The sequence below is a fragment of the Peromyscus maniculatus genome, chromosome 22, assembly GCF_049852395.1.
Source record: "Peromyscus maniculatus bairdii isolate BWxNUB_F1_BW_parent chromosome 22, HU_Pman_BW_mat_3.1, whole genome shotgun sequence".
NCBI classification, from domain to species: Eukaryota; Metazoa; Chordata; class Mammalia; order Rodentia; family Cricetidae; genus Peromyscus; species Peromyscus maniculatus.
This window is the reverse complement of record NC_134873.1, coordinates 11,171,523-11,310,548: the sequence shown is the minus strand read 5'-3', so window position 1 is coordinate 11,310,548 and position 139,026 is coordinate 11,171,523. Positions and strand designations below refer to the sequence as shown.

Sequence of the window (139,026 nt, the reverse complement as noted above, 5' to 3'; positions counted from 1 at the left end):
GGTCATGGCGCTTCATCACAGCAATAGTAACCCTAACTAAGATACCCTTTGAGCCATCTCACCTGCCCAGGACTGAGGTTCTCACTCGGGGGAAGATGGGAGCTACTCATGGTTCTGAGCAGAGAGGGCTCTAAGCAAAGGTTGTAACAGGCGCCCTCTGGCTGCAGCATTATGAACAGGATGAAGGAGGAACAGGAGTTCCCAGTACCTAGCCCTGGACTGGCGAAGAGCTGGGAAAGGGAGTGAGTGGATTTTGGTCATTTTTGTTTTTATTTTTGTTTGTTTTTCGAGACAGGGTTTCTCTGTGTAGTCCTGGCTGTCCTGGAACTCACTCTGTAAACCAGGCTGGCCTCGAACTCACAGAGATCCACCTGCCTCTGCCTCCTGAGTGCTGGAACTAAAGGAGTGTGCCACCACACCAGCTCTCTTAGTTTTGGTTTTATTTCCAGTGTTGGGGATGGAACCCAGGGCCTCGCACATGCCAGACAACCACTCGACCACTGAGCCGCCTTCCAGCCCTGGAATTGTCACAAAGGTGAAATGAATGGGATTTGCTGACAGATTGGATGCAGGGATGTCAGAAGACAACTCGGAGTGACAGAAACGTTTTTGGCCTGGGGACGATGTAGGCTGAAGTTTTCTAGACGGGACCAGGAGAGGAGAAGTTAAGAAAGAGGAAGAGAGAGAAAGACCGGCGCGGGGAGAGGGTGGAAGCATTCCAGGAGAGAAGTACAGCAGCAGCAAAAACCCCGATGAGAACTGAGCGCGGCGGCACTGGGTGAGCTGAGGGGAGTGGACAAGAGTTCCAGGCCAGCATGGGCTACACAGTGAGACCTGGAGGAGGCGTGGAAGGGTTCCTGGAGGAAGTGCCATGGTGGGTGGGTTTTGACGGCTTAGTAGGAGTCTGTGTCGAAGGGCAGAGCAGGCAGGTGAAGAGAGATGCTTGAGATTTCGGTCCTTGTCCTCAGAAACCACAGAAAGAAGCTTGAGGATGATGGGCGGCTAGAGAGGGACACGGTACCCACCCATCCCTCATATGAGAAAACTTATTAGACTGTGGAGCAGAACATGGAAGAACCCTTCATCTTTATAAACTCACTTAGGAGGAAAGAAAATGTATATTTGTAATAATGACTCAGGGAAGGGAGCTGTGGGTGTAGCTCAATGGGTAGAACATCTGCCTGACAGTTCCCAGCACCCACATCAGATGACTCTCAACCATCCGTAACTCCAGCTCCAGGGGATCCCATGCCTTCCTCTTCTGGCCTCCAAAAGCACCAGTACACACATGGCACACACACACACACTGAATCACTTTTAAAATTATATATATATATTCAGCTGGGCAGTGGTGGCACACACCTTTAATCCCAGCACTAAGGATGCAGAGCCAGGCAGATCTCTGTGAGTTCGAGGCCAGCCTGGGCTACAGAGCAAGATCCAGGACAGGCACTAATATAGAGAAACCCTGTCTCGAAAAAGCAAAAAAAAATAAATAAATAAACAAATAAATAAATAAATAATATGTTCAAAGTCATCCTTGGCTACAAGAGACCTTACCTATTAATTAATCAATTAATTTAAGAAATGTCAGATAAAGGTCTATGTAAATCAGATGAAGTCACCGGGAAGACCTGGAAATCTAATGTAGAATACTGTCAGTGTATCCAGTCCAGGCCATTGGGAGAACAGCATCCTCAAGAAGACAGATTGTGGAGGCGTGGAGAAGTCAGAGGAGACAGTGGAAGCCACATTGTCCAGGTTCTTGCATGCTGTCACTGTGTACCAGGCAGAGACAGGAGGGAAATGGTTATCAGGAAAAGGTAGTTGGAGCCCCCTAAGGATCCGGGTTCCATCCCTGGGACCTACATAATGGAAGGAGAGAACTGACTCTTGGAAATCATCCTCTGACCCCCACACAAACGCAGCACACGTACCCAGTCCAGAATGAATAGAAAAAGTATAATGAAAGAGAGAGGCATGAAGGAGGCCAGAGCAGGAGCTTGCGCTTGCAGGAGCCAAGGCCTGGAGGAACGGAAGCACCTGGTCTATTGCCCCATTTGGAGCGCCAGAGGTCGCTGGCTGTGCAGACATGAACAGGGCGGGGGAGGGAGTGGGCTGTGGCTAGAGCACGCTTGCATCTCCAGAGACACAAGGCCCTGCTCTGCACAGCCAAAAGCTGCTTCAGGCAGATTTGGCAGGGTACAATGTCAAAAGTCAGCTCCCCCAAAATTAAATAATGACAGCAGCCTGTCCCCTTTCTGGAGGACCAGGCTTCTAGAAGGACTAAGAAGATTCTAGAAGTCTGAAAATTCTTTCAGGCTTTTGAGTCAGGCAGATCTGACATTTATTAAATTAATTGATTAATTAATAGATAAGGTCTCTTGTAACCCAAGTTGTAGCCAAGGATGACTTTGAATATATATATATATATATGTTTTTCAAGGCAAGGTTTCTCTGTGTAGTTTTGGTGCCTGTCCTGGATCTTGCCCTGTAGACCAGGCTGGCCTGAATCCTGGTTTTGTCAATTGCTGGGTGGCTTTTATCAAGTTGCTTCACCCCTCTGAGCTCAGGTGACCACTTTTTGCTCATCAGATACACCCTGTCCCTCTGTCATTAACTTCCTACCCTGAGGCTGTGAGGTAGGGATCTGGATAGCGCCTGACCCCACGGAGAGTCACTGAAACTCAGAATGAGGACGTAACTTATCCAGGTTGGCAGTTAAGCTCAGGTCTGTTGGGTCCCAGGGACCATGAAGCTTTCTGAGGACTGCCCTAGGACCCTTCTCAGTGACTGGCACACAGTGGTACTGGATCCTGGTGCTGCTCCCTCCCACAAGAGGGAGCTCATGCTTGACACTGACTCAATGACCAGGAACTGGAGACTTGATAGCCCAGAGACCTAGGGTAAAGCCAAACATGACTGGCAAAAAAAAAAAAAAAAAAAGTCAATGAAATGATTCCTAATGATGCTCTGCTGTATTCATAGATCGGTGCCTGCTCCAGTTGCCATCAGAGAGGCTGCCTTCAGCCGCTGATAGGAGGCCTTCACCTTCAGTCTCAGGCTGGCACAGGGGTCACCCTTCCCATCCTCAACTGCCTTGTCTGCAAAATGTGGTTGTAAAAGAGTCTCTGCTCTCCTCACTTCGCTTGGGAGACAACCGGAATGAAAAGTGTAAAAATAAACGGTGCACCGTGCTGGTTCCCCAGAATGTTACACTCAGGGACCACACAGCCCAGCAGAGCCTCTCTTTCGTGCAGGCCCAAAAGAACTGGAAGCAAAGCTAAGCCTGGTGGTGCACACTGCAATCCCAGCACTGGGGAGGAAGTCAGGTGATCAAAAGTTCAAGGTCAGCCGGGCGGTGGTGGTGGTGGTGGTGGTGGTGGTGGTGGTGGTGGTGGTGGTGGTGGTGGTGCACGCCTTTAATCCCAGCATTGGGAGGCAGAAGCAGGTGGATCTTTGTGAGTTCGAGGCCAGCCTGGTCTACAAAGTGAGTTCCAGGAAAGGCACAAAGCTACACAGAGGAACCTTGTCTCAAAAAACCAAAAAAAAAAAAAAAAAAAAAGTTCAAGGTCATCGTCTGCTACTTAGTGAGTTTAAGGCCAGCCTGTGCTTCAAGAGACCCTGTCTCAAAAAATTATTAGTTAATTAACTAATTAATTAAAATGAATGGATCAGTGGACAGAAAAGCACTTGCAGTGTAAGCCTGACAACTTGAGTTCAATCCCTGGAACCCACAGCAGAAAATGAACCAACTCCCAAAAGTTGTCTTCTAACCTCCATATAACACTAAGATGTGTACATGAGCACACACAAATATACACATCATCATCATCATCATCATCATAATAATAATAATAATAATAAATGTCTAAAGGCAAAACTAGGCCAGGCAGCACACACTATAATCCCAGCACTTGCGAAGGATGAAGCAGAAGGGTCAGTGTTTGAAGGCACAGTAGCTTCTTGGCAAGTTCAAAGCCAGTCTGGGCTACCTGAGACTTGGCTCAGGTGGGAGAGAAAAAAAAAAACAGAACTAGGTCTGGTGGCCTACAGTTTTACTTGGTTACAGAAGCCCTTGGGGGCTAAGGCAGGAGTACTGAGAGCTTAAAGCCAGCCTAGGCTACCTAGTGAGTGCCTGTGGGGCGTTTACCCACCACCCCCACAGCTTCCCAGAGTTTTCTTGAGTGCGAGCAGCAGGAAATATTAGATAGAAGGATTTATAGCGGAGAATGTTGCGGAGATAAACAGATAGAAAATAAAGGATAGCCTCGAGAGGGCCTGGAACCTGTTCCAACGGGCCCGGACTGTCTCTGGTCCAGGGTTTTTATAGAGACGCCAAGGGGTGGAGCAAAAGACCTCCTCCCCCAGCACAGCCAAGTGCAGGCCATCTCAGACACCTGCACTCAGGCCCGTGGTCCTGATCATCCTCTATTCGGACCTGCTGGGTAAAGCCACGAGGAACCCCAGAACGGGCTCCCACAAGTGCCTGTATTTAAAAAGACAAAACAAAACAAAAAAGAACCAGCAGGATGGCTCAGCGGGGAAAAATGCCTTCTGTCAAGTCAGACAATCTGAGTGTGATCACCAGAACCCTTGTCGTGGAGGGAGAATGCCAGCTCCCAAAAGTAGTCGTCCTCTGACCCCTACACTCAGGTGCACACACACACACACACACACACACACACACACACACACACACACACACACATCCCCTTTCCCCTAGGGGATGTGAGAACTTGCCCACATGGTAATGTTCATCGATGCACAGTTCAAACGAGCAAGGACAGAAAGAACTCAATGATGAATAAAGAAAACGTCATCTAGCTGTGCTGTGTGGCATTACTCTGCTGCATAAAGGAACAAAACACCAACACACCCTGTAACACAATTGAACCTTGAAAGCATGGCGATGCTGGAAGAAGCCAGTCCCAGAAGACAGTGTACGGCGCCATCTGTGTGAAATGTCAGCACAGGCAGATCCTCAGGCACAAAGAGCAGAGCAAAGGCTACCTGGGCCCGAAGGGATGGAGACAGGGAGCAACGGAGTTGGTGTTTCCGCTTGGGGTGGAGAGACTTCTTTGGCTCTGGAGAGACGTGGTGCTTGCGCAACTCTATTGGTGTGCTAAATGTCACTGGTTGGTGGGTTTATGTTTTTAAGTTGTTTGCTTTACAGTGATTAATTTTGTGTATGGTGGCACACACTTGTCATCCCAGCACTTGGGTATGTCAGAAGGATCACAAGTTCTTCAAGTTCAGCCCAGGCTCCATGAAGCTCTGTCTAAAGAAAACAAAACAAAGGCAGCAAAATGGCTCAGTGCGTAAGGGGACCTGCCGCCAAGCCTGATAGCCTGACTTTGATCCCTGAGACACACGGTGGAAGGGGAGAGCCAACTCCCGAGAGTTATCCTCTGACCCACACATACACATGCACACACATACATAAAATGTAATTTCTCTTATTGTTATTTGTTTTGTGTGTGTGTGTGACTATGCAGAGGACAAGTTTTGTGAGTTGATTCTCTCCTTCCATCATGTGGATCCAGGGTGTGGGGCTTGAATTCAGGTTGTGAGGTCTGGCATCACAGCCTTTACCCCCTCCCTGCCCCCCCCTCCCCCCCCCCCCCCCCCCCCCCCGCCCAGTGCCAGCCAAAATGTGAGGATTTTAAAATGTTTTTAAATAAAATAAACTGAGTGTGATGCATGATTATACATCAAAGCACTTGGGAGACAGAAGCAAGATCAGCCTCCGGAACACATGAAGTTAAGGTCAACCTGGATTATATGAGATCCTGTCTCAAATAATAATTAATTATTAATTAGTTAGCTAACCCTTTGTCCTGTGAATTTCTCTCAGTAAGTAACAGATAAGTGGTGGGAAATGAGTTGATAAATTTACATTCCATCAATTCCTTTGCCACAGTCAAGAGATAAGCACTACTGTACCCATTGTAAAGATGGAGAAAACAAAGTACACAAAAAGGAAATGCTCTACCTAGGCAGCTGAGAAGCCTGTATTGAAACTGGGGTCTCTTTGAACCTGACACACATTTCTCTTGGCCAAGGAATGACACAGGGATATACACCCACAGCGAAGTCACCACCCCAGGACAACGACTCAGAAAGAGAACAAGGCACAGAATTCAGGAGGTGGCCATCTTGACCTAGAACTTTTTCTTTGCCCAGAGGAGCAGAGCTGGGGAAGCCCGTAGCTAAGAGGCGGGCCCTTTGTTCAGGAAGTAAAGCTTCTATATTGTTTCCCCCGCTCCACTCCAGGTCATTGAGTGCTCTCAGCATTGGCCCTGGGCTGCATCTCAAGGAACTCATGGTCTGGAACTGATGAAGCTAGAACAAGATGGGCCCAACTTCTCAACGTTGAGAATGAGCCTTGGTCGGAGTCTCAGGGAACAAAGGAACTGGGGAAGCCAGAGAAGGAAGGAAGGCTTCCTGGAAAGAGCTATTGCCAAAGGACTTGGAAGAATATATAGGAGGCTACCAGGTCAAGTTAAAGCTTGTGAGTACACTTTGGATTTTTCTTAGCATTTATCTTCATTCAACATGTTGGAAACATTATGGGTTTTGTCATGTCATTCTCTCAAGTCAGTCAAGTTCTTTAACTGTATTCATCGCGTTACTGTCTTCTATTCCCCTTCTTCTTCCCAAATTCTACTTCCCCATCTACTTCCATGTTGTACACACACACACTCACACACAAATTGGAACACACACATACACACACACTGGAACACACACAGTAACACACAACACACATACACACTGGAACACACACACATTGGAACACACACACTGGAACACACACACACACTGGAACACACACACATACACACTGGAACACACACACATACTGGAACACACACACACACATACCACGTTTTCACTATCCATCTATTGATGGACATTTAGGTTTATTCCATTTCCTAGCTATTGTGAATACGGCTGCAATGAACATGGATGAGCAAGTGTCTCTGTGGTATGTTGACTTAGAGTCCCTTTGATTGATGCCCAGGAGCTGGGCATATATCCTATGGATATTCCACTTTTAGTTTTTTGGAAAAAAAATTTCAAATTTCCTTAATGACCGCATCAGCTTAAACCCCCACCCTGGCAGTGTCTAAAGGCTCCTCTTTCTCCACAAGCTCGCCCGCATTTGTTGTCTTTCATTTTACTTTAAAAATCTATTAATTAGCCGGGCAGTGGTGGTGCACACCTTTAGTCCTTAAGAGGAAGAAGCAGGTGGGTCTCTGAGTTTGAGACTACCCTGGTCTACAGAGCAAGTTCCAGGACAGCCAGGGCTACACAGAGAAACTCTACAGACATAACAATAAGTAATATTTTTTAAAAGGGGCCAGAAAGATGGTTCAGTGGTCAAGAGCACTTGTTGTTCTTGCAGGGAACCTGGGTTCAAGCCCCAGTGCCTAAATGGTAGCTCACAACCACCATAACTCCAATTCCAGGGGATCTGGTGCCTTCTTCTGCCTCAAGTACCAGGCACTCATGTGGTGCACACATAGATGTGGCCAAAGCTCTCATACATTTAAATAAATATATCTTTGTTTGTTTGAGACAGGATATTACTATGTAGTCCTGGCTGTCCTGGAACTCACTATGTAGATCAGGCTGGCCTTGAACTCACAGAGCTCCACCTGCCTCTGCCACCCGAGTGATGGCTAATAAAATAAATCTTTTTTTTTTTTTAATTTAAGTTCAATATCATCTTCAAACATACTTCAAGACCAGACCAGTCTATATCACATGAGACACTAGGCGGGGGGGGGGGGGGGGGGGGGGGGGGGGGGGGGGCGGGGGGGGCGGGGGGGGGCGGGGGGGGGCGATGTAGAGGCTTAGAACCGAGTCTCAGTCTAGGATGCTCAGCTCTGGGTTCCATCCCAGTCCTGCAAAAAGAAAAAAGAAAGTGAAATAAAAAATACTGTCTCAGCCAGGAAGTGGTGGCACGTGCCTTTAATCCCAGCATTCAGAAGGCTGAGGCAGACAGATTTCTATGAGTTTGAGGCCAGCCTGGTCTACAGATCAAGTTCCAGGACAGCCAGGGCTACATAGAGAAACCCTGTCTCAAAAAACAAAACAAAACGAAAAACTGTCTCAGAATCTCATGAAGACCAGGACGGCCACAGATTCAATGTGTACCTGAAGCGGGCCTTGAACTTCTGACCTTCCTGCCTCCATTTCTCCAGTGCCAAAGCACCCAACTTCTACATCCCTCTCTTGAGGGAGAGATGACTGTGGGTATGTGTTGCTGTTCACCCGGGAGCATCAGCCTCCAGGTCCGCTCACTCCACCAACCCTGGGCCCCCAGCACTCCTTCATGGTTTGAGCACATGGGCACGATGTCCCAAATCTTCAATTACAAAACTTATCCCCAGATCTGGGACGGGGTGCCCCGATGATTAAATCTTTTCTCTTCCTTCCAGAAACCCAATCCAAGCCTACTGGAGGGCGCTGGAGGCAGTGGGTCAGCAGCTCCAACAATAAACAGCTTTTTACCCTTTGGCACCCCTGGGCTGGCCTAAACCAGCTTGGATGGCTTGGCAGCTGCTTCAGATGGGCTCCAGTCCGAGCCCCAAGGCCAGCAACCCGCAGGAAGCTGGGGGCGCTCCAGATGTGGAAATAAAGGACTACTGTGAGCCTGGATTCGCCTCAGATGTGGGAGTCCAAACATCCTGCTAATGAAATGGGTTACTCCCGTTGGCTAGACTCTGCCGCAGCTGGGGCCCTCGAGACAGGTGTGTAGGACACAGGACCCTGACCACACTCCCCTGGTGCCCTGCTCCTCCATCGCACCCCACGCAGTGTTCTAAGCATTTGATCCCTATGGCCTGATTTCATCTTCATGGTGGCTATAGGAGGTCCTCCCCTGCCATTCTCAAGGTGGACAGAATGAGGTCAAGGGATGAAACCACTTACTGTAATTAAGGTAGACCAAGAATTTGTTGTTTTTTGAATTATTTTTTACTGTTTGAAAATTTCGTACATGCACACAGTGTGTCCTGGTCAATTCTCTCCATTCCATCAGCTCCAATTCCTCCCTTATCCCCTACTCAATTCCTTCACAACTTCATACACTTTTTTTTTTTAAGCCAGCGTGTTAACACTAAATGCTGACTATACCTGCCTGGACACAGGGCCATCTACTGGAGCATGGGCAGCCTCTCAGGTGCCACAACCCTAATAAAACTGACTCGCCCTCTCCCAACAGCCATCAATTGCCAATAGCTTCTCAGCTGTGGGTGGGACTTCTTGATCACCCCTCACTTCATACTGGGATTTTTTTTCTGGCCTAATCTTGTGTATCCAGGTCCACCAGCCATGAGTTCATGTGTGCCAGGTGTCCCCTGTTGTGTCCAGAAAACAGTTTCATGGCAGCCATCCAGGACCTTTGGTCCTTGCGATCTTTAGCCCTCGGAGGAGGGTGTGTGACACAGATGACCCATTTAATGCTCAGCACTCGGAAGTCTCTTATCTTCCCACACTGACTAGTTGGAGGACTCTGTATTAATACTTTTTAAAAATATTTTTTATCATATATACTTTTTATTAAGAGATTTTCTCTTCATTTTACATATCAACCACAGATTCCCTTGTCCTCCCTCCTCCCGCCCCCCAGGCTTCTCCCCCAACCCACCCTCCATTCCCACCTCCTCCAAGGCAAGGTAAAATACTTATTTATTTATTATGTATAGTGTTACACCCACATGTAAGCCTGCATGCCAGAAGAGGGTACCAGACCTCATTTACAGATGGTTGTGAAATGGAATTGAACCCAGGACCTCTGAAAGAACAGTCAAGGCTCTTAACCTCTTAGCCATCTCTCCAGCCCATGTATTAATACTTTTAAAACTTTTCTCATTTACATACTGGGTGAGGGCGTGTGCATGGGATACATATGGAGGTCAGAGGGCAACTGTGGGAATTAGTCCTTCCCTTCCACCGTGGAGGTTTCCACGATGAAACTCAGGCCTTCAGGCTTGACCCACTGAGCCATCTCACCAGCCTGTATACACATAGGATTTCTTTCTTTATTTTATTTGCATGAGTGTTTTGCCTGCATGTATGTCTGTGCACCACATGCCTGTCTGGTGCCTGCAGAGGTCAGCAGTAAACATCAGATCCCCTGAGCTGGAGTTGCAGATGCTGTAAGCCAGCACATGTGTTCTGGGAACCAAACCCAGGTCCTCTGCAAGAGCAAGTGTTCTCAATCGCTGAACTATCTCTGCCATCCTGGACATATCTTTTTAGGTTGTGTTAACTGATTGACTGACTGATGCCTATGTATGCAGGTCAGAGGACAATTTAAGGGATTGCTTCTCTCCTTCCACTGTGTGGGTCCAGGGGGTTGGGGGTAAAGTAAAATCAGGTTCTCAGGCTTGAGAACAGGTGCCTTTGCCTGCTAAGCATCTTGCTGTTCCCTCCTGCGGTGGTTTGACTAAGAACAGCCCCCACAGGATCATATATTTGAATGCTTAGTCACCAGGGAGTAGTGCTACTTAAAAGGATTAAGAGGTGTGACCTTGATGGAAGAAATGCGTCACTGGGGGGTGGGTTTTCAGGTTTTGAAAGCCCATGCCAAGCCCAATGTCTCTCAGTCTATGGATCAGGATGTAGCTCTCAACTCCTCCAGCACCATGCCTGCCGTACCTGCTGCCATGTTCTCTGCCATGATGATAATGGACTAAGCCTCTGGAACTGTATGCAAGTCCCCAGTTAAATGTTTTCTTTGAGAGTTGCCATGATCCTTGTTAAGGAAGGGAATGGCCCAGTTGCCTTTAGCCTACTGGCTATGGGTGGGTTAGGACTTCTGTTGGTCTTTTCTGTGTTGAACACACAGATTGCAAGCCCAGCGCCACTTTGAGATCTTTGGCAGCAGTTAACTCTGCAGCTCACACATGATTGAGCCTGCATGATAATGAGTATTCAGAGACAGGTAATGTCTGGGGGGCGCTCACCAACCTAAGACAGAGCGCCTGTGTGGCCTAGGCAGGTGTCTCCATGACAGGTAAGGTGACCTGCTGACGTCCCAAGCAACCTAATTCAGAAGCTCATTTTTTAGTAAAAGGGGGGACCTGTAGGACCCTGGTCCCCGTTTTGGGTAACTGTTGCCTTGCTTGCTGACCTTGACCTTGATATCCTCCCTATGCTAATTCCCTGCTGGGTTCCACCCTCCTGAATGCTTAAGGGAAGATCCTTGTCTGTGTATCCTGCATATTGGGGGTTAACAGCTTAGATGCAAGATTGTAAAACATTGGTAGCAAACTTCTGCCTTCTGGGGTTCTCCCATTGTGCTGTAAGCCTGTTTTTAAGACCTCCTCCTTCCTTCAATAAATGGCATTTGGCAAAAAATAAAATAAAATAAAAATTCTCACCCTGCCTGGGCTCAGAACTCTCTCTGCTCTCATCACTGCATAGGACAGAGAGACCAAGCTCTGAGCTTGAAGATAATAAAGGCTCTTTGCTTTAAAAAAAAAAAAAAAAGAAAGAAAAGAAAAGAAAGAAAGGAAGGAAGGAAGGAAGGAAGGAAGGAAGGAAGGAAGGAAGAAAGAAAGAAAGAAAGAAAGAAAGAAAGAAAGAAAGAAAGAAAGAAAGAAAGAAAGAAAGAAAGAAAGAAAGAAAGGAAAAGGAAAAGGAAAAGAAAACGACCTTAAAAGTAACCATGTGAAGATGGTAGAGCCCCTTAAACAGAAAATGAATAAATCTCTTACGAAAATTGAGGAAAAGATAAACAAAGAAATTGGAGGAAATGAATAAATCACTTAAAGAAAGACAAGAAAAAAGCAAACAGTTGAAGGAAAGAAATAAAACTGTTCAAGACCTGAAAATGAAAATAGAAGCATTGAAAAAAAAAAAAGAGTTGCCATGGTCATGGTGTTTCTTCACAGCAATAGAACAGTGACCAAAACACCCCCCCTCACCCCCCCAAATAAAAAGTTTTTTTTTTTTTTGCCTGGCGTTGGTGGCGCACGCCTTTAATCCCAGCACTCGGGAGGCAGAGCCAGGCAGATCTCTGTGAGTTCGAGGCCAGCCTGGGCTACCAAGTGAGCTCCAGGAAAGGCGCAAAGCTACGCAGAGAAACCCTGTCTCGAAAAACCAAAAAAAAAAAAAAAAAAAAAAAAAAAAAAAAGTTTTTTTTGTAATGTCTACTAAAAATGTGAGCTGGGTATAGTCTGAGGAGAGAGTAAATGATTAGCACACATGACAATTCCATTTCCAGCAACATAACTCAAACAAAATTAGTTGACCTGTTTAAAAACTGTTTTAACCATGCAATTTTGTATTAGGTTAAAAAATTGTTTTTTAGATTTTTTGAGATAGAGCTTCACTGTGTAGCCCTGGCTATCCTGGAACTCACTCTGTAGGCCAGGCTGGCCTCAAACTCACAGAGATCCACCTGCCTCTGCCTCCTGAGTGCTGGGATTAAAGTTGTGGACTACCACTGCAAGTTATAATGATAAATTTTATACACACCCAAAAAAAATGTTTACAAAAACAGTCAACCCATAGGCTGACTCCACTCAGTAATATATGTAAATAAAATCTAGAGCTGAATTTAAAAATATAGACATAAAGTCTGGGGGTGTGGCCAGGGAAAAGAGCCTCTACCTAGAACCCCCAGTGAGGGGCTGGGAGCTTGACTCACTGATGGAGATCTGACCTACTGTGTAGAAAGCCAAAGACTCCATACTTAGCCCAGAAAAATGCCTCGTAAAATCTCAATCCAAGAGCTCAAGAGTTGGTTCAGAGGTTAAGAGCACTGGCTGCTCTTTCAGAGGACCGGGTTCAATACCCAACACCCTCATAGTGGCTCTCAACTGTCTGTGACTCCAATTCCAAGAGATCTAACATCCTCTTATGGCCTCCACCTACATTCAATACACAAACATACATGTAAGCAAAACACCCATGCTCATAAGATATAAATAAGTAAATCTAAAAAGAAAAATTCAACCCAGGACTGAGCATGATGGCACACACTTTAATCCTATCACTCTGGAGACAGAGATAAGTGGATCTCTTCGAGTTCAAGACCAGCCTGGTCTATATAGTGAGTCTTTATCTCAACTTAAAAAAAAAAAAATTCATCAGGATAGTGGTGGCACACGCCTTTAATCTCAGCACTTAGAGAGGCAGAGGCAGGTGGATCTCTGTGAGTTCGAGGCCAGCCTGGTTTACAAAGTGAGTCCCACGACAGCCAGGGCTACATAGAGAAACCCTGTTTCGAAAAACAAAAAACAAACAAAATCAAATTCAAAATCTTGAGCTGGTGAGATGGGTCAGTAGGTGAAGGTACTTGCTGCTAAGCCTAATTGTTGGTTTTTATGCAGCGCTGTTACCGTGCGAGAAAGGCCACAAGGCTCGACAAAACCCACTATCAGAGTTTTATTAGGAGAAGGAAGGGACAGAAGAAAATGTGATCAGGTCTGTGGAAGACATGTGCAGGGAGAAGGGGTGAGGAGGAAGGGGGAGGAGTCTGTGATCTGCTTTATATGGATTCCCCTGCACATAGATTGCGTGCAAATTACGCGACCACACAGTGCATGGATTACGTAGGGCATGGATTACGTGGGTGTAAAGCCCTGGAGTGACTAAACATCTGAACAGCGCATGTGCGGTCATGTAGCTGGGGTAGTGGCCAGGGATTCCAACACTGATGGCCTGAGTTGAATCCCTGGGACAGAGCCACATGGTGAAGGAAGGAACCAACCAACTCACGCAGGTCATCCTCTGACCTCCACATTAGTTTTGAAGAACATTCATATGCTCCACCTAGAAGGCTTCTCCCCACAGCAGCTTTCATTATTATTATCAAGAGATCTGCAATGATTATCAGACTATTACCACAGTGGGATTTGACTTGATCTGCTTCTAGGAGGTGGAATTTGCAGGACTGGGGAATGAACCTAAGGCCTTGTACATGCTAAGCAAACACTCTCTCACTGAGCCACACCCCTAGCCTGAATAGCAAATTTCTTCTTCTTTTATTTGTGTGTGTGTGTGTGTGTGTGTGTGTGTGTGTGTGTGTGTGTGTGTGTGTGTGTGTGTGTGTTTGCAGGTGTGTTATGGTGTACATGCAGAGGTCAGCTCTCTCCTTCTAACTTTGGATCCTGGGTATCTAACTCAGGTTTGGCAGTAGGTGGCCCCTCACAAGCCCCACAATGAATGCTTTTAACTATGACTGTGACCCCAAGCATAGCTCTGCTTCAAGTTCCTTCTCTGACTCTGGTCCTTTTGAGGGCCCCAAGGCTCTGTCTATCTTTGCCAGTGCTCCAGGCTCTGGTCAGTGTTTGTTCCCTGAGACCCTGTCTTACTAACAGCCTGGAGGTGCTGGCCTCTCCTTATGGGCAAGCCTCATGAATTAGGAGGGCAGCTTGTGGAATGAGGTGATTCATCATGGAATCTCCAGATTTTCTGCTGCCACCCAGGCCGGCCCAGCCCTGGTACGTTGGCGAGTGGGTATTTGATGTGTGGGCATGTGTGTCCGTGTGTTTCAGAGCCCAAGCTAGCCTGACCCTGACCCTTTCTTAAGTTTTCACATACTTGACAAACAATCCCTGGTATCTAATTGGTCCCTAGGCATTCCAGAATAGGCTTCTCCTTATCTCAGGGCAACAGAGCTGATCAGAGATAAGATATGGAAGTATAGGCCTAGGGACAGCAAAATGACTCAGTGGATAAAGATGCTTGTCACCAAGCCTGACTACCTGTGTTTGACCCCCGGGATTCACACAGTGGAAGGAAAGAACTGACTCCCACAAAGTGTCCTCTAATGTACACACATACACACACACACACACACACACACACACACACACACACACACACACCACCACGGCACACAAAATAAATAGCATATAGAAAAAGATTAAAGAAAAGAGAGAGGGCAGGCCTGCAGCCCAGGCTACGTGGAGTGTGCAGAGATGAAGAAAGCAAGAAGCCAGATCTAATAGTGCATGTCAATAATCCCTGCTACTCAGAAGGCTGACTCAGGAAGATTGGCAGTTCACGGCCTGTCTAGGCTACAGAATGAGTTCACGTTCTGCCTGGTCAACTCAAAGTCCTATCTCAAAATTAGAGAAAGTGTTGGGGAGATGGTTTAGTCAGTAGAGTACCTGCCACAAAATCATAAGGCCCTTAGTTAGCATTGTTCTAAAAAGCTAGACATGATGACTCCAGCTGTAACTTCAAAACTAGGGGCAGAGACAGGTGTATCTCTGGAGCGCGTTGGCTAGCCAGTCTGGCTGAATCTACAAGTTGTAAATTCATTGAGAAACTCTGTCTCAAAAAGTAATGTGAGAGCAACTGAGGAATAATTTATGTCAACCTCTGGCCTCTACATGCAGGAGCATACATGTGCAGGCACATCCACATGTACAGGTACCCACACCCATATAAGCATACAAGATATACACACACACACACACACACACACACACACACACACACACACACACACACATATACACATACACACACAAACAGGTTTGGTTTTGTGTGGGTTTTTTTGTTTTGTTTTGTTTTGTTTTTTGTTTTTTTTTTGGGTTTTTTTGTTTGTTTGTTTGTTTGTTTTGTTTGTTTTTGTTTTTTGAGAGAAGTTCTCACTATGTAGCCCTGGCTGTCTTGGAACTCACTATGTAGACTAGGCTGGCCTTGAACTGTTTTTTTTGTTTGTTTTTGTTTTTGTTTTTGTTTTTTGAGAGAAGTTCTCACTATGTAGCCCTGGCTGTCTTGGAACTCACTATGTAGACTAGGCTGGCCTTGAACTCACAGATATCCATCTGCTTCTGCCTCCTGAGTGCTAGTATTAAAGGCTTGTGCCACCACACCTAACTAAAACTTGTTTTCAGTTAAAAGGACTGAGAACATAGCTCAATGGTAGATCATTTGCTTAGCATGTGTAAGACATTGAGTTCAATTCCCAGTACTTACTGCAAGAGAGACAGAAACAGAAAAGGAGAGAGGGATGGAGAGAGGAGGAGAGAATAAATCTAAGCATTGTGGTGCATGCCAGTAACTCTAGCACTCAAAAGGTTTATGCAGGAAGGATGGCATGAGTGTGAGACCAGTCTAGGCTATGTATCAAGTACCAGGCCAGTCAGTGCTCTAAGACCCTATCTCAAGAGACCAGGAAGGGCCAGTGTAGTGATGCATACCTTTAATCCAGCACTTGGTGGGCCGAGTCAGGTGGATCTCTGTGAGTTTGAGGCCAGTGTGGTCTAATAGTGAGTTCCAGGACAGTCAGGGCTATGTGGCAAGACCTGTCTCAAGAAACAAAACAAAAACAAGGAAAGAAGGAAAGAAGCCAGGAAGGAAGAAGGAAGAGAAGGAAGGGAGGGAAGGAGGGAGGAAATGCTGACCTTTGACCAACACACAAGCACACAGGGGTGCATGCCTATACCAGTGTGCATACAACGCACACAAATAAAAATAAATAGTTTTAAAGAAAACATAGTGAGATCCTGTCTCGATATAAAAGGGATTGGGGTTTAGTCCATGGAAAGAGCACTTAGCTAATGTGTGAAGCCCTGGGTTCCACCCACAGCACAGCAAATATTGATGTGAGTCCAAGCGAACGGCACCAGGAGACACTCCAATGTAGACTGTGGACTCTGAGCGCCTGGGGTGTCAACAGAGGCTCACCGACTGTCACCACGGTGGCACTCTTATGCAGGGTGTTGGCAACAGGAGACCCTGCATGTGTGGGGGCAGGGCTTATGGGGGGCTTACAGGAACTCTAGACTTGGTGCTCAGTTTTGCCATAAGCCTAAAACTTTTGGGGGAAACCAAGGCAGGAAGATCACTAGTTAAACTAAAGTGGGTTGAGAATCTTGTGATCCCAGACTTTAGGAGCCTGAGGCAGGATCATAAATTCAAACCAATTTGGCTACTTAGTGAGGTCATGTTTCAAAAGAGGGTGGGAGACTAGTGATGTAGATCAGGGGTAGAGCACTAGCCCAGCATGCTTGAGAACCTATTTATTAAATAAATAATAAATAAAATATTTTAAAAATCAATTTATCAGCTGGGTGGTGGTGGTGCGTGATTTTAATGGGAGAACCCAAAGCCTACATACTTTGTTTTTAAGTTACATTGGTTTCTCTATATACACATTTATTTTGTGGAGGCAGGGACACATGCTATGGCTCATGTGGAAGTCAGAGGACCGCCTTCAGGAGGCTGTTCTCTCCTTCCACCATGTGGGTTCCAGGCATTGAACTCAAGCCCTCAGGTGTGGTGACAACAAGTGCCTTTGCCTGCTGATCCATCTTGCTGGCTCTAGCCCACAGACTTCAGCAGACAGAGCCTTCCACTGGCAAATCTTTGGAAGCCTGGGCTTAAAGGAGAATATTGCTTCAAACTTCCCTGAGAAGCAGAGCCCGTTCAATTCCATGCCTTGGAGATCTGCTTCTGAGTTGTTTCTGTATGCCCGGCTTTGTCCTAGGTGGTCAGAGGTCACTGGAAAGAGAATAACTGGGCTGAAGATGCAGCTCAGTTGGTAGAGAGATTGTCTAGCAGGAGGGAATCCCTAGGTTTGATTCCCCAGCACCACATAAACTAGCTGTGGTGATGCATGCTTAGAATCCTCGTATTTGGATGCTGAAGGCAGAAGACCATAAATTCAAGGTCAGCCTAAACCACATAGGGAGTTACATAGCCTGGGCTACATGAGACGATGGAGAGAGAGAGAGAGAGAGAGAGAGAGAGAGAGAGAGAGAGAGAGAGAGAGAGAGAGAGAATAGTAACGAACATGAATAAGAATACCTGGTAGGTGAGCAGGCCCTGGGGTGACTCCCTGGGGAATTCCTGGTCTGGCTCAGTCTGGGCTTCCCCAGCCTGACCTGGGACCTGCCTCAGGGTGAGTCCCTAGTGTGGTGGGCCTCTTAGAAAGCTGTAAAGCTGGTTTGAGGGTGGGAGGCCAAGAGGAAAGCAATTCCCGCCCCACCAGATACCAGAATAAAGGGGAGCTAGATCTGGCCTGGGATGCCAGCGCTTAGGAGAGAGCAGGAGCTTAAAAAAGATCCAGGCCAACCTAGGCTATGTAAGAGGTTCAAGGACAGCCTGGATGGGGAGGCACTGAAGAGAGACAGGACCATTCAGCAGGACTCAGACATCAGCACCCAGAGAAGAGGACGGATCCCACACGACCAACCCAGGTGGGTTCCTAGAACGAAACCCGAGCCCTGCCTTTTGTTTAATGGGGGGGGGGGGGGGCGGCTGGCGCTGGCCTGGGAGGAGGCGACCTTCAAGAGCCAGGCATGGTGGCTCATATCTGTAATTCTAGCAAAAGCAAGACAATTGCTTTATGTTCAAAACCAGCCTTGGGTTCAGAGGAAGACCCTTCCTCAAGAAACAAAACACAGGAGACTGGGACGACGGCTCAGTGGTCAGAGCACTTGCTGTGCAAGCCTGAGGGGCTGAGTTAGACGCCCCTCCCACCCTGTTAAAAAGCCAGTAAACCCAGCATTTGGAAGCAGGGATAGCCAGTAGATAGCCAGTAGATCCAGGGAGTTTGCAGCCAGCCTCACACTAACAATGATCTTCTGGTTCAGGGAGTTACTCTGTCTCAAGGCAATAAGGCAGGCAGGCAGGGATAGAGGAAAATACTGATACTTTCCTCACCCCGATGTGTGCACTCATGTGCATGCACACACAAATACGCGCACACACATCCATGAACTTGTATACTCTCGGGTTTTTAAAAAGCAGGGCCAGGCTGGGTGGCGGTGGCGCATGCCTTTAATCCCAGCACTCGAGAGGCAGAGGCAGACGGATCTCTGTGAGTTCGAGGCCAGCCTGGTCTACAGAGCGAGATCCAGGACAGGGACCAAAACTACACAGAGAAACCCTATCTTGGGGGGCGGGGAAAAAAGCAGGGCCAGTGAGACGGTCCAAAGGGTAAAGGCACTCATCCCCAAGCCTAGTGACCTGAATTTCATCACTGGGACCAACAGAGCAGAGGGAGAGAATTCATTTCCACAGTCCTCGGCCCCACATGCACCATGGCACATGTGCACTTGCATGGGGAGGGCGAGGGATTAAAAGCAGAGGAGGAGAAAGAGGAAGACCCCAAGCTCTCCAGCATCCTGTGTGAGTGTTGGGTACATTGCAGGAGGTAGGGGTGGCACTAACCACAGGCTTCCTGTCTCTGCTGACTAGAATGTGGATGTGAAAGGTTCCCAGAAGGCCCACATGTTAAAGACTGAGTGCCCAGCGCGGGGTGCTAGAGGTGATGGAACCTTTAAGATAAGTGGAAGGAAGTCACTGAAGGGGACCCGACCCTTCCTTTCTCTCTGTTCTTGCATCTCAGCTTCTGTGAGGTAAGCAGCTCTCTCCACCATACATTCCTCTCTCCTCACAGGCCCAGAGCAGTCAGGCCAACCGACCAAGGATTACAGCTGCCGAAACTGTAAGCCAAAGGTTATTTCCTCCTTAAAAACTGTTTGTGTCTCTGGGTGTGATGGTTTGTGCCTTTATTCCTTGCACTCAGGAGGCAGAAACAGGCAGATCTTTATGCTTGAGGACATCCGGGTCCACATAGCAAGTTCTGGGACAGCCTGGACTACATAGTAAGACCCTGTCTCAAAAAAGAAAGAAAGAAAGAAAGAAAGAAAGAAAGAAAGAAAGAAAGAAAGAAAGGAAGGAAGGAAGGAAGGAAGGAAGGAAGGAAGGAAGGAAGGAAGGAAGGAAGGAAGGAAGGAAGAAAGAAAGAAAGAAAGAAAGAAAGAAAGAAAGAAAGAAAGAAAGAAAGAAAGAAAGAAAGAAAGAAAGAATCAAGGGAAAGAACAATAAAAGGAAAAATACTCAGATAACAGGAACAAGCCTCCACCTTGCCCAGCACAGTCTGTCTTACCTGGCAGCTGAGAGGTTCTTCTAGTGCAGACGGCAGCTGCAGAGCTGTAACTATCGAGACAGGGCACAGTGTACTAGACAGACTGACGTCAAAGCATCACTCCCAAGCATGGGCAGAATTTAAACTGGGTGTAGTAGTACATGCCTATAATCCCAACACTCAGGAGTCTCAGGTTGGAGGACCCTGAGTTTGAGGCAAGTCTAGACTACATAGCAACACCCTGTCTCAAAATGAGATGTAAATGATCCCAGTGTGACAGTACACACCTGTAATTCCAGTACTGTGGAGCAGTGGAAATGGGAGGATCCGGAGCTCAAAACCAGCCTGAGCTATGTGAGATTCTGTCTCAAAAAAGAAAAAAAAGTGAATTGGGGCTGGAGAGATGGCTCAGTAGTTAAAAGTACTTACTTTAAATGAGGATTGAGAACCCAATATGGCCAGCTTTGGCAAGCATTAATGTAAGCCTAAGAACCGTAGCCATGCGGTTGGATTCTCCAGAAGGTAATGTATGGTAACTACTTTTTCAAGTATGTTTGAGAATGTGCCACCCAGACACCTTGGATATTAAGGATAACCCTGAAGGTCACTGACCTCCATTTGTTAACAGTAGCATGCCAGCTAAGCCTTTTCATTTTCACAATCCTCTTCAAGCTGGTGTAGTACCTACTGCTGTGGGGTGTTCTGTATGTTAAATGTGTTGCTCTGATTGGTTAATAAATGAAATACTGATTGGCCAGTAGTCAGGCAGGAAGAATAGGTGGGACAAGGAGAGAGGAGAAAGCTAGGAAGTGGAAGGCTGAGGCAGAAAGACCCTGCTAGCTGCCGCCATGAGAAGATGTTAAGATACCGGTAAGCCACGAGCCACATGGCAAGTTATAGATTAATAGAAATGGGTTAATTTAAGATATAAGAACAGTTAACAAGAAGCCTGAGCCATTAGGTCAAACAGTTTAAATAATATAAGCTTCTGTGTGTTTATTTTTTAAGTGGGCTGTCGGACTGCCAGGGCTTGGCGGGACCCAGAGAGAAAACTCCAGCTACAACCTACTTTTCAGGAGTGGCTCTGTGTAACATTTATTGGCCTCCTGAAATTCATTTAGCCCCCTTTGAAGATACCTTAAAATTTATGAGCCTGAATGTAGCCATTATGAGACCATTAGTTCTGCTCCTTGTGAGCTGCCTGTTTTTTCTTTGTGGTTCTTAGTTGTTCTTTTGCAGAGCTGCCAGCTTAAGTCGTGCTGGGATCAATAAATATGGGTCTTAAGTCTTCACCCTCCCCACCCCGCACTGCGCTGATATTAAAGACAAAGACACCCAGTTTTTTGGGGGGTTTTGTTTGTTTGTTTGTTTGTTTTGTTTTTGTTTTTTGTTTGTTTGTTTTTGAGACAGGGTTTCTTTGTGTAGTCCTGGCTGTCCTGGAACTCACTCTGTAGACCAGGCTGGCCCCAGACTCACAGAGATCTGCTTCTGCTTCCTGAGTGCTGGGATGAAAGGCGTGTGCCACCACCAACCAGCATTCCCAACTTTTCAGGAGGGTTCTGGGAATTTGAATTCAGGTCCTCAGGCTTGCCTAGCAAGAGCTCTTACCCACTGGGTCTTCTCCCCAGCCCCTCCCACTTCTTCTCTTTGTCAGGACCTTCCAATGCAGCTCCAGACAGTCTCAAATTTTATCCTGCCTTAGCTCCTAAATGCTTAGATTACAGGCCTGTGCCACCACAGCTGGCTTATCCGTGAAATATGAGTACAGCCCATCTGAAAGGAGGCCAGCTATAATAAAAGAAGGAAGTGTGGCTACTAAATTAATTAATGAAAGCAATGAATTAGTGAACTTTAAGACAGGGTCACATATCCCTGAACTGGTTATGCAGCCACAAGTGACCTTGAATTTCTGATCCTCCTGCCTCCACTTCCTGAATTCAGGGAATAAAGGGATACATCTCCAAAAGAAAAAAACAGTGCTTACTTTACTTGTTGCTGGGAACCAAAATCCAGATCCCAGTACCCACATCAGGTAGCTCACAACAGCTTGTAACTCCAGCTCCAAGGGATCCAATGCTCTCTTTTGTCTTTCATAGGCATTGTTCTCTTATTCAAAAACCCACAGAGAGTCTGTTTGGGGGTGCGGGGGGGGGGGGGGGGTGGGAGGCAGCGCAGGTGGCATGGCCTTTAATCCCAGGTGGATCTCTGAGTTTGAGGCCAGCCTGGTCTACAGTTCCAGGGCTACATGGTGATACCCTGTCTGGAAAACAAAAATATAAACCTGAACAAACAAACAAAAACAAAAACCAAACAAACAAACAAACAAAAAAACCCACATACATACAAACACATGTTAACAATTAAAAACCAGTTGACTGGAGAGATGTTTTGGCAGATAAAGGCATTTTTTGTGCAAGCTTGAGTTCTATCTCTAGATCTTGAAGTAGAAGGAGAACACTGAGTCCCAAAAACTGTCCTCTATCTCCACTTGCATGCCATGGCACATGCACATACCCATACCCCCACCTCATGGCCATACACTCTACCCACACATACAATAATAATACATTCAAATTCAAACGGAAAAGCCTTTATATATATTTGGGTTGTTTTGTTTTGTTTTGTTTTGTTTTGTTTTGTTTCCAGACAGGGTTTCTCTGTGTAGCCCTGACCATGCTGGAACTCTCTCCATAGACCAGGTTGGCCTCAGACTCAGAGATCTGCCTGCCTCTGACTCCAGAGTGCTGGGATTAAAGGCATGAGCTACTACCCAGCTTAAACATAGGAGTAGGGTTCTTTTTTATGTTGTTGTTGTTGTTGTTTTGAGACATGGTTTCTCTACATAGCCCTGGCTGCCCTAGAACTCACTATTGTAGACCAGGCTGGCCTTGAACTCACTAAAGCCTTTTAAATAAAGTAAGATAAAATGTTAAAGGGGAGCAGGGGATATAGTTCAAAGGTACAGTGCTTGCTTAGCATGCATAAGGCCCTAGGTTTAATCTCCAGTACTGGAAAAAAAATTAATCATAGTTTTTAAAGGGGGCACAAAAATTTCTGGAGTTTGAACTTCCCAGTCTACAGGCTTCTCTTGACCTGGATCTGTCTTACTGACCTATCATGTGACTCTGGGCGGGGACAGGACAGGATAGGGGAGACTTTGAGACCCAAATAACATTGACCCAGAGACTCTGCTCCCACACTCACTGCTTCCCGCCCTGAACTCAGCTGGGGTGAGGTGTTCTGCTGCACTTTGATAAGTTGGGTCAGTTCTCACGAACCTCTCTCCTCCCAGCACCTCTGAGGTTCTCTGCTGGGCCTCTGCCCTGGAACTGGAGCCCCACAATGATGAAGGCCAGGGGTGTCCTCTGGATCCTGCTTGGATTGCTGCTGTGGCCAGAGCCAGGGACAGGTGAGTCCAAGGGCAGAGGCCTGGGGGAGGGGTGCTTGCCTTGTTGAACCCTAGTGGGGCAAGGATCCAGCTCTCAGCAAACTGCCTTTAGGACACTGCACATGTTCCCAGCCCCCACAGAGTCAAGGAAGGGGTGCCAGAGAGAAGACTGGGGGCCTGGGAACAAAAATTAAGGGGCGCTTCCTAGAAAAGGGACTCACAAGGAGGATGGGAGGAGAGAGAGCTGGGTTTGATTGAGAAGAAGAAAAGACAGGATATTTTAAGAAAAAACAAAATTACAGAATGAATTGCCCAAGGAAGAGCACAGATTCCAGACACTAGGGTATAGGGATTAAAGTGGCCTGGACGCTCTGGGTGTGGAAACACTTGTCTGTATCCCCAGAACATAGGGGGCTAAGGCAGGAGGATCATGAGTTTGAGGCTAGCCTGAGATATATAAAGTGTGAGAGGTCAGCCTGCACTACATAGCAAGCCCCTGTGACAAACTAAACAACCTGCCTTTCCGGATTCAAATTATACTTCCTGCACTTTCTATCTGTGTAGCCTGGAGCAGCTAACGGTTCCTCTCCATTTCAGATGCTTCATCTGTAGCAGGACGCTAACAAGACATTCCTTATAATATCCTGTGAGGATTAAATAAGTTATATATGTCACTTGGAGTGACTGCTGGCACATAGTAAATGTTTAAATAAACATTAGCAATTATTCAACAACCCCTAACTCCTCTCTGGACCTGGTAACCCAACATCTAAAATTCCGTTTCTTTGAAGAGGGAAAAAAACATCCATTCTCTTCTTCCCCATGGGCTGTTTGTCTGCCCACCAGTCTGTGTGTCTGTTTGCTTGAGACAAGGTCTCATTTTGTAGGCGGGATGGGTTAGAACTGTGTAGTTCAAGCTAGTCTTGAACTTGTGGTGGTCCTCCTGCCTCAGCATTTTTGAGTGCTGGGATTACAGGCATGAGCCATCACGCTCAGCTTCCTGGGTGTCGTGTGACTACTTCTGAAGCCATAATGAACATCTTATGCTCCATATACGGTACGTATGGTGGACCAAAGAAATTATTCCATTTAAATCTAGCTCAGTAAACCAGTGAGCTTATTGGGGTTGCTTATAGGAACATGGGTGATTCAAATGCAGCTACATCACCAAAAACCGAATGATGACTCACAAAAGCTGCATTCCTGTAGCTCCCTGCTGAACTTCCAGGCAGCTTGGCTGGTGAGATGTCTCTTCATCCTTACAGTTGCTATTGCTTATATAACAATGGGAGAGGAACCTCTTAACTTTCCTGGGTTTTAGGAGTTTCCTGAGACTTCCAAGTTGGTTTACTTCCTGAGCCTTAGTAAGAGGCCTCAGATTAGAGAAAATCGCTACATAATCCTTGAGTATCCTTCAACATGCTTTCCCTTCTAAAACTGCCCGGTTCTAATACGTCACCAAAAACTGTCTGTCTGAGCTGAAGAGATGGCTCAGTGGTTAAGACAGTGCACCATTCTTGCAAAAGACCCATGCTCTGTTCCCAGCACCCATAGTAGATTTTTCACAACCACCAGTAACTCCAGCTCCAGTATATCCAAAACCTCCAGCCTCCATATGCACCTACACACACACACACACACACACACACACACACACACACACACACACAAATAAAAAATATAAAACTTAAAATAATAGTAACTTTTTAATAATTTATCTTTATTTTATGTATGTGCATTGGTGTTTTGGATGCATGTATGTCTGTGTGAGGGTGTCATAAACCCTGGAACAGGAGTTACAGACAGGTGTGAGTTGCCATGTAGGTGCTAGGAATTGAACCAGGGGTCTCTGGAAGAGCAGTCAGTGCTCTTAACCTCTGAGCCATCTCTCCAGCCCCAAGAGTAATTTTTTTTGTTTTGTTTTGTTTTTTTTTTTGTGTGTGTGTGTTTTTGTTTTTGTTTTTTGTTTGTTTGTTTGTTGTTTGTTTGTTTTTTGGTTTTTCAAGATAGGGTTTCTCTGTGTAGCTTTGTGCCTTTCCTGGATCTCGCTTTGTAGACAAGGCTGGCCTCTAACTCACAAAGATTCGCCTGCCTCTGCCTCCCAAGTGCTGGGATTAAAGGCGTGCGCCGCCGCCGCCGCCACCACCGCCCGGCCATCCCAAGAGTAATTTTTAAATGATCTGTCTTTACCCCTACATATGTAGAAATTCTCCATGCTTTTGTTCATTGCCAACACTACACCACCAGCCATCTTACTCTCTTACCTCTCTACTGTCTGCCCCTCATTATCCTAGCACCTTGAAAATCCTTCCCATATAATAGCCCAAACAACAATCTTAGAGTGATGCCTCAGTCTATTGTTATGAAAGTACACCATGACCACAGCAACTTTTATGAAGGAAAGCATTTAATTGGGGCTGGTTTACAGTTTCAGAAGTTTAGTCCATAATTAGAATGGTAGGAAGCATGGTGGCACACAGGCAAACACTATGCTGGAGGAGCTGAGAGTTCTACATCAGGATCCACACAGGCAGCAGGAAGAAGAGAGAGAGCCACTGGATCTGGCTTGGGCTTCTGAACCCCCAAAGCCCACCCCCAGTGACACACTTCCTCCAACAGGGCCACACCTACTCCAACAAGGCCACACCTCCTAATCCCTCTCAAGTAGCACCACTCCCTAATGACCAAGGATTCAAATATATGCTCCTATGGGGAACATTCCAGTTTAAACCACCACAAATGCCAACCTGGCCAAGCCTCTTTCCTGCTCATAATCTTGCCATGGCTCCCCAGTGTTCATAGACAGTCCAACCTCCTTAACCAACAGGCAATAGTCTGGGTGCCTCAGTTTCCTCCTCTACACAACACAGTGCTGATCACAGTGGTGTCGGATGGAGAGGTAGGAACATTAGGAAAATGTGACATGAACAGGGGGAGGTTCAGGAACAAGTGGAGCTGGGTTACTGGGCTGACGCATTCTCTCCTCCTGCAGCATCCTCCTTACCCCTGGTCATGGACTCCATCATCCAGGCCCTGGCTGAGCTTGAGCAAAAGGTGCTGATGACTGAGGCCAATCGCACTGCCTCTGCGTGGATTCTCTCAGCCAATAACTCCAGCCCCCACAATTCTCTTCACCAGCACTTGCTGCGGAAGGCCCTGAGCCACAACGCTACAGAGCCACAACACTCACTGAGCCCAGAGCTTCAAGCCCTGATTTCCGAAGTGGCCCAACATAGTGTAAAGGATGGGCAGGAATACGGAGTGGTGCTGGCACCGGATGGCTCCACTGTAGCCGTGAAGCCTCTGCTGATTGGGCTAGAGGCTGGCTTGCAAGGGCACAGTGTGACCAGCTTGCCTTCAGACTGCCTGGCCACCCCTTGTGATGCTGGAGACACCTTAACAAACATTGGAGCCATCTGGTCACGACTCACGGAGGCCTTCACAAATGCCTCTTCTACAGATGCTGGAGCCACTTTACCAAATAACAAAGCCAAGACTCCCACCACTGTGGACAGACTCCTGGCAGTCATCTTGGCTGGAGACTTGGGTCTGGCATTCCTCCATGGTTCCCAGACTCGGAGTCCTCCAGGCCTGGGAACTGAGGGTTGCTGGAACCAGCTTTCTGCCCCCAGGGTCTTCACACTGTTGGATCCCAAGGCATCCAGGCTCACCATGGCTTTCCTCAATGGTGCCTTGGATGGAGCTCTCCTTGGGGACCACTTGAGTCAGGTCTCTAGGCCCCGGCCACCCCTCAGCCACCTGCTGAGAGAGTACTATGGAGCTGGGGTGGCTGGAGAGCCAAGGTTCCGAAGTAACTTCCGAAGGCAGAATGGGGCTGCTCTAACTTCAGCTGCTGCCCTGGCCCAGCAGGTATGGAAGACCCTTGTCCTGCTACAGAAGCTGGAGCCAGGACAACCTCAGTTGCAGAACATGAGCCAAGAAGCGCTGGCTCAGGTCGCCACCTTAGCTACCAAGGAGTTCACTGAGACTTTCCTGGGTAAGGAAATCCCCTGGCCCCTCAGAAAATAGATGCTCTCAGCCTGCTGCGGTCAGTGGAACCCAAGGCCCAGGAAATCCAGGGGGGACAGCAGAGTCTGTAGATAGGGACAGCTACATGGTCAAAGAAATGCAAGAGTCGGTCCTTGAAGAATAAATAGAAGTTCACTTGATTTGATTTTTTAGAAAAGGGGGTTGGGGAGTATAACTCAGTTGGTAGAGTGCATGCATACGCATACGACGCTGCCTCCAATCCCCATCACCACAGCACACTGTACACAGTGGTGAACGCTCGTAATCCCAGCTCTTAAGAGGTAGAGGCCAGAGGATCAAGAGATATCAAGGGCAGCCTGGGCTTCAGGATACCCTGAGCTCCAACACACACACACACACACACACACACACACACGGTAGCACACAATTGAAAGTCAACCCATGGGGTCAGAATTTTTTTTTTAACCTGTTTTATTGAGACAAGGTCTACATAACCCAGGCTGGTCTTGAACTTGCAAGCCCCCTTCCTTAATCTCTCAAATGCTGGGATTAACAGGGATGCACCATTATGCTCACACTTTTGGGCTTTCTCCTGAAAGTGGTAGGACACATTGTGGATCCCAATACTATCTATCTGTCTGTTTATCTACCTATGTATCTACCTGCCTATCTATCTATCTATCTATCTATCTATCTATCTATCTATCTATCTATCTATCTATCTATCTATCTACCTGTCGTGTGTGTGCCCTCAGAGCCAAATCCCTGGCCTAAAACTAGACTCTTTCCAAATCCTGGAGGCCAGATGGATGCCTACAAGTTCATTTTAATAGAGATTCAGTCTTCCAGAAGGAAATGCTTGATGATCAGAGTCTCCCTTGCCCCTTAAGGATGCCCAGCCATTCTCCCTCGCTGCCGCTGGGGAGCCGCACCTTATCGAGGCAACCCAAAGCCACTCAAGCTGCCGCTGGGATTCTTATATGTGCATCACACGTACGTGCCAGCGCCACCCTGCACCACCTTCCAGAGCTGCGCCGCCGACATGCGCTCCATGCAGCATTTCCACCAGGACGTGCGCCACTGGGATGACATCGGCTACAGGTGGACCTGGCCTAGGCCACTGTGGGAGAGTCTGGAAGGCAGGGAGTAAAACAAGTGGGCGGAGACTGGCAAGTAGAAGTAGGAGTTTGTAGTGGGCGTGGTCAAGAACCAGGAGGTGGTCAGGATCAGGAGCAAGGTCCTGGATTGAGGTGGGGCTATAAATCCGGCAAAGGATGGGGAGAGGAGAAGAGTGAAAAGGCACTTGTCCAGTCCTTAGGATGGATTCAGAAAAGGGAAGGCGTTTGTTTGTTTTTTTGAGACATAATTTCTCTGTGTGGCCCTGGCTGTCCTGGAACTCACTCTGTAGACCAGGCTGGCCTCAAACTCAGAGATCCACCTTCCTCTGCCTCCAAGTGCTGGGATTAAAGGTGTGCGCCACTACCTAGCTGCCTTTTCTCCTCCTCCTCCTCCTCCTCCTCCTCCTCCTCCTCCTCCTCCTCCTCCTCCTCCTCCTTCTCCTTCTTCTTTAATATGACAAGGTCTCATAGCTGGCCTGGAGCTAGCTATGTGGAAAAAGCTGGCTTCAAACTCTTGAAGTTCTGCCTGCTTCGAACTCTTGAAGTTCTGCCTGCTTCTTTCTCTGAATGCTATGATTAAGGCATTCCGCACCATTCTGCAAGAAAGGTTTCTGGGGTACTGAATTGACACTAAATTGGATGAAACAGATGCTGGGTACCGCACTTGGTGTCATATGGCACAGGGACAGAATATGGGGCGTGGCAAGGTTGGGGTGTTGCCTGCTAAGGGGCATAACCTCCCTTCTGCACTTTATGTCCCATCCCCTCCACAGTTTCGTGGTAGGCTCCGACGGCTATGTGTATGAGGGCCGCGGCTGGCACTGGGTAGGAGCGCATACGCGCGGCCACAACTCCCGCGGTTTCGGCGTGGCCTTCGTGGGCAACTACACTGGGTCACTGCCCAGCGACGCAGCACTGAACACGGTGCGTGATGTGCTCCCGAGCTGCGCCATTCGCGCAGGCCACTTGCAGGCAGACTACAAGCTGCTGGGACACCGCCAACTGGTGCGCACTGACTGCCCCGGGGACGCGCTCTTCACCCTGCTGAGCACCTGGCCTCACTTCACAGAGGTGAGTCTGCCTGCCCATGTGCCTGCGCTTAGCCTGTCACCCCTGCGCCTTCGAAGCACGAGCCAGGAGCCAGGAGCCAGGCCCTGCCTTCAGTCACCACCCATGGCATCGTCTGTCTGTCCTATCTATTCTGACGACACGACTTCAGCTCTGGCCCTGCCTCAGCCATCTTTTCTTTTGCCTGACTCCTAACATCTCTGCTGGCACCCCTCTGACTTATAACCTCAGTCTGATCTCCATTACTCATAACCATTAGATTACAGGCCTCCAGCTGCCCAGCTCTCTGCCCCAGCAGGCCACACCCACCGAAAGTCTCTCTGAAATTGTATAGCAGGCCACTGTTCCTTTCTGATGCTGACACTCGTGTCCAGGAGTTATGACAGTCTTCCCGGGGGTACACACCTCAAATAGGGAGCCTTCCAAAGTAACAATTCTCTACAAAGTCCAACTTGGTTGTTTCCACTGAGGTAACTTACAGGAGTGTGGAGGAGGGGTTCCTTACAGGATTGAGGATGACTTAAAAACAGCTGTATCATGGGAACAGCCACCTCAACGCGGGTGATGAGTCATGAAAGCTGCAACCCTGAAGCTCTCTCTACATGAGCTACAGGCAGCTCACTAGTGGAGAATCCCCTCTGGGCAGTTGTTGGCAGCTGCCTTGGTCAGTCCCATCCCCCACCTTGCCCCACCCCCACCCCCCACCCCCGGCAGTTGTTTAAGTTTCCATCTAACCAGCCTGGATGAGGGGCCCTCATTCTTTCCTTTAGGGACTATTTCGATTCATAGGAAATTGCTATATAACACTAAAGCAATCTTGAATTATAAGTTTACCCTTTTTTAAGAAAAGATTTATTTTATTTGCATGTGTCGGCATATATGTATGTGCATTACATGCAGGCCAATGCCCAAGGAGAGAAGTGGAAATCCGATCCCTGTAGTGGAGTTGACCAGCCTTTGTGGGCCACTTGACATGGGTGCTGGGAACAGAACCTGGGTCATCTGCAGAGGCAGTATGGGCTCCTAACTGCTGGCCATCTCTCCACCTCCCACTTTACCTTCTTATTTAATCCAGACATGGTGGCACAAGCCTTTGATCCCACATTCAGGAGGCAGAGACAGAGGCAGGTAGACCTCTGAGTTCAAGACCAGCCTGGTCTACAGAGCAGGTTCCAGGACAGCCAGGGCTACACAGAGTAAACCCTGCATCAAAAAATAAATAAATAAAGTTTTGTTTTTTGAGGCAGGGTTTCTCTGTGTAGCCCTGACTATCCTGGAACCTGCTCTGTAGACCAGGCTGGCCTCAAACTCAGAGAGATCCACATGGCTCTGCCTGTGCCACCACCGCCTGGCTAACAAAATCTTATCTAGTGCTTGACTGCTTTCCTGGTTGTTGGCAGCAGACCATGGTGTGAATACCCACTCTTAGCTCCCAAGCCCACACTCACCCCTGAAGTATCAGAGCCAGGGACTCCTGAGGTGTTTTGGACCTGAAGTTTCCCTCTCTTTGGGGCCCTGTCAGGATTGTTTGTGGCCTGGTGCTTCTCAAATAAAGCGATCATCGGAAGAGCAATTTGTCTTAGGTCCTTACTAGCGAGCTTTACCGAAGCCCAAGTCAAAACCCTTCTGCCTACACCGCCTTATCCCAGGCCACCTAGCCTAGAACTCACTCCAGCCTCCTATCCAGAAGCCTTCTGTCCACACAACACTAACCTGAACTGTGACCCTTTCCCCCAAACGCTTGCCTCCACAACCTCAGTCCAGCCCCTACCCCTGCTCTGCTCTCCTCTGTTCACCTCAACTGAAGGGTTCTTGATAGCCTCGACTCCTGAAGATTCTTATGGTTTTGGTTTTGTTTTGGTTTGTGGGTTACCTGCCAAGACTCCTGAAGATTCTCACATTGAAGCAATCTAGACATAGCCAGCACAGCCAGCCGAAAGTCTCATTCTAGACTCTGACTTAAAGCACTAACTGACCACACCGGGGCAATCCCCATTACCTGTGTCTGTTTTGTTTTGTTTGTCTGTGAAACAAAGTCTTGAGGTCTAGCCCTCGCTGGCCTCCACCTCAAGTGCTGAGACTGCAAGGTTTCCTTGTGTATCACATCCAACTGCTACTTCCTTTTTTTCTCTTCTTTTTAATGCATGTCTGTGTATGTGTGAGCGTGTGTTCTGATAGCTGTGGTATTAAAGGACCACTTCCTGTGTCATCCTCAGGAAAACCATCTACTTCCTTTGAGACAGAATCTCTCACTGGCCTGAAGCTCACCGAACAGGCTAGGCTTACTGGCTAGTTAGCCCCGAGGGTCCTCTTGTCTCCAGATGCCCAGTGCTGGGACTGGAAGCTGCCACTTTGGCCAGCACCTTTATGTGGGTTCTGGGGGGTCAAACCTGGGTCCTCACATTTGCAAGGCAAGCACTTAGCTGACTGAGCCATCCCCCGGTCGTCGGTTTGGGTTTTTTGAGACAAGCCAAGCCCAGGAGGGATGATGTCGAACTGCTGACCCTCCAGTCTCTACTTATCTTGCCACTCCTTTTCATTAAGCTATGTTCTCATCCCGCCCTTGCCTGCAGGCAGGTTTGCGATTGGTTTGGTTTGTTTAATAGGGACTTGTTATGAAACCTGGATTTGTTTTTGTTTTGTTTTGTTTTGTTTTGTTTTGTTTTTTTAGACAGGGTTTCCACCATGTACCCTCAAATCATAGAGATCCACTTGCCTCTGCCCCCTAAATGCTGGGATTAAAGGTGGTAAAGGCCTGGGCTACCATGGCTGGCCCAATGTTAACCTTGAACTTTCAAAATCATTTAGCCTCAGCCTCCCAAGTGCTGGGATTACAAGTGTTTCCCCACCACACCCAACCACAGTCAGCTTTGTGTCCACTCCTTCACTTGGGGCCCCTAGTCTGTCCCATATCCAAGATTCCATAGCAAGAAGGGCAGACCCAACCGTACATACACCCTAAGTCTCATATTCTCTTGCTTCTTCTAGGCTGAAAACCAAAAACTCCTCTGACGGAACCGTGAAGATCCAAGAGGCTCTATTCCTGATGGTTCTTTGAGCAGCCACAGACCACAGACCTCCAATAAAGGGACCTCTGAAAGGAAATCTCTATGAGCATCGCCTTACTTAGGCTTTGCTCAAAAGCCAACTCAGTAAATAAATTAAAAAAAAAATCCTTAATAATAAAAAAAAAGCCAACTCCAAACAAAATGCAGGCTAAGTGTGTGGCTGAGTGGTAGAGAACCTAGTTGACAAGAAGCCGTTTTGTTTTTGGTTTGTTTTGTGAGACAGGGTCTCACTGTGTAGCCCTGGCTGTCCTGGACCTCACTCTGTAGACCAGGCTGGCCTCAAACTCATAGAGATCCACCTGCCTCTCCCTCCCCAGTGCTGGGATTAAAGGCGTGCGCCACCACCGCCCAGCCAAGACTCTTGATCCTAACTCCAGCAGGACAAAACAAAGCTGGATGTGGTGGGGGGGGGGGGGCTCACATGTGTAATCATAGCATTTGAGAGCTTAAGGAAGGAGGATTGCTTTGAAGCTGTGGGTCCTGAGGACCACTGATTCATAACAGTGAGTACTAGAGAGTTAGAATGAAAATGGAAGCAGTTCATTTTACGGCTTTGCAAGGTCAAATGCCAATGAAAATGGCAAGCGAGCTCCCTTAGGTTCTCCTTTCTAGGCCTGAATTCCATCTCTATCTAACACTGCAGAAACCAGGCATGAAGGTGCATACCTGTAATTCCACGGCTCAGGGACAGAGGGCAGAAGAATCAGGAGTTCATGGTCATCCTCAGATATATAGGAAGTTCAAGACCAGCCTGGGATTCAGGAGACCTTATCTCAATGTGTGTGTGTGTGTGTGTGTGTGTGTGTGTGTGTGTGTGTGTGTGTGTGTGTGTAAAGCTAGGGCCATGACTCAAATGATTAAGAGTACTTACTGCTCTTTCAGAGGACTTGGGTTCAGTTCCTAGTACCCATACAGAGTTTCACAACGGTCTGAAACTATGTATGATCCCAGGGGATTCAATGCCCTCTTGACCTCCAAAGGCAACAGGCACACATGTGATACACATACATACATGCAGACAAAAAACAAACAAAAGTTCTCCTACACATAAGAATAAATATATATTTTTGAGACAGGGTTTCTCTGTGTCACTTTGCACCTTTCCTGGAACTCACTCTGTAGCCCAGGCTGGCCTCGAACTCACAGAGATCCGACCACCTCTGCCTCCAGAGTGCTAGGATTAAAGGCGTGTGCCACCACCACCTTGTACATTGTCCTGTTTTCAAAGCAAGAGTTTCAGGACAGGCACAATAAGGAGAGCATTAAACCAAGTGTGGGACGTCAGTGACTGCCAACACTATAAGCCCAAGGAGCCATCCTTATCCTTCCCACTCCATGAACCCAACTCCCCTCATACAGAGTCCACTATGTAACCCAGATGGCTTCAAGCTTGTGGCATGTAATCTTCCTGTGTGCACCTAGCCAGTCCAAGGGTTCCATGTGTGCACTGCCCTACGGATTCTTGTTATCCTGGCCCTTGTCCAAAGTCTCTTTTGCCTTGGGACCATCTTTTGTTCTCTTCTCATGCTCCAGATTGCAAAGGTTAGCTCCCTGGAGAAGCCCTACCTGACTTCTCCAGCCTGAGAAGAGTGGCGTTTTTGCTCACCTGGTCATCCTTCCTCCAGTACATCTGTCTCCTCCCAGTCTTCCGCACAAATTCATAAGGTCCCATTGGATTCAGGACCTGTCCCCCTCCCCAGACTGTGGGGAGCAGGAGGACAGAAATCACATTTATTTACTCTCTTCCCCCACCCCATCTAGCACACAGTCAGCACTCAGGAAACATTTGTCAAATGTGACCTTTAAAATGTTTTTAATTCTGTGTATCTGTGTACGGGTATGTGCACTTGCAGCACTGAGTGTAAGCACACTCAAGAGCCAGACCTGGCTTCAGGTCATGTGCAGCTGGACATAAAGATGCTTGTGAGCCACCCAGGCCATAACATTTCTTGCTTAACCTCAGAGTCATTTCTCCAGCCCTTGAATGTGAGCTTTTTGAGACTGATACCATCATCCTTTACGAATAAGGAAGCTCAGAGAGAGGAAATGACTTGTCTGAGGTCACAGTGAGAAAGAGGATGGCCAGCACTCCAACCTGGGTCAGAATGGTGCTGACTCACCCCTGCCAGAACATTTACCTCCTTCTTTTTGGTTAATTTTTTATTGTATTTTATTTGTTTTGCGTGTGCATGTGTCATGCAGAAGAATGTAGAGGACACCTTGTGACAATCAGTTATCTCCTTCTGCCATGGGGTCCCAGGGAAGTGCCTTTTATCCACTGAGCTATCTTGAAGGCCCCACCTCTTTTCGAAGTAAATATCTATCAACACATCAAAGATGCTGGACAGTACACCAGAATTCACCTCAAAGAGATTTCACAACAGAACATACCCAGGTCATCAGCACCAAAACCCCAAGCCAAAGCATGTTACATTTATGTTGTATGAATTTTACTTGCATTTAAAAATAAATCGGGGATGGGGGCTGGAGAAATTGCTCAGCAGTTAAGAGAACATACTCCTAAAGCCACGCTTAGTTCTCAGCACTCATCGGGCAGCTAACAAAGAGCTGTGACTCAGGAGAATCCAGTGCTTCTGGCCTCTACGGATACCCTCTCACACAGACATATTCTACTCCCTAAACACACACACGCACGCACGCACGCACGCACGCACGCACGCACGCACGCACTCACGCACGCACATAGGGTGGGGGTGCCTTTTAATACTGATCACAGTGATTAATCCCAGCATTCAAGACACTGAAGCAGGAAGATCAAAGGTTCAAGGCCAACCTGGGCTACATAGGAGAACTTGTGTGGAAAAAAAAAAAAGACATACAGGCTAAAAATATAGTCAGTTGATGAAGTTTCTGTCTAACACAATGAAACTCTGGCTTGAGTGGGGGAATAAACCAAACCAACAAATAAGAAGGCTGGATATCTAGTGCACACCTCTGATCCCAGCACCTGGGAGGCAGTGGCAGGAGGATCAGAAATTTAAGACCATCCTTGTCTACACACCAAGTTCAAGGCCAGCCTAGCATGATTGTCTAGGTCTCCTTTGACCCAGCAATTCTCCTGCTAGGAAAATATGCAATAGACATGTCCACCAAGACTGCAACTGATAGCCGGGCGGTGGTGGTGCACACCTTTAATCCCAGCACTTGGGAGGCAGAGCCAGGCGGATCTCTGTGAGTTCAAGGCCAGCCTGAGCTCCAGGAAAGGCGCAAAGCTACGCAGAGAAACCCTGTCTCGAAAAAAACAAACAAACAAAAAAAAAACAAAAAAACAAAAAAAAAAAGACTGCAACTGATAACTCCAAATAACTCGGGTGTTCACTGATGTCAGAACGAACACTTGGCAGTGTCCACATCTGAAGAGTATCACATAGCAAGGAAAATGAGGACGTTCTTGAACTAACGCTGTCAGGAGGATCACAGTGCTGAACTAAAGCAAAAGCTGAAGACTATACATTGAGTGAGTCCGTTCATTTAGAGTTCTAATCCTTGCTGGGAGTGGTGGCACACACTTAAAAACCTAGCACTTACGAATCTGAGGAGGAGATTTTCCATGAGTTCAAGGGCAGCCAGGGCTGTATTGCAAGACCCTGTTTCAAATAATAAAAAGGAAAGGCAAGAAAAAAGAAAGTAAAAATTTCAGAACCAAGCAAATGAAGATACTGCAAGTCGGGGGATCGGGCTGGAGAGACGGCTCAGTAGTGAAGTGTGTGCACTGCTTTTGCAGAGGACCAGAACCTGTTCAGTTCCCAGAGCCTGTGACAAGCACCTGTAACTCCTGCTCCAAGGGATCACACGCTCCCTTGGGCATCTGTACCCACTTGCATGAGCACAAGTACCACACACACACACTTGCACAATTAAAACTTATAAAAGTAAATCTCTTTATTCAGAGGGGCTAGTGACTGAGTAAAGACATAAAGGAGACTTTTGGAAGATGGCTTCCTTTGTCTATTGTGTCCTAGGCTGGCCTTGAACTTGGTGTGTAGACAAGGCTGCTCTTAAATTTCTGGTCCTCCTGCCACTGCCTCCCAGGTGGTGGGATTAGAGGTGTGTGCTAGCTATCCAGCCTTTTTATTTGTTGGTTTGGTTTATTTGGTTTCTTTCCCCACGTGAGCCCCGTTTCATTATGTCAGACAAACACTGTATAAGGGTTGGAGGTATGACTCAGTGAGCGCTACAGCTGTTGCTGAACACGCTTAGTCTTTGGTTCTACCGTAACTCTTGTGTGGGAGGTGTCCAGCCAGGTCTTCAGACTCAAGAACCAAGAGCCTAAGTCTAGCCTGGGCTACACACGCAGTGAGCTCAAGGCCCAGTCTGTGCAATAAAAAAGAAAAAGAAGAAGAAGGTTAGATGTGTGGCTCACTAGTAGAGCATAGGCCTTGCATCCTCAGGCCCTGGGTTCCACCCCCAGGGTGGAGGAGGGTGGCAAATGGCTCAGGGGGTAGTGGCACTTGCCATATAAGCCTGGGAACTTGAGTTCCATCCTGGGATCTCATTTAAGTGTAGGAGAGAACTAACTCCACATGGTTGTCCTCTGACCACCACATGAGCACTGTGGCATCCACCTACAATAACAATCAATGTTGACTCTTTTTAAAAAAAAAAAAATCCATTCCAAGCCAGGCGGTGGTGGTACATGCCTGTAATCCCAGCACTCAGGAGGCAGAGGCAGGCAGGTCTCACAAAGAGAGTTCCAGAACAGCAGAGCTGTTACACTGAGAAACGCTGTTTCAGCAAATCCATCCACCCCCTGAATTAAATAAAATAAATAAATGATCCGTTCCAATAGAATCGTGGCCCAGGTGAATCCTTCCACAGGCTGGCCAGCCGGAGATTTCCTGTATTCTTGGCAGCCAGCATTTATCTAGTGTGCTCCCATTTCACAGAAGGCAACTGAAGCCCAAAGGAAGAAGCAGCGTGCACTATCTGTCCTTCTCGCCAGAAGCCAGCACTGCCACCTCCCTTCCACGCCCCACCTCCGCATCCTGCCCCCATCATGCCCTCCCAGCCTGACTGTAAAGGGGCGGGGGGGGGGGGAGAGGGGAAGAGATAGACAGGGTCACGTGGAGCTAGGTTACGAAGAAGGAAGCTAGGCACAGTGCAGACGGCTGCTGATTCTGGGACTGGGCAGGAAATCAAGGTAAGGGAGGGTGTGCGTCTGGCACCCTCAAAAGTATTCCTTGGAGGCAAAGCTGAGAAGAGACCGGGGAAGATGAAGACAGAATGTGGGCAGACAATGCGCAGAACTGTCACCTTCTGGTCTCGCAGCAGAGACTCCGCCATGGACCCACCGTTGCCGAGTGAAGCCACCGAAACGCTGCCCGCGCCGCCCTCTGCGCTGGCGTCCTACCGTTGGCACACTGGAGGCGGAGGGGAGAAGGCTGCTGGAGGGTTCCGCTGGGGCCGCTTCACCGGCTGGAGAAGGACCATGAGCCATCAGGAGCCCATGGTGAGCAGCCAGCCAGCCCCTCGATCTCTATTTCGTCGGGTCCTCTCTGCACCCCCTAAGGAGTCAAGGCCCAGTCGCCTCCGGCTTTCCAAGACCCTGTGGGGGAGGCACAAGAACGTGGCACCGCTGGAGCCCAAGCCAAGTCCCAAGGCCCCAGGTATGTTCTCCCCCACCCGAGCTGGGACCAGGCTGGGTGGCCGGATGCCTGGGTGTTTGTCTGTCAACCTAACATCAGCCCTCTAGACACAGGAAGTTGTGGGGAGTATGAAAGCCCAGAAGGAAGTGGCTGGGGCCCCCAGCAGCCCTCATCTGTCTTTCCCCCTAAACTGGAGTGAGGGAGACTCACAGGACCTGTAGGCAGCTGGGCTTCAGCGGGAGGAAGGGGCATTGAACTGACACACCTTAGTGCTATCTGGATGTTCAATGGCTCTTGGCCCTGAGGGTTGTCTTCTGTATCCAACCGACCAAGGCACTGACTGGCTCTGAATCTCAGCTGCCTTACAGCCTCTGCCTTACTTTGTTTGCTTGAGTCTGAAATTCCCCATCTCTGCCTTGAAGAGCACACTCCTTCAAACAGATGCTTACTCGTTCCTTCTGTATGTGTGTGCCTGAATGTGGGCATATCTCATCTCCCTTATCACAGCACATGTGTTGAGGTCAGAGGACAACCTGCATGTGTTAATTTATGTTGGGGGGCAAGCCACAGTTCCAGTGAGGAAGTCAAATGACAGCTGTCAGGAGTCCGTCCTCTCCTTCCATCATGTGGGTCCTGGGGATCAAACTCAGATGGTTAGCCTTGGTGGCAAGCGTCTTTACCTTCTGAGTCATCATGCTGGCCCAAGCAGACGTGTTTCTGACCATTGAACTGGTTCTAGTCCCTAACTGAGGCACTGAGGACAGCTGTGGGCAAAGCAGAAGACACTGCCTGCCCTGCAGAGTTCACAGAGTGTGTGTGTGTGTGTGGGGGGGGGTAGTTATACACACACACACACACACACACACACACACACATACACACACACACGTCAATGTGAAGGTGACAGATGCTGCCAAAGGAGAACTAGGAGACTAGTGGAGACTGTGAAGCTTAGAGGCCAGGCATACTACGACCCCAGGGCCTAGCATATACTAGGACATCCATGAGTGAGAAAGAGTTGAGGCTGTGGATGTGGTTCAGCGGTAGAGCGCTTGTTTAACATGGGAGAAGCTGTGGGATTGTGGGTTTTATACCCATCACCAAGAAAGAAAGAAAAAGTACGCATTGCCCCTAGTGGGGAAGCAGAGTAGAAAAATAAACTGAGAAGATTCAGCCCTTATTTCCTGGAAGCTCAAGGTTAATTCAGCTCTTTCCTAGAAGTTCTTGAAACACCTTCCATTCCTTTCGGAGCTGGGAATATTAATGCGCACCTATAATCCCAGCACTAGGAAGGCAGGAGCAGGGGGAGGATTGATCTGAACTGTATAACGAGACTCTCTCCAAACAAATGAGGCTCTGGCAAGATGATTGACAGGCAAAGGCGCCTGGTGGTAAGCCTGAAGACCCACGGGGTGGAACGGAAGGAGAGAACTGGCTCCTGAAAGTTGTCCTTTGACCTCCACATGAAGCATGGCGTACATTCCACTCCCCAAATAAACAAATTTGGGCTGTCCTCTGGCCTGCCCTTGTGCGAGAGACAAGAGAGTGTGTACACGCACTAAACAAATGTCATAAAAGGCAACTCAGTATATAGTATTATTTTAGAAAAAAAATGGTTTCATATTGTAGGGATTTTTTTTCTCCCCGAGACGGGGTCTGGCTATGTAGCCCAGGCTGGCCTCTGACTCACAGAGCCTGTCTCTGCCTCCCATTTGCTGCCCAACTATTTCTTTTTTTCTTTTTCTAATTTAAGGGCTCACACAGGAAGGCAAGTGCTCTACTACTAAGCTCCCAGCCCTTCAGAGCATTCTTTGAGGCCCTCAGGGTCCACCATATAGTTGCCTGCTAATAGGATCCAGACAGAGCTTTCTACCACGCAGCCCTGCTCCTACTTAGCTCTCCATCCCCCACAGCTCACTCCTCCTCCTCCCACGATTGGGGACTGGGTGTAGCCCGTTGATGGAGGGCACGCTTAGCACAAGCCAAGCCCAGGGCTCAATCCCCAGCACCACAAACAAACCAACCCTAGTTCCTAACTGGTTGCCAAGGCCTTCTCTCCAGCCTTTCTCACCCTTCCCTTTATTTCCCTGGGCCTTCCCCTTCTGCTGGCCTCTGTTCAGATACTCCTGCTTCCATCCCTTTCAGCTTGGCTGGGTGAAATTCAAAACCTAGTGCAGAGGGGAGTCTTCCCTGGTCCACTCTGCACCAGCGCCACCTCCCCAAGAAAGAAAACTCCAATATACTTCCAGTATCTTTTATACAGCTTTCTCAGATTGAATGCTCTCCACCTCAGAGAGGTTTTTTTTATCAGTGGGCATATGCACAGCATGTGGAAGTCAGAGGATAACTAGAGAATTGGTTTTTTTTCTCCTTCCACCTTTACGTGAGTTCTAGGGATTGAATTAACATCAGGCCCCCATGGCTGGCACCTTTACCTGTTAAGCCTCCTTGCTGACCCCAGATTAGTTATTTACATAGGAAGCCAAGGCTTCTGCCCCTTCATTCTCATGTTCTCTCTCTCCCTCCCTCCTCCCCTTTTGGGATAAGGTCTCAATCAGTAGCCCAAACTGGCCTGGAACTCATCATCCTCCTAGCTCAATGTCCTACGGGGCTCAGCCTTGCCCACCCTCTTGGTTAAGGGAAGAATGGTTGTGTTAGAAGCCTGGCTTAACCACTCAAAAGCTGTGTGATTCTGGGTAGGCCACTCAACCTGTCTGGGCCTCAGTCAGTGCCCTTTAAACGGCTTTTGAAGGACTGAGTGAGAGAAGGCATGTAAAGTGGTAAACACAGTACTGGTAGAGATTTGTCAAATGACGCCCAGCCTGGCATGGTTCTGAACATGCAGAAGGGCATCAGAGGGAGAAAGGGGAGGCTCTGAAACCAGCATCCCCTCCTCTTCCCAGAGCCAGAGCCGGAGTTGGAAGTACCCCCAGATCCACCTGTTGCACAGATCCCTGAGCCTCCCACTCCTGACATGCCTGTTTGGGACATCGGGGGCTTCACCCTGCTTGAAGGAAGGCTGGTGCTGCTTGGTGAGGAGGAGGTAAGAAAGATCGAGGAGAGGAAAGGGGACTGGACAGATGCAGTGGCAAAGGGGCAAACACTAGAGACATACGCGCCACCCCCCTGTCTGTCTCCCCTTCCTGACTGCCGACTTCTGTGGGAGGACAGGGTCCTCGCCAAATCCGGATGGGAAGCGCCAGCTCGGAAAGCAGCATGCAGGCATCCATGGGGAACCTCCGGGATCCAGGTAAATTTGGGAGACTGAGGAGGCTCTAGAACTGGGGTGCTTTTCAAAGTGATTCGTAATCATGGTCCTGCCCTTAACCTCCTACCTCTAACCACCCACAGATCGCACTCCTGGAAAAACTGAGCTGGAAGCTACTGGTTCCAACCAGGTCCACAATGTTCGGGTATGGCAGCCAGTGTGACAGGGTGGGCGTGAACAAGGTCTCCCAGACCTGGGCCTCACACATGCTGTACCATCTAATTAAATCTGGAGACCTAATTAATATATATATATATATATATATATATATATATATATATATATATATATATATATATATATATATATATATATATTAGGGCCAGGTGTGGCAGTGCGTGCCTACAATCCCAGTACACAGAGACAGGATTGCTCAGGCTCCATAGTGAGTTCCCGGCAAGCCAGGGGTACATATTGAGACGGCCTGAAAAATAAACACACACATACACACAAAATGACAACTATTTTAAAATGTGTGATCTTCTTACCTCTGCCTCCGGAATAGCAGGGATTACAGTCCTGGGCCTGGAGGGCCAGGGCAAAAAAAAGGATCATGGGTAGGTCATGGCCAGCTCTGAGCCTCCTTCATCTGTTGTTTGTTGAATAGAGCTAAGGAGAAAATTCCTCTGGTTTTGTTTGGATATATGTGGGGAGGGGGGAGGGTTGTGGGGTTTTTGTTGGTTTGTTTTTCAGACAGGGTCTCTCTATGTAGCCACTATGTAGTCCAGGCTGACCTCGAATTCAGAGACCCATCTGCCTCTGCCTCCTAAGTCCTGAGATCAAAGGTGTGCACCACTATGCCAAGCCCAATCCTAGCTGTCCTAGAACTCACTCTGTAGCCCAGGCTGGCCTCAAACTCTCAGAGATCTGCCTGCCTCTTCCTCCTGAGTGCTGGGATCAAAGACGAGGTCCACCACCACCGAGCTAGGTTTTAGTTAGTTAGTTAGTTGTTGTTTTTCAAGACAGGGTTTCTCTGTGTAGTTTTGGTGCCTGTCCTAGATCTCGCTCTGTAGACCAGGCTGGCCTTGAACTCACAGAGATCCACCTGGCTCTGCCTCCTGAGTGCTGGGAGTGCTGATGGTGCTGGGCCACCACCACCGGGCTCTAGGTTTTATATTTTTAAAAGTCTCATACTAGAGTCCAGAATTTCCTGTAAATTGGTATGTAGCTCATGCTGGCCTCTAATTCTCAGCAATTCTGGCTGGAGAGATGGCTCAGAGGTTAAGAGCACTGGCTGCTCTTCCAGAGGTCCTGAGTTCAATTCCCAGCAACCACATGATAGCTCACAACCATCTGTAATGAGATCTGGTGCCCTCTTCTGGCTTGAAGGCATACATGCAAGCAGAACATTATACTTAATAAATAAATAAATCTTTAATTCTTAGCAGTTCTCCTGCATTAGCATCCTAAATTCTGGGATTATAGATGTGAGTCACCACACCCTGTTCCCTCTCTAGTTTATAAAGAGTCTCTAGAGAATTCTGGCTGTTGGGGCTGGGGAGATGACTCAGTGGCCAAGCAAACATGAGGATCAGAGTTTGGATCCTCTGCGCCCATGCAAACGCTGGGTAAGCATGGCAGCCTGCCTGTAAGTCTAGTACTTGGAAGGCAGAAACAGAATCCCCAGAACAAACTGGCAGCTATCAGATCAGTGCGTTCTGGGTTCAGTGAGAGACCCTGCCTCCTGGTGGCGAGCCTGAGGAAGAATCTTTGTTGGCTTGTTTGTTTCAAGACAGGGTTTCTCTGCGTAACAGCCCTGGCTGTCCTGGAACTTGCTTTGTAGACCAGGCTGGTGTTCTTGTTTTTGTGTTTGCTTCTTTGTTTGTTTGTTTGTTTGTTTTTACTCTTTTATCTTTTGGGGGGCTTCTACCCAGCTCCCAAATGAATCACACACAGAGGCTTATTTTTAATTGTAAATGCCTGGCCTTAGCTTGACTTGTTTCTTGCCAGTTTTCCTTAACTTATCCTATCTACCTTTTGCCTCTGGGCTTTTCCCATTCTCTTACTTCTGTAAACTTATTCTCACTCTGTGGCTGGCTGTGTAGCTGGGTGGCTAGCCCCTGGAGTTCTCCTCCTTCTCTGGCTACATCCTCTTTTTTTTTTCCTCTCCTCCCAGATTTCTCCTTCTATTTATTCTCTCTGCCTGCCACTCCCCAACCCCCATCCTCACCCCCCCACCCCCCCACCCCCCACCCCCTGCCTATCCTTTCTCCTGCCTCGCTATTGGCTGTTCAGTTCTTTATTAGACCATTGGGTATTTTAGCAGGCAAAGTAACACAGCTTCATAGATTTAAACAAATGCAACATAAACCAAAGTAACACACCTTAAAATAATATTCTACAACGGGCTGGCCTGAAACTCATAGAGATCCTCCTGCCTCTGCCTCCAGAGTGCTGGGAATAAAGGCATGTGCCACCATGCCTAGCTCTGAGGAAGACTCTTGATGTCAGCCTCAGGACCACACATACACATGTGCATACACACTCACTTACATATGCACACATACACATCACACACAAGGATACATGGAAAAATATTGTAAACATTAGAAATGGAAGCCTGCCTGCTTTACTGAGTTCTAACTCAAAAAGTATAACTTTTCCTTTTCCTTCTTTCTGTCACTGTTTTTGGATATTGAACGAAAGCCTACACATGCTTTCCCTGACACTCTGGGCTTTTTCAGCAGCCCCTGCCTCCCTATCCATGCAGGTCCTTGCTAACCTCTGTTATTGCACATGCTGACTTTCCTAGGCACTAACTCAAAAGGCATGACTAAGGAAGGAAGAAAGGGAGGGGAGGAGAGAGAGGGGAGAGAGGGGAGAGAGAGAAATGCAAGAGCCGTTGGGCAGGGGGAGATAGCATCAAGATAGCTCTTAATTTAAGAGCATTTGCCCCTCACGAGTTCCCGAGTTCGATCCCCAGTATTGCAAAACATAAACATCATCTCCTGGTTATAGATATTAGTGCAGCCTGGACATGGGCTGGGTCCCCCAAGACTAGCAGATCCTGAAGGACACTCTGGGAGGACAGAGCTGAGGAGAGAGCACAGGGTTCTACCTGGCTCACATACCGCTCTGCCCCCTTAGGGGTTACTCAAGAGGCTGAAGGAGAAGAAAAAGGCCAGGTCAGAGCTGGGAGCCCATGGCCCTCGAGATGGGTAAGAGTCTCCGGGAAGCTGGAAGGCTTGTGCCTCAACATTGTGCCAGTCTGCACCTCTGGGTTCCTTATCCTCCCTTCCACCTGCCCCCTCCCATGTTCTCTCTATTCTGCCCCACACCGCGTGAACTTGGAGCTACACAGACTGCAGGCATTTTCTCATCTCTTGGTTGAAGGGTGGGAGTGGTCTCTGGAATAGAAGCTAACTGAACACCCTGGATCTGAGAGCTCCAAAGAATGCATGGAAATTAAACCATAAAGGGCAGGGCGGGAACAGGTCCAACGCTAAGAGACCGGAAGGGACAGCAGCTAGGATGACTAGAGATTAGAAAGCTAAGGTCTGAGTGAGCAAGGAATGACCACTTGTTCCCCTTCCCTGGCTCCAGACCCCCCAGTGCTCTGGGTTCTAGGGAATCACTGGCCACACTCTCTGAGCTGGACCTGGGTGCTGAGAGGGATGTGCGAGTCTGGCCACTGCATCCTAGCCTCCTGGGAGAGCCACACTGCTTCCAGGTAAATGAGGAACCTCCCTTCGCCTCTACTAAACCTTGGCTCCATGTTAGCCTCTATTAAATCCTTCATTCCTGTACCCAATAGGTGACCTGGGCGGGCGGGAGCCGCTGTTTCTCTTGTCGCTCCAGCGCTGAGAGAGACCGTTGGATTGAGGACCTTCGTCGGCAGTTCCAGCCCAGCCAGGTCAGGAGAGTGAGGGGACAGACACAGAAAGCCCTTCCACAAGCCAGGCCCTGGCCCTTACACGCTACCCAGTTTGCTCCAAACCTTCCCATGCAACACATCTGCCTAGTCCACAGCTGTGCAAACATCAACCCCATGAATGTCAGACTTGCCCTCGCATCCAGTTCTGGATCTGTTTGCTCCCCAAGTCCTGCCTACCAAGTAGTCGCCAAGTCCTCAGTCCGGGGCTACTCCTTTTATATCCTAAACCCCTATGTGTGCGACACTTCCCAAAGCTAGATGTGTTCTGCTCACGGCTCCCAGACATTCGTGGCCCCAGCCTCTTCCCCAAGGGGTCCTGCGACATGGGAGTCACAGTGCGCGTCCTGGAGGGCAGACACATCCAAAACACTCCTTCTATCCCATTCCTGCACGCAGGACAACGTGGAGAGGCAAGAGACTTGGCTGACCGTTTGGGTGCACGAGGCCAAGGGGCTGCCCCGAGCAGCGGCACCCGGAGTGCGTGCGGAGCTGTGGCTGGACGGGGCGCTACTGGCACGCACTGCTCCGCGGGCCGGCCCAGGTCAGCTCTTCTGGGCGGAGCGCTTCCACTTCGAAGCGCTGCCACCAGCCCGTCGCCTGTCACTGCGGCTGCGCGGAGCAGGCCCGGCAGGTGCAACCGTGGGCAGGGTGGCGCTGGAGCTGGACGAGGTGAGCATCCCCCGCGCGCCCGCCGCAGGCCTGGAACGCTGGTTCCCGGTGCTAGGGGCGCCGGCCGGCGCGGCGCTACGGGCAAGGATAAGGGTGCGACGTCTGCGTGTGCTGCCGTCGGAGCGCTACAAGGAACTGGCCGAGTTCCTCACCTTCCACTACGCGCGCCTGTGCGAGGCGCTGGAGTCAGCGCTGTCTGCTCAGGCCAAGGAGGAGCTGGCAGCAGCCATGGTGCGCGTGCTACGGGCCACTGGCCGGGCGCAGGTGAGCAGCCATGTCTACGCAGATAGGTGGCCCGGAGAGGACAGACAGAGCTTTCTGAATTATGCTGGGGAGGAAGGGCCTGGACAGTGTCCATCAGGGCAAGGCGCCGTGAGGGCCGGGGCCACACTTAACCAATGAGGGACGACTCCTGAAATTCAACTACTTGAGGCTAGTCTGGAATTTCAGCTGCTAGGGATGCGGTCTGAACTTAAACTGTGAGAGGCAGACTCTGAACTTCAACTGAGAGGGGTGAGGTCTGAACTTCAGCGAGAGGGGAGGGGCAGGAGGTGAGCCTCTATGCTAATCGGCTCCGTTTCTGCTGTGAAAGGTGGAGGTTGTGATCTCATCTAAAAGCTGTGCTTTGTGCCTGAATATCAGCAAGAAGGGACAAGGCCTGTGCCTAGGTATGAAAGCTGGGCCAATGGTTGGGATTCCCAAGTTCATTCCATGTGATCCCTGTCCTCCACAGGCATTAGTGACAGACCTAGGCACCGCAGAGCTGGCGCGCTGTGGAGGCCGTGAAGCGCTGCTATTCCGCGAGAATACCTTAGCTACCAAGGCCATTGATGAGTACATGAAACTGGTGGCCCAGGAGTACCTCCAGGAGACCCTGGGTAAGCTGAGAGAGGGATTGGTGCCAGAGGTCCAGGAAGCCCCGAGTGACCTGTCTTCTTGGAATGAATGGTGCCTTCGGGTGGGAGTGGAGTGTTGCTATTTCCCCAAGATGTTAGGTGCTTCCAGAGTAAGCTGGAGATAGGGTTGGAGGCTGGGTGTGATGTGTCTGGGTTCGTGACCTTAGACTGTCTGTTCTGGACCTCAGGGGAAGTTTTGCGGTGTCTCTGTGCCTCCACTGAGGACTGTGAAGTGGACCCTAGCAAATGCCCCACACCAGAGCTCTCCACACACCAAGCCAGACTCCGAACCAGCTGTGAGGAGGTGTTTGAGGCCATCGTCCACTCTTACAAGTGAGAGCCAGGGACCCAGCACCCAAGTCCGGCCCCCCGCCTCTCAGCCACTGCGCTGCCCTGACCAACCAACAAAATGCAGGGCACTCAATTAAATTTGGTTCAGTATTGAAGATATGCTTATATCAAAGTCAGATTTAACCGCCCTGGTTTTATTTGTTGAATCTGGCAAACCCTACACTCATGCCATACCACCTAACCCCAAGTAACCTAAAGACTCACTTCCTTTGCCTTTAACCACAAGTGATTCCGACCGCTTAACCTTGGTCAACGTAAGATTTCAATTCCAAATGATGCATATTCCTAATCCCATGACCCCTGTATGCCAAATCTCATGAAACTGGTTATAGGAAACATGAGCATCCAATCCCTTAGCTTCTGACCCTAGGATAACTTGCATGCTTTAATCCTGTGATTTATGATCCCAGGTAACATTGTACCCCTCGCCTTATCTTAAGTCATATTACACTCAGGCACCTCTCACTCTCATGTGGAATTATAACTATACCCCAATCTCATGGCCTCTGTTCCCATGTGATCTTGTCTGCCCAAATCTGAGTACGGACTCGAGAGGTTGCTACACTTGTGCTGTAAGTTCTTAGCCTCTGGGACCCAAGCCCCAAGCACTGTTATCCAGATATCCCCAACCGTGCGACCCAAACAGCAGGCTCAATGAAAAGAAAGCACACACAGGCTTCATGAGTCACACAAAAGCCATGTAAGTGCTCTCCAAACACCTGACCCCTGGACGTACAACCTTGATCATCCACGGTCTTTATGTTCCTATCCCCTGCCTCTAACCATTGCTTCTTCTGCCCCAGCTGGTTCCCAGCGGAGCTGGGCACTGTCTTCTCAAGCTGGCGAGAAGCATGCAAAGCCCGTGGCTCTGAGGCACTGGGACCCCGACTGGTGTGTGCCTCCCTCTTCCTAAGGCTCCTATGCCCTGCCATCTTGGCGCCCAGCCTCTTCGGCCTGGCACCAGAGCACCCGGCCCCAGGCCCAGCCCGAACCCTTACGCTGATCGCCAAGGTTATCCAGAATCTTGCCAACCGTGCTCCGTAGGTGCTGGGATAATGTGGGGCAATAATGGGATCGGGGAGTAGGGGGTTGGCAGGTGCCGGTTATGACTCAACCAGCTTGGCTCCAACCCAGGTTTGGCGAGAAGGAAGCCTACATGGCCTTTATGAATAGCTTCCTGGAAGATCACGGGCCAGCCATGCAACACTTCTTGGACCAGGTGGCCGTGGTGGACGCAAATGCCACACCCAGGGGCTACCAGGGCAGTGGAGACCTGGCCCTCCAGTTGGCAGTTCTTCATGTCCAACTCTGCACAATCTTTGCTGAACTTGACCAGGTATGGCCTGAACCCAGAACCCTGGATGCAGGGTAGGAAGGCAAGAAGGCTGGGAGGCATTGGTGCCAGAGAGTTCACAGGACATCTTCCTTGCCTGCCTTGACAGACAACCCAAGATAGCTTGGAACCACTGCCCACCATACTTCGAGCCATCGAAGAGGGCCGGCCTGTTCCAGTGTCTGTGCCAATGCGTCTTCCCCGCATCCCCACCCAGGTCCACTCCAGGTAACCTCAAGTCTGGCCTAGGTTCTCATGGGTGGCAGGAGGGACCCCTATGTTAAGATGAATAATGCCAGGAGCAAGATCATGTTGGGGTCAGAGGTCAGAAGCTGGGGGTGGCGTCATGTAAGGAGGCAGGCAGAGGAGTGGCCCACTGTGTGGTCAAAGGGTAAATATTCACAGAATCAGATAGAGTCCAAGATTGGGACAGAGTCATGTCAGAGGTCAGGAAAGGGTCACCTCCAGGGTCAGCGAAGGTAGCTTTGTGGGGTTGTGGATGGGGTCAAATCAGGGGTCCAGGAGGAGACAAGATATTACAAAGGTCAGAGGAGCAAAGGTCAAGCTTAGGGCTTAGGACAAATAGGACTAGTTATGGGGTTACAGGTTAGAGACCATTTTCTATCCAAAAGCAAGAACAGGGTAGAAGATAGGCTCAATTGGGAAGAAAGTGGATACCCTTGTGAGCAGAGGTCGATGCCAGGGTCAGACTGGGATCAAAGTTACGGAAAGGGTCAGGTCAAGGTCAGAAGTCAGAGCCAAAGCTGGAGAGGGAGGAAAGATTAGAGTGGGATGGTAGTCAGGAGTTAAGGACAGTGTCTCATCAAAGTCATGGGTCAAAGTGTGGTCCTAAGAGATAGAGATATACTGGTGTAAAAAGTAGAGTCATTTAGAGTTCTCTCTGGGGCCAATTGAGGGTCTGAACTTCTGCGTCCCATTTCCAGCTTCTCTTCAGGGGAGAAACCCGGTTTCCTGGCACCCCGAGACCTCCCCAAGCACACCCCTCTCATTTCCAAGAGCCAATCTCTGCGCAGCTTTCAAGGGGCAGGGAGCTGGGCCCGCCGGCGTCCAGATGAGGACCGGTCCCAGAGGCGGCCGCGGCCAGTGCAGCGCACACAGAGCGTCCCCGCCAGGCGGCCTGCCCGCCGCCGCCCTTCTGCAGGTCCCAGGCCGAGACTCAAAGACTCACTCCGCACTGGCCCAGCGCCATGCCGACGGCCCTGGACTGGAGCTTCTGCATCGCTGCCTCGGAAGCCGTCGGTGCCATGGCAGCGCCAGCTGGACCAGCCCGGGGACCGATACCAAGCTTTGGGAACTCACCGACCAGTGGGCAAGGTGACATCCGGCCCAAATCCTAGCCTGGGAGTGGGGCGGGCCGCGGGTAGAAACGGAACTAAAAAAGGACCTTAGGACTCATCTAACCGACTCTGAGACTGTTTTCCCCGCCCAACAAATTCCCTAACAGAGTAGAAAGATGATAAAATGAGGATGGGTCGGATTACAGCTGCTATCTTTCCATAGCTAGCAGAGATACAGTGCGAGGTAGCTGCACTCCGCGAGGAACAGAAAGCTCTGTCCCGTCTGGTGGAGTCGCTGAGTACCCACATCCAGGCCTTGACGGAGCAGCAGGAGCAGCTGCGCTGTCAGCTGCAGGACCTGGACTCCAGACTGGGAGCTGGGTGAGTCCCGCCCTTCCCCATAGCTCAGATCTCCGCCTCTTTGACAGGGCCGCCCAGATCTCACCCAGAAAGTCCCTCCCCGCCTAAGCCGGCCCCCAGGTCCGAACAGCTCCATTCCGTAGATGAGCAACCTCCAAGTTACCACCCCAGGCCCCTGCAGCCTCTCTCGCACACTGTCGGACCTACCTCACACCTGTCTTTGGCTGGTCATTTTACTTACTCACACCGCTTCAACCAGCCCCTCCTAACCGGATTGGGCCATGCCAGTCCTTCTCGGCCATTGGTCAGTCTCTGCCTTCAAATGGTGATTGATTAATCCTTCCATCTTTTTCCCTCCTTTCTTTTTTGCCTTCCGTGAAGCAAGATTTAGCTATGTAGCCCAAGCTGACCACGAACCCTCCACCCTCTTGCCTCAGCCCCCTGCGTGCTGAAGTTACAGGGTTACACCAAGTAACTTTGCCAAGACCCTCCTTCAGACACCCCCTGCTCTCCAATCTGAACAAACCCTAGTCCACTCCAAGCCCCAACCACTCCAAGTCCACCCTGGATAGAAGGGAGTTTCTCAGCTTTTGACCTGCCCCCTCTCTTGCCTCTGACCCCCACAGGATCTCAAAGTTGGATTCTGAGGGTGGTCTTCCAAGCAACGGAAGCCACAGGCTAAAAAGTCTGGTGAGACTCTTGCCTGAGACCGGAGGGGAGTGGGGAGTCCGTTTGGCGAACACCCCCACCTTGACTCCAAGCCCATTTCCACTGCCTTCCCAGGAGCACCGCCTGACTGAGATGGAATGTACTCAGGACCAGCTGAGGGATACCCTCTACAGTCTACAGCTCCTTTCAAGGACACCAGGGAGCCAGCCCCTGCCTCTCAAAACGCCATGTGTCAATGGAGCCAAGCTGTCAATGGGCACTTGAGCTCTCATTCCATGCCACGTGGTCTGGAAGCTAAGAGAGCCACTACAGAGGGTTGTAATGCCTCTGCCTCAGCCTTCATGGCTGTTAGTGGGGGACAGGGTGGGAGGTGCCGATCACTCTGATACTGTGAGGTTGCCCAGTAAATCTCTATTTCAGTAAAATCACTGGCTTTTCTGCCCCTACAAATGATTAATCGGAGAGCACACCCAGTTCTCCATTCGGCTCTCCCAAATCCTTACCTAATTTAAAGTTCCCCAAAGATGGAAGTAATAAACAGACTCTTTCCATTGCTGTGATCTAGGCCATCACTCCAGGAGATTCCATTCTCTCATCTGTAAAATGTATCTAAAATTCTCTACGTCGTAGACAACTCTTTGTTAAAGGTGTTCAATAAAAGGCATTAATCGTTGTTATGGGAAGTGCCTGCTCTTCAGTGAAGCACAGATCTCCCACCCTCCTATCCCACCTCACCCTCTAAGTATCTCAGGCCCCAAGTGACAGAATCTTTCTAGATTTCAAATCACAGTCCAGGCAGGGAGGGCAAATGAAGTAAGAGAATGTAAGGGGAGAATACAGTTGCATTCTGTGGCTGGTTGAGTAAATGCACAGGTATTTGACTCATGGATAAAAGGGGAAGGTAGATGAAACAATAGGCAGATGACTAGGTTAGCATTCACTGAATGTTTGACTTGGTAGATGTTTAAGGCAGGTCACTAATCATAATGGGTAGGTCTACTTAGAGAAGAATGACTCACAATTGGAAATTAACACTTGAACTAATGAGAAATCAAATGTACATACACATACATATCTCACATTTATTGAGGTCTTTTGGGACTCCCGAATGAGCCATGGGAAGACAATAAAGTAAAAAAACGTGAACTCCTGTCTTAATCACTTGGAGAAGGTGAATATGCAATTGATGGGTGAATGTATGGGTGGATGTTCGGAAGGATTGTTGAATCCCTTTATTATATGGACAAATAGACACTTGGTTGCTGAAGCAATGGCCCTGTACATGGGATATGGGTGGATAGGTTAAGTGAACTTTTGGATAGATAGTGTTTAGAGGCATGAATGGATAGGTGATTTGTTTATTGGGTTGTTGAGTGGTTGATGGATTGAGCATGTGGATAAATGGGTGGACAAATGGTGATGAATGGGAGAAAGCTTGTGATGTGTATACAAGAGCTAGTCTAGAGGTTGAGATCTTAAGACCAGGTGGAGGAGAGCTTAGCATTCGTGACAGACATAAAGTAGTTCTAGGGTCTTGGAGATGTTGAAGTCCAATGTAAACAATGAATAAAGACCAGTGACCATGTGACTGGAAGAGACTTGAAGCTAAGGACTGACTGGGTGGGGTCCTCAATGATCTAAGAATGACCCAAAGGAAAACTTCTCTGCTTCCTTCCCACTCATCTGGTGTTACTAACAAACCTAGTATAGGAAGAACCAGTGGGGTGCAGGAGGATGTTGTTATGGTAACAGAGCCCCTCCCTAGACGCTCAGGTCCTGCGGACCCTTTAAGGGTGACCTGCTTGGCCACTCCCAACATGGCGGCGCGCCCGTTGGACCCCCCCCCCCCGGAGTGGCACAAGGGGGGGCAGACCTCCTCATCATGGCGGCGCGCCGGGGCTGTCGCGCTGAGGTCACGGCGGCGCGCCGGGGGGGCGGGGCGGCGGGGGGAGCGATTTAAAGGGACAATGTCCCCCGAGCAGTGGAGGCAGCGGCAGCTGCGGAGGCCGTGGCACCGGCACCAAGAGCGGCAGCAGCTGTAGCGGCAGCGACGGCCGCGCGAAGGAGGGGAGTTCCCAGCCGGCGGCGGCGACGCCTCCCGGGTGAGGCCAGACCCAGCCTGGGAAGCCCGCGGGCGGGGCGGAGCTGGAGCGGGGAAGGGGTGGCCTGGGCCCGGCCGGGCCGGGCGGGACCCCCTGGGGCGGGGGGCGGGGCGGGGCCTACAGGGGCGGGGCCTGGTCGGGGGCGGGGCCGTACAGGTGGGGGGAGGGGCGGGGGTCTCAAGGCAGGTGTCTCCCCCCCGACACCTCGGCTCGTCCCGCGGGGTCTCCCGCCCCGAGGTGCACGGGCGAAGGGCGCATTCTCGGGACCCTAGCTCCCCCGCAGGGTGCGTCCGCGCAGCGCCACCCCTACCTCTGAGACCCCTGCGGCGGGTAGGGTGGGGAACGACCATCTGGACCGGAGCCCCCTCCCCAAGCTGCCAAAGTGCTCCGAAGTTGCGGTCCTGCCCGATCCCCGCCGGCAGTGCCCACCCCAGTGGGCACCCGCAGGTGCTTTCTCCAGGCCTGGGCAGGGACCCCCTCCTGCCAAGACTGTCAACCCACCCCGTTTAGGCCCCCCGGGAGCACCCAGGCCCCCGAGGGCAACGCCTGCTACCAGGCCTGGAGACCCGGCCCCGCCCCGGTTGCCTGGGCCCGGCCTCACCACCGTCTCCCTGGGGAGAGCGCCTCATTCCTGCCCTTCACTTTCTGCTCTACCTTGAAGGTATTTATAGGTGGAGAGGACAGCCGGCCCCCCTCCCCCCAGGGTCCTTATTTCTGAAACAGGAGCCCCATCGGTCCCTTTCATCCTCGGGCCAGAGCAACCAATATCGGTGGAGGATGCAACCAGTATGATTGGAAGGTGGCAGGGTGGAGGAGCCCAGGCTTGGTATGCATGAGAGATCATGCTGAGGAGAAGGGAAAGGGTTAATAGTGGGGCCACTTGAGACTGTGGAGAGGTTAAGGGGTTAACTCTGGATTACCCTGCTAGGGAGAAGGGTCCGAGCGTGGGAAAAGTGTAGGGGTAATTGGTATGGGGCAGCAGAAGTGAGGAAAGTATGAGGGCAAAGATGGGCTACTTGAGACAGTGCATTGATGAGCTGGGAGCGTGGAAGTGGCTGGGATCCTGTAAACTGGAGGCATGGCTCCGTAGATTGTGCAGCTCCAGGAAAGCCAGGAAGCGGCTGGAAAAGGTGAAGCTGTGAGTGAGCAGTGGGAGCAATAGGGAAAGGGAGAAGGATTCATGAGGGAAGACTGGGGTGACTTGAGTGTGCATGTGTAAGTGAGATAAATGGAGGCTGTGAAGAAGCCGGGGAAAGAGAATGGTTGGTGTGCTGAAGCTTGCTGACAGTGGAGGTGATTGGGTTATGACAGATGTGAATGGGCCTCAACACCTCCCTCACTTCAACTGAGAGGTAAACTGAGGCAATAGGCCTCGAAGGTGAGGACTGTGGTGTTGAGAGAGGGGGAGCGTGAGACAGAATTCCTTTCTTGCCTCTCCTAAGGTCTTCCCTTTCTTTGTCCCCAGGCCCACAATGTCCTGCTGAATCTGCCAGGTGCTCAGTGAAGACCCGCAGCTAGCACCCATGGAGGGGATACTGGCAGGTGGCCTTGCTGCTCCAGATCATCCTCGAGGCCCCGAGAGACTGCCTGGCCCAGCTCCAAGAGAGGACATCGAGGGTGGCGCTGAAGCTGCTGAGGGGGAAGGTGACATTTTTCGATCTACTCATTACCTACCAATCACGAAGGAAGGACCACGAGACATTCTGGATGGCCGGAGTGGCATTTCTGGTAAGAGGGCTCTGTGGCCCTAAGGAAGCATCCCACTTAGTCCCCAAGGCTCAGAGAAAGCCAGGTAACCCAGTTCAGAAAGGGCTGAGTTGGGATTCGAGTTCTGCTTCATGTCCAGAGCCTTCTCTTGGTGCTCTGCTTAGATTTTTATTTTGCCCTTATGAAAACAGATGCCTCTGTGAGCCTGTGACCGTATCACAGTTTCCCTGAGGAGCTAGGATTCATACTTGGAGTGGCCTGGCTCCCTCCTTCTGAGCTAGATATTCAACAGCTGCATCCAAATACCCATACCAGCATCCCGAGCTCTGCACAAAGCCCACCTGTTCCTCGGAGGCAACCCATTTCCATCAGTCTATCTCATTCAGCTCCTTCTTGCAGTCTTGATGGGGTGTAGCTCCTGAGCCATGGGCCAAAACAGCTTGTGCCCTCTAGTGGTAAGGTAGAGACTAGGGAGTTAGAGATGCCTGTCACCCCTTTCTGCCTTGATCTACCCAGGACAAGGGTAGCTCTCACACTGTCCCTACCTCACACATTGTTGTTCATCCATTAAATACTGAGCACCTGCTGTGTGCCAGTTTCTGTTCTGGGTGCTGGGGAAAATAATCATGACAAAGAAGCAAGAGTTCCTGTCCTCTAGGGGTTGGCATTCTAGAAGGGAAGATGGACAACAAACCATTGAACAAATGTCATGGGGGAGGTGATGACGGAGGCTATGCAGATATTAAACAGAGTGCCAGGATCATGCCTGGGGGACCTGGGAAAAGACTCCTGAAGGAGGTGCTATTTGAGGTAGAGCAGGAAATGAATGGTGGGAAATGCCTACTTCGTGCAAAGGCCTGTGGAGGGAAGGAGCCTGGCATGCCTAAGGACCTAACGGGAATCTGATGTGACTGGGGAATACTTCTCCCTTCATCTCCTTGGTTGTCCCCAAAAAAACACTGGCTCCCAAGAACTTCCAAGCACCTCTTTGGTGGTTCCTATATGCCGAATTCTTTGTGTGACCTTTGTAGAGATAGCCTCAGATGTTCATTATCTCACACTAGAAATGGGGAATCCAAGACCCGAAGGGGTGAAGTCAGCATCCCAGAGTCACAGAGTCACAGGGTCAGGCAGTAATGTGGCCTCGCAACCCTCCTCCTCCTCCTCCTTTATTTTTATTTTTATTTTTATTTTTTGTAGAACTGGAGATTGCACCTAGGCCCCTGCACACTCTGCAAACGCTGTTCCACCCAGCTCCATCCCAGCCCTTCTTTAATTTTTAGATAACTTCTCTTTCATCCCGTTGTTCTTTCTTTCTCCTTGTGTTTTGTTTTGTGCAGTCTCCTTGTTAAGCAAGCACTCTACCACTAATCAACATTTTCAATCCTCATCTTATTTTTTTTAATGGTATGAAAGTATGCATGTGGATATGTGCATGTGATTGCTGGTGCCTGCAGAGGCCAGGGGCATTAGCTACCTGGAGCTGGAGTTACAGACAGTTCTGAGCCACTGGGCCTCCTCTTTTTAAGTTTTTGGTTTTTCCATTATTATTATTTTATATGTATGTATGCTTTGTGTCTACGTGTATGTCTGTGCATCTCCTGCATGCAGTGCCTTCAGAGGCCAGAAGAGGGAGTCAGATCCCTTGGGATTGGGGTTACAGGCAGTTGTGAGTTGCCATGTGGATGCTGAGTCCTCTGGAAAAGCAAGCAGTGCTCTTAACCATTGAGGCGTCTCTCCAGTCCCTTTTTTTTTTTTTTTTTTTTAGATTTGTTTGTTTTTGTTTTTGTTTCTTGAGACAGGCTTTCTCTGTACCGCTGGCTGTCCTGAACTCACTCTGTAGACCAGGCTGGCCTTAAACTGAGAAATCTGCCTGCTTCTGCCTCCTGAGTGCTGGCATTTTACAGTTGTGTGCCACCATGCCTGGCTTCTTTTTTAGTCTTTGAGTAATTTTCCTTCTTTTTTCTCCTTTCCGTTTTCTTTCTTGTGTTTTGTTGTCCCACTCAGCCCCGTTCCCGGATCCCTTTATCCATAGCCCCCATCTGCACTTTTCAAGCTCCTTGACCTGCCCAACAGTACTTCTTGCGATGCTCAGGGATTTATGAACCTACCTTCATAGAGTCACGTAGAGAGGGGACTAGGCACGGGCCATCCCTGTGTCATGGACCCCTCTATCTGGGGCAGGGAAGATAAACACAAACCAAGAAGCAGAATGAGGAGGAAGCAACCTGAGGGAGAGGCAGAAGTTATCCAGACAGAGAGCCCTGACTTGTAAGGGTTTGGAGGAGACTGCTGGCACCTGCCAGTGTGAGGCAACGGGGGGGGGGGGGGGGACACACACAAATCCTGAGGGCAGAGGGTTATCCCTGAGCTGTCTCCTCCTCGGGACTCAGAGAGTAGCAGGACTTTATCCCAGGTCACACAGCTAGCCTGGGCAGGGCTGGGGCTTGACTCCGTGGGAATTTAAGAAATCTATAGCTTCCAAGGGACTGGGCATTTATTCTCCATGTGGCATATGACCCAGGCTGGAGAGATGGGGAAGGTAGGTAGGTAGGTAGGTAGGTAGGTAAGTATGTATTTTCACCACCCCATACTCCGACTGGAGAGCAACCAGGGATTCGTGTGTGTGCCTATTTCACAGCCTAGGTAGGAGGAGAAAGAGGCCACCAAGGAGAACCAAACCCATCCTTAATGGGTTCCCTGAGCAAATGGGAGCATAGGTGAGGGGTGGCTGCATTGAAGCAGGATCATAACACGGAAGTTAGAGAAGGCCTGGATGTCTCTCCTACTGCCCTCTCCGCCTGCTTGACCCCTGCCCCCACCTTCGTAGACTAGACGCTTGTCCTCTAGGAGTCTTGTGATGTCTATAAATAGGAACAGCCTCTGAGGCTGCTATTCCACCCTGAACCCTGGGCACTCCCTCATCCCCATGAAGCCCTCAGAGCCCCTCAAGGACTCCCAAGAATGGCACCCCCAAACTTCTCTGCCTGGACAAGGATATGCCCACTTCCTGCTCTGTCGTCCATTGTGGCTCTCAGTCCGGACCCTGCCCAGAGCCCCATTGCAGTCCCATATACTGCTGAGGTGGGCTTCGCAGGGGCAGCAAAGTCTCGTGGGACTTCCATGTTCCACTCAGATCACTGAAGAGTCTGGTGCATGCCTGCCATTGTTTGGGGGACAGGAGTCCTGGGAACAAAGAATGTGTCATTTCTGGATTCGTGGAGGGAATGAATCAGAGCACGGAGAAAACAACCCTGAGGCTACAAGTCTAGCCTCCAGCTTCCACCCCAGGACATCATCAAGCCAACCTTGACACCACAGAACACCCACCTCCTCCTTCCCCCATCGCTGTTTCTCTGGATGGAATTCTTCCTGTGATCTCATTGGCCCTCACCAGTGGCCCCTTGAAGCTGGGTTCATGGCTGTTTGCATGGTACTGAGGAGGAAACCGAGGCTTGGAGCCTGGAAGGCAACTTCTGGTGGCGCTGCTGGGCCTTGCACTTGGAGCTGTCTGACGTCAAAGCGTAGATTCTTGGCTGCCCCGCCAAGCCGCAGGACGCCTGACGTAGAGTTTAAGTGGCTCGTGGACACCCTTTCCTCCATTTGTAAGCTGTCTGGGGGACCCCACGTGGCAGGAGCCAGTAAGGGATTCTGGCACTGCCACTGACTCAGAGTTGCACCCCAGGTGCCTCATATGACCCACAGGGACTTCCAGAACCCCTTCATTGTGGAGGTGTCTGGCAAAGCCCTCACGCTCAAGGTGTCTCAGATATAGGTCCTGCTTGGTCTCCTTCCTCCAAAGTTGCTGCCACTAAAAATAGGAGCCTCGTTGGAGCTGCTCACACAAAGAGGCCACTGTGCCCCCCTGGCTCATGGAATTCTTAGACAACAGCCATTGCGCATAGCCATCAAATCTGGGACACTCAGAATTTCAGAAACAGGACACCTGGGACCCTCAGACCCACATCTCTAGACTGTGCTGGGGCTGGTTAACCACTAATTGGTCACCCTCTCCTGATTAGCTCTCATCTGTGACATGTCCAGAAGAGACCCTGTTTCTTATGGTTGTTTTCCTAGCCCCCACTTTCCTCTCTAGCACCCCATCATAACTTCAGCCCTTAAATCCAAGAATATCTTGCTCCCTGTGGGTCTACCTCCATGGTTCTCAAATGGGGACACTCAGGTCCCATGGGGGGACACTTTAGGAATGTGTGGAGACATTTTCAGATGACATGATTGCAGAATAGGTGGGTATTAGTGTCTTGTGGGCAGGTAGACGCCAAGGACATTGTTGATCACCCCACAGTGGTGCAGGACTGCCTCCGCCCAGAGAAGGACCCTGTCCAAGTGTCAAGACTAAAGCCACTCTGCTCTTGATATGCAAATTTTTGTGCCCCTGCCCCACATTTGAGAGGCCATGCCATTGTTACAGCCCCTTTTGTCAGGCTCAGCAGACAGACCACACCTTCCTGACCACCCCCCTCATTTTCATTCTTTTATCCCCAGTAGTCAGCTTTCAATTCCCAGGGAAAATTGGATGGTGGGGGATTAGAAGAATCTGTGCCAGCCTCGCCCTTTCTGGACCATCCTCAAATTGAGGTGGATCCAGCAATTGCATCTGTCAGGCCCTGGCCAGGGCACAAGTTCCCCCAGCGTGTTAACCTTGGCCCAGGCAATTGGCTTCCTCCCTGCTTGGCATGCTTGCCATGTCAGGCAAGCGTGGCGGGTAGAAGCGCAGGCCAGGATTCCTGTGGTGGTTCCAGGCATTGGCTCTACAGGCGGATAATGGAGAGTTGGCTCTATCTGTGTTGTTGTGGGGCGGTGGGCATTCCCAAGAAGGGATTCCATTCTAGGATTTAGGCCTGGAAAAGGGTCCAGAAGGCAGACATAGGCCACACGTGGCTCAGGGTGGCCAGGCTTCCCACTCATGATCTGGCATGTGTTTGTTTAGGACTTGCGTGCCAGGTGCTGGAATGCTGCCATGAACAAGGCTGCAAATGTCCCAGTTTTCAGGGGCCTTAAATGCTTACAGGGGACCCAGACATGCAGCTACCCACAGAGGGAACCTGGCAATACCTGGGAGAGCTGAAAAATAAATGAAGCAGATGCCAGGCATGGTGGCACAGGCCCGTAATCACAGTACGCAGAAGGCAGAGAGAGGAGGATGGACAGACATGAGGCTAGCTTGGGCAATAATCATGAGTTCTAGACTAACTGGAGCTTCATAGCAAGATTTGTCTCAAAAACAAAACAAAGCCACGTGTGGTGACTCATGTCTGTTATCCCAGCACTCAGAAAGCAGAGGCAAGAGGATTGTAAGTTTTGAGGTTAACTGGTCCCAAGAAAGACCTTGTCTCAAAAGCAAAACTAAGACTAGGCATAGGAATACACACCTATAGTTCCAGCACTTAGAAGGTAGAGGCAGATCGGGAGTTCAAAGTCATCCTCAGCTACATATTGAATTGAAGGTCAGCCTGAACTATGTGAGACCATGTACCCACAAAAAAATAAAAATAAAATAAAAACCAAACCAACCAACATAATCTAACTTAGTAGCACAAAAATGAATGTTAGGTTAAAAGAGAGATAACCATAACATCTCATTTGAGTAAGTAGTCCAAGAAGTACCAAGTGCAGAAGTCCTGAGGCTGCTGGACATAGTGGAGCACGCCTTTAATCCCAGCACTCAGGAGACAGAGGCAGGAGGATCTCAGTGAGTTAGAGGGCAGTCTGGTCTATAGAGTAAGTTCCAGAACAGCCAGGGCTACATAGAGAGACCCTGTCTTAAACACTTACGCACGCGTACACGCGCGCACGCGCGCGCACACACACACACACACACACACACACACACACACACACACACACACACACACACACACACGAGGGTGGCTGAGGCCAGAGAGAGTTAGGACTCAAACCTTCCTAGGGGTGGGAGTTGGGGGAGAATGCAATCAGGGCACAGCAGTAAGGGTCCAGGAAAGGCAAATGAAGTTGGAGAAACCAATAAAGACCCAGACCTCAAGTGTATGCCATTGTGGCAGGTAGGACTCTAGCTTCTTCCTGTAGCTAAAATGAGAAGCATATGAGTTTTCCCAGGGTATGACTTAAAAACAAACAAACACTGCCCTGGTTGCTGAATGTGGGGAAGACTGGAAGGCAGCAAGTCCCTGGGGTCCTCCAGGAGACCTAAGGGGATCCCTTCAGAGAACCTCCTTTCAGGGAACGGGGATACAGAGGTCAAAAGCCTCTGAGGGATATGGTTGGGGGCCTATAGGGCCCTTCTGAGATGCCCCACAAGGCTCTTGGAGCTGAAGTACGGAGGGCCCTGGCCGGGGGAACCCCGGCCCTGGCCAGGGGGACCCCAGGCCCTCAGGGTCTCCCCTCTCTGTTGCAGATGGGCAGCCCCATCCTGGCCTCAGCGAAGCCCTCCCCTGTGCCACCTCCGCCACCCATCGGATCAGCAGCTGGTGAGTGCCACGCTGGCCCTGACCTCAGGTAGGGTAGGGGGACGAGCAGGTGTGTCTAGGCTCCATTGAAGCCCTCTGGGGAGCGAAAAGGGGACAAGAGGGAATCAAGAGGCCAGGCAGGAGGAGGTGGCGCCCCATAGACCAGCCCCTGGGTGTGCACTGGGGCGAGGGGGGGGTCTGACAGCAACACAGAAGGTCAACTCTCATTACCCCTGCCAGGAGCCAGGCCAGAGAAGGGCAAGTCTGTAGGCTGGACCCTTGGAGTCCAGTCTCTCTGTTAAGTGATGCTGAGATTGATGCTGTGCCTCTCTGAGCCTCAGTTTCCTCATCTGAAAAATGGAAAGTTAGCTGCCACAAGATATGTTTCACAAATTTGCCTTGGGAACTCAAGGAACTTCGGTAGAGAACAGGGATCAACCCAACAGCCACTACTCTGATTCTTTGTTTGTTTGTTTGTGGTGCTGGTGACTAAACTCCAAGGAGGGAAGTCACATAAGGTCAATGCACGTGCTCTGCCCTCTGCCCCCGAGTCACAGCCCCAGCCTCGCCACTCTTTATCAGAGTCTGGTGGGTCTAACGTATGACTACGATAACCTCGAGATCCACAACAGGTCCAGAACTGAGTAATAACTGTTGCGTTCTGGCTCTTTGCTACTGCGCTGAGAGGATGGCCCTTTTCATAACGCACGACATCCATGGGGCTTAGAGAAGAGGCCCCGTGGCCTCCACGTGGCCTGTCTGTACGACCTGTTTCCTCACCTGATCCACGGGTGCCATCAGTCTCTCCACCCCACCTTGTGAAGGCAGGCTCTTAAAATGAAGGGAGCCACACATCAGTAACCCCAGCACTCAGGAGGCGGATGCAAGAGAATCAGTTCAGGATTCTCCTCTGCTACAGAGTGAATTCAAGGCCAGAGTGGACCACTGAGACCCTGTCTCAAAGAAGAAAACATATATATACATACACACATATATATGTATGTATATGTGTGTATGTATATTGTATATGTATATGTGGACACAATGGCACATACTATTCTCCCAGAACCTGGGAGTTTAAAACAGGACAGTCTTGAGTCCAATACCAGCCTGGGGTACATAATGGGACCCTGTCTGAAATAAATAAATAAGCTAGCCCATCCTGGTAGTACAGACCTATAATCTGCAGCTACTCCAGAGGTTGAGGGAAGAGGATCTTGAGTTCAAAACCTAACTGAAGTACAGAGTGAGTTCTAGCTTAATTTAACAAGGTCCTGTCTCAAAATTGTAAAAAAAAAAAAAAAAAAGGAAAGGGCCCAGGAATGTAGTTCTACGGCAGAGTGTTTGTCTGACGTGAACCAGGCCCTAGGTTTAATTCCCAGCACTGGGGGGACAAGAAGAGAGAACCAATCAGGAATGCTTACATTAAAAAGTCCCAGGGTTGGGGATTTAGCTCAGTGGTAGAGCGCTTGCCTAGCAAGCACAAGGCCCTGGGTTCGGTCCTCAGCTCGGGAAGAAAAAAAAAAAGTCCCAGAACCTGGTATGGTGACTACACCTTTAATCCCAGCACTTGGGAGGCAGAGGCAGGCGGATCTCTGTGAGTTTGAGGCCAGTCTAGTCTACATAATGAGTTCTAGACTACATATGAGTTCCAGGACTACATAGTGAGACATTGTGTCCCCCTGAAAAGAGTTCTATCAGTCCCAAGGCTTACCAGGCATCAGGTGAGGTAAAGTGTTCCCTGATTCCTAAGCACTTGAGTTATACCTATCTTGACACTATATCTTGTCGTAGGGTCATAATCCCCATGGGAAAGGTTGGCAGTCTTTTAAGTGAGCACCTGCCTTGTGTGATCGTTTTTCATTTGGTGACAACTGTCGAAAAGTTCCTTAGATGTTGTATAAGGAGGACAAGATTCCTGACTCTTGGAAATCATCTCCATTTTTAGGATTGGAAAACTGAGGCCCAGAGGACACTTTCCTCATCTACTCTGACCTCCCAGCCCTACCTATCTCCCACCCAGGAAGGTCAGGGTCACTGGAACCATTAGTCACTCCTGACTCTGCCCCTCCAAGAGGGGAGGAGGTTCATCCTTTGAGCTGTCCTGCCACAAAGTTGACCTTCACCAAATTTGGGGGAGAGATGTGACTAAATCGCCACAGTTTGGGGAGGACCAAGACAGAAGCAGCCTGGAGCCCAGGTCAGAGCCTTGGACCCTCTCTGGGGAAAGGTGAGAGTTGACTGTACCACCAGATTTGGGGATGCTGTCTTGAGACTCTATCCCCCAACCTGTGGTCTCTGCACATTTCCCCAATGATGCAACAGGGCTGGGCTGTATGGACAGGCGCACCCTAAGAGTTGAACCTGGCTTTGATGCAGTACCTCTGGAAAGGTCCACGTGGACTTCCGCACCTCTACCCTATTATTCCCAGCCTCTCCACAGTCACCCTTAAGCTGGATTTCAAGGAACTGCTCCAGCCAGCCTAGGACGACTCCCCATCACTACTGCCCTAGGGAGGGAGGCTGAGGCTCGCGCTAACCTATCCCCATTGGCACTTCCTTGCAGCTACTGGGATGGAGACAGCCTGGACTTTCAGCCGGGCTCCCCACCACCCCATCTTCTGGGCCCCTTCCCTGCATCCCTTGATGTTCAGGGGTCTTGGGAGCACCTCATGGTCCAGGAGGCCGGGGAGGGCATCCTGTCTGAGCAGAGGTTCGAGGACTCAGTTATTGTGAGAACTATGAAACCCCATGCCAAGCTCAAGGGCTCTAGAAAGTTCTCGCACCACCAGGGTGAACTGAAGTTCTTAGAGAAATACCCTCCAAGCCACCACAAGTTTGACTGGCTCCAAGATGCAGATGAGCAGGGGCCGCTGAAGGATGCAGGGTTACACCTGGACCTCCCTGCCCAGCCACCGACTGTCCCTTCCTTCAGGAGGGTAATTGTGCCAGTGGATGACACTCCCAAGACACTGGACATGGAGGTTGTGGGTACCAGAGAGGACCTAGAGGACTTTGCGGGACTGGCCCAGCCTTCTGAGTGGGGCCTCCACACATCAGCCTCAGAAGTGGCCACCCAGACCTGGACAGTGAACTCTGAGGCTTCTGTGGAGCGACTGCAGCCCCTACTGTCCCCAGTCCAGACGGAGCCATACCTGTGTGAACTGCTGCAGGAAGTAGCTGATGGGGTGGACAGCCAGGAGGAGGAGGAGGAGGAGCCAGCGGTGTTCCCGTGCATTGAGTGCAGCATCTACTTCAAGCACAAGGAGCACCTCCTAGAACACATGAGCCAGCACCGCCGAGCACCAGGCCAGGAGCCCCCAGCTGACCTGGCCCCACTGGCCTGTAGCGAATGTGGCTGGGCCTTCACAGAGCCTGCTGCCCTGGAGCAGCACTGGCAACTACACCAGGCTTCCCGGGAGAAGATTATTGAGGAGATCCAAAAACTGAAGCAGTTTCCAGGTGACGAGGGCCGTGAGGCACGGCTGCAGTGCCCCAAGTGTGTCTTTGGCACCAATTCCTCGAAAGCCTTCATGCAACATGCCAAGCTGCATGTGCGTGAGATACTGCCCAGCCAGCAGGCCAAGGAACCTTTCAGGGGTGGCAGCCCAGTCATAGATGTTAGCACCCTCGTCTGTCCCTCCTATGGAGACTCCTCAGGCCTCAGTGCCTGCATCTACTGTGACTTCACAGCACCTAGCAAGAGTCTGCTCAGGGAGCACACAAGGCTCGTACATGCCCATGCCCACTGGGAGGAGGATGGCGAGACCTTTGAGTCAAACCTCACTAGCCAGCCAGGGACTAGCCAGGATACATACATCCACTTCCCTGATACTGCTACCATGGACTATTTTGGCAAATCTGAGCCTCTCTTGGCCTCTTTGTGGCAGGAGAACCCTGCTGGATATGACCAGGGCCTAGCCTTTGGCCTAGACCATCAGCAGCGAGGTGTGAGAGATTTCCCACTGTTAAACTCAGGCGAGCGGCCTCTCGGAAAGCTGGCCTTTCCTTCCCCTATGGCTTCTGCTTCCTATTCCATACAGCTCAATAGAAACAAAAGCACTGTCCACCTGCAGAGACTGGAAGACAAGAGTCGCCCTTGGAGTGAGGAGGAGGAGGAGGAAGATGAAGATGTAGTGCTAACTTCTGAAATGGATTTCACTTCTGATAATAGGGCTTTTCCACCCCCAGCCATCCCTAGCCTCATCCCTCAGCCAGCCCTAGAGATGAAGCAGACTTTCCAAGATGCCCTGCAGGCAGTCGAGGCCTCACAGGATCAGCAGCAGCAGCTCCAAGGAATGGTGCCCATTGTTCTGGTGGCAAAGCTCAGGCCACAAGTCATGGCTGCAGCCAGCCGGGCATCCCCAAAGCTGCCCCCTGAGGAACTGGGGCTGGGAAGCACCCACCCCCTGGACTTCCTGCTCCTAGATACACCTCTGGGTGGATCACTGGGTCTGGACACACTCCTAGAAGGGGACACGGCCATGGCTCTAAAGCATGAGGAACGGAAATGCCCCTACTGTCCTGATCGTTTCCACAATGGCATCGGGCTGGCCAATCATGTCCGAGGCCACCTGAACCGTGTGGGTGTCAGCTACAATGTTCGGCATTTCATCTCTGCAGAGGAGGTGAAGGCCATTGAACGCAGGTTTTCCTTCCAGAAGAAAAAGAAAAAAGGTAGGGCATCGGCCTTGCTTTGGGAACCCACCCCTCTCTCCATGCCTGGGAGGCACAGAGCTGGACAGCAGAGTTCTAAACTTACTCACCCTCACTCTGAATCCTACTTTAGCATCCTGAAGGGTGAAATTGGGGGCCTCCCCTCTTGAGAGACCTGGGAGCCATGGGCAATGTCACCACCAAATGTTGATGGGTGTTCGGGGACGCCCTGGTCACAATGGCAGCTGGAGGAAGGAGTTGGGGCACAGCAGTCAGCCCCAGGCAGATAATCCCATTGATCCTTCCGTGCAGTAAATGAACTGGGTCATCTCTGTTCTGGACCGTGAGAGGCCCGTCAGTGAGCTAGACAACAGTTCTGCTTTCTTAGAACTCATGGCCCAAGCCAAGTAAAAGGACTCTTGTTGGGTTTCAGGACATAGGGGTCCTTGTGCATCGTGAAGATTTCCAGGAAAAGAGGTTCTGATTCCAGAGGGCTGCCTCTAGGGAGAACAACTGGGTAGTTCTGATACGGGGTAGTTCACAGCCCACTTGAGGAAGGTGCTAGTGTGGTGTTTGAGTGAATGAGAGCACACACACACACACACACACACACACACACACACACACACAAACACAGGAGAGAGGAGAGACATGCTAGAGTGTTGGGTAAGTGGTAGACAGCTAAGAAGCTAGGAAGTTATGACATCAAGTGACCAGGGCTTAGAATCTGAGAGAAGAAACCCTAACTCTACCTTGAGGGCTCAGAGAGGCTCCCATACATGGGCATCCCATCTTCTACTTGTCTATTTCTTTGTACAACCTACATTTAATGTATAATACTGGAGCAATGCCAAGCAAAAGTAGACATGGAAAAGGTATCTATCCTGTACTCTCATATTGCAAACCCAGAGAAGCCTCATCTAGGAAGATGTCCCTAATGCTGCCTGATGTGCAAGCAGGGGGTCTAAGAAATCAGGCTTCCTGGAGGGTCTGGTTTGGGGAGGATGCATGAGCTGAAAGTTTCAGGTCGGGCAGAAGCATCGACAACAGAAGGGAAGGCAGGCATTCCAGGATGATCTGTAGAGGGGGAGAAATCCTGGGAAAGAGGTAGAGGTGGGGATGGAGAGTGGCTCCCTTCACCACTACCCCAGCCCAGGAAATCTGTGTCTTTTTTCTGCAGTGGCTAACTTCGACCCCGGCACCTTTAGCCTGATGCGATGTGACTTCTGTGGGGCTGGTTTTGATACTCGGGCTGGCCTTTCCAGTCATGCCCGGGCCCACCTTCGTGACTTTGGCATCACCAACTGGGAGCTTACCATCTCACCCATCAACATCCTGCAGGAGCTGCTGGCCACCTCGGCAGCTGAGTTGCCCCCGAGTCCCCTGGGCCGTGAGCCTGGTGGGCCACCTGGAAGCTTCCTGACTTCACGACGGCCACGCTTCCCTCTCACCGTGCCCTTCCCATCCACCTGGGCTGAGGACCCTGGGCCAATCTACGGAGATGGTAAGGGGAGGGAACAGGCCAGACTGGAGTCCCTACCCTTCCCCAGAGGTACAGAGGGATGGATGGGTGAGTTGGAGGGTATCCACTCTGCTTTCCTGGAAGCGTTTCATCTGCCTGTAATTTTAGCCCTCAGGCTTAGGCAAGAGGATCGGAGCCAGCCTGGGCTGCATGGCAAATTCCACAACTGAGCCAGGATGCACAGTCAGACTTTTTTAAAAAGCATATTAACAAATTATCTCATTAGTATCTTGCCATATAGGGGTAATTTCTGTTTTATTCAAGGGCTGGTTCATGGCCTTTTCTAAATCCAATTTCTCAGTGAGTTCTTTCTAGAAGCAATGGCACTTTATAAGCACAAAGCTATTGAACTCCTTTCAACAATCCTATTAAGGTGGGTGTTTTCATCATATCCATTTTACAGAGGAGGCATCTGAGGCACAGAGAACTTAATTTACCGTCCCTAAATTATATAGCAAGAGAGAGCTAAGCTTTACAATCCAGGTAGTTGGAGAGCAAATTCTTTGTTCTGGAAAAAAAAAATCTCCTATGTTGAACACTATATCCAATAGACTTTGTGAGATGCCAGAAATAGTCTTTAACAATTTGTGCTGGCCTGGAAAATCACTACTGGCTACATGTGGCTATTGAGCACTTAAAATATGGCTAGTACTGAGCCACTGATGTGCTTACTGTAGTGGATGGTACAGATCTAGAATCTAGATTCTAGCTGGGGATGTTGCTCGGTGGTAGAGTACATGCTTAGCATGGGCAAAACCCTTAGTTTGGTTCCAGGTACTCACTACAAAAAAAGAGTAGAATCTGGTAGGGCAAAGGATTATCTTATTTTGCTTTGATGTGCTGGACATAGAACCCTGGGCCTCATGCATGTTAGACAAATGTTCTCACCACTAAGCTATGCTCCTAGCCTTAGGATTGTTTGGTAGTCATCTTAGAAAGAACCTATGGATTATTTGCTTTGTTCCAGGCATACATACGCAGATCTGGACTCTGAGCATCTTGTTTGGTAGTGTCTTGAAATCTAGAATCAATATTTGGTGTTAGATTGCAGAATGGACACAGAAGAACTAGAGGAAAAGTGAAGGACCTGATCTTGTAAAAGTTGACTTTCTGGGACCTTTTAAAAGGCAGAGAACTCAGCTGGGCATGGTGGTGCCTACCTTTAATTCCAGCACTCCAGAGACAGAGGCAGATGGATCTCTGTGAGTTCAAGGCCAGCCAAGGCTACATGAAGAGCTCCTGTCTCAAGAAACAAAAATGAGGGTCAGAGAACTCAGCTGTGAGATGTAGTTGAATGAAATTCAAACTCCTTGGCTCTGAGGAATGAAACACCTCTAAACTGGCAGAATTAATGCAGTTACTGGGACTGGGCTTTCTTCTATGGTTCCTCTACCTCCAGCTTCCAGGCTCCTGCCTAAATGTGTATTTTGGACTTGGCTGGACCCATCCCATCTGTAAGCCAAGTAAAGGCTCTTGAGAATTGTAAAGGATGGGAAGGGAATGTCAAAAGTTCATCTCTTCCTTGAACAAGAAAGGAACTGAGGCACAGACATACCTCAGAAAGAAAAGAGGAGCAGCACCTGGGGCTTCTTGCCTTTGGTAAGATTGCTCACCAGGGATTCAGCTTTTCCACCTGATTTGGCTCATAATGTCTCTGGAGTAGCTGGAAGGTAGAGCCAGCTTTAAGGATGTCTGGATCTGTAGAAAGTAATCTATGACAAGTCCAGCTCTGACCCCTTTTGCTGTGTTAGCCCAGCACAGGCCTGTGTATCATGCTCACTTTTATCTGGCATCTGGGCCAGACACTCCCAAGGATCAGACCAAGTACTTAACAGTCAAATTCACTTATGACCAAAATATTTCCACCAAAAACTCAGTGTGTCACTCCCCAAAGGAAGCTGGCCCAAACCCTGGGGTGTGAGGAAGTAGTCAGCTTTGCTTTGGCTGTCTAGAGGGAGGAGAGAGTTATGGCCTGTTCAGGGAACACATGGAGATGGGGGATGTTAAGAAGTGGCTGAAACGATCCTAAAAACTTGGCAAAGTAATGGTGTCCCAAATCAGAGCCAGGTTGGGGCAGTGGCCCTGCGTGGCAGTTCTTTTAGTAGGCTCTTCCCCTTTTGCCAAGTGAGCCAGAAGGGGAGGGTATCAGGTTGGGGGCGGGGCAGCAGTCAGATTCTGGCCCCACCCATCTGTCAAGGAACAGCTGGACGCTCCAGTTTGAAGTCGGGGCGGGAGGAGTGTAGGGTGCTAGAATCGTTGGTGAGGAGGGACCGAGTTTCTTGGATTGCAGGACAGCGCTATCTGAGATCAGCTAGATAGATACCAGGGTGACGTGGGGATGGGAGGATCATCGTGGTCAAGGATCTAGTGTCTTTCAGGATTGTTCTAGAAGGTTAGCTTTGAATAAGACAAAAGAATGAGACAGGGTCTCAAGGCATGTGCTAGCACTGCTGTCAGGGTTCTAATTCTGAATGCTAATATTGGCTGAAGGGTTCCCCTGCTAGCCGTAGGGATGTGCGGATCCGGGTCTAGAGCAGCTGCTGGAGGCGGCTGGAAGCTTGGCCTGCGTACTTAAGCCCTAGCGCTCCAGGCAGCTCCCAAGAGCTTGCGAGCCGGTTCCTCAGCGCCTAGAGCATTTCGCTCGAGGCGCTCGACGCTCATCAGGTTGCCCTGGGTGCGCCCGGAGGGGCGGAGCAGAGCACGCTCGGCGGTCGCGGCGCACGGCGCTCCGCTGCTTTCGCCTGGGGCGGCCGCCCCGCGTGCGCCGGAGCCAAGATGGCCGCCTCCACCGCCCAGTGCCGAGTGACAAAAGCGGAGAGCAAGGCGGCGGCGGGGCCGCGCGCGGGGGGCGCCCGGGAGCGCGCGACCACGGGGGCGCCCTCGCCAGGTCCCCCGAGTCCAGGCCCGGTGGTTCTCCCGGCGCCGCCGCCTCCGCCGCTGCCACCGCCGCCGTCGCGGGACGGGCCCAAGGCCGAGCCGGAGCCGGGACCCGGGCCCGTGCCCGCGCCCGCGCCGGGTAAGAGTTGGCGGAGGGGAGGGTTCCGGGAGGGGAGAGTCGGCGTCCCTCCCGCGTGTGCCGCCGCCTCCCGCAACACCCGCCGTCCGGCCTCCGTGGCCCCCCCACCTCAGGCGCTCGGGCCCCGGGCCTCCCTCAGCCTCCCGGAGGGTCCCAGGCTTCGGAAGCACTCTGCCGCCGCTCCTCAGGACTCTCGCCGGCTCTGACAGAAGTCCCCGGCCTCTCTTGGAGACTCAGAAGCTCCCAGTTGTCACGGTTCCGATCCCCTCAGTGTGGAGAGCCACTTTTGGCCCTGCCCCATCTGACAGACGCGCCCACTTCTACCTGGAGACTTTGACAAAGTCCTCGGTGTCATGATCTCGGTAGCCTCCTGACCTATCTTCTTGCCTCTGTGATTGAGCAGGGAGCGACCTTCCTAACCCCCTGCCCTATTGCATTCTACGGTCGTCTCCGAAGCCCTTCTGACACACAGTCTTCATCCTCAGCTCTTGTTCAGAATTCGACTGCATCGCCTCCCAGTTTCCCCCATCCTTACCCTTTTTAATGAAAACTTAGATTAAGAAAACTACCCTTGATTCCTTCTCCCTACATACCTCTTACCCGAGGAGGCGCCTCGCTGGATGGAAGCTTAAGAAACTTCGTGCAAACTTGTGTCATTCCCATCCTTGCTGTCCCGGAGTTGGTCCGGGGTCCAGGTTCTTACCGTGTCCCATTTACAGTTCAGCTGATGATGAATAGATGACTGCTGGGACTTGCTATTGTATTTGACGCTCTAGCTCCCTTGTCTGGTGGAGATTTCCTCCTCCCTGTCCTCAGCTTCCTGCTTTTTCTGCCTTGCCTCTCTGGTCTCCGACTCTGATCTTTGTCTCTTTTGACTGTTCCCACCTTCACCCCCTTATAAGTTCTACCCAGAGAGGCATTTTCTCTTAAGATGTCCTCAGGAGTCTCAGCTCAAACTTGCAGTGTGTTCTCAGGCCAGTGAACCTGCTGGACTGAAACTGCTATTTGTCTTTCTTGTCATTGGACAGTCTCAGTGTCTCTGCATTGTGCTGCTGTGGGGATTTATGGGTACAGCCTCAGCTCTCATGGAATGAGTGGCTTCCAGAAGTGAGAGCAGATGCCGAGGATGAGGAAGAAGTACTGTTCTTTCGGTTCTCTTCTTGGGGTGGACAGCCTATTGATTGGGCTGAGCCTGTCTCCTCCACCCCACAGGCCTTTGTTCTGAGGAAAACACAATGGTGGCCATGGACTTGGGGTCTCCCTTACTCCCCAAGAAGACCCTGCCTGTCTCGGGGACCCTGGAACAGGTGGCCAGTCGGCTGAGCAGCAAAGTGGCTGCAGAGGTTCCTCATGGCAGCAAACAGGAGCTGCCAGACCTCAAGGGTGAGTGGCCCAAGTGACAGGGCATGTGTGCTGGCCGGGACAGTCATGCTACAGAAGCAGTCTCTGGCCTGGTCGTTTAACATGGGTTCCCAGATTGGCACTCACCTTCCTTCCAGCACTATAAGGCACCAAGGAGATAGAGACCCAGCTGTCTTCTACGTTGACTTTCTATAGCATTGGCCATATGTGTGGTCCTTGGCTACTACCTTACTGGGCGAAGAAGGGGCATCCAGGGAAGCAGTGGGCAAGGTTGGCAAGAGATCACACTCAAACCCAGGTCACTAACCAACCTTGTTAGTTCTGAACTTTCATATGATACATATTTGTTTTTCCTGTAGACTACAAGGTTGTTGAGAGTGATGATAAGCATCTTACTAGTCCCTAGGTATGTTAAGAGGAGCAAAACCAACCTCACCTTTGTATCATTGAAGTTGGGCAGGGAGGTCAAGAAGCAGATGGGGAGTGGGCAGGGGCCGTGGCTAGGACCTCTGACTTAGCATTTGAAGTATGCATCGAGTTACAGAGAGTAGGGTACGTCTTAGCGCCATATGTGATGTAAGTGTATGTGTACACGCATTTGTGTAAGAGTGCTGCCAGGGCATCCTGGTATGTTGCAGATCTGAAAGACATTGCATCCCCACTGGCTGCACCACAGAGGATGCAGTCTTCTGCCATATGCCCTTGAACACAACCCTTGCCTTCTCTGAGCCTCAGTTTCCTTACTTCCAAACCAGAAATACTAACCCCCACCAAATTAGAACTGTTGTCAGGATTAAAGGGGTTTGTCAGAAGCAGAACGCTTACTTACTTTGAACCTGGATAAGGAGAAGAGAATGGGTTAGTATACCTGCAAGGCCTCATAGCCTTTCATCCTGGCCCCCATCTCACCCTCCAGCCCAGAGCCTGACCACCTGTGAGGTCTGCGGTGCCTGCTTTGAAACACGAAAGGGCCTGTCCAGCCACGCACGTTCACATCTGCGGCAGCTGGGGGTTGCAGAGTCAGAAAGCAGTGGTGCTCCCATCGACCTTCTCTATGAGCTGGTGAAGCAGAAGGGCCTGCCTGACGCTCCCCTTGGGCTGCCCCCTAACCTGACCAAGAAGTCCAACTCACCAAAGGAGTTGATTGCTGGGGCCTCCAGGCCTGGCCTGCTCGCCCTGGCCAAACCTATGGATGCCCCTGCTGTTAACAAAGCCATCAAGTCACCTCCAAGCTTCTCAGCCAAGGGCCTGGCCCACCCATCCAGCTCTCCACTCCTCAAGAAGGCCCCACTCACTCTGGCAGGATCTCCTGCACCCAAGAATCCTGAAGACAAGAGCCCCCAGCTATCCCTGAGTCCCCGGCCGACCTCCCCAAAGGCACAGTGGCCCCAGTCTGAGGATGAGGGGCCTCTGAATCTCAGTGAGTGTGGGTACTGGGAGCTGAGGGGGGTGCTGGGGTGTTACATGATCCTCAGATGAGGACCCAGGGTAGGAACTGAGGCCTGCAGCTCCCAGTTTCTGGGTCATCCAGGTCAGTACTGATTGAGGCACTCATTATTGTCTCCTATTGGGCTGTCCTAAGATGATCATTTTCCCCCATCTGCTGATCTTCCCCTGGAGGCCTGCTACAGGTCTGAGCCTGCTGGGCTCCTACTTGCCACTTGCCCTTCTCTGGACTGATGGTGGGGTGGTGAAGGGAGCCAGGGTGCCTGTGGACCTGGACTAGTGGGAGTCTGGGATGTTTTGAATCATACAAGTAGCTGAGTAGTTTACCAGACGGGCAGTCCTTATATTGCCCCTTTTTTTCATGTCTCTTGGCCATCTATGACAAGGCTTCTCCCTGTTTGTACACAAAGGTAGAGACCCTCCACTATGGCTGTCTTACACTTGGCAAGTGTGTTTGGGAAGAAACCCTCCGAGTTCAGCAGTCAGGTTTTGAGGGGCCCATTGTGTTTTCCCGTAGGTTGGCAGGTTTTAGAGCCCGATGATACCTATGTTTTCTGGCAGCCACTTGCACTGAATCTGCTGTGGTTTTAGGGGTAGGGGTCCTTGGTAGTCTGGTGGTGCCCCCTGCTCTTCACCTTCTGTCTTCTCCCATAGTTCCCCTAGCAGAAGTCCCAAGGAAGAGGCCCTGGGGCATCAGGATTTGTCACAGAACTATATCCTTAAGCTCCCTACCTTCACTTGATGCCAATGAGCTAGGCAGGGAACAACAGGCTGCCCCTGCTACCTGAAACCTCTAAAAAACAAACAAAAACCTGTCTGCAGCATGAAACTTGGACCCCTAACCACCTGGGGCAGCTGAAAATCACACCAGACCCTCCTGCTTCATCCCCTAGGGCCGACCAAGGTGGCGGCCGTGAACCCCCCCTGTGTTTTGTCTCCGCAGCTTTAGATAGTGACGGGGGCAGAGAGCTGGACTGCCAGCTGTGCGGTGCCTGGTTTGAGACCCGCAAGGGCCTGTCCAGCCACGCCCGTGCCCACCTGCGCCACCTGGGCGTCAGCGACCCGGATGCCAAGGGATCCCCCATAGACGTGCTCCACGGGCTCATCAGGAGGGACGGCATCCAGATCCGCCTCCCACCCGGGCGGGGAGCCCTGGCCCAGCTGGGGCGGCCTCCTTCTGCCTCCACGGCCCTCTCCTTGCTCCCTTCCCCACCGCCGGCCAAGAAGGCCAAGCTGAAGGCCTCGGGTATGGCCATCCCCTGGGGGAAGCAGGACCTCTCGGCCGCCGGCATTTTCTGGGCCTCTGATGTGGAGCCATCTCCTCTCAACCTCTGTAGGTTCTCGCTTCAGCTGCCCTTCCTCCCTGTGGGCCCTGGAGCCCCTCCCTGGGGGGTCATGGCCCCCTCCCTACTCCCTCCCTGTTGTCGTAGGGAGTAGACAGGGGCCCTTGGCAGTGGGCCTGCTCGACCCAGAGATTTTGTTGGCAGTGGGCTGCTGGTACTTCTCGCTTGGTCTTGACCTCTGTCACCATGACCCTGCCTGAGAATGAAGGCCAAGGGGAAGGTCCTACCTTTTGGTGTGGAAGGTGCCCTGGGTCTGGACAGCATGTGGCACCTAGGCTGGCTGCGTCCTGTCTCCTGCCCTGTCCTTGTTGGGACCCACAAAGCTGTGGAGTGTTGGTACTGCCCTCTGCTAGGACAGAGGTCCTGTTAGTTCTCTAGAGCCTCCCCTCCCCTCCCTTGCCTCTGCCCAGCGTCTGACCCCACCCATCAGCTCCCTCACTTGCACCTGCCTTCCACTACTACCCTAGCCTATGGACACATGGCTGCCCATGCCTAGCTGGACAGGATACTCCTGCAGGTAACTATCCTGACGATGCTCCCAGTTCTAACTGCCCCTTTTCCTTCCTGCTGCAGCTTCAGGCCCAGAGCCAACAAGAGACATCCGCTGTGAGTTCTGTGGTGAGTTCTTTGAGAACCGAAAGGGCCTGTCCAGCCATGCGCGCTCCCACCTGCGGCAGATGGGTGTGACTGAGTGGTATGTGAATGGCTCACCCATTGACACACTGCGGGAGATCTTGAAGAGACGGACCCAGTCCAGGCCAGGTGGACACCTCCACCCACCAGGGCCTAGCCCAAAAGCCCTAGCCAAGGTGGTGGGTAGCGGAGGTCCTGGCAGCTCGCTAGAAGCCCGCAGTCCCTCGGATCTTCACATCTCACCCCTGGCCAAGAAGTTGCCACCGCCACCAGGCAGTCCCCTGGGCCACTCAACAACTGCTTCTCCTCCTCCCACGGCCCGGAAGATGTTCTCAGGCCTTGCTACTCCCTCCCTGCCCAAGAAACTGAAGCCTGAACAAATGAGAGTGGAAATCAAGCGGGAGATGCTGCCAGGGACCCTTCATGGGGAGCCACACCCATCTGAGGGTCCCTGGGGCCCGCCTCGAGAAGATATGGCACCCTTGAACCTGTGTAAGTGTGACCCTATGTCAGGGCAGGTAGACCGTTTGGCTGGATTTCCTCCCTATACCCCGTAGGAGTGTCCATAGATCCCAGGACTGAAATGGAAGATACGTAAGTCCAGAGAACACAGGACTTGGTGTTTAGACTCCTGTACCCAAGCTGCCACTTGTTTCTGTTATTCGTGCAGAAGAGACAGAATCATGTAATTATATCTAATGTCCTATATAGCCAATTGGTAGTGGCCTCCAACCAAATTCCTAGGGAGAATAGCTGCAAGGATCCATTAGTAATGTCTGCCACTGGCAGGAGTAGAGGGATGGCCTAACATTCCTGGTAATCTAGTACTTGACATTTGGAGCCAAATTTGAGTCAAGATGTCTGTTTCATCATAATGTAGTAGAAAGTGAGTTGGGCAAGTTTCCTCATTTGGAAGATGGAAATCCGTATAATCCCCTGCCTTGTGTCTGTACAGTTTTCTTGAGAATTAAGTGTGATAAAGCACTTAGTATGGTGCCTGGTTGCAAAAATCTCCCTGTATGTTGTAATTGCTATCATGTTACTGTTGCTTGCTTCCCTGGCACTCCGTCACACTATTTCATTCTTGGGTTGATGGTCTGCTATATAAGCAGGCAAGCGTGGCTGAGGCTCCATCTTAGAACTCATACGCCAGCTCCCTGCCACATGCTCTGAACCCTTCTGATTTTAGACCCTCCCAGCAACATTGGGAGATGAGGTTTTCATCTCCATCTTGCAGAGAAGGAAACAGGCTCCTCAGAGAGAGGAAGTAGCTTGCCCAGCCTCACTCAGGGAGACCTGTGAAGCCAGCTAGAATTTGAGGTCATAAGACAAATAGAGGGCTGGATGTATGAAGGGACTCCGGAGGCCCAGGTGAAGTAGCAGTTCAGTGGACTCTGAGGGCCCAGGTGAAGTAGCAGTTCAGTGGCCTCCGGAGGCCCAGGTGAAGTAGCAGTTCAGTGGAGTCTGGAGGCCCAGATGAAGTCGCAGTTCAGTGGACTCCGGAGGCCCAGGTGAAGTAGCAGTTCAGTGGCCTCCGGAGGCCCAGGTGAAGTAGCAGTTCAGTGGCCTCCGGAGGCCCAGGTGAAGTAGCAGTTCAGTGGAGTCTGGAGGGAGGGGGCACATGGATAGGGACAGACAGAATTGCCTTGGGCTTTGAGCTTGGAGGCTTCCTGCCCATTGCCACTGCTTCCTTCTCTTCCCCCTACCCTGGACCCCTTGCAGCATCCAGGGCAGAGCCAGTGCGTGACATCCGTTGCGAGTTCTGTGGTGAGTTCTTCGAGAACCGCAAAGGCCTGTCCAGCCATGCGCGCTCCCACCTGCGGCAGATGGGTGTGACTGAGTGGTCTGTCAATGGCTCGCCCATCGACACACTTCGGGAGATCCTGAAGAAGAAGTCCAAGCTGTGCCTCATCAAGAAAGAGCCTCCAGCTGGAGACCTGGCTCCTGCCCTGGCTGAGGATGGCTCCCCCACAGCAGCTCCTGGGGCTATGCATTCCCCACTGCCTCTGTCACCCCTGGCTAGCCGGCCTGGAAAACCAGGAGCTGGGCCAACCCAGGTTCCCCGCGAGCTCAGCCTGTCACCCATCACAGGGGCCAAGCCCTCAGCTACCAGCTACCTGGGCCCAGTGGCAACCAAACGGCCCCTACAGGAGGACCGCTTCCTCCCAGCAGAGGTCAAGGCCAAGACCTACATCCAGACTGAACTGCCCTTCAAGGCAAAGACTCTGCATGAGAAGACCTCCCACTCCTGTAAGCAGTGGGTGGTAGGGTCTGGGATGGCATTTGTCAGGGCAAGCAGGGCCCCTGAGGCAAGGTCCCTGTGGGAGGTGGGATTAGCTCCTGACCTTGCTTAGGCTACCTGGGTATGCCTGCACTCTTAGAACAGCAACCTCCTCTGTCTGTAGCCACCGAGGCCTGCTGTGAGCTCTGTGGCCTTTACTTTGAAAACCGCAAAGCCCTAGCCAGCCATGCGAGGGCGCACCTTCGCCAGTTCGGTGTGACAGAGTGGTGTGTCAACGGCTCTCCCATCGAGACGCTGAGTGAGTGGATCAAACACCGGCCCCAGAAAGTGGGCGCCTACCGAAGCTACATCCAGGGTGGCCGCCCCTTTACCAAGAAGTTCCGCAGCGCCGGCCACGGTCGTGACAGTGACAAGCGGCCACCCTTGGGGCTGGCACCTGGGGGCCTGTCCCTGGTTGGCCGAAGTGCTGGGGGGGAGCCGGGGCCTGAGGCTGGCAGGGCAGCCGACAGTGGTGAACGGCCTCTGGCAACCAGCCCACCTGGGACCGTGAAGTCAGAGGAGCACCAGCGGCAGAATATCAATAGTGAGTGCTGGTGGAGGAGGGTGGGAGGGCAGTAGGCACCTTCTAGGGCTCACTCGACCACTGCATCTTAGTTGCCTAATCCTCTCCCTTACCAGTGTGCCATTCTACCTGTGCATATGGTGGTCAGTCTTGAGTCCCAACAGCCTCCACCCCCTTGTGCTCACAGAAAGCAGGGGTGTCTGCAGGGCCCTAGCCCTCCTCTTCATCACCTATCCCTCTCTGATTTAGAATTTGAACGCAGACAAGCCCGCCCCCCAGATGCCTCTGCAGCTAGGGGTGGTGAGGAGGCCAATGACCTGCAACAGAAGCTGGAAGAAGTGCGGCAGCCCCCACCCCGGGTCCGGCCAGTCCCCTCCCTGGTGCCTCGTCCCCCCCAAACATCACTGGTCAAGTTTGTGGGCAACATCTATACCCTCAAGTGCAGGTATGCTAAGACCTAGCTGGGCCTTGGCTATTTGAAGCCTGGAAATGTTGCTCTCTCTGGGCAGGTTGGGAGGTGGGGTCCCATGGGCTGTTTGGGGGTATGGCAGGACCCAGGTTAAGGGCTTCTTCTCACTGACAGTGGAACTTCAGAATATCACCCTGATACCCTGAGCTTTGTAGCCAGCCAGACTTGGGGTTCAGTCCTAAATCACTCCACGACTTGGTGACCTCAGGCAAGAGCTTATTTGCTCCCTGCCTCCATTTTTCCACCTTTAAAAAGAGTCTAACCTGGTGTGGTGGTGCACACCTTTAATTCTAGCACAGGAAGCAGAGGCAGGCATATCTGTGAGTTCAAGGCCCGCCTGGTCTATGTAAAGAGTCCTGGCCAGCTAGGGCTACAAGATAAAACCCTTTCTTTAAATAAAACATTTCATACAGACCTATTTGATAGAGTTGTAAGGACTGAATTTAATAGCAAAGCACTGAGAACCTTGCCGACACTTAGTTATGAACACACACACAATCAGACACCAGCAAATAGGGACTTTTGAGACCTGAGGTAATTCAACTCAGGCTATATAATACAGGCCAAGTCAAAAGTAGCATCCAAACTGAGCATGATGATTCAGGCCTATCAACCTAGCACTTGGGAAGCTGAGACCAGAAGATTGTCACCAGTATAAGTCCAGCTGGATTACATAATTTCTGGGCCAGCATGAGCTATAAACTTAGAAACCATGTCTCCCAAAGAAACAAAAGGAGAGAAAAAAGTAGAATTTCAACCAAACTCTCTGGAGCCACAGAGCTCAAGCTCTAGGCCTATGTTCATTGGAGGCCTAGCTTAAGGCTACCATAAGGGAGAGGAAGGACGACGGATCTTGTGAGAGACAGGTTTTGCTTCTCTCTACTCACCACCATCTCAGAGCATACACATCAGGTGCAGAAGCACTTGGAGAATCCCCTGCTTCCTTAGAATTAAAGACTTCATGCCCAGCAGACCCTGCTATTATTCCACAATAGAAGAGGTGACTGTCCATTGGGAGACACTTCTTCCCTTGAGTCCTGGTCTTGACATTTCTACACTGAGTAGTGGTAGATATGCCTAAGCACTTGCACTGAATCACACTTCTGCCTTTCTTTGAAGCATTGGCCATTTGCTTTCTGTTTTCCTATGCAGGTTCTGTGAAGTGGAATTCCAGGGCCCACTTTCCATCCAGGAAGAGTGGGTGCGGCATTTACAGCGGCACATTCTGGAGATGAACTTCTCCAAAGCAGACCCTCCGCCTGAGGAGCCCCAGGCCCCACAGGCACAGACAGCAGCTGTAGAGGCGCCCTAACATACAAGCATTCCAGATCCCCTCTTGTACCACCTGTCCCTCCTGTTTCTCCTCTGTGTCCTCTTCCCGTTTCCCTTTCTTTTCCGTTTCCAAAGGAGCAAGCCAAAACCTCAAACCGGCGCCCCTTGGGGGCCGGGCACACTACAACCTGGGCGCCGGGAGCCAGCTAGCCACCTTCCCCCAACCTGAGGACTCTGGGGCCACAAGGGTACCTCCTTGAGCCCACCTGGTTGGTCCAACAGGGGCAGTAGCCAGGCCTTTGGTGGTGGCCAATCTGGTTACAGGGGAGAACAGCACTTCCCTGTGTCTAGCAACCAGACAGGGCTATGTCTGCCATCCGTGGCCATTTGCAAAGACCCCAAAGACCCCTGTCCCCTTTTGCCCCCATGAATATCTATTGTCACTCATGCACAGGCACACATACACGCACGCGCACCTCGTGAGACCTGGGATCTGCCCTAGCCCCCACAGTTCCTACGTCGAACGACCACATCTCGCCACGGTGCTTGCTCAGGGGAATCCACGCTCCCTCTGCTAACCCTCTAGGGCCTGGGAGCCCCCACTGAGCCCACAATGCCACGGAAATTCTTGTTGGCTGCCCCTCCAAAAGGGGCCTTCCTATTTTGGAAGAGCTCAGAGCTGACAGCTGCCTCCTGCCATGTCAGAGCCTCAGGGGCTCCAGGGCTGGGAGGGTGGAGTGAGGGGTGGACTCCCCACCCCCACCCCCTCCCTCTTCACTGTTGCTTTCTATGTATAGCTCCCTAGATCTTTCACTTTTTTAAAAAACGCGTTTTGTGTAGAGAATAAGGAACGTGGATCTTTTTATTTTGCAATCCTGGGCCAGCTAGATACCGGGAGCTAATTGACCTTTTAACCTTTTTCAGTGGCCATCTTTTGGTTATCAATGTACTTAGAAATATGTAAATTAGATTAAATTTCTCTTCTGGAAACACCCCAGGGCAGGCAGCCAGTGTGTGTTTTTCTGTCGAGTGGACAGGCTGGCACTGGCTGACAGCTAGGGCTGGGATCAGGGTTGTGCCTGGCCAGAGTCCCTGGGTCCCCTGCTGGCCACCAGGTTGACCAGACACAGTGGGGATAGTCCAAGTCCTCAGCTTTTGGCCCTTGGTGCTGAGGTGCACGGTGGGGCTCTGGTTGGCTGGTCTGGGAAGGGAGCCAAGACAGAAGCGTTGGCTGGGTTTAACCAGCAGCAGTAACACGCCTGCAGGAGGGGTCTGGCCTTGGTGCCTTACCAAGGGAAGGAGCTCCTTGGGGGTGTTGGGTAGAAGTGCACATCTGCTGGGAGCTCTGGGTGGGGTGGGGTTGCCGAGCTGGGACTCTGCTGTCCTTAAGCCAGGACTTTAAATGCAGTGCTGGGGACTTCATCCCAGGCCTTGAACACACCACACAAATGTTCTGCCACTGAGTTCTACCTCGCTAGATCCAAGGTAAATGTCAAGAAGAGACATAAGAACCCAGATAACAAGGGGGAAAGGAGTCTTGTTTTAATCATTTATTTCTTTTTTCCAGGCAGGGTTTGTGTGGCCCTGGCTGTCCTGGAACTAGCTCTGTAGACGAGGCCAGCTTTGAACTCAGAGATTGGAATGCTGGGATTAAAGGCATATGCCACCACCACCTGCCTTGTTTTAATTTTTTTACAATTTTCTTTTTTTTCCTTTTTTGTTTGTTTGTTTTTGTTTATGGGGTTTTTTTTGTTTTTTTTTGTTGTTGTTGTTTTGTTTTGTTTTTTGAGACAGGGTTTCTCTGTGTAATAGCCCTGGCTGTCCTGGAACTCACTTTGTAATCCAGACTGGCCTTGAACTCAGTGATCTGCCTGCCTCTGCCTCCTGAGTGCTGGGGTTAAAGGCATATGCTACCACCGCCTGGCCAAAATCAATTTTTAAAATATAAAAGCACTAGAATGGATTGTTTTGTTTTGTTTTTCTAAACAGGGTTTCTCTATGTTGCCTTGGCTGTCCTAGAACTAGCCCTGTAGACTAGGCTGGCCTCGAACTCACAGAGATCCACCTGCCTTTACCTCCCTAGGGCTGGGATTAAAGGCCCTAATGCTAGGCCACCACAACCTAGCATTAGAGTGGATTTTAAAAGATCCAATGACAGTAACATGGGAAGGCCTTGCTACTCACTATATGTATACACTGATGGCTGTGTCTTTGCACGCAGTTAACAGGGAAAGGTTTTGTTTTTTTTAATTTATTTTTATTTCACGTACATTGGTGTTTTGCCATGGGTGTTGGGTCTCAGGAACTAGAGTTACAGTTGTGAGCTGCCATGTGGGTGCTGGGAATTGAACCAGGGTCCTCTGGAAGAGCAGTCAGTGCTCTTAACCACTAAGGCATCTCTCCAGCCCCGGGAAAGGTTTTCTTTATCCAGTACTGTACACTGATAGCTATATAGTAATGACCCTCTGCAAGGGTCACCTACCATTCTTACAACAGGGATCTTTTCCTAAAACTCCTGAGCATAACAAGTCTCTCCGTAAACAACTCTATGGTCTCAAATGAAGTAGCCTTAACCGTTGACTGGCTTGAGCTCAACCCATGAGGACATCAGAAATTAAACAAAACCTTGGGTGAAATGACTACTGTGGCAAATGCCACAAAAGGAACTACATATCTAGAGGAGATAATCATGGGGCCCTACTTTATTTGGACGTCAGACAGCGGCACCCCAAAGCAGTAATGCACATGAAGCAGACCTGTTGCATGTTGTGAATCAGATGCACAGAGTGCACTGCCAGTGGCTCTCGCATGGGGCAACAAGGTCTGCAAAGGTCTGTTTGGGGAGGGAGTGTTATCCCGACATTTTATCCTGGATCAGTGGTGAAAATAAACCCTTGTTAATCACAGCAACTGTACTTCTCTACCTCCCCTTCCCCATCTAAATTATGGAGAAGCACATTATTTGGGGCTACCATATTAACTATTTCAGTACGTTTCTTTAAAGGATGTAGACTTTTAAAGATTGCCATTATTATTACCCCTGAAGAAACTGGTAACAAGGACTGAGAGATGGCTCAGTGGCAAAGAGCACATAGTGCTCTTGCAGAGGACCTGGGATTGGTTCCCAGCACCCACCCACACAGGAGCTCACAGCCAGTAATTCCAACCCAGGGTATCCAACACCCTCTTCTGACCACCTCAGGCATTAGGGATGCATGTGGCTGCACAAATATGACTTCAAGCAAAACATACATAAACCTAAAAAAATGGCCGGGCAGTGGCACACCTTTAATCCCAGCACTCGGGAGGCAGAGGCAGGTGGATTTCTGTGAGTTCAAGGCCAGCCTGGGCTACAGAGTGAGTTCCAGGAAAGGTGCAAAGCTACACCTGTTTTTTTGAAACCCTGTCTCAAAAAACCAAAAAGAAAAAAAAAATTTAAAAAAATGAATGGATAACCATTACTTAGTACTAATACAACAGCCTACTTTAAAATTTCCCAAACCACAAAAAGGTGCATGAAGGATGGAAGCACAGCTTGATGCAGTTTCCCAAATGCTATGTTTTATTTACAGTATCCTCACAGGAATTGAGATCTGTCTCATGGTGACTTTCCAAACAGCCAGGCATGGTGCTTAGAGCAAGGCTGGTTGGTACTGAGCTGAGCTTTTTGTTTTGTAGAACTGAGCATTGAGCACAGGTTCTCGTGTGTAAAGATTTGCAATAATGCGTGATACATTCAGATATATTGCTTGCATAACAAGTTCCATACACAAACATTTATCTAAAAAACAATTTTTTGATACATAGGTGACCCTGGCTAGCCATAAATTTGCTATGTAAACTAAGCTGTGCTTTAACTCACAGAGATCTGCTTTCCACTGGGTGCTGGGATTAAAGCAGGTGCCACAAAGTCCAACTATTAATTTTTGAAACAGTCATATACTCACAGTGTTCTTCCAGACTCAGTCTCCCAAGTGCTGAGATTACAGGTGTGAGCCATCATGACCAGGTTTTTTCTGTTTTAAAATGCATTTTTTTTCCTGTTTTGCAGTGTTGGGATCTCACACATGCCTTCCATATGTGCTAGGATAACGTTCTCTACCACCAAGCTACATCCTCAACCCTTACAAATACTATGGATTGTTATGTAATGATTAATGAGAAAATAATATTTACTTCGAGAAACTGGCCCCAGCTATTTTTCACCTCGTGAGACAGGGTCTCAGTGTAACCTGGAGTGCCTTAGAACTCATACAGCATAATCTGACCTCAAACTCAAGGCCATTCTTATGCCTCAGGCTCCTGTGTCTTAGAATTACAGGAGCCACCTACCACACGTGTCCAGGCTCATTTATTTAAACATTATCTCATGTAATGTTTGTCAGGACCTTGTTTGGCAGTTAGATCTTCATTTTTCTCATTTCAGCGTAGCTTTACCATTCTAGTTTTGGAACTGAAAAGCCAGAGGAATACACGAACGAGTTTGGCTAGCATTTCAAATGCCAAAGGGATACATGAATGGCTTTGGCTAACATTTCAGCGGCGGAGCTTAGGACAATTGCCTGCGCTACCGCTGGCAGGTGTCCAGCAAACAGACACCGGCACCCGCCACGCGTGGGCTCCGGCCTCTGGGTTGCACGTAGCCCCGCCCCTTCGAACTCTACCTCCCCGTCGTCTCCATTTGGCCTATCAGCGCGGGCTTTGGTTAACAGGAGGCGGTGGTAGGGCGGGGCCAGTAGGGGTTGGCAGTATCTCCAGCCACTGTTGCGAAGAAGGATGGAAATGGACAGCTAGCTGGCCCAATGGACGTGAAGTCCGAGGCTGGCACGAGCCAATGAGGTCAGGAGGTGGGGCTGGGCGTGTGTGGAAGGGCCCCCAAAGATTGTTGTGGCGTCAGACGCGCAGAGTAGCGGTCTGTGTCCACGGCTCGGGTGTTCGCTGCCGTCATGAGCTACACAGGTAGGCCCAGCAGGGTGAAGGACGCGCTCGGGGCCGGGGAGGGACAAGACGGGCTGAGGCACGCCAGGCTCGCCCACGCCTCCCGTGGCGTCGCGGTCACTGCCCTCTGCGGTCACAAAATGGCGCCGCAGGCCCTTCGCTTCGGGGTCGCATCCCTCAAGTCTCGGCTCCCAGTGACCTCAGCCGGGCATCCCGGACGCCTGGCCGCTCGAAGCCTGGCTTGTGTCTTCTGTGACCGTAGGCTCCGAGCCTGGGCGGCGTTAGGTCCCCCAGCTTCCACTGCCCACGTCCCCGGCTAGTGCCCGACGGACCTCCACGTCCTCGGACGTCGGTTCTCGGGCCTGAGCATTTGAGATGAGTCCGTTGTCTCGGCTGCTGTCGCCATTGCCTCCCCCGCACAGTTTCAGTGCAAAGCGTCGTGGGTCCTTGCTCTCGCCACTCCCCTCTTCATCTGGTCCAAAGCTGGGAGGAGCGCCAGGCCCCAGGGGGGAGATCGGTAAATGTATGAAGGGTCTGAGCTCTGCAGGGAGCTTTGGGGACCGAGCTTGAACCTTAGCAAGGAATGACTATTTTCCACATTAATTCATTCAACTCACCGAAAAGGTGATGAGTAGGCACTGGGAATACTGACAAAAATTTCTTAAGCAAGCTTATAGGCGAGGGAAGACATGAGTAGGACAATAAATAAGTGCACACTGTATTCCTGCGCCCGGGGTAGCCTGCAGGGACTCAGCCATTACACAGAGAGCTTCGAGGCCTCTGGGAAGAGGGGAGGTTTAAGAAGAGATGTGAGCGGAATAAGAGAGAGTAAAGATAGCTGGCCCAATAACGCCCTGGACTGGAACTGCCTACCTCCTTAGATCTTGCCAGGGAGATCAGTGGTATTTAAGCAAAGAGGAAGGTGGGTGGTGAGCAGGGTGAGGGGGTGTGGAATATGTTTGAGTGACTGTAAACCATTCCTGGGTGAGTTGCCAAGGCTGCCTGGGTTTGCCTTACCAGTTAACACCATAGAGCCATAGGCAGTGCCTCCTACTTCGCTGGAGGTATTTCAGGCTTGAACTTAATATGGTTGCTGGGTAACCCACATTCTGCTAGGAATGTTCAAGGCTTTGAATGGAACCTAAGCTGCTGGCTTCTGTATAGGCCCTTTCTGCTAGTCCTTGCTTAGAAGCTTGCCAAGAACCTTGGGTTTTCTCACAACCATCCCCTAGGCCAGTGGTTCTCAATCAGGGTGACTCTGCCTGCCTCTTACCTCCCGGGGGGACATTTGACAGTATCTAGAGTCCCGTTTTGTTGTCTCATCTTGGCGTGTGGAAGGGGCTGGTATGCAGTGCTGCTACTGACATCTAGTGGATAAAGGGTAGGACTGCTGCTCTGCAGCCTGAAGTGCCTGGTATGGCGTCCACCACAATTTTGTTTTTTAATGCTAAACATCTGAGGTTAGGTAGGAGTCTTGGAAAGGAAAATCGTTAAGTAGAACTAATGCTTAATGTCTCTAGAATTAAGATGTAATTCTCTTCACCAGGTCCGACCAAGAATTCAAAAATGTTCTTCTGCATTTAGAAACAGGCTACTGAAGAACAAGAGGATGAATTTTATCTTATGAGATAGCTTGATAATGAGGCATTTATATTTACAGATGAGGAAACTGAATTAGTTTACTAATGGCCAAGTTTGGATTTCAGCTTCAGGTCTTGTTAGGCTGTAATCCTGGGTTTTATGGGCACTGAAGTAGCCAAGCTAATAAACTGATTAGTTTCCCTTTCCTCTTGTTAGACCAAAAGCCAGCAGTAGCTTTTTTTTTCTCGAGACAGGGTTTCTCTGTGTAGTTTTGGTGCCTGTCCTGGATCTCAGCTCTGTAGACCAGGCTGGCCTCAAACATCACAGAGATCCTCCTGGCTCTGCCTTCCAAGTGCTGGGATTAAAGGCATTTAGCACTTCCGTCCGGCCTTGTAGTACATTCTTATAATCCCAGCACTTAAGAGACAGGAATGTAAGTTGAAGATCAGCCTAGGCTACATTAACTGTCTCAGAAAACAAAAACCCGTAAAAGGTTACTAAATTCAAAGACGTTTTAAGACACTTTTGTTTGTTAAGAGTCTCACACTAAGTGGTGGTGGTGGTGGTGGTGGTGGTGGTGGTGGTGGTGGTGGTGGTGGTGGTGGTGGTGGTGGTGGTGGTGCACGCCTTTAATCCTAGCACATGGGAGGCAGAGCCAGGCGGATCTCCCTGAGTTCAAGGCCAGTGTAGTCTACAGAGCGAGATCCAAGACAGGCACCAAAACTACACAGAGAAACCCTGTCTCAAAACAACAACAACAAAAAAGAGTCTCACACTATATCTTGGGCTGGCCTCCCATCTTAAAATAGAGCCCAGGCTGGCCTTGAACTCATTTCCTTTGTGCTGGATCAAGTCACTTGAGTATAACTTAGAGGTTAAGTCCTGGAAGCTTTGAATTGTATGTCACTGCTATTATGTGTATGTGTGTATGCCTATATGTGGGTGTGTGTACATGTGTGTGGATGTCCATAGAAGCCAGAAGAGGATGTTGGATCCCCTGGAGTGGAGTTACAGGGGTAATGAGCCAACATGCTGGTGCTGGGAACCAAACTCAGTTCTCTGCAAGAGCATCACATTCATCTTTGGAACCCATCTCTAGTATGAAGTGGGGAGGGTGGGAACAGGAGAAAAACAGCAGGGAAAAAAATCTAGAGTCAGGCCTTCGAACAAAGGTCTGACATGTACTGTTTTTTATAGAACACTTATCTCACAGCTTCGTTGTGTTCAGAATGCCACAAGTGCTACTAGCTGGTGGTTCTGGCCTAGATTACATTTAGGGTGACAGTTGTTATCTGAAAGCTTGTCTGGTACTGGAGTCCCTACCTCCAGCATGACTCAAGCTCCTGTATCTGGCACATTAATTCTAGCTGTGGTTATGTGCCATTTGGGTTGCTCTGTAGGGCCACCAGAAGAACCCTAACAATGTGGCAGCTGTTTTTCCTCAGACTAGAAAGATCCAAGAAAGAACAGTCCAGAAGGCTCAAAAGTCAGTCATTTCTACATGACTTAGTGATCACACCAGCTACCTCTGTTAGTCTAGAGTGGGGTTGGGGAAGACTGTCATCTCAGGAAGGCAGAATCATTGCAGTTCGTCTCAGAGGTTGGTTATCAGCATCCTTCTCCATCTCTGTATTTGCAGCACTGGGGATGGAATCTCAGGGTCTTCTGCATGCCCGCCAAGTACTCACTGTGTGTGTGTGTGTGTGTGTGTGTGTGTGTGTGTGTGTGTGTGTGTGTGTGTGTCTGTCTGTCTGTCTGTCTGTCTGTCTGTGAGATACAGATTTGCCCCCACCTGTCAGTCCCTGTCTTTAGTTTTTTTTTGTTCATGGAGGAGCTAAGACTCTCTTATGAGTAAACATAAACCCTTTGCTCTGCAGTTTTCTTACTGAACTCAGAATGTGTGTCCGTCAAGATGTAGTGTTTCATTACAATTGCAGTATACTCAGCCTTCTACATCTTTGAGTTCTGTTTTTGTGGGTTCAACCGAGGATTGAAAATATTTGGGGGGGGGAGTGTATCTCTACTAACCATGTACAGAGTTTTTGCCATTATATGATAAATAATACAGTATGACTTTATATGTAATTTACATCATGTTAAGTCTTATAAGTAATTAAAGATGATTTAAAATATACAGCGGGCACTTTATAAAAGAGACTTCAGCATTTGTGAATCTACCTTTCTTTGAAGGGAGAGCCTGTTCTGGAATAAGTCCCTGGCAGATAACTGACAGCTATACGTAAATTGCACAGTATGTGCCAGGCCTGGTAGCACAGGCCTGTAATTCTAACATCCAGGAGGCCAAGGTAGGAGAGTCACAAGTTCAACACTGGCCAGGATTACAGAGTGAATTCGAGGCCTGTCTGGGCAACTAAGTGAATACATCTCAAAATGCAAAGTCAATAAAAAAACGAGGACTAGAGATACAGTGCAGTGATGGAGTGCTTGCCTAATAAACTACCCACCACACCAGGGTGCATACTGTAACCCCAGCATCTGGGAGATGGAGACAGGAAAATTACAGATCTGAGGTTCTGCATCTAGACCCTACTGAACAAACCAAATCAGGGCTAGAGAGAGGGCTCAGGTGGAGTCCAGGACCTGAATTAGATCCTCACTTTTGGGGGAAAAAAAACACAAAACAAAACCTGAAGAGAAACCGTATTACATAGCTGACTGCGATAATCCATGCCTGTAGTTCCAGCTATCACAGCTTAAGCAGTGCCGTGAGACCTCAAATTATCATATTACATAAAGTTGGAGAGCATTTTGGTGGCAGGGCTGTTAATGGATTTATTTAAAAAAAAAAAAGCAGTGGAAAAGGTTGGATTGGATACATTATCCTGATTATTCTCTACAGTTGAATTCCCCAGTGAATATTTTTCGTGTTTAGTGTTGTGTATGCACACAATATGTATACAGGTTTATGTATAAACCAGAGGTCAACTTTGGTGTCATTTTTCCGGTGCCAACTACCTTGGTTTTTTTTTTTTTTTTTTTTTTAAGCAGGGTCCCATTAGCCTAGAACTTGCTGATTGCACTGAGCTGGTTGGTTAGCAAGCCGAAGGATTCACGTGTGTTGTCTCCCCACTTCTGAGAACTGTGTACCACCCTTTGTATGGGTCTGGGCATGAGACTCAGGTCTTGACGCTTGTACAACAAGCAGTTGACTAGCTGAGCCGCTTCCCCAGCCTTGCTTTCGGAGACTTGTGGTTTGTGTATTTAAATTTGTATTTTGTTTATCTGTGTCTCTGTGCATTTACGTGTATGTGCTTGTGTGAGTGTGTCAGACATGTATATGAAGGTGCCCTGGAGACCAGAAGAGGACATTAGACCCCTTGGAGCTGGAGTTAACAGGTGGCTGTGAGCTGCCTGTGTGGGTTTTGGGATCTGACTCTAGTCCTCATGATTGAGCAGCAGTTTCTCTTAACTCCTGAACCATCTGTCCAGCCCCTGTGTGGGTTTATTTGTTTTTTAAATAAGTTAGTTTATTTAATTTCATGCATATGAGTGTTTTGCCTGAGTGCATATCAGTGCACCACTAGGTTTTAGAGGTTCCTCAGCTGAAGGGAGACCTGCATGCTAGTTTCTATTGAAATGTCCTCTTAGTCACTTTCTTATGGCTGGTTTGGGGGAAATTAACCACCTTGTGCATACGTTTAGGTTTTGTCCAAGGATCCGAAACCACTTTGCAGTCGACATACTCTGACACCAGCGCCCAGCCCACCTGTGATTATGGTAAGTGTGGCCCTGGTGGGAACCAGAGCGCTCTGCCTTCTGCTTGGTTGCTTCTAAGGCTTTGCTCTCTCCGTGTCTTGCTTAATTAAACCCAAACTGAGGAATGGTACTGTGGCCCATTTGAATAGCTTGTGCTTCTTTGGGGCAATCTGTAAGTGATAGCTGTGCTACTGAGTAAGCTGGCCTGTAAAACATTGACTCTTTTGACTTTTTCACATTTTGTGGAAGTAATATGTTTCTTGACCCAAGATAGAGCTTCAGTAAATCTCCCTTAAGGATCTGAGAAGAAGACTATTGGAGTGTAGCAGATTTTGACATTGGAATATATGACATTGTCATCTACAAAGTTTTTACTAGAGAGCATTACAATTGAGTTGCAAAATAAAATTTTCAAAAAAAAATTAATAGTGTTTAGAGAAAGTTTATGATTTTGTATTGAGTACATTCAGAGCCATCTTCTGCTGAATGCAACTGGAAAAGGTTGATGGAGGAGAGACCACACTGTTCTTTCAGCCCTCCCGCCCCCGAGTATCTAGCTGCCTTTCAGGATTGCAGCTAGGCTGTCTCAGCCAGTGGACACACGTTGAAGGGACTTCCCAGTTGATGAATGAACTGGGAATAAACGGAAGCAGCCACCCAGTGAGCGAGCGCCACCGGCGCTGTTCTGCTGCCAGTGCAGCCCAGACCTGAGGAGAGCTGGTCTCGGGAGTCTGTTCTCTGCTTTCACCGTTTGGGCCCCATTGAGACATCTAGCTGGCCTGTTTGCGCCCTTCCTTTCCCTTTCTTTCCATTTATTTATGTGTATGTGCCACCGCATGCATGTGAAGGTCAGAGGAGACAACTTACGGGAATAGGTTCTCTCCTTCTACCTTTATGTGGCTTGCAGAATGAAACTCAGGTAAGTCTGTTGAATTGCCTTTGTATCCATTGAAAATCAATTATCTATTACTATTTCTGAAGTTTCTGTTCTCTTTCAGTGGCCTAGTGTATATTAATTATTGGATAATATAATTCTTGAAATTTCTTAAGTCTTCAGTCCCATGGATTTGTCCTTTTAACTTTTTGCCAGTTTTCTTTTTTAGATTTATTTGTGTTTATTTTATGTGTGTGGGTGTATTGCCTACATGTATGTCTGTGCACCATATGTGTGCAGTGCCCTGATGATCCTGTAGAAATGGACAGATAGTTATTAGTTACCATGTGGGTGCTGAAAGGGTCCCATGCAAGAGCAGCAAGTGTTCTTAAATGCTGAGCTATCACTTCAGCCCCTGGATTTATTCTTTCTTTTTCTTTTCTCTGGTTTTGTTTGTTTTTTGAGGCTGGGGTTCAGGGGGTCTCACTGTGTAGTGTAGCCTTGGCTGGCATAGAACTCACAGGATCTGACTGCCTCTGCCTCCTGAGTGCTGGGATTAAAGGCGTGCGCCGCCTTTCTTGTCTTTTTAATTATTTCTTTTGTTTTTGGGGTTTTTCATGACAGGGTTTCTCTGTGTACCCCTGGCTATTCTGGAACTCATGTAGACCAGGCTGGCTTCAAACTCACAGAGATCTACCTGCCTCTGTCTCCCAAGTGCTGGAATTAAAGGTATGTGCCACCACATCTGGCTTTTTTTACTCTTTTTAAAAAACTGTCTTACTTATAATTTGTTTGCTTTTGCACATAAAATTTTAAAGTCATTGCATCATATTTTATCAAAATAAATCTTGAAGAGATTTTTGTTTTGTTTTGAGACAAGTTCTCACTGTGTAACCCTATCTGGATTAGAACTTGCTACGTAGACCAGGCTTAAACTCACAGATTTGCCTGCTTCTACCTAGTAAGACTAAAGGCATTTTGTACCACCATGTTTAGCCATACACTGACTTTTTAATTAATTTATTTTCATTTTAAAAATTTAATTTATATGAATGTTTTGCCTGCATGTGTATCTGTGCATTGTCTATGTGCCTGGTGCCCTCAGCAGCCAGGAGAGGACATTGACTCTCCTAGTACTGAAGTTACATCATAAATTCTGTGTTGAAGGTAAAGCCACAGAACACGTGGCAACATACAGATTAATAGAAATGGGCTAAGTTTAGTTATAAGAGCTAGCTAGCAAGAAAATTGAGCCATAGGCCATGGCTATGTTATTTGTAATTGAAAAAAAAAAAAAAAAAGCTAGACTGGTTCTCAACTCATAGAGCTCTACCTGCCTGTACCGCCCAAGTGCATTATGAGTTTTTCCTCCAACTTACTTTTCCACTAATTTTAGCTGTGCATGGCTGGGCATGACTATCCCAGCACTCAAGAGGCAGAGGCAAGTGAATCTTTGTGAGTTTGAGGCCAGCCTGGTCTACAAAGCAAGTTCCAGGATAGTCAGTGCTGTTACACAGAGAAACCCTGTCTAGAAAAGCAAAAAAAAAAAAAAAAAAAAAATTCTGTGTTGATATCTACCTGTGTTTTAGTTAGGGTTCTCTAAAGGAACAGGACTAATTGACAGTGTGTGTGTGTGTCTACATATTAAAAGGGGGTTTATTAGAGTGACTTATAGGCTCTGGTCCAGGTAATTCAACAGTGACTGTATCCTGATGGAAAGGCCAAGAATCTGGTAGTGTCCACAAGACTAGATGTCTCAGCAGTCTTGATCTGGTGCTGGAGTCCTGGAGGATTCTTCCTAGGGAACGTCTGGTCTCCAGTCTGCACTGGACTCCTGAAGGAGGATCTCAAACCAGCGGAGGAGTGCATCAGCAGCAGGATAGAGGAGCGTGCCAGCGAGAGGGAGGGCAAGCAGGCAAACAGCAAAAGCTTCCTTCTTCCTTGTCCTTTTCTGTGGGCTGCACCACAAGGTGTGGCTCGGATTTAGGGTGGGTTCTGACCTCAAATGATCCAGTCAAGAAAAATCCCCCACAGGCTGCCCAGCTGCTTGGATTTTAGTTGATTCCAGATGTCAAGCCCAGATGACAACCAGCATTAGCCATGACAACCTGGTTGTCATCTCGCTGGGCAGGTAGATTATAATCCTTCATGTTGATCCAGTAGAATATGTTCACCTGGTCTCCTGGCATCTCTTAATATGGTCTTCTTCTTCTCTTTTTGAGACAGGACCTTGTTTTGTGTCACCAGATGGCATGGAACTTTTGCCAGTCCTCCTGACTTTCCTCCCTCAGTACTGGGATTATAGGTGCAGAGGACCATACTCAACTTTCTTTCTTTTGAAATTTCCTCTGATAGCCAGGTGTGGTGGCACACGCCTTTCATCAGCACTTGGGAAGGAGAGGTAGGCCTATCTCTGTGAGGTTTGAGGTCAGCCTGGTCTACATAGCAGGGCAGCTGGAGCTACATAGTGAGACCTTGTCTCAAAAATAACTATGCCAGGTGGCAGTAGCATTTGCCTTTAATCCCAGCACTGAGGAGGCAGAGGCAGGTGGATCTCTGAGTTTGAGGCCAACTTGGTCTGCAGAGCGAGTTCCAGAACAGCCAGGGCTCCACAGAGAAACCCTGTCTCGAAAAACCAATACATACATACATACATACATACATACATACATAAATATCCTTTGTCAACCATGAATTCATTCCCTCTAGACAGAGTCAGTAGAGATGCCTTTTCTGAAGAGGCAGGTCTCATGGACGCACATTCTAGATGTAGCTTCTTTCTGAACAGCTCCCTACCCCCACCTCCTGAGAGTCCCTCAGAGAGTTGCAGTCATTCCAGGTATAGCAAGTAGCATGTAGTGAATGTTTGCCCAAAGGGACTTCTGTAGCTCGTGTAGGCATTAAACTTGGGATCCTCCCAAGTAAGTGGGATTACAGGCCTATGCTTAACATCTGGTGGCAATCCTGTCATAGGAGGCCATTTGTCTATCTTTGAAATGTAAAGTCGCCCACTGGCTCACTCCCACTGCCTTCCCTTGTATTACCTTATTTGGTTCTAGTAGCTCCTTGGTAGCGAAAGCCTGGATGACACTTAGAGCCTGCCCTACAGAGTCCTAGTGTGTCTGTGCTTGACTCCCAGGCCTGTCTCCTGAAAGCTGGTGTCCACTGTTTGTGATACTGTCAGCCTTGTGGCCAGGCTCTGAGCTCTGATTCCCTCGTGACTCTGCTGACCTTCTTTCTTGCCTGTGGAAATGGCCCCTAGATCACTCTTCTCTTCTAAGGTCTTTCTCTTCCGTATGTTCTCTAAACAGCAAGCAGCATTCCAGTATGAACAGCATCTATGGGCTCGGTTGCTCTGAGATACTTGTTGCACAGACACATGGTTTGGGTTTTCTCATCCTGAAAGAATGTTTGCTTTGTGAGTTCCATGCCACAGTTTATTAAATGAAGTAGTCTTCTAGAATTTCTAACTGGTTTCCATCTTCCTCCCATTTTGTTGTGTGCAGCCCAAATGCAGATGGTCTCCACTTAGTTTCCCTGTTTTTGTCATTGACTATGCTGTCTTCTCACTGCGGTTTGGTTTCCTGTCCAAGGATAAGAATGGTTTGTCTGTCAGTGGAGCAGAGATAGCATGCACTAGGAGGTGACTGGGTTCTCACCAGAGGTACGAGCAAAGTGAGCATCTGTACTGTGTGTCCCTCTGGGGGAATCCCATTGACTCAATTCTCAAGTGGCTTTTGCACCTTTGGACTTTATTCTCCAAAAGGTGTGGATTTTTACTACATATAATCAGACCCAGAGTACATTTAGTTTATGATTCAGATTGTTCTTTCAAAGACTTTTTTTAAGCTAGGGGTTATGCTTCCCCCAACCCAAAGTGTTTTGTTGTTGTTTGTTTTGTGTTTTGTTTGGGGAGGGTTTTTTTGTCTTTTGGATTTGTTGTTGTTATTTTTTGAGACAGTTTTAAAACATCCAAAACAGAATCTCATAACCTGGAACTTCCTGCGTAGACCACGATGGCCTTGAACTCATAGAGTTCTGCTTGCCTCTGCCCCCTGGGATTTTTTAGGCAGGGTCTCTCTCTGTAGCCTAGGGTGACCTGGGACTTACTATGTAGCCTAAACTCGTTTGGAACTTGCACAGGTCCTTTTGCCTCTGAAGTGCTAGGATTACAGATGTCCATCACCATGCTTGGTTCTGGGAGCTGCTTATTGTCCTTCCCCTGATGAACTGTGCACCTAGATGTAATGGCGTCATTCAAGGACTTCGTGGCCCTCCCTGTTAAGGCAGATGTTTAGGGTTCCTGGACTATTTGTTTCTCTGCTCCAGTTGGGTGATAGGGTGTGTTGCATGGCTTTTCCTAGGGCACTGGGAACAAATGTCTATACCTTAGGTATGACACCAATAATTGACCAAAGGAAGAAAATCCAGTCCAGCTTAGCTTGGTGAACTTGATTTTAACTGGGGTTACTTACAGAAGATGGGTGAGGGGTTATTTCTAGGAACACGTACAACTTGCAGGCATCTCCATCACAGAAGCATTTTCCCCAAAGCAATCATTAACCGTTCATATGTCCTTGAGCAGGGAAGGAGCCTTGTGTGCTGTTCACCGCTTTCATAAGTGAATTAAAGTAGACTCAATCTTGCAGGATATCATTGAGGGCAGTGACACCTGATCTGACTTTAAGACAGCAATGGCAATGTAATACTCAGAGGACAGAGTTCCACAGCAGGGTGATGATTTCATTGTGAATATGTACTTTTTGTACAATAGTTTGTAATGTTTATTCAGTCAGTAAGTCAGTCACCAGTCAGTCATTCAGTCATTTGTTATTTTGTCATACAGGATAAAACTCTGAGTTTTATTCCTAGACCTCATAATTAGCTGTGTCCAGTATGTTTATATACAAGGCTTCTCAGGGCCTTGCACATGCTAGGCAGACACTGTAACCTGCAGTCTCTGAGGCACTGTGAGCTCTTTGCTTCCTCCAGTTAGTGCTTATCCACAAGTGGGAAGGTCTTTTTCTAAGTCTGTAGGGAAGGCGTGTAGAAGCCAAGTCTATTACCTGAGAGTGTTAGAAACAGGCGGCTCCTTAACTACCACATCCCCAGAGCTGAGTATCAGGGGCAGCGAGTGGCCAGGTCTGTCTGTCTGGTATTGTTCAGCACCTTGGAAAGTTGAGTCAGATACTGAGAGCAACTACTTTGGAATTAAATTGTATTAAGCTTAAGTTCATATTGTACTAGAAGCTACTATAGGAATAATTGTCCTTTTTGCTTTCTGTAGGATATGGAACTTGGAACTCTGGGACAAATAGAGGCAAGTATCTGGCCATACTCCTCTCCTTTGGACGGTACCAGTTATATTTCTCTAACTGCCCTTGTGGTCAAGCAGGGTTTAGGTGGGTGTCTCCAGGGCTAGCACAATGAGAAGGCCTACCCAGCCTCAAGTGGCTAAGCATTCCCCTAGCTTGTTTTTGACCAAAACCACTTTTTTTTCTGTTTGTGTCTGCTTCCTCCTCCCTTATCCCCACCCCGGCTATCTCTACCCCTCTGTCTCCCTATCTGCAGGCTACGAGAACTATGGTTATGGCTATGGCTATGGCCAGGATAACACCACCAACTATGGGTATGGTATGGCCACTTCACACTCTTGGGAAATGGCTAGCTCTGACACAAATGCAAACCCTAGTGCCTCGGGTAGCGCCAGTGCCGATTCCGTTTTATCCAGAATTAACCAGCGCTTAGATATGATGCCGCACTTGGAGACAGACATGATACAAGGAGGTGTGTACGGCTCAGGTGGAGAAAGGTGAGTTGGGGTGCTGCTAGGGGCTAAGGTTCTTCAGGGTTAACACTCCTGTCTGCTGGAATCTTTCCGGAACACTCCTTGGTGTCTGCTTTTTCTCTCCTTGCTCTGTGCTTCCCTTTCTGACCTGCCGTCTTCCCTGCTGACCCCCATGGCCAGCTCCCCTGTGTGCGGGGAACAAGCAGGCCCCAGTTGTCTTTACCAAACCCACAGAATGGCTCCTTAGGAGTAGAGTACCATGACAGTTAGGTATTCAGTCTAAATTTTAAATCTTGCATAGTGCCAGGGCAGGGCAAATTGGGTTTGCTGAGAAGGATGAGATAAGCCTTTGGGGCTAACCTCTGGGAGCCCAGTCATCTCCACCCAAGAGGTTAGGCAGATAAGAGTACTTCATGGCCACTTGCTGGTGTCTTATAAGTGTGTACTTGTTGAAAGCATCCCTGGGGCAAACTTTTGTCCTGGTTTTATAGATAGGGCTAATGAAGTGCAAGCAGGTCACAGCCTTCGCCTGAGTGTAAATAAATGAATGGTAGGACTGCGCCTTACCCTCAAATCTGTCCCACTGCAGAGGATCCTCCATGTGTGTGGTCATTGGCTGAACTGGTTTCAGTTTGGTTCAGGAGTGCTTATGCCATAGTAAGAAGGGCACATACATTTCTAGCATAGGATGAAGGGACACTGGATAGCTTTGAATGATAGATGAGGAAGACCAGACAGTGAGGAGGGAGGGGCTGGTCTGGTGGCTGGGAAGACCAAATAAAGCCCCAGGGCTCCTGAGGAAGAGCAAGAGACTTGGCTTACATGGTCCACACTGCTGCAGGGCAGCTTGCTATACCGTGGTGCCTTGGAAGTGGTGCCTGGAATAAATGTCAGATGCCTTATCTTTTGCAAGTGTTGATGCTTCCCAGTGAGGCTTGGAGAAGAAAGTGCAGAGAGGGCCCTGTACCTGTGAGGTGTGTGGGAAGTAAGCCTAAGCCCGGGCTATAGTTGAGGGTAAACCATCACTGTATCTCTGTCCTAGGCAAGCGGTCCAGCCTCCTTATTAGGTGCTGTGTTGAGTTTTTTGTTTGCCTGTTTTCAGTGCTAGAGCTAGAACCCCCAGCCTTGAAGCTGGGCAAGTGCTCTACAGCTGAACTACAAACCCAGCCTTTTCTGACCCTTGGTAAGCTCATACTATCTCCTAAGAAATGTTCCACATTTCGTATCACTTGTTCTGGGTAGTAAGAGCTTTACAGGATTTAAAGGTACCCCCAACCATCAAAGATGAAACTAGCCCAGTGTTCTCATAGGTACTGAAAAAGCATTCATTGTGCTTGGCTCTGCTCATAAGGAATAGCTTTGGCCATTGTAATTACCATAGATTAAGTACTCTTGAAAGGCTGGGAAGCAGCCTTGAACTCAGTTGGATAAGAGCTATCCTTCCATCTGTCACTCTTTAGGGTCCCCAAACAGGTGCATGGCTCTGTTCAAGTTCCCCATGAGGAGCTCTTGCTGCCTCTGATCTTCTCCTGTGTGGTTTTTCTGAACAACAACAAGCCTATCTTACAGAATTTTCTGTTGGGCTAAGACTGGGAGTGACTGAGCAGGACAGGGCAAGAGCAATAGGCTAGGCCATTTGGAGTTGAGGAACTCCAAGGGCCTCTCCCTGATGCTTGCCATGTGTCTCCACAGATATGACTCCTATGAGGCCTGTGACTCAAGGGCCATCCTGAGTGAACGAGACCTCTACAGGTCTGGCTATGACTATGGCGAGCTTGACCCTGAGATGGAAATGGCCTATGAGGGCCAATACGATGCCTACCGTGACCAGTTTCGAATGCGTGGAGGAGATACATTTGGTCCAAGGGCTCAGGGCTGGGCCCGGGATGCCCGGAGTGGACGGCCAATGGCCTCGGGCTATGGGCGCATGTGGGAAGACCCCATGGGGGCCCGGGGCCAGTGCATGCCTGGTGCCTCCCGGCTGCCTTCCCTCTTCTCCCAGAACATCATCCCCGAGTATGGCATGTTCCAGGGCATGCGTGGTGGGGGTGCCTTCTCTGGTGGCTCCCGATTTGGCTTTGGATTTGGCAATGGCATGAAGCAGATGAGGCGGACCTGGAAGACCTGGACCACAGCTGACTTCCGGGTGAGTAAGCTGGCATACCTCTCCTGACCTTTGCTGGGGTATGGCTACCACCTCTAACTTGGCTCATTCTTTCTGACCCAGACAAAAAAGAAGAAGAGAAAGCTGGGTGGCAGTCCTGATGAGCCAGACAGCAAAGCTACGAGAACAGACTGCTCAGACAACAGTGACTCGGACAATGGTGGGTTGGGCAGCCTGGGCTCCTGCTCCCTGCTCCCTGTCCCCAGGGGGCCCCTGGACTGAGCTGACTATTCTCCCTTTGCAGATGAAGGCACTGAGGGGGAAGCTGCAGAGGGTACTGAGAGTGCTGAGGCTATGGAGAAAGGTTCCCGAGCAGTAAGTCACCCTGGGCCCCAGGCTCTTGCTTTCTGCAGGTGGGGCCTAGGAGGCTTTGCTACAGGGGTCACGGGCAATGTGGTGTCACCTGTATGCACGGGTGGTGAGTGGCTAGCACACTAGCAGTGTGTTTCCTTGGGAGAGATGGGGATATGCAGGCCTCTGTGCAGCAGATGATGGGAAGGGGATGATGCTCCTGGTCCTGACCCTTAATCCTTTAGAGCCAGTATAAGTAACTGCCCTTTAAAAAGTGGAATTTTAAAATTGTGTGTTAGGAAGGAGAGGACGAGGAGGGAAAAGAGGATGGGAGAGAAGAAGGCAAAGAAGATTCAGAAAAAGGTAAGTTTTCCAGGGGTGCCTAGGTACTGGGGAGGCTCTTCCAGGTGCTTGTAGGGGGAGGGATCCAGCTGAGGGCAGGGTTGTAGCAGAAATATGGCTGGCTGGGGACCTTCCTTATGGGACTAGGTATTTATAGGAACGGCCTCATCTTATTTGTGCCCTCCCAGTCTGCCTGTTCTTCCTAAGCGGAGGTTATGGATAGTGTGGCCCCCAGCCTAGCACTTTGGTTTTGCCTTCAGGTGGGGGCAGCAAGCAAAAGATGTGGGGAGCCCCAGGCACACCCCCTTCCCTTGGTCCCTCAGTAACACACAGTTCCGAGTCCTCAGTGGCTGGTGTCCGAGCTGGGACCCTTGGTGCAGTTTTTACGGCTCTGGTTTGCGTGTCCTCTCCCTTAGCGCCTCTCCAGCCCTTGTTGGGAGTCCGTGTCCCCCCACCTGAGTGATGAGCGCCAGCAGGTACCTAACAGTAAATCCAGCCTCAGCCCACTGTTGCCGCGGTGCCCGGTGGGGGGTGGGCAGGGCCATGTGATCGGCCTCCCTGCATCCCGCCACCCAGTCCCTCTGAACACGCCTGTGTTCCCACCAAGACAGCCTGTCTTTGCCTTCTAGCTTCTCTGCACCCACTCTGCAGAGAGTGAGCGTGTTCCGGAAAATAGAGGGGTCAGCACGCGTACCCCTCTCCTGGTGCCTAAGCCAAATCTACTTCATGCTCAGCCCAGGGCACCCAGCCCTGCTCATGGCCTGAGGCTTTATGTGTACAGCTGCTCTCAGATGGACCCTCTGGAGTGGACAGCGGGTGATTCAGCCACAGGCCACAGGGTCTAATCTCTTAGAGTCCTGCTCGTAATTCTGCCTTTCTATTACCACAGGGGCCCTGACCGCCCAGGATGAGAGCAGCCAGGCCAAGCGCAAGTTGCAGGCAAGCAAGAAAAGCCAAGACAAGCAGAAAAAACGACAGCGAGATCGTATGGTGGAAAGGTAACTGTCTTCCCTCCGTCCCCCTGACTGCCTCGCTCTGGGGCTGCTACCAGGAGAGCAGGGCCATAGCTCTGCCATCTCGCCGCCCTCTGGCCTCCCTTGGGAGCCGCCACCTGCTCTGCTGTGCATGGACCCTGCTTCCCGCCAGGCCCAGCTCCCAAGTCCTGACTCGTCCCCTGCCCCTCTGTGGCCACCTGGCGACCGCTGCCATCTATGGCCTGAGACCTGGCACTGCTCAGCACCATTACCCAGAAGTTCCAGCGCTAGGTCACTCAGCGCACAAGCCCTGAGGTGCGCAGGGGGCCCGATGCCCCTGAGGGAGGGGGCCAGCTCATCAGAGACTCAAGGTCCAAGGCGCCTGTGCCACCCCAGCTAGCTGCCAAGAGGCCGCCGCCGTGCCCAGGAGAGATGACAGCACCAGTGGGCTGTGGCAGCCTCTGGGTCTGCTGTTGGCCCTGCCCACCGGCCCTCTCAGGCCGGGCCTGTCTGTGGCTGAGCCCTTCACGCCCCTTGGTCGGGTCTGTCTGCCCTCAGGGCTCCCGCACTGGCGCTTGCCTCCTCCGCCTCAGACTCTTGCTCTTGCTGGACCTTCCACTCAGCCTCGCCGGCGCCCGGCCCCTGGGCTCTTCAGACAAAGCTGACCCCGTGGCCCAGATAAGGACGTCCGGCAGAGGTAGGGACCCGCCCCGAGGCCTCGGTGGCGGCTGGCCTCCTCCGCCCCTTGCCACGGCGGCCTGTTCCAGCCCAGGCCCTAGACCCCAGGCTTCTGCTGTGGACACGAGGCCCAGACAGAGCACCTCGCCCAGTGATTCCAGGCTGCCCTCTGGCAGGCCAGGCGGGCACCCTCCTTCCAGCTCAGACTGGTCTCTTCTTGGAAGAGGAAGATGAGGCAGCAGGTGCCCAGGCCTGCTGCCTCCCATCCCTCCTGACACCACCCCCAGGCATTCTGAGCAGAGGATGGGCTGGGCCTTTGAGTCCCCCCGACCCCAGAAGGAAGATGCAGCACCTTTTCAGGCACTGCCTCGGGACTGCGTACTCCACTCTGCACCTCAGAGCCTCCTGGCTCTCGCCAGGGCATCCTTCCTTCTGGTCCCCATCTGGGCCAAATGTACCAGCTCCTGCCCAGCCTTGGTAGAGAGGCCCTCCGACAACCTTCCAGCGACTCTTGGCCTGTTGCAGCAGCAGCTGCCTCGGGTCCCAGCCTCCTGCCTGTGGGAAGGAAGAGTTCTTCCCCTAACCCCTACGTTGCTGTAACTGCAGCCTGCTCCTGACCCTATCAGTCCCAGCCTACCCCTCTGCTGGGACTGCACTTCAGATCGAGGCCTGTTTCAAGGCCTGCAGCTGGGTTGGGTGAAGTAGCAGTGACATTTCCTGGGACCCTTGCAGCCTCATCTGCTTCTTTCCCTCCTGTGGCAGGATCCAGTTTGTGTGTTCTCTCTGCAAATACCGAACCTTCTACGAGGATGAGATGGGTAGCCACCTTGATAGCAAGTTCCACAAGGAACACTTCAAATATGTAGGCACCAAGCTTCCCAAGCAGACTGCTGACTTCCTGCAGGTAAGCTTCTGAGTAGCACATCTGCTGCTAATGTCTCCAGTCTCTGGCACCCCTGGGCAGCTGACACAAACATCTGTGTCTCTGATAGGAATATGTCACCAACAAGACCAAGAAGACAGAGGAACTCCGAAAAACTGTGGAGGACCTTGATGGTCTGATCCAACAAATCTACAGAGACCAAGATCTGACCCAAGGTGAGGAGGTTCCATCCCACCAGGATGGCTGCCACCAGGTAGGCCCTGCCTGCCCTTCTCTGCTTCTCAGAGCAGTGACAGGATGTCCCTCTGTTCGCTGAGTCTCAGGCTCCTGTAGAAGTGGCAGGGGAAGTTAAGCTCGTCTGATGTCTTTGGCACTTGAGACCATGATGACTGCTTTCTTCCGCCCCTACAGAAATTGCTATGGAGCATTTTGTAAAGAAGGTGGAGGCAGCCCATTGTGCAGCCTGTGACCTCTTCATCCCCATGCAGTTTGGAATCATCCAAAAGCATCTCAAGACTATGGATCACAACCGGAACCGCAGGGTGAGTTGGGGCCCAGGTGTCCTTTTCTGGGCTTGTAGCCTCTGCTTACCCATGAAGGACTGTGAGGGAGGCAGGGGCAAGAAGGAAGGCCAAGGAGATACATGTAAACTATTTGACAGATGTGACATTAAACTGGACTTTTGTCCTTTTTTTGTTTGTTTGTTTGTTTTGGGTTTGTTTTTTTGGTTTGGTTTGGGTTGGGTTGGGTTTTTTTGAGACAGGGTTTCTCTGTGTAGCTTTGGAGCCTGTCCCAGAACTCAATCTGTAGACCAGGCTGGCCTCGAACTCACAGAAATCTGCCTGTCTCTGCCTCCCAAGTGCTGGGATTAAAGGTGTGCACCACCACCGCCCGGCTGAACTGAACTTTTAAGGAGCACCTTGGGATATGGGTCCTTCATATACACAAGGATCAACAGCTAAATTAGTTTCAGAAAACAAAGGCCAACAAACAGTACTAATGTGGCTAAAGGAGAGAAGGGAAGTAACTTCAGAGGCTTGCTTCTGTCGTTGGCAGTGTTCAAGTAGTCGAGTGAAAGTACCAGTGAGTGATGAACTAGAGACATCTGCCATGAAGGATATAGGAAGCTGGTCTGGGGCCATGTGGATAAGAATGACTTTGGGAATGAAGAAGAGAAATGCTGGCAAAATACAGGAACAAGACATTGGCCTGTGGGAGGGCACCAGGAGCCTTGGATGATTCCCGTTCCCAGGAACTGAGTAGACGGTGGTGCTGTTAGGGCTGTGGACAGAAGGACATGATATGTGATGCAGGGAAAGAAGCACACTTAGTAAGAAAGTGGGTACATTGTACCTCCGTTTCCAGTGTGTTCCCAGGCCTTTTTTTTTTTTTTAAATTATGCCCCCTACCCGCTGCGCTGCTAGGTCGGCCCACTAGAGGCCGGTGCCGAGTCCCCTCCGCCCATGCCAGCTCGCCGCATCTACCACTCGGGTTTATATGTTCCCAGGCCTTTCTGAGGCCAAATTAATGGTGTTTGTTTTGATGGTGTTTTGTTTTGTTTTGATCTTATAATATAATTACATCATTTTCTCCCTTTTTTCCTCCCTACAAATCTTCCATTTGCCTCCTCTACTTTGCCCTCTTTCAAATTCATGGCCTCTTTTTCTTTAATTGTTGTTACATATGAGAACGTGTGTGTGTGTGTGTGTGTGTGTGTGTATGTGTGTGTGTGTGTGTATTCCTAAGTAGATAAATGCAACCTTCTCAGTCTGCATAATGTTATTTGTATGTTTATATCTTCAGAGCTGATGTAAAATTAGGTAACCAAGTACTGCACTCTTCCCTAGGGAAGACTGTTTCTCCCATTCTCAGCATGTTTTAGTTGCCTGTAGTTCTTGGTCTAGGTTGAGGCCTCTTGAGTTTTCCATTTCACATACGCATTATCTATTGGTTTCATCCTGTCCTTTTCAAATAACGTTTAGGCAGCCATGTTATGAGACTTCATGGATGTAGCTTCTGATATTTCTAGAAGATCCAATCTCAGCAAATTCCCTGTTCCTTTGGCTCTTACAGTCGTTTCACTCCTTCTTCCTCAACGATTCCTGAGCCTTAGACACAGAAGTTTTGTTGTAAATGGATACGCTGGGACTGGGCTCCACAATCTGCATTTTGATTGGCTGTAGTTCTCTTTAATGGTCCCTGACTCTTACGAAGAGAAGTTTCCTTGATGGGGAGTGGAGACTGCACTTAAGCAGTGGGGACAAGGACAAGGATTTAGAATGTAGTTCAGGATGATGCTGTAAGAGTAAAGTGGTGGATGTAGGCTCTCCTCCGAGATCCATGACTTCACCAGCCTTGGTAGTTGTCTGGGTTTCTAGTACCAGGCATGATTTCCCTCCTGTTGAACAGGCCTTAAGTCCCATTAGGGAGGGGAGGTTATGGAAGATGGAGAATGCATGACATTAATAAAATGTAGGAAAAATTAGCAATAGCTAAGAAAATATAAAGTCAGAATTGACATAGAGATTTTGCCTTTGATGAAATTACAGGTGAGGCAATTTTAATGCAGTTTAAATGCAACATGTTTGAAAGTTTCAGACTAGCCAGATATGATGGTGGGTTCACACCTGTAATCCCAGCATGTGGGAGGCCCAGGCAGAAGGGTTGTTAGCTCCAGGCCAGCCTGGGCTACAGAGTAAAGCTCTATTTAGAAAGAAAAGTATGTTTCAGACTAGAGAAGGACTAGAAAAACCTATATATACTAATATTTTGGTAACTGATTACTAAGTTGTAATTGAGGTACATCTATAATAATAATAATAACAACAACAGCATCACAATCTGTCCATTTTACAATATACAGATTGTGGAAAGCTGGTGGCACACCTTTAATCCCAGCACTTGGGAGGCAGAGACTGGCAGATCTGAGTGAGTTCCAGGACAGCTAGGGCTATTACACAGAGAAACCCTGTCTCAGGGGAAAAAAAAATGTACAGTTTAATCTGGGTTGGTGGTACACACCTGTAATCCTAGCACTGGAGAAACTGAGAAGGATTGTAAGTTTAATTCAGCCTGAACTACATTAGACAGTGTCAGGAAGAAAAAGAAGAAAGGAGGGGAGGAAGGGAAGGAGACTGGGAAGGCAAGGGTAGAAGGGTAGCTCAGTTGATAAAGAGCATGGTGTGCAAGGGTGCAGACCTGTGTTCCGATCACTGACAGTAGATGTTCCTTGGCTTGCTTGGCTGGTGGCCATGTCTTCTGGGAATTTACAAAGCTTTCTTTTCTGTATGATTCTCCTGTGTGGCTTTGTTTGTTTGTTTTTGTTTTTCTGAGACAGGGTTTCTCTGTGTAGCCTTGGCTGTCCTGGAACTCACTCTGTAGACCAGGCTGGCCTCACACTCACAGAGATCCTCCTGCCTCTGCCTCCCAAGTGCTGGGATTAAAGGCTTACAGCACCACTACTATTCTATGTAGTTCTTATAAGGGCACTTGTCACTGGATTTAAGAACTACCTAGGTAATTAGATTAGTTACTTTTCTCATTGCTGTGACCACTTAAAGAAGGTAGAGTTTATTTTGTTTCACAGTCCAAAGGGACAGTCCATCATGGTGGGGAAGCCATGTTTAGCAGGAGTTTGAGACAGCTAGTCACATTACATAACACCATGGAAACAGCCAGTCTTGGCTTCTTATCTCAGGTCCCAGGGACACAGAGACAGGTAGATTCCTAAAGCTCTTTGATCAGCCAGTCTAGATAAATTGATGAGCCTCAGGTTCAATGAGGGATCCTGAATCAAAAAAAAAAAAAAAAAAGGTGGAGAGTGATAAAGACAGATAGTACACATACACTAACTAGTACACACGTGTACACACACTACATACACATCCTATATAGACACAATTTTTTTTTTTTTTTGAAATTAGAATTCAGTGGTTTTGAGTCGATCCCACAGACCACAGAGTTCTGCAACCACACCACAGTTGATTATAGAATATGTTAGCTGTCACCCACCCCTAATGTTTTATCCAGCTCTGGTCCTAGGGAGTTTCCCGTTTCCTGTGTATTTACCTATTTCTAACATTGTTTATAGATTCTTATACAATGCATGGTCTGTAATTGCTTCTTTCTCTGTGAGCATGGCATTTTCAGGGATCTCTACATTGTAGCATGTACCAACTTCATTCTTTGTATGAATTAATATATTCATTGTTTAAATATACTAGGTTTTTCGTTTTGTTTTGTTTTGTTTTTTTTAAATACACTCATCTTAGGCAGTGGTTCTCAACCTTCCTAATGCTGTAACCCTTTAATACAGTTTCTCTTGTTGTGGTGACCCCCAACCATAATATTATTTTAGTTGCTACCTCATAATAATTTTGGTATTGTTATGAGTTATAATGTAACTTTGCTATTGTTAAGACTCATAATGTAAATATTTGATATGTGACCTCTGCAAAAGGGTCATTCAATATCCCCAAGGGGTCATGACCCACAGGTTGAGAACCATTGTTCTTAGGCATTTGGGTTTCCACCTTTTAGCTATAATGAATAATGCTCTTGGGAATATTTATTTACAGGTTAATGTGTGGACATGTTTTTTATTTCTCTTAGCTATATACCTAGGAATAGAATGTCTGTATTAAAGTGTAATTCTTAATTGCTTTAAGCAGCTATGAAATTGTTTTCCAAAGTTGCTGTACCGTTTTATATGCTCACAGGCATCATGGGAGTGTTCCAGCTTCTCTATAGTCTCACCAGTGTTATTAGTTTGAGACAGATCTCAATAGCCCAAACTCACCTGTCTAGGTAGCCGAACTCCTACTCCTCCTGTCTGGAATTATAACCATGTGCCCCGTGCCAAGTTGACATAGTGTTGGAGATGGAACTATGGCTTTACTAGGCAAACAAGCAGTCTGCCCGCTGAGCTACACCCCCAGCCTTTTCAACCATGTTTACTGCCTAACACCTGGTCTAGCCATCCTAGTGAGTAAAAAGTTTATTCTTGGGTAAAAGTCTACTCAGGTTCCTAGATCATTTAAAAATTGTGTTCTTCTCAGTTATTAGGGTTTTGTATTGCTTTTAGATGTTTTTTTATTTGCATTGCTGAGGATTGAATTTAGGACCTTGTTCATGCTAAGCTAGCACTCTACTAACTAAGCTATATCCCCAGTCTTATAATTCTTGGTATATTTGAGACACATATCTCTTATAGGATTTGCAAATACTTTTCCCATTTTTTGGGTTTTTCCACTTTATTTTTTCCAGACAGGGTATCACTGTATAGCTCTGGCTGTCCTGGAATTCACCATGTAGACTAGGCTGGCCTCAGAGAGATCCATCTGCCTCTTTCTCCCAAGTGCCAGGATTAAAGGCATGTACCACCATGCCCGGCTATTTTTTTCACCTTCTTAATATGTCTTTTACTTGACAAAAGGATTTGTTAGTTTATTGTTGTTTTAAATTATTTAAATGTTATTTTTAAATGTGTGTGTGTGTGTGTGTGTGTGTGTGTGTGTGTGTGTGTGTGTGTGCGCGCGCGCGCATCTGTGGAAGCCAGAAGAGAGCATCAGATTTCCTGGAGCTAAAACTACAGGTGGTTGTGAACCACCTAAATGTGAATACTAGGAACACACTCGGGGCCTCTGAAAAACCAATTAACCCTTAACCCTCGAGTCATCTCTCTAGCCCCTCACAAATGGTTTTTGTTTGTTGGTTTGCTTGCTTACTTGTCTGTTTTGCCATGCTGGAATTGAGCAAACCTACAACTTTGTACATATAGGCAAGCATTTTACCACTGAGTGACATCCTCACCTGTTTTATTTTGAGGCATGATCTTACAGTGTAGGTCAGGCTGGCCTGGAATTTGCTTGGCTGCCCCTAAATGGCCTAGAACTGAAAACCTTCTTGTTCCAGCCACCTGATTACTTGGATTACAAGCATGCACTGTCATGGCCAGCCAAAAGTTTAATATTGATAAAATCCACTGTCTCTGTTTCTCCTTTTTTTGTTTATGCTTAGGGTGTTATTGTCTAAAAATGCACTAAACTAAGGTCATGTAGGACCTCCACCTCCATTCCCACCCCATTTTGAGATGGAGTCTCACTATGTGTATGTCTCTGGCTGGCCTTGAACTTGGCTGTGTAGAAAGATTAGCTTTGAACTTGTGGCAGTCTTCTTGTCTCTGCCTCTTGAGTGTTAATATTCCAGGTGTGAGCCACTGTGCTTAACCCTTGAGTTTTCTGGTTTCACTGTTTACAGTTAGGCCTTAATCCACCATTTAATTGTTTTATTGTATAAGGTCAGGACCTAATTTCATTCTTTTGCATGTGAATATACAGTTATCCCAGTACCACTTGAAGGACAGTTCTCTTCCCCTGTAAATGACTTTTGCCCCATGTAGAAAGTTGACCATAACTGTATGGGTTTGTTTCTGGACTCTAAATTCTATCCCATTGTTGTTGGTTCTTTTTTTTTTTGGGGGGGGGGGTTGTTTATTTGTTGTTGTTGAGAGGAATTTTCACTCTAACTTGGGCTAGTCTCGAACTAGAATTATTATTTGTGTCTCTGCCTACATGCTGGACTTGTTCTGTCTTTATATTAGCTGGTACCATAACTTCATGATTAAATTTAAACTCGACACTGTTTTCAAGAATGATTTGGCTATTGTATGCTATTTGGTTTTTGGATTAACTTGTCATTTTCTCTGAAAAACCTTGTTGGTATTCTAATAGAATTATGTTGACTTTCAGATGAATTTGGGAAGTCCTATTATTTTACAATATTGTTTTCTGTTACTTCTTGGTACCGTGGGCAGAGTTTAGTTTTACAGTGCTGTCTTCTAATTGATGATTATTTGTCGGGGGTTGTTCGTTTGTTTTTAATCTCTCTTTCCTTTCAAGGGTGTTTTCAAGGGTATGGTGGCACTTAAGAGGCAGAGGCAGGCCAGTCTCTGAGTTCAGAGCCAACCTGGTCTACTGAGCGAGTTCCAGGACAGCCAGAGCTATGCAAAGAAACCCTGTCTCATAAAAACAAAAACAAAAAAAGGCATTATGATGAAACTGACATCCAGTTACTGTCATGGATTGCTTCCTGTTTGCTATTGTTTAGGGGTTTTTTGTTTGTTGTTTTAAACATGGATCAGTTTCCTTTGGATATCTCATAATCTAGATGTGGTTTACATTGTGACTGACCTCTCCGAGCACTGATCTTCACCCTTCACATATGTAGCATCTTGTTACTCTTTGCTTACCTGTGTGTTTGATGACTAGCCAAATTCTGTTTTGTTTTTTTCCTTTCTGTGGGTGTTGGAGTTAGACTCCTAGCCTTGTACATTCTAGACAAGCTCTCTACTACTAAGCTACATTCTCAGGACATGCCAAATTCTTTAGTGAAGTATCTGCTAATGAGGTCTCTTTCATCCCTATAGTGAGAATTTGATGTTATCCTCTGAGGGAGGAAAACATGGGTATGTTACTGCTACCACAAAATGAACCACCTAGAGTGGGTTTTTTTTTTGTTTTGTTTTGTTTGTTTTTGGTTTTTCAAGACAGGGTTTCTCTGTGTAGTTTTGTGCCTTTCCTAGAACTCGCTTTGTAGACCAGGCTGGCCTCTAATTCACTCACAGAGATCTGCCTGCCTCTGCCTCCCGAGTGCTGGGATTAAAGGCATGGGCCACCACCACCCGGCACCTAGAGTGGTTTTAAGCCATCTATCTCTTTCCTAGTCACACCAGCTAATGAACTACATTAATTTCAGCTGGTTGGTTGTTCTTTTGTTTTTAGCTGTGCCCTGGAATTGAACTTGCTTTCTAATCTGAACTGGTTAAATCCTGGCTCTTGGACTGAGGTGTGGCTCAGTGGTGGCATGTCTCTCTAGCATGTATTAATACCCTGAGTTCAGCACCCATTTAACCCAGTTTCGGCTTCTTACGGCGTTAGTTTTTGAAATTATTATCTGAGATTTATTCTCAATCCAGGGAGGCTGTTCTTAGCTCTTGTGCTGGTTCTTTGTGGCAACATAGCCAGCCTCAAGTTGATTTCTATCACTCTATCTTCTAGACTCCTTTCTCCACATTCTCCATTGGCTTGAGAGCCCTTCATCTTGAACTTCATTCTTTTTTTTTTTTTTTTTTTTGGTTTTTCGAGACAGGGTTTCTCTGTGTAGCTTTGCACCTTTCCTGGAGCTCACTTGGTAGCCCAGGCTGGCCTCGAACTCACAGAGATCCGCCTGGCTCTGCCTCCCGAGTGCTGGGATTAAAGGCGTGCGCCACCAACGCCCGGCCCTTGAACTTCATTCTTGGTGATGAAGTCAATCCTTTGGAGATGCTGAGAGTTTCGCTGCTCTGAGTGGGGGGCTTTCCCACGGCAGAATTGGAGCCGAGGCTGAAGGGTGAAGCCAGAGAAGCACTTCTCTTTGTGCTACTCCGTAACTTTTAGAGATGAAGGACATGAACTGCTGATCCTCTCTCTCTCTCAGCTTCTTTCTCAGCCGGGCCTTCCCTTATGGACGTGTGGCCCTTAGATTCTTACCATGCTGTGCCCTAAGCAAGCTTTGGCTGTTGTATGGCAACTACGCTATTATCTCTGCATCTAGAACCGAGCCTCAGTAACAGGTAGCAGAGGCAGAAAGAGAAATGTAATTATTGCTGTCACTGGTCAATTTATTAAGCATTTCTTCATCTACTGTTTGTCCTTTAGAACATTTCCAGAGACTTCAAATTACTATTTGAAGTTTGTTTTTAAGTTTTCATCACTTTCATTAGAGCTTGGAATCCACAGAGCCCTCAGGCTTTTGTGCTAGAAGTCTGTCAGCTTTAAGTAAAATTTTAGGCTTTCTGTTTGTTACTGTGTGTGTGTGTGTGTGTGTGTGTGTGTGTGTGTGTGTGTGTGTGTGTTAGGGAGGGTTGTGTAGGCATGAACAATACATGCTGGCACATATATTCCATGTGCTTTGGAGGCTAGAAGACAACAGCAGTATGTCATTCCTTAGTCACCATGAACCCCCTTCCTGCTGCCTGCCTTCTTTCCTTTCTTTTTGCTTTTGTCAGTCTCCTAACTGGCCAGAACCCACCAAGTAGTCTCAAGTGCGATGGCTAGCAAGCCCCAGGGACCAGCTTGTCTGCACTTCCCTATGCTAGGAGTACAAACACATGCCACCACATCTACTTTCTTATATAGTGTCTTAGGATTGAACTCAGATCCTCATGCGAGCCATCTCCCCAGCCATTGCTTGTGTGTGTGTGTGTGTGTGTGTGTGTGTGTTGTTGTGTTTGAGATTGGCTCTCACTGTGTAGCCTAGGCAAGCCTTCAAGTCTCGGTATCCTTGCCTCTACTTCCAAGTGCTTGGATTACAAGCATTTGCCTACTACACCCACCTATGAAGGCTTTTTAACTTTATTTTTTTTTTATTTTTTTTTTTTTTTGGTTTTTCGAGACAGGGTTTCTCTGTGTAGCTTTGCGCCTTTCCTGGAACTCACTTGGTAGCCCAGGCTGGCCTCGAACTCACAGAGATCCGCCTGCCTCTGCCTCCCAAGTGCTGGGATTAAAGGCGTGCGCCACCACCGCCTGGCGGCTTTTTAACTTTAATTCCAAAAATCAGATCAAATAATACCAAGATGAAACTATAATTAGTTTGCTATTAAAGATGGGAAGGTATAAAGTTAAACATATAGTAAATTATAATTAGCCACTGGGCAGTGGTAGCACACACCTTTAATCCCAGCACTCAGGAGGTAGAGGCAAGTGGATCTCTGTGAGTTCCAGGCCAGCCTGGTTTATAGACAAAAGAAGTACCAGGACAGCCAGGGCTGTTACACAGAGAAATCCTGTCTTGACAGTGGGGGAGGGGGGTACATGTGCATTTGTATCTGAACTGCAAGGGTGACTCAGTAAGAATCTAGCAACATTCTTGAAATAAAATACTGGAAGGGAAAGTGTACACAATGTAACAGTAATCTCTTTTAAAATTACAGTTATTCTTTTGTTTATTTGTGTATGGTGGCATGCATGTGTACTAATTCTACACACATGTGGAAATCAGAGGACAACTTTCTTGGGAGTTAGGTTTTCTCCCTCTATCCTGTTCGTCCCAGAGATAGAACTCAAGTCCCTAGACTTGGCAGGCTGTACCATCACTCACTGAAACCATCTTACCAGCCCTGTGGTAACATTCTTAGAGAAGCCAAATGATTATAGCAAAGTGATCTTAAAGTTAGTAGAACATGGTAAGGGGTAAGAAGATGGGATTTAAAATATAAAAAAATGGAATGATTAACAGTGGCCAAAATACTGGACAAAGGACAGTTGTGAGTTCAGGAACTTGCTAAGCAGACTAAAACTTACTGCAAAACCAATACAATTTAATATTTAAAAAAATGACATTGGCCAGCGGTGGTGGCTCACGCCTTTAATCCCAGCACTTGGGAGGCAGAGGCAGGCGGATCTCTGTGAGTTCGAGCTAGCCTGGTCTACAAAGCGAGTTTCAGGAAAGGCGCAAAGCTACACACAAAAACCCTGTCTCGGGAGGGGTGGGGGAGCTGATGTTGGCCAGTGATAAAAACTAGACAGAGTCTGACAAGAGCCCTGTGTGTCTCAGAACTCAGTATTTGCTTAACTCAATGTTATTTACATGCAGGTAGAACCAGAGGGGTCTGATGAATCTCTCTGAGTTTCAGAAAGCCAGTCTGGTGTTATTCTAATCTCTGTCTGGATCTGGGAAAGAACCTTATAGTTGAGTAATGAATAATTTGTCAAGGATAAGTAAAGGTGAAATAAAAACCTAAGGTTGGCTTATGTCTAGCCACCAAATGACTAAGAAGAAAACTTGTTCTGTAGAGCCCTTATGGAGGTCTGAGTGTATGTCTGTGTGAGTGAGATTGTGTGCTGAGATCAAGTCCAGGGTCTTACACATTCTATGCCAAATTATATCCTTAGTTCTGGATTTTAAATTTATTAAAAAAAAAAAAAAAAAAAAAAAGGATTTCTGGGCCATGGTTGTACACACCTTTAATCCCAGCACTCAGAGGCAAAGGCAGGTGGATCTCTGAGTTCGAGATCAGCCTAGTCTACAGAGTGAGTTCCAGAACAGCCAGGGCTACACAGAGAAACAAACAAACAAACAAAAGTAGAATTATAGACCTGTATTTCAGTTTAGTAGGAAAATACTAATGTATTTTATAAACTTGTGGAAAAGAAAGCTGTACCCCTGCTTTGTACCATGTACTGAATTCTACAGATTTTAAATGTGAAAAATAAAAAATCAGGAGATCAGAGAGAAAATTAGATCATGTGTTTACTTGGACTGTTCAAATAAATCTTCCTGAGCAGGCCAAGCAATCTAGAAGCTAAGGGAGTTGACCTTATAGAAACTCTAGACAGTTATTTCAGTGTGTACATCAGAGCACTCAGGGTTGCTGGTAACCAAGGTACCAGAAGAGGGAACATTTTTTTTATCTGACAGCAAAAATTTAACAACCAATGCTGAGAAGAGGCAGGTAAAAGGGATCTGTGTAGCCTGATCTTTCTGCCTCTGCTTCTGCAGTAGCTGGTACACATGCATTCAGGCTGTTTTCTTCCTGAGTGCTATACAGTCAGTTGTTTTAAGGCTAGTGCAGTTAAGTGTGAGTCCCTATTGGACTAGAGGCTGAAGGAGACACTAGATAATCAATCAGGCACTATCACTTGGGATTTTGTTTGTTTGTTTTTGTTTTTTTTTTTCAAGACAGGGTTTCTCTGTGTTGTTTTGGTGCCTGTCCTGGATCTCACTCTGTAGACCAGGCTGGCCTTGAACTCACAGAGATCCGTCTGGCTCTGCCTCCCGAAGGCATGTGCCACCACCGCCCGGCCCTTGGGATACTTATTTGGTTAGAATTAAAAGCACCAACCTGAAAGTATATAAGTTGTACAGTATTTTTTAAGTATTTCTCATGTTTGGTCATTATGACCAAAACCTGGAAATAGCTGTTTTTCAGCTTCTAGACACAGAGGGGCCAGGAGCGGACAATGTATTGGCCAGTGAGAATTATTGTGGAACTACAGTAGTATTCTGATTGTATGACCTTAACCTGTTACTCAGTACACTCAGTCTGTTAATAGATAAAATGTATAAAAAACCTCTGAACGCAGATGAGATGGCTAGTAGGTAAAGGCACTTGTTGCCAAGCCTGGCAGCCTGCATTTAAGCCCTGGTACATACATGATGGAAAGAGAAAACCAACTCCCCTTCATTCTTTCTTTTGTTTAATAACCACATTTGTACTCCTACCTCTGAAGAAATGACCCAGCATGTTGATATAAAGTCTTCCAGATACAGTGACTCAGATGTGATAGTGCAAATCTGCAATTCCAGCACTCAAGAGCCAGTTTATAAACCAGGCATATTCAAATGTTCCTATAATCCCAACACTTGGGAGGTTGAGGCAGAATTGCCACAAGTTTGAGACACCAGCATGGACTACATAGTGAGCTCAGATGAGCTTGTCCTACAAAATGCCTCAAACAAACAAAAAATAATCCCAAGGCAACCAAACAAGCCCCCCAAAACATGCTAAACTACCACAGCAAAACCTTGTCTCAACAAAACAAAAGGTAGAGACTTCACACTAAGCCAGCAGGGCCTGATAGGAGGAAATGCAGGGTATTCTTTTAGATTGAATGGTTTGCCTACTTCTCCACTAAATAACATAAATGCTTTCCAGTTCTCCTACAACTAGTAAATATACATATTTCTAGGGTTTCTTTTGTTTGTTTTTTGTTTTTGAGATAGGGTTTCTCTGTGTAGCTTTGGAGCCTTTCCTGGAACTCACTCTGTAGCCCCAGGCTGGCCTTAAACTCACAGAGATCCACCTGGTTTTGCCTCCCAAGCACTGGGATTAAAGGTGTGCACCACCGCCGCCGCCGCCGCCGCCGCCGCCGCCCAGCTCATATCTCTAGTTCTTAAACTCGGGATAGGAGTTACTCAGGCAAATTTGTACTTCTGGTGTATTCTCTCAAACAGCTTTCCAAAGTCTGTAACCAACTGATCCATCAGTAGAGAAGTGTCTCTTTTCAACCTTACCATTATATGTTTCTTTATGTCCAGATCCTATGAGTTAAAAGGATGCACAATTTGTTTGTTTGTTTGTTTGTTTTGTTTTGTTTTTCTTCACTGTGTAACAATCTTGGCTGTCCTGGAACTCAATTTGTAGATCAGGCTATCCTCAAACTCACTGAGATCCACCTGCCTCTGCCTCCTAAATGCTGGGATTAAAGGCGGGCACCACCACTGTCGAGTGATGCACAACATTTAAATAAAGTTTCATCTGTATTCCAGTTTTGTTTTAGTATTTTTGAGGCAGTCTTATGTAGCCCAAGGTGAACTGACTACATAGGTCAGCCTGGCCTTGAACTGGCAGTGGTCCTCCTCGATGCCTCCTGAGTGTTGGGCTTATAGGTGTGCTTAGAGTCCTTAGAGACCCTAAACAACCTCCTTGGGCTTGGTGGTGCATGCCTTTTTAGTCCCAGTACTCAGGAGGCAGAAGAAGGTGGATCTCTGAGTTTGAAGCCAGTCTGGTCTACAGAGCGAGTTCTGAGATGGCCAGGGCTATACAGAGAAACCCTGTCTCAAAATAACAAACGCGTGGCGCACGCCTTTAATCCCAGCACTCGGGAGGCAGAGGCAGGCGGATCTCTGTGAGTTCGAGGCCAGCCTGGGCTACCAAGTGAGTCCCAGGAAAGGCGCAAAGCTACATAGAGAAACCCTGTCTCGAAAAACCAAAAAAAAAAAAAAAAAAAAAAATAACAAACAAAAAACAACAACAACAAAATAAAACCACAGACAAAAAAACCAACCTCCTTGTGTGCTAGGGCAATTTGCTCCTTGCGGGGCTGTGTGTGTTTGTGTGTGTGTGTGTTTTAAGTCAAAGGACAACTTTTGGGAGTTGGTTCTCTCCTTTACCCCTTTATGGTGTGTGTGTGTGTGTGTGTGTGTGTGTGTGTGTGTGTGTGTGTATGTATCTGGGAATTGAACTTGAAGCTGCAGGAATACTAAGCAGTCTATCACTGAACACCTTCAGCTCCCTCCCCCTTCTTCTTTTTTTTTTTTTTTTATTATTCTCTGTTTGTTTTGTCTGCATATATGTATGCTCACCATGCAAGTGCCTGGTTGCCTGTGGTGGCCAGAGGGGGATATCAGATCCCCTGGAACTGGAGTTAGAGATAGTTGTTACCCACGGTATGGGTGCTGGAAATCGAACCTGAATCTTTGAAAGAGTAGCAAGTGCTTTTACCACGGAGCCATCTCTCCAGCCATCTTTTTGTTTTCTGAGACATAGTCTAAGTTGCCCAGGTAGCCTTGAACTCTGAAGTCTAGGTAGGCCTTGCATTTGGCTTTGGGTAGCTGGAGTTACAGCTTGTACTATAGTTTCTTTGTAAGCAAATCAGATTTCACATACAGTAAATGTGGTGTGGATAAATGGAGCATTTCAGCAAGATCGGACAGTCTTAGTTCCTAGTTCCATGATTTTTTTTTTTTCCGAGACAGGGTTTCTCTGTGTAGCTTTGCGCCTTTCCTGGAACTCACTCGGTAGCCCAGGCTGGCCTCGAACTCACAGAGATCCGCCTGGCTCTGCCTCCCGAGTGCTGGGATTAAAGGCGTGAGCCACCACCGCCCGGCTTACTTCCATGCTTGTAGAGTGACTGGACCTTAGGTGTAGTTATTGGTGAAATCTGAGCCTCAGCTGGGTTTGCTGGACTCCCAGAGCAGCCTCACCAGCCCTGTTTGCCCTACCCATAGCTCATGATGGAGCAGTCCAAGAAGTCCTCTCTCATGGTGGCCCGCAGTATTCTCAACAACAAGCTCATTAGCAAGAAGCTGGAGCGCTATCTAAAGGTGAGGCAAAAAGGCCAAGGCGCTGTCCTAGCCCTTGATCTCTTCGTGGGCCTCGTCCCAGTACCCCCCTGTCAATCCTTCCTCCCTTTAAGGTCTCCATCAATTTCTACAGGGTGAGAATCCTTTCACCGACAGCCCGGAGGAGGAGAAGGAGCAAGACGAGGTGGAGGGTGGCGCTCTGGAAGAGGGAGCATCAGGCGAAGCTTCAGGGCTCGCAGAGGGCGTGCCGGCACAGCCCCCGGTTCCCCTGGAGCCCGCCCCGGAGACTGCAACACCGCCACCTCCACCGCCTCCAGAGGAGGAGGAGGGCGCAGTACCCCTGCTGGGCGGGGCGCTGCAGTGCCAGATCCGAGGGATCCCGGGTCTCGACGTGGAAGACGACGAGGAGGGCGGTGGGGGTGCTCCATAACCCGTTCCGAGAGTGGGCAGGGCTCGCGTGGCCGAGGCTGGGAGCCCAGCTTAATAAAGTGCTTTCCTACCCCAGGTCTTTATTTGTGTTGTTCCTGACTAGTGAGGGCGGGGCTCTGGAAAGTGTCCGGAGACTAAGTGCGCTTGCGCGCGGGTGGACGCGCTAGAGCAGCTCACGCGTGCGCGAACCTGGAAGCTCTTGCGCACTAGCTTACCCTTGAAACCCAACTCCATAGCCTAGCAACCCGGAAGGCTAGGCGGGACGGCGGGGCGGGCTCAGTTGGAGGCCAACCAATGGCAGTGCTCAGGAGGAGAGACGTACGTCCTTCGTTTTCAGTAGCAGACGGCACGTTGAACGCATGCGTTCTGAGGAAAGCTAAGACCAGGGTCTGCTGGCGGGTCGCGTCGGAGACATGGAGCAAGGCTACGGAGGTTAGTACGGGCTATTGTGTCGCGCGGTGGTTCGCGGGCCCAGCCGGCGGCCGGAACGCACTTGCCGCAGCCCGGTCCTGCGGAGTGTCGGCCGGGACGCGCGCGCGCCGCGCTTATTGGGCCTCCACGCCATCGTTCCCGGGGCGCTGCGTGTGGATTGGCCGGCGGGACTCTGGGGGGCGGATGAGGCGCGGAGGCCGGTGCCGTGGCGGGTTTCTGCAGACGCCTTGGGCCGTTCTCACCACGCAAACCTGGAGGATCTAGTCGCGGCCCAGACGCGGTGACCCGGCGGCCTCAGTCCCGCCTTCTCTCCCGAGGACGCCACAAAATGGCGGCTCTGGGGGCGGGGCTAAAGCGCGCCGGGGTCGAGGTCTGGCTGGGGTCGCCGGGGCCGCGGCGGCAGCTGGCCGGGCCCGGGGATTCGTCTGCAGCAGGCCGTGGTTGAGAGCACGTCCGGCGGTTGTTTTCCCGAATCCTTTCGGGCTGCGCGCGGTCAGCCCAGCGGTGCGACCCCTTGAGACAACCTGGCTGGGTCTCTGCAGTGTGCGCGGCGTGTGCTGCCCTTGGGAGGCGGACTCCTCCAAGAACCGGACGTTGAGGGACAGATGCTGCGTGGTTTTGTGCAAAGCCTGATGTTCTCCAGCCAGGACCACTCATTAGTCGTCCTTCTCCAAGTGTCAGTTTACTGAGGGACTAGAACTCTTGACTGTAACGTTACGGTGGCCTGGAGGGACCAAGGGGACGGCGGGAACGTTGCCTTTCCTAATTTAAATTTCAGCATCTTTTTGCATCTAGACTTCATTTCTCGAGCTATCTGCTTTTAACCTCTAGGATTCTAGAGAACCTCCTGGGAGGCCTTTACTCTGGGCCGAAATTGACCTGTAGGAGACACCCGGAGTGGGGCTCGAAGTGGGCTCACGAGTTGTTTGCGGCTTACAGCCGCTAGAGGAAGGATCTTGAGATCCCTGGAAACTGGCCTTGGCAGAGGCCTGAGGTGTGATGAGCACATGTGCTTGGGTATCATCAGGGACAACCTAGCAGCACTCTTGATCTTTCGGATCCTAGGTCTTCCATTCTTAGCTTTAACCACCAGGTATCTGTCACAACCCTGCTGTATGTTCCTTAGATTAGAGAACTTCATGGTGACCCCCACTTTCTACCTGCCAAAAACTTTACAGCCTCATTTAAAGTACTTGCAGCCTCCCTGGCTTCTTTCTCTCAAGGACTGTTCGATGGCATTTAGACCAGTGTCGAGCCCGGCGGCGGTGGCGCCACCTTCAAACCCAGCACTCGGGAAGCAGAGCCAGGCGGATCTCTGTGAGTTCGAAGCCAGCCTGGGCTACAGAGTGAGTTCCAGGACAGGCGCAAAGCTACACAGAGAAACCCTGTCTTGAAGAATGACTAGTGTCTCACAGGACATGATTTGTGCCCAGAGGTGGACCACTTACTGTTAAAAGGGCTGCTTGCTTAGCAGGGTAGAGCAGGGACAGGAAGCCATAGCCTGCAGCGATGAGAAGACAGCCTCAGGACAGGTGATAGTTCCCTAACTTAGCTTCAGCTCCTTTTTTTTGCTCTTAAGTAGCAGTTGGGTCTGGCAGTACTTGCTGAGTGCCTGTTCTGTCAACACACTGAAGGGACTTTGTTAACGGTGGGTGAGGGATAGTCCGGATATCACTTCACTTTACCAAAGTTAGGTTGTTGACAGCTAGGGGCTGTGGAAAGCTGTGTGCGAGGCTCCAGGAGCACAGATGAAGAGAATGTAATCCCCCTTCTGTTCAGGCAGGTGTTGTAGGAGTGACGTGGTAGGCGAGGAACACTGGGGGTCAGGCTGAGGCTTGAAAGCCTGGGACATTGAGTGTTTAGTTCCATGGAAGAAAACCCTTCGGTTTGTTTCTCAGTTAATGGGGCATTTCTGGCAGCAGTCTGAGCTGTTTTCCCACTCACGTGGTGGATGGACCAGTAGGGTGGGCATTATGGCCTGATGCTGCGTAGCTGGTCCTGTGCCCTCCCAAGTTTGGTTCCCTCGTTTTCCTGCTTTACCTCAGTGCAGCCAGATAAAGTGTCATGGTCTGCAGTTGCAGGGGTGGGTGAGGGTGGTGCACTACATTCCTCCATTCTAAGTTGACAATTTCTTAGGGTTTCTCTGTGTGGTTTTGGTGCCTGTCCTGGATCTCGCTCTGTAGACCAGGCTGGCCTCAAACTCACAGAGATCTGCCTGCCTCTGCCTCCTGAGTGCTGGGATTAAAGGTGTGTGTCACTGCTGCCCAGCTTAACTTGACACTTACTTCTAAAAGGGGAAATCCTTTTAGACTTTTTGGAGATCCTCAGAACCCACATTTTCTTGGTGGTGGATAGAATCTTGACACATGATCTTTTCACAGGCTATGGAACGTGGAGTGCTGGACCTGCCAACACTCAGGGTAAGTGGTTCCTGCTTGGTGGGTCGACTCAGGGGTCCCCCACACTGGACGCCCCTTTGTAGTAGAATCCAGCATCTGCCTTCACTGGGGTACAGTTGCCCACCCGGCCTTCCTTCCTTTTTTTTTTTCTTTCTAAAAAAGGAAGCCGGGCGGTGGTGGTGGTGGTGGTGGTGGTGGTGGTGGTGGTGGTGGTGGTGGTGGTGGTGGTGGTGGCGGCACACACCTTTAATCCCAGCACTCGGGAGGCAGAGGCAGATGGATCTCTGTGAGTTTGAGGCCAGCCTGGTCTACAGAGCAAGATCCAGGACAGGCACCAAGACTACACAGAGAAACCCTGTCTCGAAGAAAAAAAAAAAAAAAAACTAAAAAAGGAAGAATGGTTTACTGCAGCCGAGCAGAGGCTGGTTAGTAAATAGAATTCTGCTTGTATTGCTCCACCACCCTCCCACTAAGTTTTCTCTAAAAGCTGAAGGGACTTAGTAGATACTTAACACGGCAAGTGGCCCCCGGTCTGGGCCCCAGTAGCTCTCACTCACCCCATTAGTCTGTGTGTACAAATGGTGCATTTCCTTTTATATTTGGTGTGTCACGGAGAGTTTTTTATTTTGGTGGTACCTTTCCTGTGACCAATTTGAGAAATAACCTTTTTTTTTTTTTCTTTTTTTTCCTCGAGACAGGGTTTCTCTGTGTAGTTTTGGTGCCTGTCCTGGATCTCACTCTGTAGCCCAGGCTGGCCTTGAACTCACAGAGACCCGCCTGGCTCTGCCTCCCAGTGCTGGAATTAAAGGCGTGCGCCACCACTGCCCCAGCAATAAAACCTATTTTTAACTCAAGAACTCAGCAAAAACAGTGAGCAGATATGGCCATGGCTTTTGTTCACCCCTGTTTTCCCAGTCTAGAACCTGCCCCACACTCAGCCCTATTCCAGGGGACAAAGGCTTCCCTTTTTTCCCCAGTGCTGGGACATAACGTGTCCCTGGCACCATTGGAGGCAAACCACTTTTCTTTTGGTTTTTCGAGACAGGGTTTCCCTGTGTAGCTTTGCACCTTTCCTGGAACTCACTTGGTAGCCCAGGCTGGCCTTGAACTCACGGAGATCAGCCTGGCTATGCCTCCCGAGTGCTGGTGTTAAAGGTGTGCACCACCACCGCCTGGCTGCCACTTTTCTTTATATCAGCTTGTGTCCCAGGAGGTGGTCTCTGAGGACACCCATGCCACATAATATGGTCTTGTTGAGTTGAGAGTTTTTTTTTTTCCACTGGTGTCCTATTGGTATGATTGGCAGTAGCTAGGTGTGGGCTCCTGGTGGGAACTGAGCCTATATAGGGGAATCCCTCTAAGGTCCAGGCCAGACTGTCCTCTCAGTTGATATTGTAGTGTAGGTCAGCATCCTGGGGACTACTGTTCACTTTCTTTCCCGAGCTTTCAGGGGAGAAGTCAGGCTTGCCTGGGAGAGAAATATTGATATTGCTTTGTGCTCATTCTGTAAAACATGAGCATGCCACAGACCACTGCCGCCACCATCACATCCTGCCTTCTGGTGCCGTGAGGGGCAGCTGCCTTAGAGGAGTTGTGGTTCTGACATTGAAGCTCCTCTGTGTTGTCTCTCCTAAGGTACATATGGAGGCGGTGTGGCCAGCTGGCAAGGTAAGAAAGAGCTGCTGAAGGGAAACTGAGCAGCCACCCGGAGGGGCTCAGGCACAGGTTCCCATTCCCGATCCCGGCTGTGTACACAGCTCTGTTGACGGCTAAGAGTTGCTAGGATGCTGGGCGCTGAGGAGCACTGGAGCTAGGCTGTGCTGGGCGCTGAGGAGCACTGGAGCTAGGCTGTGCTGAGTGCTGAGGAGCACTGAGGCTAGGCTGTGCTGGGCGCTGAGGAGCACTGGGGCTAGGCTGTGCTGGGCGCTGAGGAGCACTGGGGCTAGGCTGTGCTGGGCGCTGAGGAGCACTGGGGCTAGGCTGTGCTGGGCACTGAGGAGCACTGGGGCTAGGCTGTGCTGGGCGCTGAGGAGCACTGGGGCTAGGCTGTGCTGGGCGCTGAGGAGCACTGGGGCTAGGCTGTGCTGAGGGGGGTTTGAACCTGTTGGAGAGGGATCATGGACGTAGTGCACAGCCAGCAGCATTCAGATGTCTTTGTCAGTTCCCTGAATTGCTGTTCCAAGGTTCTCAGCCACCTCTGGCCTTGGTCGGGGAACAAATGCTGCTGTCTTTAAAGAAAGCCTGCTACTACAACCTATGTCCCCTGTCTAGTCTTGACTGTTTGTATGTCGTGGTATGATGTTGGTGAACTGTTCCCTTCTTGGCAGGCAGAGTGCTCCGGCACACAGTGATGTCATGCGCGGCCTCGTGTACTAAGGTCTGACATTGTTCCTCTTTCTTCTGATAGGTTATGAGAGCTACAACTACTACAGCGCCCAGAACACCAGTGTCTCTGCAGGAGCACCTTATAGTTATGGCCCAGCCTCATGGGAGGCTGCCAAGGCCAGTGACAGTGGCCTGGCAGCTGGGAGCCCTGCCATGCACATGGCCTCTTTTGCCCCAGAGCCATGTCCTGACAATTCTGACTCGCTCATTGCCAAGATCAACCAACGTTTGGACATGTTGTCCAAGGAAGGAGGCAGGGGTGGGACCAGCAGCAGTGGGGAGGGCATGCAGGACCGAGACAGGTGATTATCGCCTTAAACCCTTCCTGGGTTTAAGAATCGCTTTCTGGCATCATGAGGTGGGGGTGGGTACCAGTTCTTAGAAAGACCTCTTCCCTGCTCCTGTGTATTAGACGGGAGTTGGACCCTGAGGGGAGAGGGGTGCTACAATAGGACTCAAAGGCTAAGCTGTTGGCTGGTTTAGTTAATCCCACACTTCATCTTCATCTGGCAAGGGCTTCATGCTCCTTCTTGTTAGCAGTGTTTGAATGAGGGTCTTGGGCTGTTTTGCCTTCTGGGTTGGTTTGGTTTCTTGTTCTGAATGGAAGGGGATCAGCTTAATGTAAAGTTAAGCTGAGGGCTGATGATGGGGTAGCCTGGGTAAATTAGCAAATCTTCCTGCTGCTCCTAATGGGTTGTATACTTCCTTTGCAGCTCCTTCCGCTTCCAGCCGTATGAGCCCTATGACTCCAGGCCCTGTTTGCCTGAGCATAATCCCTATCGCCCTAGCTACAGCTACGATTATGACTTTGACTTGGGGGCTGACCGAAATGGTAGCTTTGGTGGGACATTCAATGACTGTCGGGACCCAACACCAGAACGGGGCTCCCTTGATGGCTTCATGAGGGGCCGGGGCCAGGGCCAGGGCCGCTTCCAGGACCGGAGCAACTCCAGCACCTTCATACGTAGTGACCCCTTCATGCCACCCTCAGCCTCCTCAGAGCCCCTGCCCACTACCTGGAATGAGCTGAACTACATGGGTGGACGTGGTCTAGGTGGGCCCTCCACCAACAGGCCACCTCCTTCCCTCTTCTCCCAGTCCATGGCCCCTGACTACAGCATGATGGGCATGCAGGGGGTGGGCGGCTTTGGTAGCACCATGCCTTATGGATGTGGCCGGTCCCAGACTCGGATACGAGATTGGGTAAGTTTGCCAAGATCTGTCGGGCCTTCTTGCTTTTTCTTCCCAACAGCTTTATTGAGGTAAAAGCTGTGTGCCTTCGTATACTTGTAAGATGCTTTTACTCCCCAGTGTACTGTTCCACTGAGTGAAGTCTACGTCACTCGTTTTTAGATCATCCCCATCGCCTCATCTGTCTCTGTCCCTGGGTTGGCCTGGTGTGGATATTTCATAGCCGCAGAATCACACATGTGGCTTCGTGTGTCTAGCTTCTTCAAGCGTGACGCTGGCATTGAACTCCAAATGTAGTATTTCTTGCTTTTTGAAGACTTCCCTGCCTTTGTTCTCTGTTCTTACAAACTCTGATCTTCATCTGTGGGGCATCTTACTGGCCCAGGTTAGCGGTACATGGCATGTGCTTATATCTGTAGCCCAGAAGGAGAGGGTTTGAGCGCTTTGGACCAGACAACATGGGCAGGAAGCGGAAGCAGTTTCCATTGTATGAAGAACCTGATGCCAAACTGGCCCGTGCTGACAGTGAAGGAGATTTATCTGAAAACGGTATGCTCTGGGGACCACTGCACCAGGTGGGTGTCAGATGAGTCAGTAGCCTGCTCAGGACTTGAGGACATTGTTTGACTGATCAGCTGCGGACCCTGTTGTCAGTGGACAGTGGCTTGGGAGCACAAACCTGCTCTGGGGTCACCCACCTAGGAGCTAACACTTGTGTTTCCTGTGTCTGGCAGATGATGGGGCTGGTGACCTACGGTCAGGAGATGAAGAATTCAGGGGGGTAAGTTCACCTGTACAGATTCTTTTGTCTCTGGGGTTTCTTCTGTTCTTTATCTTCTTCCTCACAGAGGTGAAAATAGCTGTCTTGGTGGATTCAACCACACAAGTACATACCTCTTGGGAACATCCTGTCTGTAGAAACTGTCCCCCCCCCCCCCCATTTACTCTTCTCTCATGTTACATCCCGACCAGTTTCTCCTCCCTCCACTCATCCGAGTTGTTGTGTCCCGTCCCCCCTCTCCCCCCCCCCCCCCACACACACACAAACCTCTTCACCAGAAAAAGCTCCCAAACCCTTTCCCTTGCCGTACAGGCTTAAGTCTAGCCATCAGCCTCCCAACTGGGGGGCTCTGTAGGGTACTGCTGGCCCTGTCTGTGGCCTGTTGTCCTGACAGCTGGGGAGTGGCGGCAAAGGCCACACTGCATTCCTGAAGAGGGTACTTTTCTTATTCCCCGTGTGCAGTGTTAGAACATTTCTTGTAGGTACTTCTGGTGATCAGGTGGAGAGAAGGGGTGAGGGTGGGCTAACGGGGTCTTCAATAGCTTTTCCCTCTGGGTGGTAAGAGGTAGAATCCAGGGTATAAACAGGGCCCTTCAAGTGCTCTGCCAGTCCCCACCTGGTACTGCCAACAACGTTGAAGCTTTTCTAAGAGTCTTGCTTGTTCCCCATTCAGTTGACTTAGCTCTTGATGCTGGAAGTCTCTGCAGCTGTTTTGCTTTTCCGAGACAGGGTTTCTCTGTGTAGTTTTGGTGCCTGTCCTGGCTCTCGCTCTGTAGACCAGGCTGGCCTCTGCAGCTCTCTTAGACCTGGCCCTCCTTAGAGAATCCTGGGATCTGTGTTTATCCTAATTTGTTAGAACGCTAAACACACACTTGGAAACTTGGGAGAGCCTATTTCCAATCAGTGCTGGAATTTGAATACTATAGACTGGAGCTGCTTCTCTTACCAATGGGTGAACTCTTGTTCTGTGGTACAGAACAGTATGGGATTGCCGCTGCCACCACCCTACCCCACCCCCACTCCCCGAGGTAGGTTCTTCACTTTGGAGAGAACCAAGTTGGTGACTGTAGACAGAAGTTACCTTTGTAGCCTATTAATGCTAGTGAAGCATGACAGGACACTTGGGCTCTGCTCTATGGCTCTGAGGTTTCCCTTGCACTGCCTCATTTCCCAGCACCATAGTAGGCCAAGGTCTGTGGTGAAACCACACACTAGGTATTAGGGACCTGGGCTGGTTATAGAGAATTCTGGAACTTAGGGACCTGGGCTGGTTATAGAGAATTCTGGAACTCCCGCCTCACTGCCTGACGTTGCCTGTGTCTTTTTTCAGGAGGATGAGTTCTCTGACTCCAGAAAGCAGAGAGGTAGGCATCACCCAGTGTCCGTTGCGGCCTTCCTCTGTCTGACCCACACTCATTGCCAAGCTGGATGGCTCATGGCCAAGGAGCCGCAGGTGTGCAGTGGGCCTACACTGTGGGAACCACCCCCAGAACTTGGCTCCAATGTTTGGGGCAAGATTTGCTTGAAAGGAGTTCATTTGCCTCAGTGGATACAGATACCGGTAGTAGGAGTTGGGGAGCCCATCTCTGGGTATCTGTGATACCCATGGGAGGAAAGTGTGTTTCCAAAATCTGAAGAGAAAGAGGCTCCTTTTTTATTCCCATCTTCTTCTCATAATCTAGCCCATCTTCACTATTCCCACCACCTAGTTTTTTGGGTTTTTGTTTGTTTTATTTTGGTTTTTTCAGTTGTGAGCCTCAGTCTGTGCCCTGGCCTCTGTCAGAAATACTGGCAACTTCAGTACGTGTGGACAGAGAGCATATACCCGCTGTGGTTGGCCTATAAGGTGCTCTCAGACCCAGATTTCAAAAGCAGTTACCACTGAACAGGTCTTGTCAGTCCTAGGTCAGGACCAAGAGCCCAACAAGGTTGTCCACTGGGGTGAGTTGGAGCAGCAGCCGGTGTTGCGAGGCCTTAGTTCACCCTGCAGCCCTTGGTCTTCCTCCCTGTTTGGGCCTGTCGTAGTCTGTTCCCCTCAAGGACCACAGACTGACCCTCACCCTCTGATGTGAAGGCCCGTGGCTCCTTTAAGGTTCTCAGGTTAGCTAACCCTCAGATGTCCCCACCCCACATACTAGAGTTTTGTCCACAGCGTGGGGTTCTCCCCAGCATTTAGCAGCTCGTGCAGCCGGGTAAATGCTAAAGCAAAGGTGACATGTTTGTTGCGCACAGGTCCTGCTACCCAACCGGGATGACTTTGCTATTAAACAGCAGTCATAGTTTCAGGCAGTGACCTCTTGCCAAAAGTCCCACACGTCCTTTTGAGAGGCTTCTGAGCAGCGCACGCCGGTCGCCATCTTCGTGGGACAGTCTCGGGACTGGCATCAGGGGTAGGGGTTACAGTTCAGATGCTTATCCAACCTTTTTTCAGCATCCAGCCCTGGCCCTGAGCCTGGGGATCTGATGTGGTCTCATGCTGAGATGCTGGCCACAGGGCTCTCCTGGGAGCTATGCCAGCCCCAGGGAATGGATGGGAGGACCAATTGGTCTCTTCCCATTTTTGTTTCTAGGATTGCTTCCCACTCAGCCTTGGGAAAGTCCAAGGTTCTTTGTTTTGTGAGTGGAAGATAGATTTCGGGCCAGCAAGGACTGTCAGACCTGCTGAGCCCTTAGTTCAGGTGAGGCCAACTGGACGGTCACCACAGCCCACCTAAAGGTGGGATGGAGGGCGGCAGTGCAGCTTGCTTTATTTCCTGAGGCCTTCCAACTGCTGCCTCTGGGGATATTCGCTGCTCTTTGAGTGACGTGGGAGAAGACCCAACAACAGAGTGCTATATTGGACCAGTAGGCTGGGACAGAACAGAGTAGGTGGCCATGAGTGGGATGGGCCTCTGCCCATCAGGCCATGGGAGGAGTGAGGCAACTCCTCTGGGTTCTCATCAAAGGTCCTGGTCCATCAGGAGCCTCTAATAGCTCCTCGGTGCCTTGGGGTATCCTGGCTCTTCCACAAAAGAAATGGAAGATGGGCACAGGGTATGGCTGCCAAGCTGCAGCATCCAACCTGGCCCTGGAGCTGACCTTGCCTGCAGGCTCCTCAGTGTCTCGAGGGGACTCTTCTGTTACAGGAGAAAAGGAGGATGAGGACGAGGATGTGAAGAAGAGACGGGAGAAGCAAAGGAGGAGAGACAGGATGCGGGACCGAGCAGCTGACAGGTAAGGGACCACTGAGGCAGATTGACAGGCTAGGTAAAGATCCCCCACTGAAGGCAGTGTCTGGGCACTGTCAACCTCTCCAAGCTCACCTGTCCTCCTCCTGTTATGCACAGGAGTTTAGTTTGATGTCCTCCAGCTATCAAGAAATCTTAGCCAGTTACCAAGAGGTCCAGCTTAGGGAAGTGTGTGAAAGATGGGTGTAGTTCACTTTGCTTGGAGAATCCACCTCTGAGACCACTGTCCTTCCTCACGTTTGGAATTGGGGCCCTGCTGCTAGAACTGTGGAGGTCAAACATGCCCATCAGGGGGATCTCGTGCCTCCTCAGCAGGCTAAAATGTCTCCTGACTTGACATTCAGCCTCCCAGAAAGTGACCTTCATTCAACAAAAGTTGCAAGAGGAAGGTGTCTTGGTTCCCTGTCCAAATCTAGATAATCTCTGGAATTCAGCAGAGTGAGAATACGTGTGTGTGTGTGTGTGTGTGTGTGTGTGTGTGTGAGAGAGAGAGAGAGAGAGAGTGTGTGTGTGAGAGAGAGAGAGAGAGTGAGAGAGAGAGATTGATTGATTGATTGATTGATTCTGCTGGTCAAATTTTGTCTCAAAATAGAAGACCCACAGGGTGCTGTTCTAATACACCATAGGTCTGCCCCTCATGATTCATTGGTTAAGCAGCTACTGGCTAGAAGTCAGAGTCACTGGTGGCTGGATCAGTGTTGCTTCCTGTCATTGTCTTTACATAACAGATGCTCTTACCTGCAAAGCCATCTCCCCAGACCAAATGACTTCTTCGTTTTTTTATTTATTGTGGAATAGGGCATATGTTTATGCAGAGGTGGTTTTGTGTGTGTGTGTGTGTTTGCCACAGCATGCTTACAAAGATCAAAGGACACTTTGTAGGAGTTGGTTCTTTTTCCATCATGTGTTTTCCTACAGATCCACGCAAGTCTTTAAACGGTGTCAAGTGCCTTTACTCACTGAGCAATTTCTCCAGGTTATAACCCCTGGTCTTAAAGCTCAGGTACTACCATAATTTTCCTCTGCAAAGAAATCCTTAGCAAAAGACTTAACAGTAGAAGCTAGGAATCTAAGAACAAAACACAAAGTTATCTTTTCCTAGAAGCTCATCGACCCTTGATTTGGGCTGGCGCAATGACTTGGTGGTTAAAGACAGTTGTTGCACACCTGTTGGCCTGAGTTTGACTCCTGGGATCCACATGGTAGGAGAGAACCAGCTCTCACAGATTGACCTCTAACCTCTGCACAAACACTTGCCCCACTCCCCAACGAATGAAGTTTTTAAAAAAGCCATTTTGGTCTGGGGTGAGCATTGGTTCTGTAGATAAGTGTGTAAGCATGAGGACCCAAATTCAGATCCCCAGCACCTACACAGGAAAGGCCCAGCATAGCCATCTACATCTGTAACCTCAGCACCGGGAGATGAGACAGAAGGATCACAGGGGTTTGCTGGCTGATAGCCCAGCTCCAGGTTCAGTGAGAGACCCTGTCTCAAAGGAGTAAGGTGGAGAGTGACAGGACAGGACATCTGACCTCTAGCCTCCTGATAGGTGTGCATACCCACACACAAAAGCAGGCAGGCGTACACACCCCTTATTTCTAAATGATGAAAGGGTTTGGGTCTGTTGTCCTGCCAGTGAGAGGTGAGGTGACACTTATTTTTGTGATGTTGGGGATGGAATCCAGTGTATGCCAAGTAAATGCTGTAATAACTGAATTCCATCTGTGGCCCCGTGCCTGGGTTGGTTGGTTGGTTGGTTGGTTGGTTGGTTGGTTGGTTAGTTGGTTGGTTGGTTGGTTGGTTTTTTTGTTTACTTTTGTTCTGTTTCTAATCTTCAGTCTCAGCACTAATGACCCAGGATTCAAAGGAATGTAAGGTTGTCAGAGAGATCTGGGCATGGTGGTGCGGGCCTTTAATCCCAGCATTTGGGAAGCAGAGGCAGGGAAGGCCAGCCAAGGCTACACAGGGGGAAACCTTCTCTTTTTCTAAAGATTTATCTATTTATTCTGTATACAGCATTCTATTTGCATGTCTGCCTGTACTCCAGAAGAGAGCACCAGATCTCATTACAGATGGTTGTGAGCCACCATGTGGTTGCTGGGAATTGAACTCAGGTCCTCTTGAAGAGCAACCAGTGCTCTTAACCGCTGAGCCATAACTCTCTAGCTCCGGGAAACCTTGTCTTGGTGAAAGGAGGGGTGGGGGAGATTGTCAGAGAGGAGAATAGAATTGCAACAGAAAATGTCAGCCCGTTCAACTCTTTAATCATCAGTTCTGCTCAAAGAGCCTATGAATGTCTCCTTTTCATTCATCACTTTAGAGAATTCTTTTTGGCCCAGAACAGTTAGTATGCTACTGAATAGTTTTCAGGAAATGTTTGTGAGTCTGTATCTCACTCTTCAGACAAAGACGTTTGGTAAATTCTGTTTCCTAGCTGGGCTTAGTGGCTCAACACCTGAGAGGCTGAGACTGGGAGACGCTTTCTTTGACTCCCTTAAGGACAAAAAGAATCCTGTTTCCTTTTGCATTTCTGTACCCAGAGATGAGCTGGTGATCCCTGTGTTACCACTTCTTTTCTTGTTCCCTCTCTAGGATTCAGTTTGCCTGTTCTGTATGCAAGTTTCGTAGCTTTGAAGATGAAGAAATCCAAAAGCATCTGCAAAGCAAATTTCACAAAGAGACTTTGCGGTTTATAAGTACCAAACTGCCCGACAAGACAGTGGAGTTCCTCCAGGTAAAGGATGCTGCAGTGTGTTCATGGAAAGCCCCACAAGTGTTAGGAACCTTCAGAAGGTTAAGGGGAATGAAAGACCCAAACATGATCCAATTTCTTTTCCCAAATTGAAATTATTGTGTCTGTACCTGTGTCACAGAGTGATAATAGTTCTAACCACAACAGATTTTGCCCATGAAGCTGCCACAGTAGCATCTTCGACCTTTGTGCAGTTGAGAAATGCCCAGCATAGTGTGTTCTCATTTCATTTGGTGGCATCTCTCCATCCTTCCAGGAGTACATCATAAACAGGAATAAGAAAATTGAGAAGCGGCGTCAGGAACTGTTGGAAAAGGAAAGCCCTAAGCCTAAACCAGATCCATTCAAAGGTCAGTTGTGATCCAGTGTCCAGGTTATTCTGGACTCAGTGTGGGCTGGCTGCTCCTTTTGAAGGACTCAGGTTTGACTCCAGTTACCACAGCTCACAACCATGTGTGGCTCCAGTCCCCGGCTCTAATGCCCTCTTTTGGCTTCTGTGCACATAGGCATAGGTATAGATAGGATACCTGTACACATAAACTAAATAGATTGAAGAAGAAGAAAGATGGTACAGAGGCTTGTTCAGCTCTGTATGTTACAGTACTTAGCTAGTATACATAAGGCCTGGGCTTGTTTTAATCCCTACCATATAAAACAAACAAACAAACAAATAAATAACCAGTCCAAGAATGCTGGCTGATCTCCCAGAGGTCCTGGAGTTGATGCCCAGCACCAGCCACAACTATCTGTAACTCCAGTTCTAGGAGATCCAGTGCCCTCTTCTGGCCGCCTTGGGTACCAGGCACACGTGGTGAACAGACATATGTGCAAGTGAAATGAAAGTCTTTTTTAAAAATTAAAAAACAACAATGCAATGCTAGCTCAGGACTGCCAAGAATGTGAAGCCAAGTCCTTAGTGGAGAGAAGCCCTGGGTGCAGTGAAACACACATAACAGCTCATCAGAGTGATGTGAAACAACCTGATGGTCCTCTCCCTGGTGTAGACACAGCTGGAAGGATGAGACGTGGACAGGTCTCCTACGGGAGCATATAGTAGAGTGAGCTCCACCCTCTCCCCTTCTGTCCTAATGATGTCCTTAGAGGGTGGCCCAGGGAGATAATGTGTGCTGGAAAGGAGGAAGAGAACTGCTTGTTTGGGTTCCATTCCAGGGATTGGCCAGGAGCATTTCTTTAAGAAGATTGAAGCCGCACACTGCCTGGCCTGTGACATGCTGATTCCTGCACAGCACCAGCTCCTCCAGCGGCATCTGCACTCTGTGGACCATAACCATAACAGAAGGGTAAGCCTTCTTCCTTTGATGTAGGCTGGCTCCTGGAGTGACCATTCCCCTGCTGCCTGTCGGGTGAGATTAGACCCTGGATGTTGTACCAGGGATGCTCATATCACTGGCAGGTTTTGCAGTGAGCCTGTCATCCTTACTATAACCATCACCCCTGATTCTATTAAAATGCAAGTTGGATTTGGAGACTAATTTGAGAGGCAAGCTTCCATTCTCTCTTGTTCTTTTTCTCTCCCTCTCTCTCTTTCTCTCCCTCCTCCTCCCCCTCTCCCCCTCCCCCTCCACCTCCCCCTCTCCCTCTCCCTCTCCCGATAGGTTCACTGTATAGCCCCAGCTGACCTGTAGCTTAAAGATCCACATGCCTCTGCCTCCCAGGATTAATGGTATATGCCTACACACACACACCTGGCTCTATCTCTTGGTAGAGTAGGCACAGAAATTTGGTGCATGGATTGGTTGTATACAGTAGCTGACATTCTGAATTGACACTGTTTTCTACAAATCACACAAAGTTTCTCAATTGCTAAAAAAAAAACTGGGTTTCTATAAAGTGAGGCCAAGGGCGATTCAGAGCTCAGTGGCCTGGGGGACCAACCTGGGTTTTAGTGCTGGTTTGGTTTTTCCTTGATGATAAAGCTGATGCTATAGGCTTAACCCAGGGACTAGCAAGGTTTTGTTGTTGCTGTTGTTTCTTTCATAAAATGTCTGATCATAAATATAGTTTGCCTTCATCAGTGAATTCCACAATCATAGATTGATTGACCCAACAGAGGATTGAAAACATTTGGTAGAGGAATTACAGCTGTACTGAACACACTGCAATACTTCCGTGTTCCCCAGCCAATACCTTAGAGCTGTTTGCACAGCCTTAGTTATGTTAGGCTTCTAAGTCATCAAAAATACAGGGAGAGGGTATGCATAGATTCCATGCAAACATCTGGGCCATTGTATAGGACATTTGGATGTCCGTGAAGTTTGTTATCTGCAGTTGGGATGGCTCTTCGAGTCCAGAGCATCTGACCTGTGCTGTGTGGTAACTGCTGTGGATATGCAGGAGCAACCACGGTTGACAGTGGATATGGCTGCATTGCTGGCCATCTCGATCAAGATAAGAGTACCAGTGACTGACCTCCCATCTCTTAGTGCTTGAGGGTGGTTTTGGTTTGGTTTTTCAAGACAGGGTTTCTCTGTGTAGCAGCTCTTACTATCCTAGAACTTTCTTTGTCGATCAGGTTTGCCTCTGTCTCTCAAATGCTAGGATTAAAGGCATGCACCACTACTGCCCGATGATTTATTTTTATTTTCTGTGTACACTTGTTTTGCCTGTTTGTGTGCCTGATGCATCATATGAGTGTCTGGTCTTGTGGATGTCCAAAAAGATCCAGATCCCCTGGAATTGTAGAGGCTCCAGTTGTAAGCTGCGTGTGGGTGCTAGGAACCAACTCGAGGTCCTCTACAAGTGCAACAAGGGTTCTTGACCACTGAGACATCTTTCCAGTTCCTCTTAGGACTTCTAGAGATCATCAGAAGAGCAGTCTACATGAAGTGATAAGCCAGAGCAGTCTAGTAGCCGGGCAGCAGTGGTGGCACACACCTTTAATCCCAGCACTCAGGAGGCAGAGCCAGGCGGGTCTCTCTGAGTTCGAAGCCAGCCTGGTGTACAGAGCAAGATCCAGGACAGGCACCAGAATTACACAGAGAAACCCGGGGGGGGGGGGGGGGGGGGGGGGACGACAAAAAAAAAAGCAGTCAAGTGGTCCATGAACTGTTTTTTGAGATCTCACTTTGTGGAGGCTGGGCTCAAAGGTGTACATCACCATGCTTGGCACAGTCTGTCAAGTTTTGACTAGTGCTGCTGGGATTTACTATGAGGACAATATAACACCCACCCACCCCAAGAAAAAAGAAAAGATTTGCCCTTTTCCTCTATTTAGTCCCCACAACTTACCTTTTTGTGGTTTTTTGAGACAGGGTCTCACTAAGTAGCCTTGGCTGTCCTGGAACTTGGTATGTGTCCAGACTGTCCTTGAACTCAGGAGAGTTAAGGTGAGCACCACCATGCCTAAGTGCTCACTCTTTAGCCTTACCTCTGCATACAGTACATGGTCTTCAGGGTCACACTGGTTTTTGTCTTTCAACTTTTCCACTTAGTTGCTCTGCTCTTATTTCAGGGGCTCTCTGGTACTTTCTTTCAAAAGCATTTTGAGATCTTTCTCCAAAATGAAGAAAGATGGCAGTTGCATGTCATGACAGCTTGGCAGGGTGTCCTAGTTTCATTTCTCACTGATAAATTACCCTAACCATGGGCACCATGAGAACACTGCCCACAGAATCAATTGACCGGGACTCATGGGGGCTCACAGAGATCAAGGAGCCTTGTATCTGAACCTAGGTCCTCTACATATGTGTTATGGCTAAGTACCTTGGTGTTCTTGTGGTGTTCCTAACAATGGGAGAAGGGGCAGCTGACTTTTTTGCCTACTTATGGGACCCTTTTCCTTCTACTGAGTTACCTTGGCCATCCATGATGTGATAGTATGTACTTGGTCTTATTGGAACATATTATGCCCTGTTTGATTGATAATCCCTGGGAGGCCTGCTCATCTCTAACAGAAGACGGAAGGGGTGTGGATCTGCGGGAGGGGATACAATGTTAAAATGAAAACCTTCATTTTTGACTAGACAGAAAATGGGAACTGCTGTGGGGCGAGCTTTCTGTATGCTGTGAATATATGTTGCTCCCATTGGTTAATAAATCTGCTTTGGCCTATGGTGAAGGCATGATAAGAGCCAAGTGGGAAATTCAAGAAGGATACAGGGAGAAGAAGGGCAGAGTCAGGGAGATGCCCAAGGAATAAGATGCCAGCAGACCGGTAACACCATGGCTACGTCACAAAATATAGATTAATAGAAATGGGTTAATTTAAGATGTCAGAGCTAACTAGCAATAAGCCTGCGCCTTAGACCAAACAGTTTATAATTAACAATAAGCCTCTATGTATTTATTTGGGACCGAGCTGTGGAACACAGGAAAACTTCGGCTACACTGACCAAAAGCAACTTGGTGCAAACCCTTTGATTTACAATTCCAGGTTACAGTACATCATTTCAAGGAAGTCAAGGTGGAACCTGCATCAACTGTCGCATTATAGTCCAGATCAGAGAGAATGTATGCTGCATGCTTAGTGCTTAGCATACTTCTCTCCTCTTACATAGTCCAGAGGCTGGTGCCACCCCTGACTTCAGCCAGCCTGATCTAGACAGTAGAGCATTGAGACTCTTCAGGCGATTGGGCTGTGTCAAGTTGACGGTTAAACTAACCATCACACACCCTGCCTAGTTGTCTGGCTGTTTTTTTTTTGTTTTTTTTGTTTTTTAAGAAATTTTTTTTTTCACTTTACATTTTTGGTTGCCTTTTACAGTTGGCTGCTGAGCAGTTCAAGAAAACAAGTCTCCATGTGGCTAAGAGTGTTTTAAACAACAAACATATAGTGAAGATGCTGGAAAAATACCTCAAGGTTTGTATTTGTGAATCTAGTGAGCCAGAAAAGCCTTTGGGAATGGAAGATTTGTATGGAATGTAGACAGGGCCATAGTAAAAACCAGGCTGAAAACAGTGCAAATAGAGTCTCTGGGTGGCACTAGTGGTGGAATATTTATTTAGCATGTGTGATAACTTGGATTTAATTTCCGACATTCCCCTCCCAAAATGTGCATGACAATTAACAAATAGTGGCCATGAATTTGAGGAAAGGTGGAACGTGGGAAGAGTCGGAGCAAGGAGAGGGAAAATGGCGTAAATGCAGTACTTCTATATGTGTGAAATTCTCATAAATAACAATAATCAAACTCTGAATTTGTAAGCTTTGAGAACTGAAAGCTGCAGCCTACTACTGTCCTATGCTGCTTTGTAGACTCCATTCCTAAGAACAGGAGCTCCTCACAAACTGGGCCTCTGTCTGGCTCTGGCACTGAGTTGTGTTTCCTCTTTGTCCAGGGTGAGGATCCTTTTGCCAATGAAACAGTTGATCTCGAGACAGAAGGAGATGAAAATGTAGGAGGAGAGGAGAAGGAGGAGACACCAGAGGAGGTCGCTGCAGAAGTCTTAGCAGAGGTGATTACAGCAGCGGTGAGAGCTGTGGAGGGGGAAGGCGAGCCAGCTGCAGAGCATAATGAAGTTCCTGCTGAAGTAGAAGGCTCTGTGAACACAGCGGAGACCAGTAGTGACCCGCACACAGAAAAGCTGCTGGAAGAGCAGACCTGTGAAACAGCATCTGAAAATAGGAACACCGAAGACAAGGTCCGAAGTGAGGCCGCTCAGGGCAGAAATGAAGCGGTCATGGCAGCAGCAGAAGCAGAGAGCACCATACCTGTTACAGCTATCCCAGGAATCCTGGACGATGAAGTGGGACAAATTGATGCAGACTCTAAAGATACTCCCACAGAATGACCTTTTCTTCCCTGTTTCAAGGGATGTGTTATCTCTTTGTTTTATAAGCAGTACTAGGTGTATGTTATTTGATGGAAAGACTCAGCCATTTCCTTCCCAATGTACCTCAAGGGCTGATGCTATACAGTGAATGGCTTCCCACCTCTGTTAGAATACAAAGAGGTAAACACATTTTCCCAAGTGGCCTTTGATGGCTCTCTGTGCGCTGCAGTTAGAATAATAAAAGTAGAACTTCCTAATACTTGGTAAATATGGCAACTGACAGAATGTGGGGTTTTGTTTTCTATTGTTTGGTTGGTTGTTTTTGGCTTGGGAAGCAGCTTGATAGGACTATAACTTGCTCAAGTTTTTTAATTATTTAAGAGGATTCCCTTATTCACCCTCATGGCATGTAGTGTGGGACATTACAGTTCAACCATCCATGTGGGTGAGAGTGAGATTGTACCCCCATCCTATTCTGTCCTCCTCCTAAGATGTCCTGCCTAAGATCAGACAAAAATTTATTTGGGTCTTTATTTAGCTTTGGCATTGAGGTAGCATATTGCTTGGCCCACGCTGGCCTTCGAACTCAATCCTCCTGTCTCAGACTCTGGAGAACTGGGACCATGTGTGTTCAGCTGGGCTTTGGGTGTTTTTTTATAATCCACTGTAATTCTATGTTCCTCACCAGAGGCAGCAGCATCCTGTTGGCATTGGGTGTCTGCCATGTCACAGAGATGACCTTGGCCTGTGCGTGCAGTCTGAGAAAGTCTCTCGAGCTGTTCCGTAGGAAGCGTCCTCACCTGAGCCTCTAGAAGGAGGACACTGCCAAGGGCATTGGTTCTCGCTGTTCATTCTTGCTAATCAGTTTCATGTCTTGCCTCTTTGTGTTCCACCTCTCCATTGCAGCATTTTTGTGTTTTTGTTGTTGTTGCGCTTAACTCCGTTATTCCCACCAAAAAGTAAACACATGAAATTATTTCATTGATGGAAAACAAATTTCCGTAGATGGGATCTATCTGTAAAAAGCTAATACAATTAGTGAATATGTTTTCAATTTAAGCAAATAGTATTTCTTTGGCAGTTCTGAATCTGAGAAAGGGAGGCTTAGCATGTCTTTAAGGTAGCATGTACCAGGTTTTATAGAATCAGAATAATGATTTTTGTTTTCCCTTTTGAAATTACAATACTGTGTTCATCCTTGACTGTACACAGCTCACATCTTGGAAACAGCCAGTGGGGAATTATTAATTACAAAAGAGGCAATAAAATACTGCAGCAATTCCATCAGCACTTCTGTCAAGGAGCATTACTGGGATATGAGATGAACTTTAATGGGAATATCAATGTCAAAACTTAATAAGCAATAAAGTGATACCACTGAACCATTGCTGTTCATCATTGCTGCTGGGAAGATTGGTCTGAGGAGTGTGTGTATGTTCTGTGAATGGAACTTAGGGCCTCCTGGCAAGCACCATTTTTTTTTTTCTTTTTACATTTACTTATTTAGTACGTGCACATGAGTGTGCCATGGTGTGTATATGGAGTTGAGAGGACAGCTTGTGGGAGACCTCCCTTCCACTGTGTAGTGGATCCCAGGGATCCAGTTCAGGTCATCAGGTTTGCTTGGCAGCCAACACCCTCCCCTGATGAGCGGTCTCTCCAGCGTTGGTTTGATAGTCTACCTAGAGTATTGGGATTACCAAAAAAAAAAAAAAAAAAAGTTGACAATTGAGCTCTGTAAACCAGGCTGGCCTCAAACTCAAGAGGTCCACCTGCCTCTGCCTTCATTGTACCATCACCTCCTGGCTTGAGACTAAGACTTTTTTTTTATAGGTAGAAAAGTTGTTTTTATTTACTTTTATTTTCTGCTTACAAGAGTTTTGTCTGCATTTATGTCCATGGACCACTTGCATGCCTGATGCCTGAGGAGGCCAGAAGATAGCACTGGGTCCCCTGAAACTGGAACCACAGATGGTTGTGAACTTCCATGTGGGAGGTGACAATCAAACCCAGGTCCTCTTGAGCCGCTGAGCCATCTCTGCAGGCCCAGGTAGAACATTTCTAAAGGTGAACTTTCTGACTGAGACTAAGAATTTTTTAAGTAAGCATGCCATTGAGAAACATCTAATTTTCCATGTGTGTATTCCCAAACTCAGTGTTAGACTACATAGATTGTTTTATTCTTGTGCATAGAGATAAGTAAACTCATTCTCCAAAATGAGGAATAATTATTTGGGTTGAAAAATCGCGCCCCCCCCTCCCCCGCACACCTTTAATCCCAGCACTTGGGAGGCAGAGGCAAACGGATAATCTGAGTTAGAGGTCAGCCTGGTCTACAAAGTGAGTTCCAGGATGGCCAAGTCTACACAGATACCCCCCCCCATCTCAAAAAACTAAAATTAGGGGGCTAGAGAGGTGGCTCAGCAGTTAAGAATATTGGCCATTAGGGCTGGAGCAATGGCTTAGCAATACTGGCTGTTTTTCCAGAGGACCTGGGTTCAATTCCCAGCACCCACATGGCAGCTCACAACTGTCTAACTCCAGTTCTAGGGAATCCAACATCCTCACATAGGCATACATGCAGAAAGTATAATGGGGTATCTTCTCATGGGGTTGACAGGATAAACTAGGCTGTCTCATTAAGGGGGATGAGTCAGTATTACTCCTATCTGCAACAGAAGTTGAGAAATGTAGTGATTTGTTGTATGTGAACTGATGAGTCTTAAGGACATCAATAACCATGAACGTGTACATATATATAAAATGAGTTTTATTTTGTTGTTTTGGGTCTCACTGTAACTAATTCGAAGAGATCTGCCTGCCTCGGCCTCTGCCTCCCCAGCACAGGATTAAAGATGTGGGCTACTTTACCCAATTATAAATACAGGTTTTAAAGTTTGACCTGTAATCCCAGCTACTTCAGAGAGAGGGTGATGTCTGGTCAATTTAGCAAGATCCTATCTTAAATTTTAAAAGGACTGTGCCCAGGCGATGGCACAGGCGTTTAATCCCAGCACTATGGAGGTA

At 49.2% G+C, this 139,026-nt stretch overlaps 5 protein-coding genes across 46 annotated transcripts; all 5 read left to right on the top strand.

Annotated features, from left to right (window-relative positions):
• Positions 1-18,956: 18,956 nt before the first annotated feature.
• Pglyrp2 (peptidoglycan recognition protein 2) lies at positions 18,957-32,615 on the top strand. 2 transcript variants are annotated; one of them, XM_016009593.3, is made up of 7 exons: positions 18,957-19,116; positions 19,388-19,435; positions 23,151-23,267; positions 26,239-27,243; positions 28,127-28,337; positions 29,128-29,425; positions 32,411-32,615. In XM_016009593.3, exons 1-7 carry the CDS (start codon positions 19,029-19,031, stop codon positions 32,432-32,434), a joined length of 1,791 nt encoding a protein of 596 aa, XP_015865079.2. In that variant the 5' UTR covers positions 18,957-19,028; the 3' UTR covers positions 32,435-32,615. The 2 variants fall into 2 exon arrangements, with proteins under 2 accessions (XP_015865079.2, XP_042123187.2); XM_042267253.2 differs by lacking the exon at positions 19,388-19,435.
• A 4,969-nt stretch (positions 32,616-37,584) lies between these two features.
• Positions 37,585-51,487, top strand: Rasal3 (RAS protein activator like 3). Of its 3 annotated transcripts, none has more exons than XM_006991280.4 (18): positions 37,585-37,651; positions 37,780-38,117; positions 41,000-41,139; positions 41,268-41,346; positions 41,448-41,509; positions 44,452-44,522; positions 44,908-45,034; positions 45,119-45,217; positions 45,635-46,171; positions 46,641-46,785; positions 46,992-47,136; positions 47,958-48,194; positions 48,289-48,490; positions 48,597-48,715; positions 49,432-49,822; positions 50,009-50,166; positions 50,772-50,835; positions 50,929-51,487. In XM_006991280.4, exons 2-18 carry the CDS (start codon positions 37,793-37,795, stop codon positions 51,076-51,078), a joined length of 3,051 nt encoding a protein of 1,016 aa, XP_006991342.2. In that variant the 5' UTR covers positions 37,585-37,651; positions 37,780-37,792; the 3' UTR covers positions 51,079-51,487. The 3 variants fall into 3 exon arrangements, with proteins under 3 accessions (XP_006991342.2, XP_006991341.2, XP_076415820.1); XM_076559705.1 differs by having other exon boundaries at positions 37,589-37,651; positions 37,783-38,117; XM_006991279.4 differs by having other exon boundaries at positions 37,585-38,117.
• Positions 51,488-52,742: 1,255 nt separating this feature from the next.
• Wiz (WIZ zinc finger) lies at positions 52,743-80,592 on the top strand. Of its 29 annotated transcripts, none has more exons than XM_076559461.1 (13): positions 52,760-52,916; positions 54,382-54,644; positions 61,021-61,093; positions 63,639-65,749; positions 66,909-67,232; positions 71,479-71,649; positions 72,545-73,048; positions 74,018-74,320; positions 74,991-75,542; positions 76,773-77,300; positions 77,456-77,875; positions 78,104-78,299; positions 79,476-80,592. In XM_076559461.1, exons 2-13 carry the CDS (start codon positions 54,440-54,442, stop codon positions 79,633-79,635), a joined length of 5,547 nt encoding a protein of 1,848 aa, XP_076415576.1. In that variant the 5' UTR covers positions 52,760-52,916; positions 54,382-54,439; the 3' UTR covers positions 79,636-80,592. The 29 variants fall into 29 exon arrangements, with proteins under 29 accessions (XP_076415586.1, XP_076415592.1, XP_076415583.1 ...); XM_016009572.3 differs by having other exon boundaries at positions 74,018-74,407; XM_016009574.3 differs by having other exon boundaries at positions 61,021-61,121; positions 74,018-74,407.
• A 3,710-nt stretch (positions 80,593-84,302) lies between these two features.
• Positions 84,303-117,173, top strand: Akap8l (A-kinase anchoring protein 8 like). Of its 9 annotated transcripts, none has more exons than XM_006991277.4 (15): positions 84,303-84,554; positions 89,778-89,852; positions 95,993-96,025; positions 96,277-96,334; positions 96,437-96,517; positions 98,186-98,639; positions 98,721-98,817; positions 98,902-98,972; positions 99,248-99,311; positions 100,180-100,288; positions 101,705-101,846; positions 101,935-102,040; positions 102,237-102,367; positions 116,595-116,690; positions 116,803-117,173. In XM_006991277.4, exons 1-15 carry the CDS (start codon positions 84,542-84,544, stop codon positions 117,097-117,099), a joined length of 1,827 nt encoding a protein of 608 aa, XP_006991339.1. In that variant the 5' UTR covers positions 84,303-84,541; the 3' UTR covers positions 117,100-117,173. The 9 variants fall into 9 exon arrangements, with proteins under 9 accessions (XP_006991339.1, XP_006991338.1, XP_042123546.1 ...); XM_042267610.2 differs by having other exon boundaries at positions 84,548-85,050; XM_006991276.4 differs by having other exon boundaries at positions 96,277-96,517.
• A 54-nt stretch (positions 117,174-117,227) lies between these two features.
• On the top strand, positions 117,228-137,381 carry Akap8 (A-kinase anchoring protein 8). Of its 3 annotated transcripts, none has more exons than XM_076559484.1 (14): positions 117,228-117,530; positions 119,912-119,950; positions 121,565-121,597; positions 122,337-122,616; positions 123,028-123,517; positions 123,925-124,054; positions 124,240-124,286; positions 125,617-125,650; positions 127,412-127,499; positions 130,107-130,248; positions 130,523-130,616; positions 131,437-131,567; positions 134,990-135,085; positions 135,565-137,381. In XM_076559484.1, the coding sequence occupies exons 1-14, from the start codon at positions 117,512-117,514 to the stop codon at positions 136,015-136,017; spliced, it is 2,076 nt and encodes a 691-aa protein (XP_076415599.1). In that variant the 5' UTR covers positions 117,228-117,511; the 3' UTR covers positions 136,018-137,381. The 3 variants fall into 3 exon arrangements, with proteins under 3 accessions (XP_076415599.1, XP_076415600.1, XP_076415601.1); XM_076559485.1 differs by lacking the exon at positions 117,228-117,530 and adding an exon at positions 117,697-118,623; XM_076559486.1 differs by lacking the exons at positions 117,228-117,530; positions 121,565-121,597; positions 122,337-122,616 and adding an exon at positions 118,407-118,623.
• Positions 137,382-139,026: the final 1,645 nt, after the last annotated feature.

What these genes read in the sequence shown, in the direction of transcription:
- Rasal3 (XM_006991279.4), top strand. Translation starts at nt 37,724, where the DNA reads ATGAAGACAGAATGTGGGCAGACAATGCGCAGAACTGTCACCTTCTGG. An exon ending in GTACCTCCAGGAGACCCTGG is followed by an intron (nt 46,786 to 46,991) that starts GTAAGCTGAGAG and finishes TCTGGACCTCAG; the next exon opens with GGGAAGTTTTGCGGTGTCTC. An exon ending in AATCTTGCCAACCGTGCTCC is followed by an intron (nt 48,195 to 48,288) that starts GTAGGTGCTGGG and finishes GCTCCAACCCAG; the next exon opens with GTTTGGCGAGAAGGAAGCCT.
- Wiz (XM_016009572.3), top strand. Translation starts at nt 54,440, where the DNA reads ATGGAGGGGATACTGGCAGGTGGCCTTGCTGCTCCAGATCATCCTCGA. An exon ending in ACCCATCGGATCAGCAGCTG is followed by an intron (nt 61,094 to 63,638) that starts GTGAGTGCCACG and finishes ACTTCCTTGCAG; the next exon opens with CTACTGGGATGGAGACAGCC. An exon ending in TGAGGGGCCTCTGAATCTCA is followed by an intron (nt 73,049 to 74,017) that starts GTGAGTGTGGGT and finishes TTGTCTCCGCAG; the next exon opens with CTTTAGATAGTGACGGGGGC.
- Akap8l (XM_042267609.2), top strand. Translation starts at nt 84,909, where the DNA reads ATGAGTCCGTTGTCTCGGCTGCTGTCGCCATTGCCTCCCCCGCACAGT. An exon ending in CCAGCCCACCTGTGATTATG is followed by an intron (nt 89,853 to 95,992) that starts GTAAGTGTGGCC and finishes TGCTTTCTGTAG; the next exon opens with GATATGGAACTTGGAACTCT. An exon ending in ATCACAACCGGAACCGCAGG is followed by an intron (nt 102,368 to 116,594) that starts GTGAGTTGGGGC and finishes CCCTACCCATAG; the next exon opens with CTCATGATGGAGCAGTCCAA.
- Akap8 (XM_076559484.1), top strand. An exon ending in TGACTCCAGAAAGCAGAGAG is followed by an intron (nt 125,651 to 127,411) that starts GTAGGCATCACC and finishes CTTCTGTTACAG; the next exon opens with GAGAAAAGGAGGATGAGGAC. An exon ending in TAAACCAGATCCATTCAAAG is followed by an intron (nt 130,617 to 131,436) that starts GTCAGTTGTGAT and finishes GTTCCATTCCAG; the next exon opens with GGATTGGCCAGGAGCATTTC.
- Pglyrp2 (XM_016009593.3), top strand. Translation starts at nt 19,029, where the DNA reads ATGGCACATGTGCACTTGCATGGGGAGGGCGAGGGATTAAAAGCAGAG. An exon ending in GTGGCCAGAGCCAGGGACAG is followed by an intron (nt 23,268 to 26,238) that starts GTGAGTCCAAGG and finishes CTCCTCCTGCAG; the next exon opens with CATCCTCCTTACCCCTGGTC. An exon ending in TGGGATGACATCGGCTACAG is followed by an intron (nt 28,338 to 29,127) that starts GTGGACCTGGCC and finishes TCCCCTCCACAG; the next exon opens with TTTCGTGGTAGGCTCCGACG.